This window comes from Aythya fuligula, chromosome 1 (genome assembly GCF_009819795.1).
Source record: "Aythya fuligula isolate bAytFul2 chromosome 1, bAytFul2.pri, whole genome shotgun sequence".
Lineage (NCBI taxonomy): Eukaryota > Metazoa > Chordata > Aves > Anseriformes > Anatidae > Aythya > Aythya fuligula.
In genome coordinates this window covers 57,301,389-57,436,298 of record NC_045559.1, presented here as the reverse complement: position 1 = coordinate 57,436,298, position 134,910 = coordinate 57,301,389, and the positions used below count along the sequence as shown (strand labels likewise).

The 134,910-nt window shown below is 41.4% G+C and overlaps 3 protein-coding genes across 6 annotated transcripts; 2 read left to right on the top strand and 1 right to left on the bottom strand.

Annotated features, from left to right (window-relative positions):
- Positions 1-18,320: 18,320 nt before the first annotated feature.
- On the bottom strand, positions 18,321-25,279 carry CKAP4 (cytoskeleton associated protein 4). The gene is made up of 2 exons (XM_032200003.1): positions 24,861-25,279; positions 18,321-21,407 (listed from the first exon to the last, which is right to left on the bottom strand). Exons 1-2 carry the CDS (start codon positions 25,245-25,247, stop codon positions 20,076-20,078), a joined length of 1,719 nt encoding a protein of 572 aa, XP_032055894.1. The 5' UTR covers positions 25,248-25,279; the 3' UTR covers positions 18,321-20,075.
- A 5,269-nt stretch (positions 25,280-30,548) lies between these two features.
- TCP11L2 (t-complex 11 like 2) lies at positions 30,549-46,214 on the top strand. Of its 4 annotated transcripts, XM_032201359.1 has the most exons (12): positions 30,549-30,611; positions 31,945-32,075; positions 32,763-32,802; positions 33,914-34,083; positions 35,402-35,534; positions 36,494-36,614; positions 37,302-37,522; positions 38,070-38,206; positions 39,220-39,407; positions 40,809-40,990; positions 42,891-43,063; positions 43,623-46,214. In XM_032201359.1, exons 4-12 carry the CDS (start codon positions 33,948-33,950, stop codon positions 43,865-43,867), a joined length of 1,536 nt encoding a protein of 511 aa, XP_032057250.1. In that variant the 5' UTR covers positions 30,549-30,611; positions 31,945-32,075; positions 32,763-32,802; positions 33,914-33,947; the 3' UTR covers positions 43,868-46,214. The 4 variants fall into 4 exon arrangements, with proteins under 4 accessions (XP_032057250.1, XP_032057240.1, XP_032057258.1 ...); XM_032201349.1 differs by lacking the exon at positions 32,763-32,802; XM_032201367.1 differs by lacking the exons at positions 30,549-30,611; positions 32,763-32,802 and adding an exon at positions 30,981-31,210.
- Positions 46,215-61,564: 15,350 nt separating this feature from the next.
- On the top strand, positions 61,565-133,184 carry POLR3B (RNA polymerase III subunit B). The gene is made up of 28 exons (XM_032201466.1): positions 61,565-61,645; positions 61,873-61,905; positions 63,787-63,843; positions 63,939-64,003; positions 64,486-64,561; positions 66,928-67,028; positions 68,445-68,536; positions 69,745-69,862; positions 70,552-70,660; positions 77,716-77,838; positions 79,421-79,537; positions 80,778-80,912; positions 85,944-86,105; positions 89,165-89,365; positions 90,626-90,788; positions 92,798-92,951; positions 94,696-94,770; positions 95,564-95,662; positions 98,729-98,856; positions 105,312-105,521; positions 107,416-107,574; positions 107,965-108,082; positions 109,312-109,454; positions 119,062-119,165; positions 120,048-120,214; positions 121,832-121,945; positions 127,785-127,958; positions 132,615-133,184. The coding sequence occupies exons 1-28, from the start codon at positions 61,574-61,576 to the stop codon at positions 132,742-132,744; spliced, it is 3,399 nt and encodes a 1,132-aa protein (XP_032057357.1). The 5' UTR covers positions 61,565-61,573; the 3' UTR covers positions 132,745-133,184.
- The last annotated feature ends 1,726 nt before the right edge of the window (positions 133,185-134,910 follow it).

The following is a 134,910-nucleotide window of genomic DNA, read 5'->3' as shown; positions in this document are numbered from 1 at the left end:
CCTCCCACACTAGGTTTCTTGATTGTTGAGAGCCAGATATTGGCTTAAGCCCTGGAGCTTGAAATGTAGCATCTCACAGACTGCATCACCTACTGGCTAGTCCGAAGCAGAAAGGGTAAGGGAAGCCTCATTCTCTGTTACTGTACAAAAAAGAGAGAGCTGTGTCCTCCTGTAGTCTCTCCCTTTGCTTTAGTAGTGGAAAGGATGACAAGTCTGTGGCCTTCTCTTTGTTAGAAATAAAACTACATCAGTAGCTTTCATATTTTTCATTTTATTTTAGTGCTCTGAAGTGCTACTGCATTCCTGCCAGCTGGCACAGGATAGAGCAGTGCCTGAGAGAGAGGGAGGTCTGCTCCTGCACCAGCTGCCTTCTGCACCCCCAGTTTGAAATCCACTTACATAGCACTTCTTGAACCGGGGGATTGCCCCACGAAACCTCTGCACGAAGGAACAGAGGGCAGCACTGCTGCAAGGAGGGATTGGCAGGGGAATGGGCGAGGGAAGGAACAGCACCAAGAAGTAGGAGGGAGCTAGGAGGGCTGGCAACAGAATGGTGCCCTTGTCTGCTGGCAGAAGTGAAGAATTGTCCTGGCACGTGTTCACCTCAACCCAACTTCACTTAAACAGGTTAAATCTGACTTAATCTCGCTGAGTGCTAAGGCTGCAGCAGTCTGTCCAGATGACTGTAACAAGCGCCTGGTGGTTTTGCACGCCTGGTGCAAGCCCAGTTCCCGGCCCAGCTTGGAGCAGCCCGCGTCCTGCAGCAGGACCTGAGCCAGCTGACTGCACCCTGGCTCCATGAGCAGCTCAGGAATGGCTCCGTCCACCCAGAGGCAGCAGGGGACAGTCTCCAGCTAGGTTTGTCTCTCGCTGCCTGGAAGCTCTCTTGGGGTGAACATGGTAGAGCCTGCACCCAGGTCCCTTACATCTCTCGAACAGCTGAAAAGCAATCCCAGTGATGAAAATAGGTTTCATTATGCTATGCTCACAAGCGTTGTTAATATTCCCGAGAGTATTCTCTTTTAACTGCTTGGAAGCGTACACCACCAGTTCCGTAAGGAAATATGTCATGAATCATTGCTATATATTGCGATTGGACAGATACAAGGCATAATGAAATACCAGAAGCTCCAAAATGAAAAATACCAATTTTATAATGGAATAAGCACAGGTACTATGCAGAATTAGAAATAATACTGTTCCTTTCAAATTTCCACGCTCTTAAATGTGAAGCCAGAGGGCATTAAGCAAATTAAATGTATGAATAAAAACTGGGCATAAGAAGCTTTCTGTGCTCATATGCAAGAGCAATGGGAATGGAAAGTAATGACAAATAGAGAAAGCGTATCACTAATATGTGGAAATATTTCATTTTCTGCATATTGTCAGCTTTGCAATCAGCATTATACTTGTCACTAAGGGAATAAAAATCACTAGAGAAATATTTAACCAGTGTCCTTCACAACATGTATAAGAATGCCAAGAAGTAAAAATCAGAGAAGACAAGCAAGGCAATGTCAGACTGGATGTAGAAAATCTTAAATAATGGCTTTTTTAGGTAATTTGTATCATTCTAGTTGTTCATGTCACTGTAAAAAATGCAGTGTTTCATTGTTTCTGAAATAAACATTTGGTGAGAATTTCAGCTCTCCGAGTTTGCAGACACCACTAGGGAATTCTTCATTTCTGACATTGTTATTTTATGTAAATGCTTTTCCTTATTCACAAGAAGGAATTGTCCTCCCATTGAAACCAGTAGGCTTCTGCTAACCAGCTTCAAAGGAATAGGATTAGGCTTTAATTTGCAAAACAATATTGGAGGATATGTTGTACCAAATCTAAACTATGCAGATAACCGTAATAATAACAATAAAACCATCGATTTCGGTAGGCTTATCTCCCTTAAGTCAGTGTGAGTAGGAGAAAAATCTTAAAAGATTGGAACATGTCAGCAATATAAATTTATCATAAAACTCAGTACATTTTTAGGATTATTTTTTGCCACGAACTTTCAAAACCACAATTTATTTTGTAGCTGACATAGAGACACTCAGGAAAAAAGGCACCGGCTTAATAACTTTCAGTTAAATCTTGAAGTCTCCTCAAAATGTTTAACACCTAGAATGAAATGTCAGATTCACAGAGCTGATGTTAGTGCCTTCCATGTATTTAGCTGAAAAGAAAAAAAAAATAAGCATGAGATTTCAAAGATGCTTGCTACAAATACTTACTTTATGAACCGAGGCCAGGTACTTGCTGTGCAACAATGATGCCCATTGCAGCGCAGCTTGGTGAGATGGTATCATTTAAGCATAAACTGACTTTCTGCTTGTAAGCACTCTTCAGTGTTTATGTGAAGCTATTTTTATAATCATCCTTACAAAGGTAGGCTTCCAAGGGGCTGCTGGAGAACCGAAATAGCTTCTTTAACTGTCCTCTGCAACCTCTCTAGAATGTAAGACACAGGAAAGGGGAGAAATGAGCATTGAAGGGATTCCTGAGTATGATGGACCTGTATCTCTAAAACTAACGTTCTGCTTGCTTAGGTTTCAGCCTGTCTGTTGAGCTCTAGTCTGTGCACACAGAAACACATCACCAGCATCTTAAAGTCAATTGAGTTGCTTTGACTGATGCTCAAGCAAAGCGTAGCTTGCTGGTCTAAGCTAAAGTGCTCAGCGCTGCTCAGTCTGCAAATCCAAGGATGACAGAACTGCAAATATTTGGAAGATGCTGGCAGGCAAATCCAGAGGGCACTCTCTCAACTGAACTTTCTCCTCTGTGTAAGTACACGCTGATAGGGAGCTTTTTGGTCGGATGAAGTGAAAGCATGTTAATGTGCTCCACTCAATGATAGGGATTATCCTTTAGAAAGAGAGGCGGCTGGCATCCATCTGTTTCCTGCAGCAGGTATCTGCATATTATCTGCTCTGACAGATCACATCCAATCCTTGAGATTGCACACTTTATGGAAATTACAGGAATCGTTCAAGTTCAGGATTAAGACTGAAACACTCATTTTCTCTGTAGAAATCCCTGTAAAACTTTACCTTGATGAGCAGTGGGCTTTTGAGGTGTGGCTCAATCAGACAGTCGTGTATCCATGAAACATCTTCCAAAATTCCATTTCCAAGCCTCAGCCTTTGCTTCATCGGCTTTAACTGAGAATTTAGGCAATGACCACGTTACCATTTTTTTCCTGACATTCTGGTTATTACTTCTATGGGTTGGTATGCGCTGTCGGAACATTCACAGCACAGAGGACACCAACCACCAGCTGAATTTACATCTCCAGATCTGAAATTAATTTACATATGCGTGTGTGTGCCTGCATGCTGATGACACACAGAGAATTTTATCCATTTAACATTTGCTTTTCTATACTCAACAGTTCTGCATGATACCTGAAGCTCCCACAGCTATTGCTGCACGGGGGCACCCAACTTTGTTGACAAGTGAGGAGAAGCTACTCAAGCTGTGATGGAGAAAAAAATAAAATGTAGGGGCTGAGGCCTCAGGTCTCTCCTATTGCAGAATACAGGATGTCCAGAAGGATTAAGCACATGCTTTTCCTTCATCTGTTGCTTTTTTTTTGTTGTTGTTCAGCTTAGATACTCTTTCAGTAAAGCTCTGTGATGGCACAAGTGTTTATTATGCTATTTATATATTATTTTTATTAAATAAATGAGCCATACAATTCAAACTACCGGCTTCCCTTCCGCCCACTGAACATTAATCCCTTCAGGATTAAAGTCCACCCACATCAGCAGGCTGCAATAAGGAAACCCAACATTGCAGCTTTCAGCACCACTAGCAGGGAGTCATGGTGGGCTGGGGTTGCTGGATCGCACATCTCACCGATGCAAACAGCAAAAAAAAAGAAGTGAAAAAAGTAATTAAGTCGCTCAACAGCACACTCCCCTTATCACTTCCCTTCTTTGCCCTCAGTTGCCTTCCTTCCGCTGGGTTTTTGTCGATATTTTGAGAGACAAGCTGGCTGCGTTGCATCAACCATCAGCACATTGGGCCACGTGTATGCAGCTGGATCTCAGCCAGGATCGTTTTGCCCACAGCCGGACGTCACACGTGGGATGAGCACCCTCAGCATCACTTCTCACACACGGATTCTCATGACCAGTTGTCCCCCCGACACCATTTCGCAACGCCTCTGTCACCAGCTTCCCTGACGCAGCGGTGCAGGGGGCGAAGCAAGCGAACCAACTCAACCTTGGTTTTTGGCACTGCAACCCCGAAGCCCTTAGACCTCAGCGGGGCCTGTGGCTTGTGGCGGAAAAGGGTGGAGATGTGCGGCCACGGGTTGGGTTGGGGCAGAGTGGCAGCTGAAGTGGAAAAGGGGAAGTGGTGAGCGAAACGCAGCCCACGTGCTCCCTGACTTGGGGGCATCCTACTGCCGGGCCCCGGCCCGCCTCGGGAGCTGCACACCACAGGAGCCTTCACCCAGAGATGTTTGTATGGGAATGTCATGGGGAAGCGTGAACTTTTGCTGTCGTGACCCCTTCATCCTGGATGACTCACGGATGAGATGGGGCAGATACATCCCTCCAGGGCTCTGGGATTTCCTGCCCAGTCTGATTGCATCGAGATATGACAGCCACTGGGCAGATCCTACAAGGAGCAGTGTTTTAGCTTTAGTTGTGGCTCCTGCATGGCACATTGCACTGATGCCTGTGATGAGGAAAACCACATGCATGCACAAGGTGTTTGTGTTGGTGTTGAGGTCTGTGGGTCTCTGCCTGGGTTGTGCATCTCTTTTCACACAGCTATTAGATGCATAACTGGTTTTCTTGGAAATACAAGGGTAAGGCTATTCTAATAACATAGGATGTAAAAAAAGACATATAAGTATCTTTTTTTTTTTTTTCTTATGTATATTTCTTAGAGTGAAGCTTACACACAGGATGTCTTTCTAAAACTGGTGCTGTAGGTGGCATTGATCAGGTTTTGGATGCTCATACCTTTGCATGCCTTCATCTAACCAAGCTTTTCCCAAATATTGTCACTAACCAGCAGTATTTGGGATAATGACAGCAAATCCTGCCCATAATCGATCTTGCCACCACCTCCACACTGGGGATGCCGTCTGGCTCTGAGAGACCACCCCTTGCCCCCACATCCCTCAAAATTCCCCCAAAATGCTGGAATTGGTCATTGGGTGTGCATCACGGCTCCGCTTCGTAACCGTGATTCTGTCTGCATTTTTTCTCCGCTGATCATTAGCTTGTCAAAGTCAAAACAATACAAAATTAGAAAACACACTCAGCGCAGGGTCTGCCAGCTTCCTTCAGTTTTATTTTGTTTACTTTTCATTTGTCTGCAGCCACTTCCTGGCTTTGGAAAATAGTGTCATCTATGACTTGTAAATAAAATTAGGTCAAATAATAAAAACTGTTAATGACAGCGTAATCATTTTATGACAAGCAATTACGAAGACATAAACGGAGTATTACAACTTCAGGATGTGTACCAGTGATACAGCACGAGTTCCACGGGAAAGGACAAACCCAGAAACCTGGAGCAGCAAAGTACAGAGCACAGCTAAATGGAAAATGAATCTGTTCACGTACAGAAGCCCAAGGATCTAATATAATCTTCCATTAGATCTTTTTAAACTCGCATCCTTTACGCCTATTTTCCAGCCGAGAGAGCTCTTTAAATCAATAGCAGATTGGCTAAGTGACAAACTTGATCAAAGACTCATTATGCATGAAAATTTCATTTCGCTGCCTAGGGAATTGCGAGGGGGAAGCTTTCATGGCTCCCTGCATATCCTTTGTGCTTCTAAGGCAGCAAAAAAGGAACAGTAAATGTCAAAATCCCCGTGGAGGGCATGAAGGAGCAGACGATGCCACCCCAGGAGGACAGTGGCAGCCCCTCTGGCTCCAGCACCATCCTCACTGCTGAGCCCCCAGCAGGGCAAGCGGCACGGCTGGGGTGGGAGGTTAGGTATGGGGAAGGGATGTGCTTGGTATGCTAAAGGGACAGGCCGTTTTATATGGAGCTGGTGCTGGCTGGCCCACACAGCAGCCACCTTTAAGCTTCTCCAGCCCACATTGAGGCCACCGATGGTCACAGTTAAACAAGCCCAAAAAGACAACTCAGAACTGAATACAGAACAGAAGAGAAGATACAACAACAATCCTACAGGGAGAAGCAGGGCAATGTATGGGTACCACCAGCTTCTCCATGTCAACACAGAGCACACAACACTTCGGCTAATGTTGTGCATAGGGAAGAGCTACCTTCCATATCAAGTCCATAGAGGCTTGGAGAGGTTCCTCACTGTCCTCCATGAGCCGTGGTGAATCAGAAAACCTGGCCCAGTGCCTAAGAACACTTTTAAATTTGTGTCTCCTTATCTCTCCTACAGAACTGGAATACTCTTTCCTGCCTCCCAAGAATTATACAAAAATAAATCTTCTCAGATCTGCAGAAGGCTTTGCTGACACTAATTGTGTTATAAGAGAGAAACAGATTTATTTTCAATGGAACAGGACACTCATTTCTAAAGAACCTTTCTGAAGGTCTGTTACCAAGATGAAAAAGCATCCAATTTTCACAAGAGGAGCAATGTGACCTCTGCATATTTCCCATTGCTTTAACAAGGCCAAATCCTTCTCCCTTTACTTCAGCTTGCACTGATCTCCACAAGGGCTCCGTGCACGGGAGGCTTTGACGGCACCGAAGCCTACAAAGATGACACCAGTTTGGCTGCCTGGGATCAAGCAGATGGTGCTGCAAAACCTCCAGAAATTATGGACCTTCTCCCACCACCACCATGATACCACTTGAAGTCTGTCTGATTCTTCCTACTTAAAAAAAATAAAACAAATATAAAATAGTGCTGGATCATTGGGGAAAGCAAGCAAATGTACCATGTAACATGCTCATTTTCAAATGGGTGAGTTCTCGTGGGGTGACCCCTCTCCTGCAATTTTCAGCTCTGCTGGAACTGTGTAGATCACATACGTGATAGAGGGAAATGATTTAAACACACATTTAGTGGAGAAATACGATAGGTGGTTTCAGCCTGACCGCTGAAAATGCAATACTCACATAAGAAAAGGAAAAAAAGGTGCTTCTCGCCACAGCTTTATCTCATGCGATCTCTGGGTAACACTCACGAAAGAGAGGAAACCTGCTTCTTTAGAGAGCAGAGCAGAGCAGAGCCTTTCTGTAGCACCACCCAGTGGCTGACCACCTGTAGGAAATTCTGTGCAAAGCAGAAGCACGCAGCAGTGCTTCACAGCAGCACCTTTCAACTACTTTGTAGTATTTTTAGTGGTAAATATGATTTTCGGCATGCAAAGCTGGATGCCAATTGGGACTGAAGCCAGACAGAGTGTGGGTGAAGACAGTATTAGGCATGCTGCCCGCAAAGCTGTCAGAAGGAGACTGACAAAACCTAAATGCTTGTTTGTTGTTAGTGTAGGTGAGCAGGTGTCTCGAGCTGTGAATCGGGACCTTGCTGTTATAATACAGGAGCAAAGCCCTTGCATCTACAGGCATGGACCTAAGAAAGGCACACTGTATGTTACACCTCTCAGCCATCTCGTCCCCCTTTAGTTGTGGCACTCATAATTTGCAGACACCCTTAGGTCTCAGGCATGACCCCCACTTGCTGCCCAGCCAGAAGGGAGGGCACCGGGGCCTGTGCTCAGCCTGGGAGGTGAAGCTTTACAGGGACACCTTTCAAGAACAGCAGCTGCCCGGTGTACTCGTTGGACCCATCCTCCAGTGCCGCAAGATGCTGCAGAGGTCTAATGGGAACGACTCTATCTGAAACTACAAGAAACAGCAGCAGACCAGTCCCCATCACAAGCGAGCTCGTGAGAGCTAAATGGGATTTTCGGAGGAGGAGATTATGCACGGCTGCCACAGCACTGGATGGGAGCAGCGGGTATGCAGCATGCTGAAATGAAGGCTACTTTGACCCTGAGGGAAGGAGATAAATTGAGTCAAAACACTCAGCAGTGTCTAATTTCCAAGAGATTATTATAATCAATAAAAACCGTGTGTGTATGTGCACGTGTGCATCTGTGGTGTAGCAAACAGCAGAAAGCACATAAATGAATATATAGATAAATAATAATATCTACATGTATGTATGCATGTACACATGCAAGACCATATTGCTAAAAAAGCCACACAAGAAATCCTGTCGATATTAAACATCCTTTTATGTTTGTCCTGATGCTTGAGGGTCTGCAAGCAGCCTCAAAGCCAAAGATGACAAGGAGCTGAAATATCGCTCGCTGTCAGCCCCAGCCCGTAACCGCGGTGGAGCACGTCACTGTGCTCAAGCCAACGTCAAGCTGCCTGGTGTGGTACAAAGCTGTGCGCCCTGCCGTAGCCCTGACCATCTGCTATATTTAAAATGGAAAAAGGCCTCCAGGGAAAACGAACCAAATTCACCATGGGTACAAAGAGGCATGGCGCCTTTGAGGTCTGCAGAATGGATTTGCTTACACCAGCGACGGATTTCATGCAGTGACCTTTGTTCTCCATGAAACCTCGTTTCTCTTTGTGCTTGTGCCAGTGTGGCTCCACTCTGGTAGAAATAACACTAATTTATGCCAGAGCAAGTCACGGGAAATTTTTATTTTGCCTTTTAAGCACAGATGCTAGGTAACGACGTTCATAGCCGGTTTCCTTTCTCACTTCACTCTTTTTTTTCTGCAGGTGCAGTGCCTCTGATTTTTCTACACTCACTTCAGATTTACCAAGCCTCTATGATAAGGCAGCCAGGCCTTCAGTCCCCTCATCCGACACCCACTCTGCAGGGGGGATGTTTTTCCTCAGCTAGTGCTGAGGATTGTCCTGTTCCCTTCACAGGCATTTCCCTCCTGCTGCTATGAATGACCAGGATGAAGAGGACCTTCACTCTCCTGTGATACAGATAGCAAAAAGAAGCACACACCTGCTTGGCCTCGCTGGACTTAACTTTGTGCTGAATTCCACCTGAAGCCATTTTCCATTTCCTTAAGTTTTGCTTTCCTGAAAATCAGTGCCAGAACAGGTAAACTGATTTGAACTATCGACTTTACACAGGCTACTATAAAGAAGCCAAGGCAGATGAGGGTCCCTAAGCATCAGACCCAGCGTGTGGTAGGATAGATTCAGGTCTCAGCTGCCTTTCTTGGGTTCCTGTCCCCTCACTCACTGATGCCTTTTCCTCCAACATCTCTGTCATTGCCTTCTTTTTGGTTGAAAGATGAGTCCCTAAGGAACCTAAGCTAAAGACATCCGTACCAAAGCACAGGGCCTGACCCTGGCAGCTGTGCCAGGCTGGCGCCGATTCATTACTCTGTTCCACCTGGCAGTCCAAGGGCAGAGCAAGAGGGCAGGCAGCTGCAGATGCATTTGTGGCTCCTCGATATTCTCTCATGAACACCTGGAGTCCTGTCTCCTCCTCATGCTTGGGTGCATCCCACCCCTGTTGTACAGAAAACTGACTTTTGCAGAAATCCGAGCTGCTGGGGCTGGACAAAGACCAACGTTACATCTGCAGGTGCCCAGGAAGAGGCTTTCCCTGAATGGGGTCACTGCTGGGGACCTCTGATGGGGAGCTGCTCTCCCATCACCTCCAGTCACAGATTTGGATGGATGCTTCTGCATGTGTTTCTCCCCCTGACATAAATGACTCAGGCCACTCTTTAGGTGACTTGAGCTGTTGTGACTCTGCCAACCCAGTTTAGCTCCACTTTCTATGCCCAGGTACCCAGAGAAAACCTAGAGCAGCAATGAGAGCCTCGCAGAGGTTGCTTTGGATTTACATGGGCATAAAGTGGCACCAATATAAGCATGCAAAACAAAGAGAGATTTGCATCAAAAAGGAGCACATGTATAGGGCTACACAGTCCCAGGTTTTGAAAGGAAAAGAAACATAAAGCTAATGGAAAACCTCCGTGACTACTGAATGTGTTTTACTCCTGAATCCCCTGTGGAACCAATCAGCCCCTTGCCTTATAAAAGCAGATGCAACACATGTTAGTGTGAAGGCTTTTTGCCTCACGTTAAAGGCCCTAATGAGAAGTTTATGGGCAGTGAAGCCCAGAGGAGAAAGCAGGATTAGAGACAAAGCTCTGTCCCACTAGGTTAGGGAACCTCTGGAGCAGTGCCATTGACCAAGGGGATTTAAATCTGCACATAAAAGCCTCTCATGGCTGATCATCATTCACATTAGCACTAAATGGCCTCACGCTGATAACCTGACCCACTCAGCTGGTGGCTGCTCTCTGCACCCAACACTGAAGATGACCATTCTTACCTGATTTTCCCTCAGTTCCCTTCTTTACTCCAATATATTCCCGTGTGTTTTGTCTTTGGGGATTTTTATTAACTGAAGCTCTCTAAGACAGCTGAAGACAAATTGCCTGCTCGGGACTGGCACTGGGAATGCTGCTCAAAGAGCACAATACAGAGCTGAGAGCTGGGGGTGGTGAGGACTGAATCCCACTCAAGTTGGGCTCTCATGTCTCTACAAACGAAGCTGCAGGATTAGGGACCTCAGCATGACATCCCATCCTAAGGATACTACTCCTTCCTTCTGCCCTCTGCTGCTGTACTAGTGCACAAGAGCAGACAGGCACCACTGCAGCTCTGCACCCAAATGTGTTGGAAAGGTCTCCCACACAGCTGCTTATTCACATTTATCACATTTAACATCTTTAGACCATCATAATAAAGTGTTGTTTTCCTCTAGTTAACAGGTGTACAGCAGGTACTAACCCTACTTTAATAACCCACTTGGTAAGAGTGAATTGATTTGAACTGCCTTGAACTATGGTGTTTGTCTGCAGCAAATGCTCCCAGTGAAACTACTGGGAGAAGGCTGGGAAAGAATGGACAGACCCTACACTTCTCTACAAATGCTTAATACAACTTAAGACTCTCAACGTAAGACGTCAGGATTAAAATTAAAGAAAATGGTTGTTTTAAATAAACTTACTAGTTGAAGCTGCATAGAGATCTGCCAACACACCCAAACCTTTTTCCTTGATAAACGTAAAGGAGACTTGAAAATTCAGCCAGCAAGAGTTTCGTTATCAGAAATGTGCATATAATGGCTGAGATCAAAATGCACAAAAATAATGTAAAGCCACACTAAATGCTGCTGTTATTTTTGAGAACAGATTAGCTGATGGTCTCGAGTCTCTCACTGCACTTAGGGGCTTTCCCCAGAGGGGATTTTCCTTTCCTACAAGGACTTGCGCTGCCTTACTTTACTGGAAACCATGTGGAAAAGGGATTTCTTCTGCAGTAAAAGCATTTCAGCAGGCTCACTGGTGAGGAATGCCCAGGACTGAAATATGGGGAAACACATAGCTGGCAGGCAGGAGCAAAGGGAGATGTAACAAGGCATCCTAAAAAAGAAAAAAAAAAAAAGGGGGGGGGGGGGGGAAGCTAATTACAAACATCTGTGTAAAGCGTAAGGCAAGGAAAAGAAAACAGGGAAAGAATGGCGAGGCTCCGGTGGCAGTGACCGTGGTGAGCTGTCGTGCCCAAAGCCACGGGCTGTGTTCTGCAGCATTTCTTGCTCACTGGAAGCTGTTTTTCAAGTCAAGGAGCGAGGCTTCTCCAACGTAAATGAAAAATTCCAGTCAGCAGAGGGTAACTGAAGCACTCTTAAAACAAAAGTGTCGTTGGAGAGGGACCAATAAATCATCTGTTGGCGAGAATTTCTCATGTGCAGTGGGGAACTCCTCTTTCCAGTCTGGTCTGGGTGTCGAACCCACCCTGCGGCCCTAGCAAAGCGCTGCTGCACGTGTTTGTCTTTACCCGGTGCGGACGTCAGAGGGGTGCCAGCCCTATAAATTGGGGCTGGGGGTTCGAGCTGTGTCAGGGCAGAGCCAGCTGCCAGCCAGAGCCCTGTCCTGGGGCTGTGCTGTGGAGACTGTCAGCACTTGGATGTATTTCATTGCTCTTCAGGAGCAGGATAACTTTGTGTTACGGTGACATGGGAGAGCTCAAAAAGTACAATAAGCAGCACTCCAAAAACGCTTTTTAATAGATGTACTTCTTTTTATAGTTCAAATACTTTCCCAAGCGGGGATTTAGCTGTGTGCAACCATTGGAAATGGCAGCTCTGTTACTGAATTAATTCTATGGGTAAAGCAGTAAATTATACCCATTGGAATGAATACTAAATAGCAAACCTAAGGAAAAGCTTTGTGTAGGCAAGCAAAGGCAACTTAGGACCTGAATAAAGGCTAGTGCACTAGCACTCTTAGATAGATGAAGCCTCTTCTCCAGCATTTTGAGGCTTGGGGTCAGACCTCCATGTCTACAAGAGCCGCATAACCCAGCTGTGTTCAGCAGGGAGCCAACATGCATCCTTCAGGGCCCAGGACCCCGAGACATCTCCATGAGGCACCCACTTCTCTTCCAAGAGTATTTGCAGGATGTCCGTGACATCAGCAGGACTGTTTGCAAGTAGTGATCCCCTAAACTGGATGAACAAATGGATGAAATCTACATGCAACCCCCCAGCCAACCCTCAGAGATTTCTGTGGACTTTGGGGAAAACGCACTGATTCCTGAAAGTTCAAGCACGTGATTTCTCTCTTACATTACACAGCTGCCAGCACTTCTGGAGCGTTTCATTGCAATGCTTAAAGTCCTTGATCTTCCTACGTGACCTGAACCAAAAACTATCTTTGAGGGTTATATTTAACAAGTAATGCTGGAGTTCCACTGTCTACTGCCAACTTCATTTATAAGTACTCCCTGACCAAACTGAGAGCAGACAGAAGAAACAGAAGATTCTTTGCCCTGGAAAAAAAAAAATAAATTATAAACTAATAAAGTTCCCCAAATGTTGGAAAATACACAGTGGGACTGGAAGCTGGAAAGCAGGAGGTATCCAGTCTACTGGGTCCTTGCAAATTTTGCTTTGTGACTGAATTCTTCACCTTCCTCTAACCCCTTCCAACCTCAGAGTACTCCATTGATTGTGGAGATCAACAGAAGAGGATCCATCAATGTCCACGGGCCTTGGATCATGTGCTATGAGAGGTGAGATCCCACAGAGGCAGGGAATGAAGAGTGTGATAAGATGCTCTGAAGGCTTTAAGATGTCCTACCCCTGACTTGACCAGAAGAGTCTCCCCTCAACCCAAAGGAGGCCTCAAGCAGCCATCCTGCTGTCCCTACAGCTGCAGTGGCTGTAAACACCAAATGGCTGAGGGAGAGGGAGGCTCAGGGCTTCCTCCAGCCCTGCCACCAACCTGCAGCCCCTGGAAGGCTGGGACATTCTTCTGGGGTGTTGTAATGCAGTTTGATCTCTGAGTGCATTCAAGTACAGAGGAATTTTTTCATGGGTCTAAGAGGTTATTATCACCTCAGTTAATTATCTGTAAGGATTCAGACTCCAGCGAACGTTAATTATTCTTCCATCAATCTCATGCTCACAAAAGCTTAGTAGGGCTATTTTTAGCTGTACAAATATCTCCTTCCTGAATGGAAAAGCTGTTCTTTCTCGTGCACATCTTTAAATGTTAAGCACACAAGACAGAACTGAGTTTCTTTCTTTTCTCATAAAAAACATCCCAAGAATGCACAATACTTAACAAAATTGCTAAGAACAATGCCACCTTCAGAGCGGAACATATGATGTTAGAAATCTGGTATGGGGATGAGACAAAGAAGATCGCAGAAGGGTGCTTGAAGCCCATGTTTAATCCTACAAAATATGCCACTGGGAGAGCTGTTTGGTGCCAAGAGCACTCCAGCAGGCAGGTACCTACATAAGCCTTGTCACCCAGTGCCTGTGAGAAGAGGGCGATGGGGCTGTAGGTGCTGAGGTGGAGGTGCAGGACACTACCTGCAGATGGCATTTGTCCATGTCCCTTTTGTTCCTAGCCCTGAGGGTTGTGATGGGATCTCTGAGCACCTCAGCTGAAGGTACCAGTGCTCTGCCCACAGCTCCAGGCAGCTGGAAACAACAGCACGGAGAAGGCCAACCCACAGTGATGTGCTTAATGATGAGCTTTGGGCTGTCTGTACTGTTAATGTTTGCAATCTTTTGTACAGAAATAGCTAGTAAATACACCCTGAGGCCCAATCTGCTTCCCCGAGACCATAAACCATTTTGTTTAAGCCATAAACCATCTGAGTCTGTGTTCTCCACTTTGATAATGTTCTTACGCTGACGTGCCCAGACCTGGAGAAGCAGACTTCAAAAAGGAAAGGCTCGCTCAGTACGGGAAGATCTGCTGGCTATTAGGGATTTCTCTAAGCTGCTCTGATACACTCGAAGGAGAGGATAGGATTTTTGTAGCTTTAGGTACTGGAAATCATTGCTGGGTATATTACATATTTTCTGTGTGGCTTTGGGCAAAGTGCTTTGGCCTTAATTTTGTACCAGTAAAGGAAATGGGAGTGTAGCTATTGACTTCAGCGGGATCTGGATCAGGACCCTTGTCCCATTTCCCATCAGTACGTAGGAATTATAAAGGAGCGGGTTGGAAATTTTTGCAGACCTCTACCTTCTCCATTTCTGGACTTTGAGAAGCGTGCAGAGGTCATCCAGGCGAGGCTCCACGGGCCATGCAGCCCTGATGCAGCCTGCTGCCCTTCCTGCAGCTCTGGCTCCAGGCAGACCACCTTCAGACCGGGTCCTGCTCCCCTTTGCAGAGCGTTATCTAAACCCAGTTGCTTAGATAATGTCTCTTCTAGTGCTCTCTGCAAATGTGTGGCTCTGCAGTAGCTGACATTTGAAGTGCTTAACTGGTTTGTACCTTCAAACTATTGCTGTAAAGCATGTAATGTTTAAACACCATATTCTGCATCCCCTAGCACATACATATTCATGGGAAGTTCTGTCAAAAGTGAGAAAGGAAAGGAAAAAAAAAAAATCACACACAAAATTATCAGAACTTGATAAAGTTCTGTTATTTGAAAGTTATTGAAAGTTATTTGAAAGCCAGAGTACTAAAAAAGTTTGAAAGAGTTTCAAGGTAACCCTGATTCTTTCTGTGCTTGTTATGTTTTCCATCCTTACTCATAATTGTAGGACTCCATCCCAACCCCAACCTAAGCCGTATTGACAGGAAAGGATTATCCACAGGAATCTGACATATTTACATCTGGAGTGTGCCAAGGGAAAATCTTTCGGAGTGGAACAAAGCCGGCCTTATTTGAACTAGCTTCTTCCTCTACAACTGCGGATGGACACCAGGGTGGGGTGCAGGGCTTATCTGGGTAATAAATACTTTGAGTAAATTAATTTCTTCTTAACAGGATATGCAGTAAAAAGAAATTGCTTCTCTGGCTTTTATTCCTCTCACAGTGAAATTGGAATCACTTGAGAAAAGATTTTCACTGCAATGCTAAGCTGAGCATCGAGACAGCGTTACCCTGGAAAAGATCTTTAGGTGCACTATTTGCAGATCCGGATCAGCCAAAGGAACACCTGCTCTGTACGCTCTAATAAATATAATAAATACAATAAAAATAATAATAATAATTAAAACAAAACAAAACAAAACACAGAATTTGGGGATCTCTTTTTCTTATGTCTAGCAGGGTAAAACTGTGATGCTGCATTACCTCCAAATACCTCTGGGTTTTAGCACTTGCATTATAAATGCAGGAATCCTCAAATTCTGTTCTTATAATCCGATTCCTGAGTTCCCTTTCTCTGTGCAGGAACGAGCTTTAACTGTTGAGAAGATAGATTATCTCGGGAGCTTGCAAAATGTTTCATACCAAGAAATTCTGGAGAGGTTTTGTTATGCGAGGAAACAGAAAATACACATTTTGCTTTTGGTTTGCATGGCAGAAATGCTCTTTGAGCATCTTTGGTCACTGTGGAGGAAAGGGATTGTTTGAAAAATGAATTGATTGGCATGCTCTTAGACCATCTCATACCAAGATTTGGAACTAAACATGATAAAGTCCTGTGCGTAAATATTCTGACTCTGTATCTCTGATACCTGTGAATACCTGCTCGTGCATGCAGGAGGGGCAGGTAGCAGCAATATAAGGGCGCTTCGAGGACTAACAGGGATTAGCAAGCATCTCACTGTGCTAAATATCATGTACGGGGAATATTAAAAACAAAACAGGGCAGTGCTGGCAGCACCGCGAGGGGCTGCATCCCTGCACAGACTCCTAGTGCAGCACCTCTCAGACCTTTGGGTAGTTTGAAGTTGGAGGCGCGATCTTTAAACCCAGTGGGGTCAAAAATATGGGCTGCAGGGGAAGAGAAGCACGCTGTGAGACTGCCCCATGCTGTTCCTGACGTGTGAAAACCTTGAAAGTTATGGCCCAGAAGGGGGCACCAGCAGCGCTTTTGTCTGAACGTCCAGAAGAAGCAAGCGGGTTTTTCAAGAAGCAAATGGGTTTTCTTTTCTCAGAACAGTTTTTTAAGTATTTGAGCGTTGTTTACTATCTGCTTCCTCCCTGTTTTTCCTTCAATCCTCCCTCCACTGTTTTCAAGCCTAAATAAACCCAACTGTTCAATCTACCTTCACAAAACATTTGACCTCTGCTCATCATCTTGTTCCCTCTTCCAGAGCCTCCCCAGTTAAGCCGCGCTGTTCCCGAGTGCCCCAAACTGGACAAAGAATGTCCTTAACAGTGCTGAGGAGAGTTGAGGGCACACACTGCACGTTTTTAGGCTATTCTGGTGTTTGTACATCCCAGTAAGCCTTTCTTCCTGTAGTCATTTAACTTTTCTGCAAACTTGGTTTATACTCCCAGCTGAGTTATGTCAAATAAAATAGTGAAAAGATTAAACCACTAAGCCACGTTTCAACAAAACCTCTAACATACACATCTACGCCACCAGCAATCCCTTTTGCTGTTACAGGTTATTTCACTTGAGCCAGCAGCCTAATCCCTGATGGGAGAAGTCGCTGCAACTGCACCAGATTTACCTCTGCCAGGTTTGCTAGGGCAGCGATTTGGGCAAGTCCTGGCCAGGGTAATTAAGTCCTCAGTGCCCACGTGTAGTGGCTTCTCCACTGATAAGAAGCCAAGAGCTGAAAATGAAGACAAACATTAGTGAACTGACTCGATCAATACCTCATCAAGCAACTGGACAATTTCAGCTGGAATTTGTGATTGAAGCAGTGTTTTATTCATGAACCACTGATGATGCAAAATGACACTGGCAACAGACTATGAATGGCCTGCAATCTTCTGCACTGCTTTTATTGGAGTGTAAAAACAGTGGTGAAGGGCAGCACTAGGACTCAGTGTGCTCTGTGAGCATTTATTAGGGCACTGGAAGTGTTTGTGATTCATGAGGTTGTCAAGCCAAATATAAAAGCTGGACCTCAGGCTTGCCAAGGGATCCTTGCAGCTGTGCCCGTCTCCAGTCACGTTGTTATTTATGGACAACAATTTGGCGGAATAAATAATTTCAGTAGTCTGCCATTGAATTTAGGTTACTAGAAATGTAAATAGTCATTTTTCATTTAACCTGTGAGATGCAGTTTGGCCTTGCTGTGCTCTTGGTGTTGCAGCATCTTTATGCTCCTTCACCTTGTGGCTATTGCGCTTCAAAGCCACTGAGTGCTCGCAGCCAGCTTCTGTCAACAGGTTGTATCGATTCTCTTTTATACGGAAGGGCTGTAGGCTCACCTCTTTTGTTGAACATATAGGTAGTCTAATAACGTGATTGATTATGAATTCTCTATGAGTTAGGTCTCAGGAACTACCAGGACCTGATGATGCCCAGAGCCCCTCGCCAACACTAAGCAGTACGGGGCTCCCACCATGCCAAAATGAGAGATTTGGCTCTCGCTGTCCCAAAGCTACTTACATGGCAGACTTGGGTTCCTCTCTGTGGGCAATCAAAATGAACTCAGCCTTCCCCAAACTTTTAAAAGGCAGGTGTCCTTCATGAAGGTGTCACCAGTTTATGGCCCTTGAGGTCCAATGTTCAAAACTATCCAGAAGGTGCAGACACATAAAAAAGCTGATGTAGGTCCTTTCTGTACATTCTTTCTGTCCTACATGCCCTAGGCATTAAAAAAGTCTTATCAATGGCATTCCTGGCAGTATTTGACATCACATTCATTGCATAAATCGTGTATTTCTCACCTCACAACAACCATCTCTGGCTTCTGAGCATTATGTTCAACACCACTGCATTGATTGGGTTCAAATCCCATCTTCATGAGTTCCTCTGCAAGCACAGCAGATAAACTACCTCCGTGTTCCCCAGTGAAAGCTGAGAAGTAAAGGGCTTTGCCTCACCTCAGTGTAAAGCTCTGGTGCTTTCCCCAGTCCCCTTCCTGAACTGGAAACCTCCTGGGAAACTACATTAACTAAGCAGCAATCAAAAGAAGAGGTGCAAACAATATTCCAAATGTTTATTATGTATTAAAAATACCGCAATAAGCCATACAGTTTGTTTCACAGTAACCTAAACAACATTGTTCAAGAACTTGAGAAGCCAACAGAGAACAGTGCAGTTCAAACGGTGACAACAGTTATCGTAATGCCATGGTCCCTCCTTCTTTGCCAGCAATTCTTTCCTATTTACCGTGGGAACAACGGGAAGTAGAGCTCACTATCTTATTTACCTAAGAGAACTCCTTTTTACCTGTGCTGTTCCCACAAACACATCACTTTTGGGAAGTGCTATTTCTAGGAATGATTTTCCTAACGTAGTCAAAGTGCAGGCAGAGGTGGGCACGATGCACACAAGACAGCAGCGGTGGCCCCTATATCCAACCTGTATCCACGTGCAGACACCTGTATCAACACTTTGGATAAAGTTGAAAAGTAAACTTGAAAAGGAGGGATATTAGAAATCCTTTCCAAAAAGACAAGAAACCAAGGAAGTTGTGGAAGTGGTTTTAAAATGAACTCCAGCACCTAGAGTATTGCGACACCTTTTCCTCGCTCTCAACCAGTTACTGGAAGGCTCCTTCAGCAGCAGCGCCCCGGGCAGACCGACACCTGGGGACACACCAGCCATAAGGAGCTGACCCGAAGTCCTGAGTGTGCAGCAATAGTTCAGGTCACTGACAGCTGTGTGAAAAGTACACGTTTAGAAGCAATTCTGCTGATTTCATGCTGATTTCCCCCCCTTCAGTGTTGTGAAGTGTATCATTATTATTATTATTAGCATGCTTGATATACAGGGACATGAGAACTGTGATTTTTGTCCTCCCTCACTCAGGTTTGTGATCATTTTTACAGAAAACCCTGCATCACGGAGAATTAGGACTTTACAAGAAACAGCCTCATCATGTAAACAGCCCAAAATATGACAGAAATATTACTGTACTCTGATGAAATGTTCCCCCTCTTTCAGGTCTCCCTGCTAAGCACTGATCTTCCTCACTGGCAGCTACAGATGCTGGTAAAGAAGCCTGCGATCCTACAATAAATCTCTCCCACCATGTGGTGGAGCACCGCTCTCAGGTCTCATCCCCAAGCAACACCACTTACCTCAAACTTTTCCTTACTGGGGGTCCAGCTAACGCCTGTTAGCTCCACAGTACAGACTACGGGCACACAGAAATGTCCTGCAGCTCAGCTGGTACCTGGTACTGACTCCACAGCTGAGCCCCAAACTGCAGAAACAGGCGAGCTGCTTCCAACCTGGTCCACACTTTACCAGTGTAGCAGTTTCGGACAGGGTGATAGGTTTGTTCATTTGTTTCTTGAACCAAATATCTCACTGAAATCGTCAGTGCACGTGGCACTGCTTCATACCAGAACAGTTGTGGCCCTTTGGTGTGGGTTATATAGTGTCCTAGTGTGAAACACCTTAATACCGTTAAATATGTGCCCATGCTAACGAGGCTGCCACGCCTTAGTTACACCACTGCGGTTTCAGCGGTACAACTTTACAGAGAAGAGCCCTTAGAAACTCAACCCCCAACTAAACTCATGTTTTCTTAAAACAAAATAGGATAAAATAAAATAAAAAAACTACACCAAAAGAGAAATAAAGGAAATAAGCAGAACTGTCTCTATTATTAAAGTATTCTTATTCTCTTTGGAGGTATCAAACTGCATTTAAAAAGAGTAAAAAACTGGGCATACAAAAGCTATTTTCTATAATCCAATATTTGCACAAGGAGCACAGCTGCCTAAACTTTTTCATGTATTTTTTCTACTTTCACAAACAATCTTTCCAGATCATTCCTCAGGTCGTCTATTGAGCTCTTCACAGACTCCAAGTTGTTCTCATTATTTTCAATTTTCACGGAGTAGGAGACTAAACTATCCACTGCAGTTCTGATCATTTTCAAATCTGAATCGACCTGGCTGACAGAAGATCTCAGTTCATCTACAGAGCCTTCCACGGAATTAAATTTTTCAAGATAGTCTTGAGAATGTGCTTGATCTGTCTGAAGATTGCCTTGGTCCAACAAAGTACTAATTTGCTTCTGGACGTCCTGAAAAGCACCAGAGGATGGCAGGTCACTGATACTTCTTCTCAAGCTCTCCACGTCATTGTAAAGTGAGGTCTGTGATTCACCAAGATTTTTGAGAACGTCTGAGACTGAAGTTACGTCCATACCCGAGATTCCCTGAAGATCACTCATGCTTTGTTCTAGAGTATTGAGCTTATCCTCGTACTCTGCCTCCTTAGAGAGGAAAGATTGCAACTTTTCACCATGCTGAGCAGCAACAGAAGTTAGAGACTCCAAGCTCTCTTCTATGTTTCTCAGCCGAGACTCCAGTCCTTCACTGTTCTTTTCAAAAGTTTCTAGTGCTTTTCTGAAGAGTTCATTTTCTTCCCATTTGCTGAGCTCGGCTTTAACCTGCAGTAAATCTTCATCAAGTCTTTTAATGTCACCGGGGAGATGCATAATAGAATCCTCTGCCCTCAGAACTTTCTCTTGTAAAGCTTTTAATGAGAGGTGTTCAGTGTCTGCAGCCTCTTTGAATTTCTCATGTTCCTGTTTGAGGTTGACTAACTCTTTCACTTCGGTATACACATCAGACTCCATGGAGTCTATTGTGCTCTTCAAGGTCTCTATGTCCTTTTCTTTGCTTTTCATGGATGCTTGCATCTCATCAAAAGCATCTTTTAGCACCTTTATCTCATGCTTATACACATTTGCTTCTTCTAGTGAATCAACCTTTGCTTTCATATTGTTGATTTCATCCTGGCTCCTTTGCTGGACTTCGGTGAACACAGCGATGTTATCATTTATAGACTTGGTTAGCTCTGTTAGTCTCTCTTCCACCGTGTTTTCCAGCGATGTGAAGTCTCGTTCCCTCGCATCCTTCACCATGTGGATGCCATCAGACAAGTCTTTCAAAATTTCATTTTGCAGCTTCTGAAGCACTTCACTGATCCGGTTTATTTCACTCTCCCCTTGCTTGACAGCCTTCTCAGTAACCTCCTGCTTCTGCTGAGCAATTTTCATCATGGATTCAAAATCCCCAAACGTGGCTTGAAGGGACCGCACCTGAAACAGAAATCCAGATAGTTAATATTTACAGTTTCATCCTTACCAGCATCCTTATCCTTTGTGTCTAAAATGCTTATGGCCCTCACTACCATGTTAAATGATCACCTCATCACACTCCCTACCTGAGGTCACACTATGACATATAGATACAGGAGGTACAAAAAGGTTAATACAGCAAGCTGTTACCACTGGGTCAGGTGTGCTATGAAGCTTCCCAATCACAAACACTTTCCCACTGGTTTTGTGGCAGAAACAGGGAAAAGGGCAAGGGGCGAGCAGCTCTGGAAGTCAAAATCCAGGCATACCAACAGGGAAGCATGGATTACTTAATTTTGGGGCCAAGCAGAGTATCAGACTCAAGACTGTTGAAAGTCTTTTTGTGCGTGTGTGGGTTGTATTTTCCTGAGGTTTGTAAAGCGGCGTAAGCGCTCCCGCTGGCTGCAACAGGAATCCATCACGAAGAAAATACCTCAAGGCCTTGGCAGGATGGCAAGTGCTGAGTAATGCATGTTGCCTTGCCTCACGCTACTCTCTGTGTCTGAGGGGTACATTAATCAGTCATGCCACATGGACTGCCATGTTTACTGATTAGATGCACAGCTGGAGGGGTGGTTTTATTTTATAAATAGAAGGAAATATACTTTATTTATTCCTAGAAAGAAAAATACAGAGACTTTTCTTTTCTTTTTAACTGAGAATGGCTCCAGCAGTTCCCAGGCAGCCTCTGAACCTAGAATTTCATCTCAAAACACCCAACAGATTTACTAATAAGAAATTAAGTTATTTATTTGTATTTTTGCAAGACTAACTCCCTGACCAAATCCTCCTTGGTTTTAAGGGAATTCTACCCCGTGAGAGAACTACAGAGCTTGGCTGTGAGACATGCTCTTGGTTCAAAGGATCCCCAAAGTTTGGAGAATACCCATAAAGGTGACTTCCTTTATGCCCCCCCTTCTGTAAAAGGGTTTGCAATAACTTTGCATTCCCTAAACTTGTATTCTCTAGCACTTGCATAGGAAACTAGAAATGAACCAAAGAGGGGGAACAAAGAAAGTAATTCTGCCATTAACATTGCAGAAGGGCAACAGCCTTTCCTCTGACTCATCAGCCTCACTTCCACTACATTTTAGCTGTCATTCATTCTGATTTTTTTCTGCATAGCATTTTCTGACTGACTATAAATGGACTTCAGAAGGAGAGCGCATCAAAATTCTCCTCCCCATCTCATGACAGTATTTATTTTCTTTGACGCATCTGAACCGCCAAATTGATATTTGCAATTAACCATCTTCAAATGTCAGTCTAAGAAAAGGCATCAGAAACGGGGAGGGGACGCCTCTAGAGTGCCAGGAGACCTCTGCTGCCATACTGAGGGAACCCAGCCCTCCACACTTATAAAGTATTTTACACGAACTCCTCCACCACATTTGGGCAATGCTCATGGTGTAAGTTGGAGCTGCTTTCCGATACTTCTACATGGGCCAGATGTTTGAAGATGAGAGAGCTCTGATATAATAAAATGGTCCCAAATCCTCTAACTAGACCAGCTTCTAATCTCACCTGTCCAAGCCCACGCTCAACTCACTGAGAGCCACCAGGGCCCAAAGCAAACCCCTCACGAGAAGAGTGTAAAACTTCCAACTTCAAAGTCATAGCTCATCCCCACTGCGCGGTTGGCTTTTGCATGCACCTACTTGTGAGTTTGCCTGCTTGCTCTTTGTGGCTGGCAATGTTTGAAACCATAGCCCTTGAAAAGTTTAACATCATAAACGGCACATAAAAATACAGCTATAGCTAAATTCTGCGTCTTCTCTAACTGGTCATACTACCTTGTATTCAAACACCAAGCAGCCTTGGCCTCTCTGAAAACTGTGCTATATCGAAGCCTAAATTTCCACATCATTTCCTTTCTCCTCCTACTGCTGATGTGTAAAACAGATGAGCTTATATAACACTTACTCCTGACAAAAGCTCTCTGCAGCAAAAGAATAAAGGGGAAAGACAGCTCCACATGGCAGCCTGTGCTGACAGCACCCTCTAAGTACGTGGGACCCACACTTCTTTACAATAGAGAAATAATGGTCTCTTCTTCCTCAAGTGCACTCTTCTGCAAATGCAGCTCGAAGCCACAGCAAACAAAGCTTTCAAGGGTTACATCGAAAGCCTGTTTTATCTTTCCCGTCTTTTATTCTTGTATTACCGTATGTCTCACATCTGCTATATGCAGGCAATCAGTTTCAGTTCTCTTTCCCAGTAACTATTTATAAACTTACTCTATACACCTCTCTCTTATAATATGCAACAGATACCTAAGATCTTGTGCAACAATGCAGAGAGGCAGGCAGCAAACTGCATCCATTCCTGTGCTTGGATGGGCTTATATATTGCTCATACATCTGGCTTCTATACTCGTACACTGTAATCTTACATCCTGTTCCCTGCCGTTGCAATTTCTTCCATCCTACAAAGAGTGTATAAAAATGCCTTAAAAACTGGAAGGAAAAAAAAAAAAAAGTTAGGAAAAAAGTGCTGCTTCAAATCACAGCCCAGTCATCGGTGGGGAAAATAAACAGATTTAAAAATCACCTCTGGAAACACCACTATGGCCCTGCGTGCTTGCAGCAGCCCTTCTCCCTCCCAGGACTTTTCCTTTTCCTCCCCGCGAGAGGAAGCGCCACGGCGGATCCCACAGACTCCACGTGTGCATGCTGCCGTGTTTCCGGGAACGCCACGGGGCAGCGGGGGGACCCTCGCCAGCACCAGCCCCGCTGTCCTGTCCTGCCCTGTGCCATCCTCCTGATGGGGCCCAGGCCCTTCAGCCACGGGGATTGGGGTGTCCGCAGGGAGGCGGCTCACTGAGCATGCAGCAGTCAAGCCGGGACACGAATCTTCTCATCTTTGATCTGCTTCAGCTGTAGCTTCACTTACCGCTTGCAAGCCCGTTTGCCTGCTCCCTAGGCTGACGCCTGCTAGGTGCGTTGTGCTCCATTACACGCTGTCACATGCAGTGCCTTTGAAAGGTTTCAGGCCCCGTAAGACACATCCCGATGGGAAGTGCCACTTGTCAAGCTCTCGCTCGAGGGCTCAGAGGGCACAAAACCAGGCAGGGAAGGCGTGCTGCCTCCACATCCCTCCAGCCACCCTGCCAGCAGCTTCACACCCCTGCCATGGCTGCAGCAGCCTCGCTCTCCGTGCAGGAGATGGCGGCGGGGCTTGGCAGGCATCTCCGGCCTGCACTACGCTGCTCTGCTGGCTGATTTGGGCTGCAGGGCAGGACCACTGCGCTTCCCACACCTCCAGCCCAAACCTTTCAGCCTCACTGCATGCACCTGGCACTCGCCATGGGGCATCGTGACAGGAGACCACCGCCGGCCAGCCCTCACGCTGCGGGTCCCACCGACACCCGGGCAGCCAGAAAGCGGCTTAGGAGACCCTCCCCGGCTCCCCTACCTTCTGCACCACGCCGTCCAGGGTGGCGGCCAGCTCCTGCCGCTGCCTGCCGGAGGCTTCCCTCTCCCGGGCGCTGCGCCCGACCTCGTCCCGCAGCTGCCTCACGTACCAGCCGGCGGGCAGCGCGGCGCCCAGCACCACGGCGGCGCCCAGCAGCAGCGCCCAGCCCCGCCGGGGACCCGAGGAGCCGGAGCCGGAGCGGTTTCCCCCGCCGCCTCCTCCTGCCGAGGCTCGGCCGCCCCGGCTGTGGGTCGCCGCCGCCGCCGCCCCCGGCTTCTTGGCCGCCGCCGCCGCCTCCTCGGCGCCGCCGGGCTGCGAGCCCCGCTCGTTGTTGGTGGCGGCGGGCGGGCTGCCCCCCTTGGGGCCCCGGTGCTTGGCGGACGACATGGCGGGGCGAGAGGGAGAGGAGGGAGGGAGAAAGGGAGGGATGGAAGGGAAGGAGGCAGCCGCGGAGCGATGGGGCGGGGGTGGCGGCCGGGCAGCGCCGAGCTCCCCGCCCCGTCCCGCCCCGACCCGCCCCGGGGAGCCGCCACGCACACGGGGCCGGGCCCGGCCTGAGGGAGGCAGCGGGAGGGGAGCAGGGAGAGCCGCCTGCACCCCCCCTGCTGAGGACCCAAATTCCCTCCAGAGGTCTCAGCACGCTCCGCCTTCTGTCCCCTGACGGTGGCAGACTGCTTTGTGACAGACTGCGGGACAGATGATACCGCAGGAAGGCTTAAATGTGTGAAAAATGCGCCCGGAATTCATCAGCATTTTGCCTCATTAAAAGTTCTTGAGCCCTAACTGGACCGATTGACATACTGACTCTTGTCTGACAGGCATTTAGCCGCTCTGCCAGTTCACTAAAATATCTGACGATATTTTCAGTGTACTCTTTTAGTCAGTGACGGATTACAGGGAGAGGTTTTTTGGTAACATTTTAGGTAAATGTGTCCTTTTCCATAACAGTGTCCACGCATCAAACACAATGAAAGGTGAAGGTGGGCACCGCATCCGACTTTTGTAACTGTGGGTTGCAATTCTGGAAGTGGGTCCTAATTTTGACGAAGAGGAACTGACACATATTTTGTTTTAATCTCAGTGGACACTCTGCAGGCAACAGCTATACTGACCTCTTTATATGCTTGTCCCTCTTCAGTTCTTGAGCCCTCTGTGCTGATAACTCTTCACTGCTCACTTTGAAACTGGAAGCAAGGCTTATTCTGTTTCAGAGCTGGTAAAGGAGCCTGGAATCGGGTGGTGTCTGCACAACACTGGCTGCTCCAGTCCTTGGACCCAAGATTCTGGACCCAGGAAAGTGTTGTGACAAAGTTTATAACTGGACAGTAACAGTTTATAACTGGAGAATCCTAAATATAAAAACATGCTAAAAGAATCTTCTCCATGGGTTCATCCCAACACTTACCTATGCTTCAGACAGAAATGAGGCAACTCAACTTTTAACACCTCCTTCCTTCTCTCCAGGAGACATGCTGAGTAGCTGGGGTATCAGAATGGACTCCAAAGGATTTTTTTATTATTATTTTCTAAATTTCATCACAGGAGGTTCACAACTAGTAACAAGCAAAGCAATAATGGATTTAGACTCAGGCTAAGAGCAAACAACCAGCAGACAATCAGTAGTAATGGTGTCAATTTCAAAAGGATTTTTAGGGGATTGTTTTTTTAAGAACAATGCAAGGAAATGCTCTTGCCCGTAGTTACTCCCTCAGGCGTGTTACTCTTCTTCCCTGCATTTTAATATGTCTTTGTACAAAAAGCTAACTTTGAAAGACTGTATTCATGTCTGTATCTGTAATATTTGCCTGTACTAAAGATCTGTGTGGGATGAAAGTAAAGAGTAATTCTGTTCAAGACATAGAGTCAATCAATGAAAATAAAGCGTTAAAGCTCTACTTAGGTTTCTGGGCAGAAATCTCTTACATGAAGTTTCAGTGCTTCTAAGACAATACAGAATGTAAGTAGCAACAAGCTCCTTCCAGTTCTGCCTGTACCTAGGCTGTTGAACTGCTAGTGCCAATTTGATTTATTTCCTTCTTGAGCTTTTTGTTATTCTGAAATGCATTTGCTTGCCAAGAATCATTCCATGACTGGAAGTTCATTACATACAAATGCAAGCCATAATTCCTTGCAAGATAAAGGCTTGGGGTGCTAATTTTTCTGCTTCTCTATTTGATCAGAGAAAAAAATATACGAGTGAGTCTTGTCTTGGAAGACATTTTTTTGTGGTTTTTGCTTTGATTCCCAGTATTCCAGTACTTTTTTTTTTTTTTTTTTTTTAGTAAATTTTAGGTTGAATATTCTTCAGAGACAGTGGATCCTAGACCCAGGCAAGATCACGGCTCCAGATCCAGTCCCATTCAGGGACTGCAGGTTACAGGTGCCATAACAGAATTTACCTGATTGCCTTGACCCTAGCAAGGAGCAGAGCACTCACACAGGGTTAGTAGGTTGTCCTAAATACCTGCCAGAGGTGGCTGGAGGTGATACAGGTGAGTTTGCACGGAAATGGTTGAGTTTGCAGATGGAGTAGAAATCTCAATGCAGATGGAGTAGAAATCTTCAGTAGTAAATGAAGCACCTAACACTGCAGTTTCCACAATGAACGTCTAGACACAGCCTTAGTGGTCCTACACTTTAGGACAAATGGGATCTCAGATTTCTGTTTAGGAAGGGCCTAGAAAAGCCAGGCTTTGTAGCAGTACCTTAAGACCCAGGATTTTTGTTCTGAAGCAACTTACTTCATAGAGTTTATCATACAAATGGAGAGATGGGCATACAAGAGGATTGTCAGTGTTAGGCATCAAAGGATGGAAGTCTGTTTCAGGTAGTAAGGCAGTGTAGGTAACTGCCATACTGTTCCTCCTTCTCTGGCTTTGCAGTGACAAAGACTTAACTAAGGCTTTTCTCACCAAGGAACCAATGCAAACTATTTCTAAGCTAGAATATAATTTTACAGACAGCTTCTTATTGTATTTGACACTGTGGGCCAAACTCTCCTTTTCCTCTGTATAGAAAGAGAGATCACTAGTGTTGAGGGGAGAGTGCATTAGGACTTTGGTGCAGTGGTAAAGTGGCAAGGTGCTGCAGTCTGGCACAGTTGGGATGTTTACTGATGTACTGTTTTCTTTCAGAAGTTTCAATATTCCGTTATGCCTCTGTGTGAATTTGGAGCTAAACACTTCAGTGGGAAAAAAAGCAACAATCCTGTTTCATTCTCACAAGACTTATTTCTCCCTGGCATCCAGGAGAATCAACTGAAGAGCAGGCTGAGAAAGCACCTTTACACCTGCTTTGTAGACTTTTTGTCTCACTATTGAGCCTATTATCAAATCTGGGCTTGGTGTTCTCAGTCAACCCAGAGTCTTAACATCCATCTGCTAGTGCTAAAGCCCGTATGCCTGGCTCAGTTATTAGGATTAGGACAAAATATCTTGTGACTTCAAGTTATGTTCTCAACTTAGTTGTCATGGGCCCTGGTGTAAACAACAACACAGCCTTGTCCTTTCCCTCTCCTCCCACTCTAACCATCAGTTAGCCACATGCTGGGACATTTCTGACCTGCGGGGCCAGATGCAGCTGCCCTTCTTACCCACTCGGTAGCAGTGCTGCTATTGGCAGGATAAAACAGTGTGTTAATTGTAGGCTTTATTGCCTCTGCTAGTTTTACTGATAACAGTCAGGAAGAGTTATGATGTAACTCGCTGCAAAGGCTGAGCACACATTAGTCCTTCATTTCAATTACCAGCGGTTTTCTAATGAAAGGCCAATAATTAAGACCAAAGAGAGACACCAGTCTAACTTTTGAACTTGTGCCTGCATGTCCTACATTAGATATGGACACTGATATTCTTAATTGACTAGAATGAATTTAAAAGCTGCAAAATTATTTTCCTGGTTCCCATTTCAGAAGCTGCAGATGATAAGAAATTAGTGACATTTCTGTGGTGAAAATCTCCACAGTCGGTAATTTATTTCAAGATCTAGATAGCAGCCTATAGCTTCACTGTCTCTGGACAGTGAAGGAATTGAAACCAAAAAGGTGGCTAAGTGCTGGGTACTGCAGTGTCTATCTTATTCTTGGCTTTTGCACTGGAATCTTTAAGCAAGCCCTCAGTGCCTCTGTGATACATACAGATGCCTCTGTCTCTCTGTAGAGCCATAAAGAAAGCTAGGTACTTTAGAGTGGTCTCCAAAATAGCTAATGTGTCGTGGCAGAAAGGCACTGCTGTGGCTAAAATAAAATGATGTTTTAAAGCCATCCCTTTTTGGCATATTTTTAGAAGTTAGTTTACTAACTATGGTGATGCTGGGGCATCCCTTTTGCCCCATGTGCAGGCTGAGCCACTGAGCACCACAGGCTTTCGCAACTGCTGGCTCACAGAGGGAGTACACAAAATGGTCCCTGAATCACGGGCCCTGGTGTTTGCTCCAAGTGCTATTCATACGGTTTTAAATGATACAGCTGGTTAACTAACAAAGGGCATCAGCAGTCCAAAATGGATGAAGAAGGTAATAAACAATGTCTTTGGAAGTGAAAACAGCCCTGCACAACGTTGTCCAGCTGTAGGCTGTCACAGTCCATCTTCTCCAAAGCTCGTATGAGCCTGTCTGATCGTCATTGCCACGTGACATGCAAAAACTGGGGCAAAGCAGTACAAATGGTTATTTAAAATACCGTCTCCCTTATGGAACCAAGCGGATTAGCCTGGTGGACTTAATCCCATTTAATGTCTCTGACGGCTGGACTCGAAGCAAAGCTGCAGGGCTGACAGGTGCTGTGCATCTCTGTGAGCAAGCACCTCGCTTTTAGAGCAGGGGGAGAATTAATAGGACCTACAGCGGGCTTTGGTCAGTGTGAACACAGTATCTATCCCACAGGGCTTGATTTCGTGAGTCCCTGCCCCAGAGATGACTGCCAGCCTTTCGCCCTCCGTGCTTCCCGGTAGGCGAGGCGCTGGCAGCGCAGATCCCCCCCGTGACAGGACTCGGCGGTGACCGTGACAGGGTCATCACCAGGTGCCTGAGGTCAGTGCGTTCAGCAGCCAGGCATTTATAATGACAGTGTTTCCGTGCTTGGTGCCACGTTCCTCGGCGGGCCTCGCAATGCCACAGCCGTGAGCAATGGGGCGGCTGAACGCCCCGCGGTAAGATGGCGGGGGGGGGGCAGGAGCAAGGGGGGGGGGGGGGGGACAAAATGGCGGGGGGCTCACCCCCCTTCAGTCGGGAGGGCAGGCAAAGCTCGTTAGAGCTCCCTGAGCAGCCATGTGCACACAGAGGGGGCGACACAGCCCTGAGGCGCTGCCCCTTCCCCTGACAGCACCGGGCAGCCCTCTCTACCCCTTGTCCTCCCTCCCTCCGCTCTGGGGGCGCAGCGGCCCCGGGAGGCGGCGCTCAGCGGGGCGAGCGCGGAGCGAGGCGGCTCTTCCGTAAACACCGCCGGCAGCGCCCATTCTGCATGGGGGGGGGGAGATCCCCGAAGGATCCCTCCCTTCTCACCCCCTGCCGCTCCTCGCCTGCCGCTCGGACCCGGGTACGGCGAGAAAACCTGCTCCGTGTTTATTCGAGAAGGGAAACACTGCCCTAATACTCCGGGGCTGGCAGCGGTGAGCGGGCAGGACGGCGTGACACAGCCCCGCCAGAGATGGTCGCGCCCGGGGTAAGGCACTCAGCGCCCGGGCCGGCTACATAAGGGCGGGGGGGGGCGTTTAAAGCCCCGGCGAGCGCCGCGCCGGAGGAGGCCGAGCTGCGGTGAGCGGGGGGCACCGGGACCGGCACCGCGGGGCCAGCGCGGCTCCGAGGGAGCCGCTCTGAGGGGCGGGGGGCGGGTTAGGGGGCGGTGGGCTCCGCTGCGGGCTGCCCTGAGCTGCCCTGCCCTGTCCTTGCACGGGCAGCCCCGGGGCTTCGCCGGCAGCGCGGAGCCGCGGCTCCCATCCCCGGGTCCTTCCCCGGGGGTCCCGGCGGCCGGGGTGGCCCCAGCGGGGCAGGCAGAGCTCGGCCCCCCTTCTCCTTCCTCCCCCCTCGGCCCGGCCCTGGAGACGCTGTTTGTTTGGCTCGGCCGCTGCCGAGGAAGAGGAGGAGGAGCCGGAGCCGGAGCCGGCCGGGGGAGGAGGAGGAGGAGGAGGAGGAGGGCTCCGCGGGGCGCCCCGGCGGCAGCACGGGGAGCGGGGAAACGTCAGGCGATTTTGGGGAGATTGAGGTGTTGTTCGGCGTGTCTACGCTTAAAGTTACGTGTGAGCTCGGCCCTCGGTAACTTCTGAGAAGCTCTGAGCTGCCTGCCAAGGCGTGAGGCAGAGCGCTTTCGGTGTGTGCTGTAAAGAAAGGACGGAGGAACTCGGTGCCCTATTGTTGTAAGTAATTAGAAAAGCCCTTTCTGATTTGTACTTCTTTGATGTTCTCAGTGAATGCTCTTCCCTTTATCCTTTCTAGCTGTTGTGCAGCACAGTTAAACTGTAGATGGCGCATCCAGATGCTGCTTGTGTGTTCACCTGCGTTTACTTTGTACTTTCTACCTTCTCTCCTAAACTTAGTTCAGAACATTATTGCTAAATTCTTGCAAAATACACCCACTTTCTTCCTTTACTATTCTGTTTCTGGCACACTACTAGGAAATATACTCATCGTGGCAAGTATTGTGGTGTTTATTCAGATGTTGCATTGTTAGAACTGATTTAAAGCAAACTTTCTGAAGGCCCCTACTGGCACGTCTGCTGTCTGTGTATGTGCAAGAGCAGGTATGGTCCCAGTACATCAAAATAGGTAACATCTTTGGAGATGCAAAGACTTGTTGTCAAAAGATACTTTCTAGAAGTGCCATATGAAGACTTAAGGTGGAAATGAAAATCCTGTATACATTAACTGCTTGGTCTTGAGTATGAGACTGATAGAAAATGGCAGTGCTGACTTGCTTCTGTGGCTGGTTCCCTACTTCTGTTAGGAGCACTCTACAAGTCTGAATATTACTAATGTGAATATTTGTTGTTTGAATTTTACGGCTAAGTGAAAGATCTTAAAATGATGTATAAACTATGAGAGAATTTTTCTTTAATTGTGTTGATCTCTTCTGTGTTCTCTTAATACCTAGACCTGAGCCTTAGATACATCTCGAAGCGCTCTTACTAGGTGAGGGATTTACAAGACCTTTTGGGCCAGTACACGTCTAACAACGCTAATCACTTTTTCCCATGGACCACATGCAACATTAACTTTTTAAAGGTTAGTTACTTAAAATATTCACAAAGAGGCTTTTTACATGATGAAAACCTGGAAACAGTGTGTTCTGGTGTTGATCCAGAAGCAATAGATGGGGGTTAATGTATGTTTTGCAGGCTCTGTAGGGTTACTATAAGTAAGCAGTTCTGTATCAGGAACATGCAGTGTTTCTACACTTTGGTTACTCATCACAAGTAGTTTCTAGTCAGCTTTAGAGGTCTGTAACACAAATTTTACTAGAAGAAATAGCTTGATTCTTGCGTAACATGAACATGAGTCATTCATAATTGTAACTTAGACAAATGCAATTTCCAAGTCAAATCTCAGAGCCTCTTAGTTTTCCAGGTTTTCTTGCAACTTGCTGTCTTGTCTAGACAACACTACTTTAAATACCTGTTTGTTTTCAATTTTGTTACAACGTTGATTTTATCACTTCTAATAAAAGTTAAAAGAAGTATCACAGCTAAAGCTGTAAGTCTAAAACCTATGACCTCCTATACAGTGATTAAAAGTCTCTTACTGGCTTCCCCAGTAAGTTGATAAGCTGTCAGCTGTTCTTGCTGATATAAGTCTCTTGACAAAAACCAGCATAACATTGTAGCAAAAAGGCACTCAAATACATCTTCCTTCCTCCTGGGGAAGGAGGAGGGAGGAAACAAACACCTAACTGTTAATCATCTCAATTAACAGGGAAGTATTCATCAGTGGAATAACTCAACAAGTTCTAAAGGTATGTCCACTGTGAGCTGGTACTCAAGAAACCAAACATGCTAATCTGATCCTGGGAGCCAACATAAAGAAGTCTTCATCCTTATCCCCTTTTGTCCACCTCTCAACCCTACAATACATTGACTCACAGCAAGTGAAACAACTTGCTGATAGAAGCGTTACTGGCTGTGTCTCTTAATGAAGTCTACTACAGAATACTTTGTGGCCGTAACCAAAGATGGACAGCTACTTTTGGAATCTGGGCCAAATTCCTTTGGGAGTAGTTATGACTTGACTTCCAGTTTCTCATTTTAATATGGTCGTTAACATACTACTTGCTTCCTGTGTTAAAACTATTAATCATCTCCATTGAACTATGCAGCCGTCCAAATTCTCTGTAGTTGTGGATTATCTGCCTGGGAGGCAGTTTCCTTATGCAGACAGAAGCACAATGAAGCATGATAGTTCTCATGAGGTTGTCGCATATGCTGAATGTAGTGCTAGAGGCTCAGAGTTGCTGTTTGAATTAAAACACTTCCTCCCTTGAAGGAGTACTTACTGAGTCTATGCCATTGTCAGTCTGAGAGTGAGCAAAGAGACACCTAAAGCAGCAGGTCAGGCTTCCTGAGACGCCCTGCCAGAAGCTTAATATTCTGAATTATTTGCCTGTTTTTCCCTAGCAAGCTCTTTGTTTGCTTCAGAGTTTGTACTCTCAGTGCAGTCTCTTTGTGGAAAGAAGCTAATTGCTAAAAATTACTTGATGGTGAAGTCACGTGGTGGGATGATGTAACACCGTGAGAAATGGAGTGCCTTTACATTTTAAGACAGAACTTCCAACGTTCTGACAGCAAGCAGCTTTGGGTTTACTGTGGGTGGTCCTTTATGTTTTAAATCTAACCAGTTTACAGAATGGTTATGTTAGAGTCAGTAAGGTATGAAACAGCAGAAAGTAGAGATGTCATTTATTAATAACTGCATGATTCTGCATGTGTAAAGCCAGATCCTTTTTGTAACACTTTTTCAGAAAGGTGACTACTTCTTCCTTGTTCACAGTATAATGGTCAGTGCCCAGCTTTGAGAATCAAAAAACATAGGAAGTGCTGCTTTTGTGAGATGTGTGTTTTGTCTTTCAGGTCTTGTTTACTGTATCAGCTAACGTGAATCACGATGCCTCTCAGCGATGACCAGAACAGTGATTCAGATTCTTCGCGCCTCTCTGAAAGCACAGCTTCTTCGAGTGACTCTGAGTATTCAAGACAGAGCTTTAACAGCGATTCTTCAAGCAAACCCAGTTCCCCAGCTTGTAAGCATATTTCAACCTTACCTGGGCTATGCAGAGACACGGAAGACGAACCTATTCTATTTCTCTTTCACGTAGCGGGTAGAACCATGGAGTCTGATTCTGTGTTTAAGAGTATTAGGGAAAGGCATGGCTTTCTCTTGGCAGTGGAGCAGCGCATCTCTTTGAGTGCAATACCACTAATAGCTGTACCTGTGAGGGCTTCCTGTGTGCTGCTTCCCTTAGCTTAAGGAGAGTGAGCCACCATGGATATCCTAGTCTTAAGCTAATCTTAACATTAGTAGCAGTCTCCCACCTCCCACTCAACCAACTATGTGTGACTTTATATGCAAAGGGTGGATTTCTTCTGTTTGGTCCATACAGTTAAAAATGAAATCTATTATAAAACTAATTTATAGGCTACACAAAGGTACATGAAGTTAATACAATAGCTTTTATTCTTTGATTAAATACCAGGATCAAACAGAAAACGTGTTTACACAAGAGAAGGTATTTTGAATGAGCACTGATAAATAAAACCCTGCATAAAATGTGCTTAATGCTCATATCTGTAAGCGTTCTTAGATCATACACACAACTCATTTAGCATCTGTATAAGTGAAATCTTATATTAAAATCAGTATGTTAGTGGAGCTGCAATTGGCAGCTGGTTCTTTAAGCTTCCAAAGACTAATGACAGGACAATCACAAAAATTAAATGAGAGAATTTGGGAGTTTAGAAGCTTGCGTTTTAGAAATTTACTCCTGCTTTAAATTTTCTGTAACATCCTTGATACGTATTTGTGAAAAGGGAGTATAACTTAATGATGCATCTGCTATGGTACATAAGTGAGGGGTTCTTAAGTCAGTATCTTCAGAACCTTCTTTACAGGCAATAAAAGCATGATGTAGCTGTTACCATGTGCTCAGGATTATAATGGAAATCTGGTATCTGTTACTGCCTGTGCTTTTGCTCTGGTGGGTTTTATAGAACCGTCTACAGAAAATCTGTGGAGTATAAGATCTTGTTTTAAATGAAAAAAGCCACCTCAGTTAAGATGTGAAAATATGAAACTGCTTTTCAAAATGTTATGAGGTTTACGTGGTATTACCCACCCGTGTGCACACACCCCCGATAAGCTGGGAGTTTCCTGAGTTAGTGTTTTAAGAAGATATAAAGGTCTGGTAATCCTAGCTTGTTTCTTCTAAAGTACTAGAGTCCGGTTATCAAGGAACAATATTTATTGCCTTGTTACTTTCATGCAAGGCTGCTAACTTTTATTAAAGCTTTCAATTGCTTTCATCTACTATAGTGTTTTGACTTGATCATTTGTTCCTTCAGCAAGTCCTCCCAAGATGGTTACATTTGATGAACTGATGGCAGCTGCAAGAAATCTGACAGACTTGACATTAGCTCATGAAATTGCTGTAAATGCAAATTTCTGCATAAAACATGAAGACCTTCCACAGAACAGGTAGGAACATGAATTTTGCAAAAAAATAAAGCGGGTTTGAGAAGAGAGGAGAAATGCAGGAGCACCTAAAATAAAAAGAAAACCAAAATAACAGCAACCTACCCCCCCCCAAAAAAAAAAAAAAAAAAAAAAAAAAAAAAAAAAAAAAAAAAAACCTGCTGCATTTCTGAATGCCTATGTTTTTTTATAACAACTCTAGGAGTCAGCTGTCTTGCTCAGAACAAATTCTGTAGTCCAGCTGAGTTGATGTGCTGTCTTGGAGAATATGATGCTCTGTCTTAAATATAATGTGGAAAGTAAAAGGCTAATGCCATATCAATTCCTTTAGTGAAGATGAGGAGTGGTGTTCTGTGAAAAAGATGAAATGATGGGCTTCTATGTAACCTATAGTAGCATCTTTGTCCTATGGTGATAAGAAGGTAAAGCTCATCATAAGCTTATCTCTAATACTACCTCAGAAGAGATGCAGAAGTTCTCCAGAAATACCCTAGTGTGTATATATATATATATATTTAAAATTTCCTTGATTTTTGACTTAAAAAAACACCTCATCTTTCCTCTGGAAAGCATACATGTAAAAAGACAAACAGGTTTTTAATTGTGCAGATCCCTTAAGTGATAATTAGCTATACAAAGGAATAGTTTTTAAGACTTAGCACATAGTACACAAGGTTAGTGAATCAGTATGTATTTGATAAGGAAAAAGGGAAGGTATGTCTAAATCTGAATTGCTAGCACCATTTACTAAAGTAGTGTTTTAGAAAAGACTATTTGGTATAAATCATGTTTTAGGAGCTGATGATCCACAGCACAAGAAAGATAGTGTTGCAGGTCACATGACGAGTGTCAATGAGTTGTGTTTCCCAAAAAGTCATTAGGCTAACCTAAAGCACTTTGACCAAGGTATACCAAGCTATTTAGTAGTCTCTTTTTCTGTCTGTAATTGACTTATTCCACAGCTTAGTGGGCACAGTGAAACGAATTGTACATAAGGCATTTTGGGATCATTTGGAATCGGAACTGAATGAAGATCCTCCGGAATACGAACATGCTATCAAGCTCTTTGAGGAAATAAAGGAGGTAACATTTTTTTCTCCCCCTCCAATATTGTTTTTGCAGCTTGGGTCTGAGAGCCTCTTATTTCACTGAAGAGTTTGTTAACTTAGAAAAAAGCCAACACCTTCAAGTTCCTACTTCTAAGAAGAAACTTATTATTCAGAACTACAGTAGCAATAGGTGTCTAAAATAGATTTGTATTAACAGTGAATATGGCTACACACATAGTAGTATGTCCAATCAGCTTTTGTTGCAGGATGGTTAGCTGCAAATCAGCTCTTTTCTCAAAGCTTTGCACCTGTACTAGTTTGGCTACATTCTGAGTTCAGTGCGTGACCAGGAGTGTAAATGTGATTGTACCTGCCCAAATAGATTCCCTCGTGATCAGTGCAAGAAGGAACATAAAAATCTTCAATCCTCTCACAATACTAAGTCTTCCAAAAATGGGGAAGCTGTTCTGTAGAGCGAGCATTTACTAACTTAAGATTTTTGAAAGAGTCTGAACCAGAAAGCATGTCAGCAGACTTCGAGCGTTTTTGCAGAACTGTACTGTGATCCTTTTAATATGGCTTTTTCCTGCTACTTTAGATGATGTCCAGTCTTAATATATTTTGTTAGTCAGCTAAATACACTTGAACTTAATATTTTAGCATGTTAACTAAGTGCTTTGATTTTATTCATAAGCTTTTCATTTTTTCCCCCCTACTTTAGATTCTTCTTTCTTTCCTGACTCCTGGAGCAAACAGGATTCAAAATCAAATTTGTGAAGTTCTAGATACGGATCTTATAAGACAGCAGGCAGAACACAATGCTGTTGATATTCACGGGCTAGCTAACTATATCATCAATACTATGGGGAAGTTATGCGCTCCAATTAGAGACGATGATATAAAACAGTTAAAAGCAACTGACAATATCGTGGAATTGCTGAGGTTGGTATTTAGCTGTTTTTATACGGGGGGCGGGGGGGAAATCTCTAACCTGATAGAGCATACTGGGCAGTGGAAGAAGGGGGGGAAAAAGTCCTAGTCTTCAGTGATGGCAATCTGCATAATAACAGTTTTCAAAGTAGAAGCAGAAGCATTACAGCTGGGGGAGCGGTGCTATGGCATTCTGCGACTGGAATATTACGTTTACCTTAATGAAATGGGTAGAACACCTAGATTAAAACTATGAAATCTGAATAGTTAAGCCACTGAACAACAACAAAACGCACTCTTACAATAACATACATTTCTGAGACAGCTGGTTTGGTCTTCTTCATCCTTATAAAATTAAAAGGGCATATTCTTACTGTTCCTCCTTGAACTGCTTATTGCATGCATCCTTTGGGTATCTTGGTAAATAAGTAACGTTGTCTGCTACACTGATACCAATGAAGGAGGCTCCTTCTAGAACTGGGCTTACAGTGCTAATGCATATACTGTTTAAAACATATAGTCTATTCTAATTACCTTACTTTAAACTTTCTCTCTTCAGACAAATATTCCATGTTCTGGACCTGATGAAAATGGATATGGCCAATTATACAATTCAGTGCCTTAGACCGTACCTTCAGCGTAACTTGGTGGACTATGAAAGAACAAAATTCCAGGAAATTCTCGAAGAAACACCAAGTAGGTATCATGCTGTATTTTACTTAAACCTTTACTTTAAAAAAAAAAAAAAAAAAACTATTTAAAGACATGCTATAAAGTCTCTCAATTACAGCTACTTAGAGGAAAATTCCAATTTCTTCTTTGGAAAAGAAGAAAGTAATACAAAAAGTTCTTTGACAAGCAAGCTACCAATGGTTAATTGCTTAGTCTGTTTTTAAGCATTTTCGTCTGTTACCTGTGGCATTTTCTGCCAAATTTGTATTTGTCTAATTGATTGGTATCTAAAGAAACAACAGTGGCTCTTTTCTGCCTCCAGACAGTAGCCCTACATATTGAAAGGTGAGACTTTCTCTTTTGTAGCCAGGAAATCTGATAGTCTGAGGTAAACAAGGAAAAACAATGTGCCTGGAAGTTGGAAGGGATGGGATCAGTATCTTTTTAATAAACAAAACACAAGCTCTGAAAAGTTTCTTAAGGTCAACTTCATCCACTACTTCAGATTCCGTATACTACTGCTAAGTGGTCTTTAGGAGAATGTTTTGGGGGGGGGGAAGTAAGCTTACTGACATCTGAAGCAGAGGCTTCTAAAATGGGAACCCTGAGCTACTGATAAAGTCTGCAGTGTTCACATATGCAGGCTGTCAAAGAACTCTTTAAAAACTTTCATTCATTGTTGATATACTTTCTTTCACCTCTTCTTTCCAGCCTTGTGCCCCAACAAATAAATGGCCTCCCTGAAAGAGGAAAAAGTGGTTTGGGGTCTTGGACTTAATTTTTGTTTCCTCCTACAAAATCTTGGTTGAAATCTAACAATTTATTGTTGGGTTTATGCAAACTAGCTAGAATATTAAGGTGATCGGTGGATGGTCAGTGAAAAGTGAAGGAGAAATTGACTTCTATGAAGGCCTAGCATCAACTATGATTAATTTTTAGAAATACTTTAATCTTATTTATGTATATGTAACTCTTCCTCAAGCTACTGCTTATTTTGATGGAAGCATGCAATAAATCTGCTGATTTGCAATGCATAGGTGCTCTGGATCTCACAACGGAATGGATAAAGGAATCAATAGAAGATGAATTGTCATCCATTTCTGATGAATCTTCATCATCCTCTGGTGCTGATCATAGTTCTAAATCAAATATTAGTCCTACACTGGTGCTAAACAATGGCTACTTGAAACTGTTACAATGGGATTACCACAAAACAATTCCAGAGGTAAGAAGTATGTTTCAGTGTCTTAAGAGTTCTAGCTATAAGAAAATATTCCTGCAGTATAATAATCCTGATATTAATGACAATAAATGAATATTCTCTTGCAGTTCTTAATCTTCTGAATAGTAAACTAGGAAATTGGAGAGTATATGCTAGTCTCATTTTCTGGACTATGAGATAGACAAGTCATCAACTAGAAAAGTTTAGGGTGCTTTCTCTCTATTTAGTCATAGCTCACCAGCTCTGCCCTAAGAGCAGTCTGAGCCATGGCCAAAGGCTGGGCCTTGTACTGACAGCACTTGGTTTGCTTTCTTTTTGAGGGAACTGTCTGTGGTGTCTTGGTTTTCCTCACAGCAGAAACAGGGATTGGTGGGATCAAGCTGTGAATCGTCCTTACGCTCAATCATTTAAAAACATGAAGCTCTCCCTACGGTAGATACTCACCATTTCTCAATGCATATAAACTACTGCTTCAAGAATCATTGAGTTTTCCCTCCTGCTACCGATTACTGACCTCTGCTGCTTTAAATAAAGTCAGCTTGAAATTGGCTGTCAGTCAGGGTTAAAATTATCAACTGTAGTGAACATCTTAGCTATAGTTAGTGGCTTGGCAGAGAACTTGGAAGCTATGCAGGGATGCTCTTAGCACGCCCTTTGAGTGGAAGAAAGGGACACTACCTTTCTTTTACCTTCCTTTCAACAATTTTGAATAAGAGCTATATACAGATATCCTCTGGATCTAGGTTGTCACATTGTCACAGTATGAAATTACTACAAACAGCTGGATGTTAATTCCCTGCTTCTCAGTGTGTGGGGGGGGTGGGACTTGATAGAATGAGCTCATTCTATAACCTTAAAAAGGAAACAAAAAAAAACACAAAACCAGATCTTGCTGTGGGAATTGCATTATTGGAATGATCAGCTGGCTTTTTAGTTTGTAGTAGGTTATAGGTGGCTTGCGGAAATTGCTCTGATGGTTAAACTGGTTTGTCATGCACAGCTGTTCATCACTACCCATCAGTTGCAGATCATGGCATTTTTCAAAGGACAGCTAAATCCAGAAGACTATTTTGTCTGTAACTCTGATCACTTCCATGTCCCTTGGATTCCCCAAGCATCTGATATTGTGGGCTGAACTGTTGGCCACAAATTGTTGTCAGTGAGGAAAAATAAAAAGCAGTTTCTTCAGTGTTCTCTGAACTGGAGGCATTACTTTTCTTCCCTACCACAGACTGACTTCTGGTACTCATGATGTCACTTTGTGCAGTACTTCATATTCAGAACACTTAGGCTGCTGTTTCTTCTGACTTTGTATGTTTGTTAATTGAAAATGTTAATGTTTCATGACTAAATCCTGTCTCTTTCCTCCATATTCCTAAACCGGTATTATTGTTCTGCTTCTAGACTCTAATAACAGATGAAGTTCGTCTTCAAGAGTTGAGAGAAAAGCTGAATCAGTTAAAAATAATAGCTTGTGTTTGCCTCATAACAAACAATATGGTGGGTGCAGCAATTGTAGATGTGCCGGATTTTGCTGACCAACTGAAAAGGGTCTCCGTTCCTCTTCTTGAAGGCATGAGCAAGAAGTAAGGCCTTGTTTATCACTCCTCGTATTTGTTAACAGGAAATAACCAAGTGGATCTGAGAACTCCTGGGAACAGTTCAAATGTCATAGCCACTGCTTGTTGATAATAGATACAGATGAAAATTTAGTGCCATCTGAAGCCCTATACAATGGAAGTACACTGCACTTGACACATTTTCAAAGTTGTTTTTTAATGAAGTCTTAGTCTTGATGGTGTAACTTTTGCAGACTTTGGAGCCTAGCCCTAAAGTTCACTTGTATAGTCTTGATAACACAAGCTATGAGTACGTGCTGGGAGCCAAGTGGCTAGTGAGCAGCCCTGCAGAAAAGGATCTGGGGTGCTGGTCAACAGCAGGCTCAATGTGAGCCAGCAGCGTGCCTTTGCAACCAAAAGGGCAACTGCATTTTAGGGTGCATTAAACACAGTACAGCCAGCCAGTCACAGGAGGTGATTCTCTTCCACAATATATTTTGCATTGGTGCAGCTTCACCTTGGATATTGTGTGCAGTTCTGGACTCTACAATATAAAAAGGATGTTAAGGTACTTGAAAGCATCCAGATGAGGGCAACAAGGCTGGTAAGGGAGCTGGAAGGCATGTCCTATAAGGAGAAGAAACTGAGGACACTTGGGTTGGTTAGTCTGGAGAAAAGGAGGCTGAGAGGTGATCTTACTGCTCTACCACTCCCAAGGAAGGGAAATCACAGAAATGTCTAGGTTGGAAGAGACCTCAAGATCATCAAGTCCAACCTCTGACCTAACACTAACAAGTCCTCTACTGAACCATATCCCTAAGCTCTACATCTAAACGTCTTTTAAAGACTTCCAGGGATGGTGACTCCACCACTTCCCTGGGCAGCCCGTTCCAATGTCTCACAACCCTCTCACTAAAGATGTTTTTCCTAATATCCAACCTAAATCACCCCTGGCACAACTTTAGCCTGTTCACCCTCATCTTGTCACCAGGCACATGGGAGAACAGACCAACCCTCACCTCACTCCAGCCTCCTGTAAGGTACCCGTAGTAGAGTGTGATAAGGTCGCCCCTGAGCCTCCTTTTCTCCAGGCTGAACAAGCCCAGCTCCCTCAGCCTCTCCTCATAGGACTTGTTCTCCAGACCCCTCACCAGCTTCGTCACCCTTCTCTGGACTCTGTGCTGATCTGTTCTCTCTGGTAACCAATGACAGAATAAATAAGAATGGTACAAAGCTGCATCAAGAGAGGTTCAGACTAGGTAAAAAGGAAAACTTTCTTTACTGTGAGGGTGATCATATGCTGTAACAGGAGTTGGTTGATTACTTGTGCCTGTCAGTATTCAAGAAGTGTTTGGGTAATGCCTTTAATATACTCTAACTTTTGGTTAGTCCTGAAGTGGTCATCCATTTAGGCTCAATGATCTTTATAGATCCATTCCAACTGGACTGTTCTAATACCTGAGAGGCTGTGGCAGTACATCCACCAAGTCATTTTTGCCAGTTCCTTCAAACTTACTCTAGGTAGTTTAAGCTATCTGTCTGCTGCTAATACTACTGCAACTTGCACTACAAGCAAGTCTCATGGGGGTCTTAGTGTTTCAAATGAAGTTATTTTACTTTTTTCCTCATGAAATGTTATGAATTTGGCTCTGGATAATATGTAAGCATAAGGTCAAAGTGAATTGGTGTCATCGCTGCACACTTAAAATGACTTTTCCCACTTGAATCCCAATTAGTATCCTTATCTTACAGGCAAAGATTTCTCATGTATCTGTAGAAGTACACATCTGCAAGATCAAATGACAACTTCATCTATACTCTCAGCCTGCTCTCCGCAGTGAAAACGAAAGGAAAAAGGAGTAGTGAATTCACCTGAAACTGCTACGGAAGCCATAAAAGTTTCTTTTCTTTTCTTTCTTTCTTCCAGAACTTTTGATTTGAAGGAAGCTCTGAATGCTATTGGTGTCCAGATTTGCAGCAAAGTGAATGGGTCTCTATCTGAAAGAGGTCTTCCTACTCTCAATGCAGAAACGCAGAATAATTTAATGGGTCAAATTGCTAGTATTGTTGAAGAGAATAATCCTGTCTGTTCCTTGATCGGTTAGTAAGAACACATAATTATCTTACTGTATGTGTCTGTATAAGCTGCTAAGTTTAAAACTTACCTCCAGTGATCTCAACCAGCTTTCTAATTATGCTTAAAAGCCACTTTCTTACAGCAGTAAAATACTGTGTCAAAAGAGTAAAGAAATATTGTTTACTGGGGGGCTATGCTGTTGGTATGCTGCGGAGCATGGTTAGTTGTAGCTAGAAAGTTTGTGTCCTTGCAAACAAGCTTAGAGATACTAGATTTCTGGAGGGGAATATAGAAAATGTGTGATACTCATCTCTCTTCTGTCAGTTTGGGTTTAAACCTGAGTGTTTTCCTTTTTTACCTGAAAGGAAGTGGACTTGCTAACTTGTTGAACAGGTCTGCCTTGCAGGAGTCAGCTGTCAAAAACTTTCAGTGTTTCACTCTGCAAGATGGGCTTGGGAAAGGGAGAGGATAGTTATCTAGATTGTTGGATTTCTTGTGCTGAGTTACAGGGTGCTTGTGAAGTGAGTATGGTTTCATCTTGCATTTACATTTGTTCTGAGCATGCTTTATATTATGTTTCAGATAAACGGATCCAGTTATTCATGAAAAGCTTGCTTGCTCTTCCAAGTTTCCAGAAGTGTATGCCTGCTGTGCCAGGAGGCCTTTCTGTGATTCAGACAGAGATGGAATTTGTTGGATCTCAGTATGCAAGCATTGTAAACTTTAATAAACAAGTGTATGGACCATTCTATGCAAACATACTTAGGAAACTACTTTTTCCTGAGGCACCAATAGGGAAAACAGAAACAGAAGCACCTACCAATTGAAAAATCTATTTCTGTACCCCTTTCTTTTACCTTCAGTTTTCATAATAGACATGGTGATCTGACTCCCCAGCTTGAAGAGACCGCTCCAGTGACTGGTAATGAAACATTCTATAAAATGCGGATAGTTTCTGAAATCCACTGGAAAGAAACTAATTTCAACTACATTATATATATATATATTTTAGACTAAGCCTGCTTAATGGATTGTGCCACTTGTAATAGTGAAATACTACCTTTTAAAGGCAAGCATTTATTACGATTTGCAGTGGGAAAGAGCTGGCGAAGTACTTTTTTGCCACCATTAAACCATAATGTTTTTAAAAAATATATATATTTACATATAGCAATGCAATTATGAGATGACAAATTTGTAGATAAAATGTACTATGCTTATGTTGTATTTTTTTAGAGCAAAGTCTAATAAAACTATCATTCTGAAAAGAATTTGAAGAAAAAAGGTTCATATTAGGCCAACTTCTGGTACTCCTGCAATTACTGGAACTAGAACTTAGCCTATGTTACATTAAGGAATGCCAGTATTATAAGCTGTTTTGAGAATAGCAGTTACAGAAGAAGCATTCACTGTTTTAAATAAGAACATTCAATACTTGTCAACTGTAATGGTGAGTTTAAAGATAAACACTTAAGCATAATGTTGGCCATGGGGTTGGGGTGGGGAAGCAAATGTCTGTATATAATATTTATCTAGTGGAGGTCATACAGATCTTAAGTCTAACCTCTAATTTGTGTATATACTGATCTTTGATCTTAATGGGTATTAAGAATTTTTAACTTAGGGCATTCTGACCTTTATTCTCAAAAGCATATTATCATTGGGAGTGATCTTAGAGTACAGCAGAACAATTTCACCTTCTGCTTTCTGTATTCTGTTGGGTGAGGGCCTAAGTTTTTCAAAATGTATTCTGGATATTCTTGTGTCTGCAAAGCAGAAACCCAAATTACTAGTCATTCTTGAAAATATAATTATATTTATTCTCACTGGGTCTGTGTGAGAAGTACTTTTGGCTTTTGTGCCAAAATTTGTGCAGATTATACTCCAATACTTTGTTCCCGTTTAAGACAAGAATCTTGCATACAGAAATTGAGTAGGTTTAAAATGGAGAGATATGGGATTAAGTTTCTAAGTTTACAAATTATATTTTGCATATTTCAGATTATTGGTAATAGATACTGCTGGAATACTTGGTATAGACATGTTGTTGTCTATGAAATTGAATCATAATGTACTTGAAAATGATCATTTAATATATAATGGTCCTTTTAAAATGTCATATATAAAATCATGTGATACAAGTTAAATAGCTTGTTTTTAACATTTTATATTAGTCTATTTTTATTGATACAAAACTTGCCCATAGAAGTTCAATGTGCCACACAAATTGTGTACATACATTTAGTAATGTATATCATGTCTATCATAAAGGTCTAAAAAAAAAAAAAAGGGCATTACCAGCACTGTGGTTTTGTAGTCCATTTTTACAGATTTGTGTACTTTTTTTAGTAAGGGAAATGACTTCTAGTCAGTTGTTCCTCAGTGTCCAAGGACCTTGGCCACAGGTACATGATATGAAAACTTTCTTCAAAATGCCTTGTTAGAAAATAAATTGCTCTAGTGCACTTCTGTTCTATCCCTTGTAAAAACATCGCACAAAATGAAGCAGAGTATGTATTTTGAAGGGAACATTTCCTGAAGCCTGAAAAACCTGAGAAAGGAACTCTTAGAACATAGTAATTGTGCCACTAGGTAAAACAGGTTTGTTCAACTTGATATGAAAATTTGAAATGCAATTCAAAATCAGGAGGAGGAGAATGCTTTTTCCAAAGCAATGGGAGATTACGTCTTAGTGATTTGCTACGTCTTTAGAAATAACATCTTGGGAAGAAACTACTTTGAGCTTCAACCAAAACAGGGTCTTAGGAACATTGGAAGAACACGTCTAACGTGACTATGACCATTCTATCATAATACATGCATTGCATTACATGCATTGTTTAATTATGGGGCATTTTATAGCATGGCCTATGTTTCAAGTGCTTGTTCAATGTATCTTAATTTTTATTTAATGTTTCAAACATGGACATTGCATCTGTTAAAAGTCATGTTTTGCATGCTGTTTATGCTACTGTGGCTGAAATGCACTTGCCTCCACTCTGAAGTTGTCCTTGTGAAACAAGATGCCATTCTGTAGCAGCTTACTTTGTCAAAATGCGAATATTTGAAGTTTTGTATGCATTGTTTGTGATACCCTTGTCCTGAAATGTCATTTATGCAAATTGTTTCTTAAATGTAATGGATTATTTTAAATGCTGAAGATAAAGGACTGCACTAATACATCGTGGCTCATCTCTTTTTCTGTAACTCTTCAATTACATCAGCAGCTTTAATCTAATTGCACAAATAACTAACTAGTTGTTCCACTAAACCTGGCTCTTCGACAAAGTTCATCTACGTCCTCTATCTCTATTCAGTCATAGCTATGCCCATGTCCCTGGGCAGCCTGTTCCAGTGTCTAACAACCCTTTCATTAAAGAAGTTCTTCCTAAGATCCAACCGAAAACACCCCTGGTGCAACTTTAGGTCATTTCCCCCTCCTCCTGTCACCAGGCACCTGTGAGAACAGACCAACCCTCACCTCACTCCAACCTCCTTTAAGGTATCTGTAGAGAGCAATAAGGTCACCCACAAGCCGCTCCTCGTAGGACTTGTTCTCCAGACCCCTCACCAGCTTCATTGCCCTTCTCTGGACTTGCTCGAGCACCTCCATGCCCTTCTTGTAGTGAGGGGCCCAAAACTGAACACAGTACTTGAGGTGTGGCCTCACCAGAGCCCAGTACAGGGGGATGATCACACACCTAGACCCACTGGCCACGCTGTTCCTGATACAAGCCAGGATGCCATTGGCCTTCTTGGCCACCTGAGCACACTGCTGGCTCATATTCAGCCGACTATCCACCATCACTCCCAGGTCCTTCTCTGCCAGGCAGCTTTCTAACCACTCAGCTATCATCAAACTTCCAGATCTAGAGGAACGCTTTGGCTGCAGCCTAAAAGCCAGGTGTATGGAAGCTCCCTCAAGCCAGCCAGTCTTCTCCCTGCAACCTGCCAGAAAACAGCTGTCCTGGTTTCAGCTAGGATAGAGTTAATTTTCCACCTAGGAGCTGGTAGGGTGCTTTGCTGTGGATTAGGATGAACACGTTTTTAATTGTTGCAGAGCAGTGCTTACACCAAGCCAAGGACGTTTCAGCTTCTCGCTCTGTCCTGCCAGTGGGCAGGCTGGGGGTGCAGCAGGAGCTGGGAGGGGACAGACCCAGGACAGCTGACCCAAACTGGCCAAAGGGGCATTCGGTACCGTATGGGGTCGTGCTGAGCAATATATAGGGGTGCCTAGCCGGGATGGGGGTCCGGCTGCTCGGGGTTAGGCTGGGCTTTGGTCAGCAGGTGGTGAGCAATTGCACTGTGCATCACTTATTCTGTACACATTAGTAGTAGCAGTACTATTCTCATTATTATTACTATTTTTTTTCCTGTCTTAATAAACTGTCTCTGTCTCGACCCACAGGCTTCATTTTCCTATTTCTCTCCCCCATCCCAGAGAAGAAGGGGGGAGGGAGAGCGAACGGCTGTGTGGTGCTTAGCTGCCGGCTGGGGGAAACCACGACACCAGCAGTGTAGTCATGTAACCAAATTAAAACCAAAACTTTCAGCCCGGTCCTTGACCTGAATAGGGAGTGAGGATCTGGATTCTGGCATTTATATGTGATAGTTTATATGCAGCCAAAGTAAATACTGCAGTCAGAGGTCATGGCGCTAGATTTTGAAAAGTCCTGCATAAAGAAGAGATCTCAGAAAAGCAAATTTAAATAACATTAATGTCAAGAAAAGTCTTTCTGATTGCTATATTCTTTATCTGTCATGACTAGACAGATGAAAATCTATGACGGCAATTTTGCCTTTTAGGTCATTTTCTTTTTTCTTTTATTTATTTCTTTTATTTATGTGTATTTATCTTAACAGGCTCTGTACTAATTTTCCTCACAGAATGACTAGCTAGCAGAAATATGACCCTTATGTGCCTTTTGTAATTAATTCATTAGGGCAACTCTTAACCACTAAGCCCCTTGTCAGGTTATTTCTATTAGCGATAAGGAGCAATTAACCCTAAAACATTGAAGCCAGGTTGATGAGCCTATTCCACAAGGTCTCTTGGCTCCACACATGTGAAGTGAAATCTGCCAGGTGGGGATCATTTGACCTTTGCTATATAGGAAGCATGAGGAGTTATGGGAAGAATTGCCACTGCAGAGGAGTTTGAGGTTCAGGTTACTTAAAGTGCTTTTCTACAGTCAGGGTGGAATGAACTCAGTGTTCCCAAGTAGGCTGCTTTTTCTTCGTGTTTTCTATCATCTCTGTAAAACAGTTTTGGAGACTCTATGAGCTAGTTACATTGGTGGTGACTTCTCAGAACAGGAAAACCCTGTTGGTGCTACTTTTGGTGAATTAGCTTGGCAGTGACTCAAGTTCAGAAGCTGGCAGGTAAGTGTTGCTGGGTTTTACAGTTGTTTTGTGTTGGGGACATTGAGGACTTCCTTCACCTTCTCTGTCTTCAGTGAGGTTACCATGGATTCTCAGCTGGTCCCCAAAATATTCTGGGACAGATCCACTTTCCTGGTAGACTCCCACGTTCTTCCTTGCTGCTTCTAGTCTTGTGTTTAAAGCCATACAATACTGCATGTTTATTATGATTTTTTGCAGAGGCAGAATATGATATAGAAGAGGATTGATGTCCTGGAATGTCTCATAATCAACCAAGAACCAGCTTTGTTTCAATGACTACTTTCTACTCAATATAAAATCACTACTTCTTGTGAGCATATATAAGTTCTTTTCATTTTTAAAAATAAATACATAGATTTTAGTCTGTATTAGGAGATTTGGGGGCAGTTTTACATATTCTTAATAAGTAGCAGATTGAAAGAGGGAAGATATGAGAAGTGGCAGTTATCTTTAGTATGTAGAAAGACAGCTTCAGAACTAAGAACAACAAACTCCAGGACAAAATAGAAATGTTCCAGAGTATGTTATTCATTCTGAATGACAAACTAACATTGATAGACTGCAGAAGATCCATTATTTAAATCCAAAGAAATGCATAGTCTCCTTTTTTTTTCCCTAACAGCTGTATCTTGTAGTCAATGGAGATTAAGTACTTTCCTAAGTTAAAGATCACCTGTGTCAAAATCCTTTTAAGTTGGCTCTCAGTTTAATCAAATTGTTTCTTGTTCTTGTGTTATTAGAAAGGGTAAATAAAAGTCCCAGATATGCCAACTGTTTCTTACCCCTTATTTAGCATAACCCAATAGTTTCCCTTTTTGTTCAATTCTTACAGGCCTGTTCTGAAATCCACAGAGGTGATGAGAGTCTTTATAAGACTGCAGTGGTTTTTGGCTCAAACCTTTAGCAGCTGTTTGAGTACAATACTGATGTATACATGAACGTTTTCCTCTCCAGTGTCCAAGTTGGAGTGCAACATTTTTCATCATGCTCTCAGATCAGGATTCTGATTCTAACAATGGTTCCTAGTGCAAATTTCCAGAGAAGAGGGAAGCAAACCAGTCCTGAGTGCTTTGAATGAGATGGAGAGAGCAAACAAACGTAAATAAAGAAGATAAACCTGTAGGAAAGTTTTCAGATAATTGCCACTGTCCAAAAGCTTGAAAGTGGTTGAATCCTTGAAAGCTCATTACTGAAAACTCTGGCTGCATCACTGAGTTTGAAGGAGTAAGATAGACTTGCACCATTGCAGAACCTCAGTCGCTGTTCAAACGGGCACTGCCTCTAACTTCACAAGAATGGAAGAGAAAAGGTCATCTTTCTACCTTGTCAGCTACTGGCAGACCTACAGAAAGAAAAAACAAGAGTTGTTAACATTACAATGTAATGTTTTTTTAGGACATCTCACCAAATGTGTAATATTGAGTAGTAACCAGACAACAAATGAAAGGGAAGATGAAAGAGTAGAAGGTACTTGCATGGCCTTAGTTTACGTGGCAATTGACAACCACAATCCACAATGATTTCTAAGTGCCTTACACCATTGACCCTGGAGGCACAAAAATGGGATTCCCGTATTAGCTAAGGGGAGTACAATCCCACTCAAAACATGAGAGTCTGGGGTACGCGACTGAGTACTGAAAATCTTAAGACTAGGATGTTCACGTACCAGGAAGGAATCTCACATTTTAGCACTAAACAACTATCTTTAGAGACAGGCTGGGAATTGGCTCTTTTTAACCCAGGGTCAATTTCAGCATCTTCAAAGCTAAAGAAATGGTTGACTGCTCTGTTGAATTGTGTTCCAGGCAGAAAGACTCATGTTCCTATTAACATAAAGAGCTTAATACCTTGCTTCTGTCCTAAAGATGAGTTTTGGATTCAAACGTACCCCCCTCCAAGATGAACAACTACCTTAACTTTGTGGGGTTTATATTCTGCGTGAGAGATTTGTAATGTCAAGCTTCACAGCTTCTCCGGATGCAGGAAGGAGGTTACAGATGCATAAAAGGGCAAGACAACTGCCAAAACTACATTGCATTGTCACAAAACTACTTTAACATATCCCTGCAAGCACAGAAACTCCTTTGCAAATCACCACAGATTAGACATCAGGGCTAAAGAGTGTGGAAATGATTGTTTAACAACTGTATGCATACTGCCAACTTTATGAGCCAGTCAAACTGAGATGAGAGCTTGAGATCCCAACTGTGGCTTGGATATGCTGTGCACCATAGAACTTCCTCTGCAGAAGATGTCTTGTTTTGAAATTACGAATGCTTTTTAACCATAAAGAGGAGAATTCTGGGACAGAGTATTCTGTCCTGGTCCCCAGTCCTGGTCCTGCGTGGCTTCCCAAACAAGCTCCTCCAATAATTTTCCAGGGACAGAGGTGAGCCTTACTGTCCCGTAGTTTCCTGGATCCTTCTTCCTGCCCTTCTTGAAGATCCGAATGACACTGGCTTTCCTCCAGTCTTCAGGCACCTCACCTGTTCTCCAGGACCTGTCAAAGACGATAGAGAGCAGTTCAGCAATCATGTCTGTCAGCTCCCTTAGCACATGCGGATGCATCCCATCGGGACCCATGGGTTTGTGTACGTTGAGCCCACTCAAACGCTCCCGAACCTCTCTCATGTCCACCAGGGGGGAGCCCTCCATTTCCCAGACCCCTTGTCCTATTGCCAGGGGCGAGGAGCCCCGGCGGAGTGTCCTTGAAGCAAAGACTGAAGCAAAGAAAGCATTCAGTATCTCTGCCTTCTCAGCATCTTCCGTGACCAGGACACCCCCCTCATTCAGCAAGGGACCCACTGTATTCCTAGTCTTCCTCTTGCTGTTTACATACTTGATAAAACCCTTCTTATTATCCTTTATCTCTTTTGCAAGCCTCATCTCTAGGTGGGCTTTAGCCTTCCTCGTTGCGTCTCTGGAGGCCCTGACAACACATCTATACTCCTCCCGAGTGGACAGGCCCTTTTTCTGTATTTCATAGACCTTCCTCTTCCTTTTGATCTTATTGATGAGCTCCTTGCTCATCCACACGGGTTTCCTGCCCCCCTTCCCTGATTTCCTATTCCTCGGGATGTACTGATCCTGAGCGTGGAAGAAGTGCTGCTTAAATGTAGCCCAGCTCTCACAAGCACCCTTGCCTTCTGGCAACCTATCCCATGAGATACTCCCAAGCAGGTCCCGGAAGAGGTCAAAGCTGGCTCTTCATATAAGTCCATGGAAGCAATCCTGCTTTTAGCCTTACTTCCTTTGCCTAGCTCCATCTGGAACTCCATCATCTCATGGTCGCTGCATCCCAAGCTGTCCCCAACCTTCACATCCCTAACAAGGCCATCCCTGTTGGTAAGAACGAGGTCCAGGAGCACCCCCTGCCTCGTCGGCTCCTCCACCACCTGCGTCAGAAAATTGTCCTCAACACATTGTAGGAACTGTTTGGACTGCTCGTCCACCTCTTAATTCACCCTCCCCCAGCTGGAGCTGGGAACACTCTAATTGCTCCCTCACATAAAGGGCAACCCCACCCCCTCGCTTCCCCAGCCTCTCTTTCCTAAAAAGAGGACATAGCCCTCAATGACAGTGTTCCAGTCATGCGAGCTGTCCCACCATGTCTCAGTGATCACAACGAAATCGTGGCCCCACGACCGAACACAGATCTCGAGCTCATCCTGTTTATTTCCCATGCTCCGTGCACTGGTGTACAGGCACTTTAGGGAAGCAGCAGGTGCAGTTACCCCTGGGGGGATGCAAGAAGAAGATGCTGGCCAGGGGATCAGGAATGCTAACTTCTCTGAGGAGCCCTCAATCCTATGGGAGAGCTCAGAAGTTTTTCCCTGTCTTCAACAGTGATGGTAGTGACGACTTCCCCTAACCCTTCTCTGTCACCTTTAGCTCCCTTCCTTTCCCCCATCAAACCTAGTTTAAAGCCCTGGTAATCAGCCAGAGTGCTTGCTCCCCAACACACTTGCGCCCCACTTGCCCAGTTGGCGTCTGTCCGTAGCCCACATGCCTGGCTTCTCAAAGGATGGCCCAAGATCAAAATACCCAAACCCCTGGTCCAGACACCACCCCCTCAGCCAGTCATTTACCTCTCCTGTTCTGCTCCTTCTATCTGCATCCCAGTCACCCAGCAGGAGGGCAGAGGAGAACACTACCTGCACCTCCTATCTGTCGCCCTCAGAAAAGTCCCCAGCCCTGGTCCCCAGATTTTTGAGCTAGGGACATGATTCCACAGAGCCTTCAACCCTTTCTTTAGCTTTAAAGCCACTCACTTTAGGAGTGTGGCATGTGAAGTTTCAAATAGAAGCACAAGAAAACCGTGAATGTAAAATCCATAAACACCTCTCAGGACTTCAGACTGCTTTCAAGCATACAGGAAAGCCGCCTATGAAATGCTCTACTTATTTTACTTCAAATTACTCTAAATTTTCATATGCACTTTAAGAGGCAAGTAAACTGTAGACATATAACACCAGCAATTAATTTGAACCACCAAAATTAATAAAAGAACTCTTAAAAATACTTTGTTTTGAGAAGCCTTTATGCTAGCTAAAGAAGTTTAGGACTGCAGGTATTAAATCTGAACTGAAAGTGCTGGAAGTTATTTAAAGGGTACCTGTTCGTAAATCTGGCCTTTCTGCAATTTGTGAATTTTGTCCCAAAACACTCCCCTTTCATTCATCTTCCAAAAAGGTCTTGAACAGAGTTACACTGCTGTAAAAAGTGACGGAATTTCTAGATGAGTATTTACTGTGAAAAATGTTCACCTTTCTAAAGGAAAATGTGCCTTATAGCATCTAAATGTTTTGTGAGAGAGAAAAAGTAAAGGTCCAAAACTCCAGCTTTAGCCAAGTAAATGCAATCTATCTGGGCAGTTTACTGATCAAAACTGCAAGAGAGTTTGAGAACAACCATTGAGAACTAAGGCAGGGAACCAGCCTCCACAGACAGAAGGCAAAGAACAGGGACAATGGTCTGCCATTTAGAAGGAGCGAACCCAAAAAGGAATAAAAAATATTCAAAATCTTGCCCAATGCCTCACTTTGTACAAACAACTGAAGGAGGCGGCACAGGACTGGGGACTGGAAGGACAGCAAAGGTTTTTTTGATATTAAATTGACCAGTGGTCAGCAGTTCTATGTCTGGGTGGAGGAGGGTCACAAGTGGTGTCCCTCAGGGGTCAGTCTTGGGACTGGTGCTCTTCAACATCTTTATCAACAACATAGATGATGGAATCGAGTGCACCCCCAGTTTGCAGATGACACCAAGCTGAGTGGTGCAGTCAATACGATAGAGAGAAGGGATGCCATCCAGAGGGACCTGGACAGGCTGGAAAAGTGGGCCCATGAGACCCTAATGAGGTTCAACAAGGCCAAGTGGAAGGTGTGGCACTTGGACTAGGGCAATCCCATGAATTTATATAGACCGGGCGAAGAAGAACTTAAGAACAGCCCTGTGGAGAAGGACCTGTGGGGTCCTGATGGACGAGAAGCTGGACATGAGCCAGCAGTGCACGCTTAAGCCCAGAAGGCCAACTATGTCCTGGGCTGCATTAAAAAAGGGGTGGCCAGCAAGGAGAGGGAGGTGATTGTCCTCCTCTACTCTGCTCTTTTGAGACCCCACCTGGAATATCTCTGCTCTTGTGAGACCACCAGACCTGCATGCAGGCTTATGGCTCCCAGCACAAGAAGGACATGGAGCCCTTGGAATTGGTCCAGAGGAGGGCCACTAAGATGATCAGAGGGCTGGAGCACCTCTCCTATGCAGAAAGGTTGAGGGAGCTGGGCTTGTTTAGTTTGGAGAAGAGAAGGCTCTGGGGAGACCTCATTGCGTCCTTCCAGTACGCAATGAAGGGAGTGTATAAACCGGAGGGGCAATGCCTCTTTACATGTGTTGATAGTGATACGACAAGGGGGAATGGTTTCAAACCAAGACAGGGGAGATTTAGGTTAGAAATTAGGAGAGCGTTTTTCACTCCAAACAGTTTTTCACCAAAAAAAAGTTTTTCACCAAGAAAGTTTATCACCGGGGTGGTGAGGCACTGGCACAGGTTGCCCAGGGAGGTTGTGGATGCCCCATCCCTGGAGGCATTCCAGGCCAGGCTGGATGCAACTCTGGGCAGCCTGCTCTAGTGGTTGGCAACCCTGCCCAGAGCAGGGGGCTTGAAACTACGTGATCTTTAAGGTCCTTTTCAACCCAGGCCACTCTATGATTCTATGATAAGCTGCTGAATTAGTCTTTACTGACTAAATGCCCACCTTCGCTTATAATGTCTGATACTGGAATTCTTTGTGAAGCATGATACCGAAATGAACCTGAATGTTCAAGGAATGTACGCTTCAAATAAAAAATGTGAGTCAATTAGACTAATTAGGGACAGCGTTCTCAATAGCGTCATATTGCTAAAGGTTAGCTGGCATTATTAGCGTGAATCAGTTTGATAGTTTCCATCTTCATTTAGCTATATTTAGAAATTTCTACTGCTTTTTATTTAAACTACAAGGTTGGTATAACCTTTTTTTTCCCTCTCCCCTGCTCCCAGAGTTAGCTCCTTCAATTATGAGTAACATGCTGAACCCAGATGCTATTTTTTCAAACAACGAAATGAGCCTGTCAGACATTGAAATCTATGGCTTTGATTACAACTACACCTTGGTCTTTTATTCTAAACATCTGCCCATGCTGATCTTCAATGCTGCTTGGGAGCTTCTTATTAATGAGCATCGGGTAAGCAGAAGTATTGCAACTACAATAAATTTATGGATATAGAATATAATGGGTCACTCCTAGCTGAGGGAGATATAACTCATCTGGTCATGTCTCAGTCCTAGCTTGGCTCCTTGGTAACACATTATGAACAACAGCTACGTACGAATCCCAGAAGTCCTGGTTTATTCTCAGCTACAGTATTGAGCAGAGGAGAATCTGGCAACAGTTAGGGATCAGGGTTTATATGTTTATTTATTTATTTAACATAGTGGTGGCAATAGGGTTCTGGTTTTGTTTTTTACCAGATTTTCAATTCTAGTAGTCATCCTAATAATATAAGGAGCTTGAAAGTTGTTTTCACTGTTTTATGCATTGCTGTAAGTTTAATGATTAATTTTCATGTGGAATATTTTAGCCCAACTCTTATGAAGTCTGCGATTGTGCTGTGTGTCTGTGAGGTGCTCTGTATGATTCCAGCCGTTCAGCTGAGTTACCTAAAGGGGCAGAGCGCGCAGTGACACTGTAATCAGAGGCTGGATCCAAGAGAGATCCAAATAAGTGTTTAGCTCAGCAGTCCCCTAAGAGGGAGCATGGATTTGCTGCTTGGCTGAGCAGCATGTTTGTATTGGTGACCAGTCAACATCCAGGCAGCTTGGAGCTGGTTTGGGGACGGCAGAACTTACTGTGTGTCAGGACTCAAGGAGGGAGATAGGTGATTTTAAAGGTTATGGGGAAAATGGAAGGTTTGCAGGGAAAAGGACTGAAGAAAGTGTGGACTGGAGAAAGTAAAGGTAATTGCAGCATAGGAAGTGCATGAAAATAAAAGACAAAATCCATGGACTAGTTTAATTGACAAAATTGCTTGTATATTTTATGTAACCTAAATGTGAATGTGTGGTGTTACTCTGCATTCATGTTTTAATCCAAAGGTTAGGAGCTATATATAAACATCTGTAAATATATCTGGAAGAACAACCAAAACTTCATGGGCACTACAAGCATACACAACTTGATCCCCCTAAAATTTTGGCATGCCTTGGTATCAATTTCTGTAGAATGCATAAATGTCCTTTATAAAAGCTACTTGGTTCTTGCAGGAACCTTTACAGTAGCAGTAGGAAGACAATAATTTAAACATGGCTCAGTCTTTAGCATTTGAATGAATACAGATAGTAAGACCTATACAGTTTCTTGTTTCAATAAGAATCTCTTGAGCTGTAGTGAATGAAGCTACAATTGCTTTCTGAGACAGCTTGCTGAAACATATAATCTCTTCAAGTTTGAGGAGCATCAGGTTTTGTTAATTACCAATTTCTGGAGCTGGTTAGTAGTTTTCTTGATGTTAATGTTAGAAAAATCTTCTAGATAGCAGTGTCCCTTATGACAGTTACAGTCAGCCTGACAGATGACCAGTTTTGGTCATGGCAGTGTAAGGTATTCATCAGAAATTTTAAAATACCTTGTAGGAAGCAAGGAATTTTTGAAGGGTGTCCAAGAGAAGAAACATTAATTCAATGATAATCTCAGAGGTGGCAGCAGATATTGAATGTAAACTCTTGCTCTTGGGTTTGTGTCTTTCCTAATGTATGGGCCTTGTGCCACCTTGTCTGGATTGCTGTTTCAGTATATATCGCCCTACCAAGAGTGGTGATGGGGGGTAAGCAAACAGTGCAATTTTAATCATTATTTTGTTTGGCTTGGAAGAAAGCTTTGATTTGTGTGCCAGGATAGGCTCAATCTTCTTCTTATATGTACTGGCATGCATGCAAAAAGACAGCTTACCATCAGAATAAATTAAAATAGGAAAATCATGTATGCAGGAATTTGAAAAAGTCAAAAATAATTTTTTCTGTTCATACCTGGTTTAGCCACCTTGAGCAAGTGCAGTGCATTGTAGACTTGGATTGAACACCTTCTGGACCCTCGTTTGACATTTTCCCATGTTCCCCGGCCAAATCTACACATCCTCCCAAACTGTCTTTAGGCTTGCAGTGCTGTTCTTTGTTCAAATCAGGAGCCTCACCCACGTTCTTTGGAACCAACAGTAGGGACGGCAGCTGGCAGCAGGTCCATTTTATTTAAATACGGATGCCTGTGCTTGGTACAGGCGTGATCTGCAGCAGCTGCAGAGCAAGTCCTTTTCAGCCTAGAAACAAACTTTGTGGAATATTTAGGATTTCTTTATTTTACGAGTAGCTAGAGCCTCCATTGTGAGGCTGCCTAATATACCTACCCTCTCCCCCCAGGCTTGTAAGGTAGCCGTGTACCTATGGAGACTTGCAGAAAAGGGGGAAGATATGCCTGAGGTGCATCAAGTTCTAAGACTGATGCAGATAGTTAATCAAAGAAGTGGACTGGATGATCTTTCAGGGTCCCTTCCAATCCCTAATATTCTGTGATTCCGAGTCTCTGAGAATGGCACCTTTACCGGAGCAATTCCTCCATCTCAGACTGTCCATTGCAGACATCCCCAAACCAAATTGAGGTGCGGGCAGGGGGAAAGGGCAGCGTTCAGCTCCCCCTGCTGACCGATGCAGGAATAAGTGCAGGCAGAGGCTTTGCAGGGTGGAAAAGTCAATTTAATTCTGGGGTAATTGTGGCTGCCACCCCCAGCCCATCCCCAGGTTTGGGGCCTGGCCTGACGGCCTGCGTGGTCGCCAGACCCCGGTTTCTCCAGCTGGACCCTTCACAGCCAGAGCATGTCCCCGATGTTGTCATCCTCTAGGGACCGTGGCAGTCCGTGCCCATCCTGCCCCAAGTGCCATGAAAAGCTTCGCTGAAGTTGTCGTTCCATGGCGGGGCTGTGCTCCCTGCGCCTGGGCAAGACGCTGCGGGACCGATAGCTGGAGGGGCTCCTCCGCCGCTGCTGCCGCCCCAGCCCCACATTGCGCCACAGTCTTCTGTGGGGCCGGCGGGATGAGGCATCGCGCTGGGCGGGCGGCACCACGCGCACGATGGCCGCGATGGGCCCGCGGCACACTGGGCAGCTGAGTCCCTGGCGTGGAGATGGTTGTCCCCTGTGGTCTTCTGTCCTGGTGCCAGGCGCTTCTCAGCAGCCTGCGGTCCTCAGCACCTCCCTTGGTGGTCAGTGAGGGGACCTCGATGCCTCCTCTCATGTCGCTGGCTGGACCTCGACACGTCGCGTGCCACCAGCAGGACCACTATGGATAGAACCAGGCAGAAAATATTCTATCAGCAACTATACATTAGCTTGCTAGGTTCAACCAAGGTGTCTACAGTACTGTAGCAGTAAATATTCTTAGTATGGATTACAAACATTACTGTTAGAATGGCAAATATGCTGGTGATAGGTTATGCTTCACAAGAATACACTTAGGACAGATGAGGTACATATACGCATATATATTTGATAACATTACCGAAGGACTTTGATGGATGTGTGCAACAAAAAGGGCTTCGCGTGTGCTTCCTGCAACGCCTCCGCCTCTCGCCTTCCAGCAATGGGACCTTGAGCTCTTGAGTACCAACAGCCGGACTGGACTCAGGCGCAACGCTCAGGGCACTTATGGCCAGCCACCTTTTGTGAGGCTGTAGGGTGACAGCGACTCTGTGGTGGCATCGCAAAGTTCTCAGGGTGCCCCTGATGGCAGCACTGACAGAGGTCACCTGCCTGTGGTGAGGAAGTGCTGAGGTGAGATGGCTGCTCCACGCTGGCAGGAGCAATGTCTGCCAGGCTGGGTCCAGGCCAGGAGGTCGGCCTGCAGCCTGGGAGCTGCCCCTGGGAGCCAGGGATGTCCTGGCATTATCCCCCACATACCCAGCACTGTTAATAAAGAATACCTGCTTTCTAATTCTCCAAAATGAGTCTTGGAAAGTTACTTTGCTTTTTGCGTTGTCCCATTGATAAGGACACAAGAAGCTGAGGACCAACTGATCTGGGAAGGTGGAAATGTAAATTACTTTGTTTTTGAAAAATAAATTAAGAGGTTTTATCAGTGTGGTGGTTTTACTGTGCTAGACAGCTGAACACCACCACAATCGCTCCCTCACTTCCCCTTCTCTTCTGAGGAGGGGAAGAAATAAAGGAAAGAACAACTCATGGGTTCAGATAAGGATAATTTAATTAAAGGGAAAACTAATTATTAAGGAAAGATTGTTGTACTTGAAATGTTTTTGTGAAAAAGTAGATATGAAGATGAACATACCTTGTCATTTCATGTCCGCATTCAGATTTTCAGGTCTGAAAGGAGCAGAAGCTGTCTGTATCTACACATACCACAATTGTGCCAAGCACATTAATGTTGCCTTTCAAGCAATGCACAGCAATAGCAGCTCTCTGCACCTTACTATTAAATGTCAATCAGACCCTACTTTGATTGCTAGAAACCACAAAACAGCAAGAGAAAAAAGATTTTATTGCTGGCAGCAGCAATGCTCAGCTACAACATACCTCCTGGTGTTTTCTGCATGGGGGAGTGGGAGAGAAGATGGCACTGCAGGAGAGCATCCATCACCTCTGAGAACATCCCCAGGATGCCTCACATCAGAGCAAGGTATTCGGGCCAACCCAGGGTTGACAACGCAACTATCAAGGACAGACAAGGGAATCTAATGTGTAAATATGACTGAATGAAAGCCACAGATGGAAGTCATTCCCCTAACTCTCTTCATGCCCCGACACATTCCTTCTTGATTTTCTCTAGAGACAGTAAAATAAAATTTTAGAAGGGACAGGCACCCTTACATACACACATGTTTTGGGGAGCTTTCCCCACAGTTTTGCAACAATTCCATTCCTGTTCTTTCCTTCTCCCATGTCACCCAAAAAATTAGGGTTCATAGGGAACAGAAAACAGAGTCCGAGCTTTTATTTTTGTAATAATCATTAAATATTTTTTAATCACAAAAAAAAAGTTTCCACAGTTCATTAACTCTTCTTTTACTGACAGACTATTCTTCTCTCAGTTTTTGACAGAACAGAAAAAAAAAATTCTTCTTACTTTGGTGTTCAAATGAGCTACACTTCCAAAATGAACATAACCAGACATTGCCCTTTCAACGTGCTCAAAAATCTCTTGGAAGTCAGTAACATAAGATTAAAATAAATTATGCAGAGAGCACTGAGATATACAGCTCAAGTTTTTTGAAATAATTACAAAAACACAATACATTTTTAAAAGAATAATATTCTAGCACTGAAAAATAAATAATACATTTTAAAATTCTCACTTAAATTCATATTGTAAAAATAAATCATTTTTTAAAAAAGAACATAATGCTTCCATAATTATTTTTTTCATGCAATGTTGTTTCAGGGAGTCATGCAACATAAACAAGATTCTGCTTCAGCTGCCTGCTGTCACATAGCTTTGTACAGAAGCTTGATGGGTTTGTAAGTTGAGAGGGAGGAAAAATCACCTTGAAGGCAAATTGGGGATATTTCCATCCCCAAATTTCAGCTGACAGAACAGCCTGCATCATTGAGTTATCACAGAATCACAGAATCATTTAGGTTGGAAGAGACCTTGAAGATCACCTAGTCCAACCTCTAACGTAACACTAACCAGTCCTCCACTAAACCATATCCCTAAGCTCTACATCTAAACGTCTTTTGAAGACTTCCAGGGATGGTGACTCCACCACTTCCCTGGGCAGCCTGTTCCAATACCTAACAACCCTTTCGGTAACAAAGTTCTTCCTAACATCCAACCTAAAACTCCCCTGGCGCAACGTAAGCCCATTCCCCCTCGTCCTGTCACCAGGCACGTGGGAGAACAGACCAACCCCCACCTCACTACAGCCTCCCTTGAGGTACCTATAGAGAGCGATAAGGTCGCCCCTGAGCCTCCTCTTCTCCAGGCTGAACAAGCCCAGCTCCCTCTCGTGTTATTCAGAGTACCTCTGTGTTTCAGCAGGTTGTGAAGTGCTAGAGGTACAGCACGTGCACAGATACAATGGGGCTGGGGACATGCTGAAAGCCTGAAGTGTCTTGGATACATTAATTATGCCTAAGATAGCAACAACCACTCTGCCACGAATGGAGTTCTGAAACGGTTCCTTTTTGGAGCTTTTTGCAATGCCTGATTCTAACCCCTCTGAACAATTTACAATAGCACCAAGACAGAGTTATGCTGAAGAGCAATCCCCGACGAGGACACGGTGTGGAAATTTGCAGATCTGTACAACCAGGTTTATTTGCCGCTTGTGCGGTAGGAAGGAGCGCGTCAGAGTAAGCTTGGCGCTGGGAAGCTTGTGCTGACGAAACACCAATTTCCCCTGACTGAAAACGGCGGATTTTACACAGAATAAAAACCACGGGGGGGGGGCAAAAAAATTAAGAAACCAAACGCCTGACGGAGTTTTTAAGGCTGTGAGGGCTGAGGGAACGGCGGAACCCTGCGGCCGCCCGCCGGGGCAGGAGGACGCCTTTGGCTGAGGCACCGCCGGTCCCTGCCGCCGGCATGGAGGCGCTGGCGGCCGAGCTGGGCGCCCTCAGCGCGGAGCAGGCGGCGGCCCCGGTGAACACGGTGGAGGTGAGCGGGGGACGAGCAGGGGCTGCCCGCCTCATCCCCTCATCCAGGGTACCCCCTGGGTTGGTTTTGCATCTCTGGGTTGATCCGGGGGCGGTTTCCAAAGGGATCTGGCTTTAAATAACTCCGCTGCCAAAAGCAAACCAACCCGCCATGCTAAAAAATCTTCTTAACGGGTGTGGCCCCTCTGTGGAAAGCTGCTTTAAACTGTGTGTTTTTCTTGGTTTCAGGAAAAATGGAGACTTCTTCCAGCGTTTCTAAAGGTTAGTGCTCCACGCCCACCTCGAGGCATCCGGGCCCGGCTCTGCAGCCCCCTCTCACGGCCTCAGGTTTCACAGAGTGCCTGTCTGCTGCGTACAATTTGCAATTTTATTTTTTTCAGCTTCTGCTTCCGTCAAATTGCGGGTAAACCGGTTACAGGGATTGATTTCCTGAGGGTTTTAAGTATTACAGAATCACAAAATCATCTAGGTTGGAGGAGACCTCGAAATCACCTAGCCCAGCCTCTGAGCTAACGCTAAACCCTATCACTAAGATTAGTTTGCGGAGGCATCCTTTTAGAGGTCACTGGTTTTGTGTGGTCATTCAGAATAAATGCTGTGGATGGCATAGTGCTTCCAGACATTTTGCTGTTTCACTGTATGCAGAGGTCCCATTTGTGGTCTTTCTGTAAGCTCAGTACTGACACTGGTTTGCAACCAACATCAGAGCTTGTTTGAGCTCAAAGATTAGTATTATCTTAACGTCAGTGCTGCTCTCCTAATCTGGTGTTAGGTGAAGGCCCAGTTCTCTTTAAAATGCAATTGGATGTAGTAACAGGACTCAGAAACTCTTGGAAGTGAGGAGGGAAAGACAGCAGGAAATATTGTATCGTGAAGTTGGCAGGTGAAGTCTGATGTGCCTGAGTGCCTATGTGAAACAGCAGCCACCTCTGCACCCCTCTCATCGCTCTGCAAATTGTTCACACTTCCACAAGGACAAAATTTGTTAACTTCCTTAACTTCCACTGGTACATAGTTTCTTTTTGCCCATGTATTATGTGCAATGTTTTTGTAAGTTAGCAAAACTATTATATAAAGAGTCATTCCTCATTTGTCTTAACTCATGGAGACTTCACTGAGTGAATGAATTTGCCATTCCAAGTTTTCTATTTCTTTCTGATAATTTCAGAGTGAACTGTTGCTTATCATGTGAACTATGTAAATGGATCTGTTTTCTGTATGAAATTTTAAGTCTTGTAACCTGCTAGTTGTCATTGCATGTTTCAAAGCATCAAGTCCTCTGTGAGCATGTATACATGTGTCTCAAGATCAGCTAGACATCATTTTAGTTCTCTTTTGAGGCTGGATTTTGCACAGTAGTTGATGTAGTTACACCTTTTGTTTTGCAAACTCCAGTCTATTAGTAAAAGGAATGTTTCTTTTAGTATTCTGTCTAACCAAAATCTTTCTGTTTTTCTCTCATCCCAGATCATTTAAGTTATTCTAATCCCCTTTCTTTTGCTTGCTCTTTGTGACTTAAATCCTTACAATTAATTTCCTGAGGAAAGGGGGGAGTGTTTATTCTGTGATACTACATCCGGGCATGTTCTCTGTCTTCCTGCCTAGAAATCAAATTCAGATTTCTTGTCAGTGTCCTGTGCTTCTGTGGCTGTTTCCTTTTGTATTGACTCACTTGACACCCCACTTCTGTCCAGTCTTATTGGCTCGCTTTCTCTTTCTTCTTTTTGGCACCCTCGCTTCCTAGGGTGTAGGCAACTTCTTTCTCAAGTACTGCAATTATTTAATTAAACTACAAATAAATAAAATTATCTCAAAGTAACAGAAAACTGACAACATATTGTAACACACAATGGCTGTAATTTGCTTATTTACTCAGTGGCTTTCATTTGTTTATTAGACCTTCAAAACGTACTGGGTGCTTGCTTTGTGCTGTCACTGCATTACTTTTGTGAGACTTTGAGAAAAAGACAGCTGTGGTGTAAACCTGGAAACATACAGTGTAGAACCAGACTGATTGCCCAGGGATCTGTTGACTGAAAGAATTCAGCAGATACCTGAAAGGACTTGTAAATGCTTATATTTTAAGTATTAACAATATATTCTTAAAGCTGATGTTATTTGCTGTGTGCATGTGTTTTCCAGGTGAAAGGACTTGTGAAGCAGCACATAGACTCATTCAACTATTTCATCAATGTAGAGGTATGTTTTCTTGGTGGGAAGGGAGTGGCTGTTACCAGTCAGAAGAAGCACAATTCCTTTCTTCCTTTTTTTGCTTTTTTTTTTTTTTTTTCCAGATAAAGAAAATCATGAAAGCCAATGAAAAAGTTACAAGTGATGCTGACCCAATGTGGTACTTGAAGTAAGCATAAAAATGATTTCCATATCAGTAATAGCATGTGCACAATTTCTTAGGTTTGTTATTGACTGTGAAAAGTTCACAGGCATTGTGTGGGTATAAATCAAGAGACTCTTTTGCATGACATATGTCTTATTTGGAGCATAGAAATGTGGAGCATTAAAGAAAAAATACATTAAGCAGATTTATTTTGGTTAACAATGCTTTATGCCACTATTTTTCTGTAATTTAGTAATTTCAGATGACAGAGGGGAGTGTCTGTTTCTCTACTTGTAAAAGTAGTTTTTTCTTTTGTATGTGTAGTTTAATTTTTAACTATCGAGAACACAGTTGAAATACAATGGGTTACGTTGGGAAGAATCATGGCTCCTTATTAGTTAAAGCAACTTCATTTTTCAATATATGTAGACCTGTGCTTCCTTCAGGTCGCTAGGAAAATATTTGGCTCATTGCTCATTTTGAATATTTTTGTGTGTGTGTTACAGGTACCTCAATATCTATGTGGGTACTCCAGATGTGGAAGAAAGCTTCAATGTGACACGACCTGTATCGCCTCATGAGGTATTGATGTTTGCATTTTTCATTTTTTCTTTCAATTTACCTGCATGCAGCCTATTGTCAACCTGATGAATCGGTTCACATTTCAGATGTTTTTTTTCCTTGCTGTATACATTTCACGCTTGAAAGAAGGCCTTTTTTTTTTTTTTTTTTTTCATTTAATATATGTATACACTTAAAATTTTAGTACAGAAGACATCCTGTGCTTTGGAGAAATCCTGTAAAAATAAAAATAAAAAAAGCCATCTAGTGGTAGCCTCTTGTGCATAGCCACGTTTCTGTCTTCAGCAACCTAACTCAAATCTCATTTAAATCAATGGAAAATAAGGCCAATGACTCAGCCATCAACAGACCAATTAGATATAGTACAGAACAGCTCGGGGTTCTCACAGATTTGTAGCTAACATTAAATCAGTAGATAAGAATATGGACAAAATGCAGGGGGATATAGATATAGATTTTCTATATACGAATGAAATTCTGTGCAAAGGTTGTGGCTAATGACTTATACCCAAGAATCCAGGAATTAAAACGCTTTCTTATTGTATAAGTAAAGTGACTGTACAAGCAGAAGAGGGCAAAATAAATGCTTTCTGGAGTATAGTCACCCCGAATCTAGAATAGCCTACTCGTGCATCTCAGATATATTGTCACTGATGCTTATTACTAGTGCGTTGCTTATTTTATTTTTCTTTCAATGGGTTATACTCATATGAAGGCCATAGTATTTTTGTAAATATGATGTGGATTGGGTCAACCAGGGGTGCAATTGGAAAAAAACAAACAAACAACAAAAGAACAAAGACTGAGTTCTAATGAGTGTGTCATTTCATTTCTGTGTTAAAGGCTTATAAAAGTACTTTCCAGTGGCAACTAAAATGATCAGATTTTCATAAGGGTCTGAGTATTTTATCTAGTTTTAATCAAATTTGTGAGTTTTTGTGTCCTTGGTTTGCTTCAAGGTCAGATTATGTATACAGGTAGGTACCTGCCTTTGACCTTTAGGTGTTTGATGTCAGAAAAAGTTACCTCAAGGAAGGAGATTAAAAAATGAAAAATAATTAAAAAAAAAAACAGTGGAATATTGCGCTGTTCTATATCTGTGCCTTGTGTAGACGAAGCACACACAAGGAATCCTGAAGTCTTGTTTTGTTTTCCCCAAGTAATGCTATTGAAGCTGTCTAATTCTCCTTCTCACACAGTTCTTATGAGAGTTTTATTAACTATTCATACAGAAGAATTTAAAGTAATTAGAAATTAATATATTTTCAGTTACTGTTAAATTCAACGAAGTTGCTCAGAGCACGGTGGGACCTAGTTTCCTACAAGTCACAGCTTGAAAACTGCTGGTGCACATCGGTTTTTGAATACTAGAGAAATGATTTACTTTTTCGTGTAGAGAGAAAGAGTATCCAGTTTGCAATAATTCTTGGGGTATGTTTTTCCTTACAGTTGCATCTTCAATACACAAAGCAGTCCTAACTGCCTTTTATTAATGCATAGTCAATACACTGAAAGACTAGAAACATAAACGTACTACAAGTCTGAATCCTGATAAATCTGCAGTTGTGGAACTCAGAGGTATAAAATGCTCAATGAGATCAGAGATGTCCTGCTGTGAGTTGCTCTGTTGTGTTCTGCAAATGCAGTGAACCTTGTCTTGAATGAAGATACACAATACCTTAAGGGCTAGCGACAGTCATAGAGCCAGCTTGGGGAAAGCAGACTGGAAAGATCAGAATAGTATTAGATCGAGTTTTGAGGTGTGTAGTGTCCTAGATGTGTACATGCTGCTTCTCTTGTGATCTGATGAATTTGCAAATGAATCCTGGGAATCTTTGGAAAAAGTGATGCTTAGTGAGCCTTCTGTAAGTCATCTTTGGAAGCAGCAGCATCCTGTGAGATGTACTCATTCTATTAAAAGGTAGCATAGTGTCTCTTTTACTATTTTGTGTTTCCCTTCTATCAAACTTCCAATGACAGCACAACTTCCCTGCTGTTGAGAGTCTTCATATAGAAATGTCCCTGATCTGAGCAGCGCAATCAGAGCATGTGGTTACTGGAGCACAGTCTTTGTGGCAGCTCTCCCAGTTAGGCCTGTTAATCCAAATTGTTTATTTAAACTACACTCTGCAGTGCTGTCCTCTGAAGAGACAGATCCACTGGCAGCTTTTGAAACATTGTGAAAATTTCATTTGTTTGTTTCTTTGTTTTTTAAATAAAATACTTTGTAAAGTATATTCCAGGTGCCATGAAGGGCTCAGTCTAGCTTTGCTTTGCTTGTTGTTTTTTTTTTTTTTTCTGTGAGCACCTGCCTGCAGGAGACAGTTTTAAACCGACACCTAACTATATGACTGTTTTGTTTTTAGTGTCGCCTGAGAGACATGACTTACTCTGCCCCGATTACAGTGGACATTGAATATACACGAGGTAGCCAGAGGATCATACGCAATGCATTACCCATTGGCAGGTCAGATATCAGATATCAAGCTTCTGGTGTTTGTTTTTATTTGCTGTTTTGTTGGGAAAAGCTTTTACTGCAAAATAAATGCAGACTGACCTTGCTTCCTTGCTAAGCGACAGCAGGCAAATCTTGATGAACTATACAGATATAACAGATGAGCTATACAGAATATGATTGTGCATTAAAAAATGAAGTTATGCCATAAAACTGATTTTAAGGGCATACCTGCAAAAAGTTTTTTTTTGCTGGTTAAATAAAAGTTTTTTTGCTGTTTAAATCTGCTCATATCCAGTTTCCATGTAAAGTAATTTTGTTCATCTAGACCTAGTATTATGCCAGTTTCATTTCCTCAGGTGAATATATCTTGGATGTTGTGCTTTGTGACACGGTTTAGTGGGCGATGTTGGTGGTAGGGCGATGGTTGGACCAGATGATCTCGGAGGTCTTTTCCAGCTGTAATGACTCTGTGATTCTGCATACAGTGCTCTTGCTTGGCATGCAATTCAGACTGGCTTGGAAGAGCTGCAGGTTCTTTCCTCTTTTGTTGTTGTTGTTGTTTTTTGTTTGTTTGTTTTGGTGGAATCATGATAACTTATCTGTTTTAGAAACAAACAACAACAAAAACAAGGTAGTATCTTTCTTTAATGAAAAAGGAAAACTTCCTTTGAATGTTTCATAGCATTAACATTCTGAATTAGTGTCCTTATTGCACAAAATTTTTACAAGTTGTGTGAACTTTCTAAAAAGTTTCAGTGAAAAATATAAGAGTGGAAAGGTGTATTAGAAGCTGACTATTAATCTTTTTACTAAGAAATACAAAATTTTTGCTAGTGTAGTTATCGAATAAGCCAAACTACTAGTAAGACTGACACATAATCACACAATAAGCCAAACAAACTTGGACATTCTCTGACTTCACCATAGGATCATAGAATAGTTCAGGTTGGAGGAGACCTCTAGAGGTCTCTGGTCCAGCTTCCTGCTCAAAACAGGGTCAGCTCTGGGATTGGACTAGGTTATTCAGGTTGTGAAGACATCCATGGATGGAGACTGCCCAACTACTTCGTGCAGCTTGTTCCATTCCTTGACTGTCCTCATGGTTTTGCTTTATATCCAGTCTGTGCATCTTTAATCTCCCCCCCCCCCATTTTTTTCTTTCTTTTTATAATCTCAAGGAAAATTAATTTTTTATTTCTCAGAATATTTTTTCACCACTACATGTTGCTTCACAAACTGTTTGCTGCGGGCTTCCATGCTAAAACACCAGAGAAATCAGAGCTACTTCCAGGGAAACCTCATGCCTAGATTATGTATTACAGAAATTATCTCTCTGCAACCAGGAGGGGCGATCGCAATGTGGGAAATCATATTGATCATCGTTCTGAATTTGACTGTTCATATTTTTTTCTGTGTTTCTTGCAGAATGCCTATAATGCTGCGTAGCTCCAACTGTGTTCTTACTGGGAAAACTCCAGCAGAATTTGCAAAACTTAACGAATGTCCCTTAGATCCAGGTACATTTGTCTTCAAGTTCCTTTTACCCATCTTGGCTTACAGTGTTAAATCCTCTTCAGCAAAGGAATATACCCCATCGGTATGGGTCCTACTGCTGGGAAGTCAGTGTGGGAACTTCTGAAATTAATGCTTGTAACTAAAAAAATCAACAAGCTTTTGAAAACAATAAGAAATAGTTGACAGCATGGAATGTTTGCGTTTTCAGAGCTTTCAACCACAAAAATAATACTACAGAGTTTTGAAAAAGTTGAGATGTCTGTATGGTGTTGTACAGTGATGTGTTACATGGGAGCACAGGTGGAGTTAGTTCATGGAAATGAAATAGATCAGGGAAGAGGGAAGTATAATGGTATCCACCAGAGCAGGAACCCTCATTTGCTGCGTTCTGTAAAGTGAGAAAAATATTATATGATAATATTTGATACATAGAGAGGTGATGAAGGGTTATAATGAGGGAGTTCTTCACTTTTTGTCTGTGCTGTGCTTGCTTCTGATGGTAAGATATAATGACATGCTGTGCTAGACAAGCTACAATTTAAGCTAGCTACAATTAGATCAATTAGATGTAGCTAGCTACAATTTAAGAGAGGAATTGAACATAGTTTAAGTGTAGATTCCTTAGATACAACAAAGGCATTTATATTACTTTTTAAAATGTATTTCAAATAAGTTTCTTGTTGGAGCAAGTCAGTAACTATGGAGGACTTACTCTTTTTATTTGCTACCAAGTATGTGAAATGGCCATTTCTTTTTTGATGTCTTTAAGATATATTCTTCTGGTAGGCAATATTTTATCTAATTCTTAGAAATAATAATTCTGTAACATCCTTAAATAAGTATACTTACTTTACAGTTTTTTTGTTCTGTTTTGTTCTGTTTTGCTTTTACAGCTTTTCCGTTTTAGTCTGACTGAGAGTTCTTTCTGGCCACTTTGACACTGTCCAAGTACTTTCCAAACAAATTCTTAGATCCCAGATGCTATGTGGGAGCCTATCAAAAGTTCTGTTTAGTCTAATGGAACGTTTTCTTAGTTATCATAAGTTGTACACAGAGTTTGTTCACTCTTTTAAGAGATAATTTGCTCTCCTATTTTGTCCTCTATGTACTTGCTGTTTGCCTTGTAATAATTTGTATTCAAAGACATATTGAAAGAGGTGAGTAAGGTGCAAGACCATTGACGTGCAAATCTTTCTTTTCTATTGAATAGGTGGCTATTTCATTGTTAAAGGTGTAGAGAAGGTCATTCTTATTCAAGAGCAGTTATCCAAAAACAGAATCATTGTGGAAGCTGATAGAAAAGGCACAGTCGGTGCTTCTGTTACCAGGTACAGTAAATGCCTGCAATTACATAAGGGAGATAAAATGAAGTTTTAAAAGGTTGTTGTTGTAGCTGAAGTAGCTGTGTGGTTTTCTTCCTTAAATAGTTTAATGGCAAAAAGCTGTAAACATCCACTGGCCCCCTCTTGCTGCCATTCTTTTTTATGCTAAGACACCAATCCCCAAATCTGTTAGTAGTGTATTCCCATGAAAATCAGTGGGAGTTGCTTATATGATTTAGTATTCATCCCAGACTAGGGAAAGCAAGTTCTAATTTTTAACATAACACAGCACATCTTATAATTGATGGTGTTTGGCCTCATTTTGTAGCAAGTAACATGAAGTCACTATGGTGGAAACAGGATGTAATCTTTTGTCTAACTCTTATCAAATGGCTCTAAAAGCTTTTGAAGGCTGTTGAGAAAGAAACCAAAATCAAATGTTTTTGTACTGCACAAATTATTGAAAACAGCCAGGTAGTTTAAGTTTGGCCTCTCCTCCTTGGCTGAGTTTTATTTATATCTTGCTTACCTTTTGGTCGTGTTTTCAAGCTATATGCTGGTATCATACGGTGTTTGTCAGTTTGGTGTGAGGGCTAAAGGCCTCTCACATCTTCCCTAGCTGCTAAGTTTTATACTGACTCTAGGAGTGTCAGTGTAAATTTTCTGTTCCGCATAACATAATTTTTTAATTTCAGTTCCACTCATGAGAAGAAGAGCAGAACAAATATGGTTGTGAAACAAGGAAGATTTTACCTGAGGCATAACACTCTTTCTGAAGATATTCCCATTGCTATCATATTTAAGGTAACACAACTGTTGGTTTGAGGAAGACAAAAAATCCATACTGTAGTTCAAGAATGAAAATTGACAGCAGCTCTCAAAAGTTAATACGTACAAAAGGATATGGCTGAGAGAAAGAAAGATTTATTTTTTTTTTCCCTGGGAAGTCATCTTTGTTGTACAGCAAAGAGGAGAAAAAGTGCTGCAATTTTCTGTAAGGAGAGCATTGCTGTGCCAAGACACGCCTGCTACCCCCTTTCTGCTTTGTGAGATGCCTCTGCACACTGCTTGTGGTCCTGTTGCTACAGAAAATCAGGAGGGTTTTTGTTTCTTTTTTTTTTTTTGTGAGCTGTGTTGCAAGCTTGTGTTAAGGGTCTTCATTTCTGGTTTTGTTCTCCCTCAAACTCATGAACTGCTGCGATGCTCAATACCCTTGATATCAGATCTAGTGAAATGACATAACCATGAACTGGTTATACGTGGCTGCCAGCTTTAACCATGAAGATAACAGCTTTTGGGGAAGCCTTACAATTCTTTGGCCTAGTCCTAAATCCACCTAAATAAGGTAGCTCGGGGCACTAAAATGCTTCCCACTGGATCCGCCAACCAGAAGTAACTTCTGTAGCCCCCTTACTGTCTTCACTGTATTGCTTTATAGCAAATTATAGATGGAGTGACCATCGCTAGAGGAAATAAATTGCCAGGAGAGGGCAGCAGTTGCTCACAGCATCCAACCTGTTGGTGCCAGCACTGCTGATGTGCTGGAGTTAGCAGCTACAGACTTTTCTGTATTAGCACATCTCTTCAGACGAGCGAGAGTTGTAAGAATCGGTTTTCTTGTAGGAAGTGTTTGGGTTTGGTACTAGAAAATAGCTCAATAATCGAATTTAGACTTGAGGAGTAAATGTCTGTTAGCTCTGATTACACTGATCTCTTCAAGTAATTGGAGATCACTCATTTTTAGTGACCAGTGTTAAAGGAGGTTGAGAAATAATTTGTGGGCAGCAATGCACATAAAAGTGTCAGAATTAAATTCACAACTTTTCTATTACAGGAAAGTGTTAATGTAGCTCTTAATCCATTTGCTCAAGTACCGAACAGCTGGATTCCACCTTCACTAACAGACTTTTATTACATTTTGTCACCCCCTGCTGGTGTAGATAAATACCTGCCCACAGAAAAGTAACTGCTTAGGGTTATTAAGTCTGAGGAGGTTGTGGGAATGCTTTTTTTTTTTTTTTTTTTTTTAGCAGCATTGTACTGACCATTTGATCATGTTCCAACAATGAGTGCTGTAGTTATCCACCTGCCTTTATATATCTTTAAAATTCTAGATAACTGTTACATAGTTTTTCAATTTATTTATTAAATAAGGGGTTAGAGTTGTTGGAAATTCTCAGCAATAGTACTTTTCAAAGATTTATATTGACTTTGTTCAGTAGAGGATTAGTTGCACCCCTTTTAGCAATTCTGAATGTCCCATTCTTGACCAGCACTTACTGTCTTTGCGAGTGGTCATTTTCCTTACCTTTTCTTTTAATGGCATGTGAGATTGAGGCATATTCTGTCCACTCTTGGTGAGTCTCCAGCTGGAAACTAATAACCCCAGGTAGTCTTTTCAGTGAATTCTTGGGCATTCACTGGCTTCTGACTTTCCTTTCTTGGGCGCTGCTGTAAAGTGGATATCGCATTGTTGTATTTAACTAGCAGAAGTCAAGTTACAAAGGCTGTAGCCCTGAAACTGGAGAATTTCTTACCTAAGGATCCCTGAGTAGCCTCAGCTCTCTCATGCAGCATTATTATGCCTAAAAGATTTTTTGGAGAAGAAAGAAGAATAATTCCTTTCTGCAGAGACCCAGGCCTTGGGCATGGAGCTTGGATCTTCCTTGTTATTTGTGTTCTTCCTGTCATGTAGACATGGGATCAGTCTACATTTGGCATGTTGGGGCCAAAGTTAAGTTGTACAGACAGTTCTAGGCCTGAAGTTTTGCCTTTGCATCCTTAACTTTTACTGTACTAACTGCTTATATAATTTCAGATTAAAAATAAGATGAGAAAATGATGGCAAAATCCTACTGTTCTGGATTACCATCCAGGCTGCAAATAAGTTCCAGAGACCTCTGTGTTTATTAACACTAAGAGAATTTTTAATAATTAGTAGAGGATGGCTCTTCCAGTGCATGGGCTAGTGAGAAGGAGACAGTTTTTTGTCAGGGACAACTGAGAGTCAGTAGGAGAAAATTGGGCAATTTTGGATTCTCTTTCTAGCTGCAGTGGCTTTCCATGACTGGTGTCATTGCAAATGATTTAAGATACAGATCTGTTCCAGAATATCACTGCAGTTTTATAGGAGAGCAAGCAAGCAAATATTGGGGATCTGTAGAGATTTTAAGGCTCCTGCAACTGTAAAGTGGAGGTAATAACATCCCTTAAACATTTTCATCTTAAAAGCAAGGGCTGTGAAGTAGAGAGCATTCCAAATACCACCCACTGAGAGAGCTGAGGCCTAAAACTCAGAAAGTACTTATTTTAACTAGAATCTAAGGTCTCTTTCATATTTCAGGTATGACTCATGGACACATCTTGGCTACATTTTAGGGGAAGACCTGAACTTATGTTGTTCTTCACCCTTTCTTTTCTTTCATGGGGAGGAAGGGAATAGTACTGTGGATCTAAAGGTCCCTTGGCCTGAATAGATAGGGGAACTAGACTGTGTAGGGTCACCCTAAAAGGGACACCTGCCTTGCAGCTCATCCTTATCAGTAGTCCCTTCTAAACTGCAAGCCTGAATGAGCTGTTCTCCTGCTTTGCTTTTCTGCCATCCAGACCTGTAAGGATCTTTGGGACTGGCATATTTGAAGATACAACAGATAGCTGTGCTGACCACATGTAGGTTGTGACTTTATGAAGTTTAACACATTGACCACAGCTAAATGAAATATGAGAGGCTACAAAAGGCATGTTCCTGGGACTGTTCAAGGACAGACTTGAAGTGTCTGCTCTTCAGATGTGGGGGAGTTAGTCCTCGTTGCTGTGCTAGTTTAAATATTTTTCCCCAGACTTTTTACTTGAAAGGTACAGAGGAGTTCGTGCAGCGCTTAGGTATGTAAATGCAGGTTTTGGTTTGAAGCAGTGGCTTGAAGCAGACAGTTCTGCCCCCAAAATATGTACTTGTCGAGATTTTTAAAGGGCTCTGAACTCCTTGTAGTGGGAGGCATTAGACAAAAGTAACGTGCTTCCTGCATACTGTGTAAGTCTGCTTTATTAGTTAATATACATGTGCAACCAGAACAATATTTAGGATGTCTCTTGGGGTTGCAAGTCAGCTGCGAACCTTTGTTTTACCTGTGTAAGTGTCAGTTGTGCACACAGGACCGTGTGAGCTGTGCATAGTGTGTATTTTTGCCTATGTCAGGCTTTGAGCTACACATGCTTTACTTGGGGGAACTCAGTTTTAGATGGTAACGAGCATTAAAAGAGACGTGAAATACTGAGTAGTCCTTAAGGATGTTCCTGTTTTGAGAAACATCAGGGTTACAGGTGAGATCGTTCTGCTGTTTTTGCAGGGAGCTCCCTATGTTTTAGGGAATTAGAGCTGTTTGAAGGTAAGGACTCTTTTTGGTTGGGGTATTTGATCTTGTTTTGGTATGCTCCTGGGGGCTGAGGTAAATGAAGGTTGCGTGCTGCACCAGGACTAGTTGAAGAAGGAAGAGAATTACACATAGCCTAAGGGGGACTTCAAAGTTGAATTTTATACCTCAGTTACTGGGTGAATTATCTTCAGTTTGTGGGGACTGTAAGGAGCTGCTCTAGGACCTGTGGCAAAAGATGCAAACAGCAAGTTAAGCTTCATTTAAAATAAATAAATAAATAAATAAGTATTATTCTTGGAACTGTTAAGATGCAGTTTTAGAAGAACAGCTGAGTGGTGGTCTTGCTGGACCCACAGAATTAGGGGTTCCCATGGCTGCAGTTTCATAGCTCGTATCTTTTGAATTATGAAAGCTCCAGAGCAATTCTGTCTGTGATGTCAACCTTGAACTTCCCTGACATCTTTTTAATCCAGTCATCTGCCTGTCTCCATTCTGTAATTTAGCCTGATGGGCTGCAGAACTACATTCTGGGGAAGTGCCATGGAAACGCCTAGACATCATCATTAAGGCACAAGCTGGGGGAGGAAGAGCAAGGCTCACACTCTCTCACACACACTTTATCACATCTTCATGTGCGTGTGTGTATGCACACACGTGTGCACATGCATCACACACACACACACTGCCACACACGTGCACGTTGGGCAACAGGAGCCTCCCCAGTCCTAGGAAGCAGTTGACCCCAGTTGGAGCACTTTATCCCACTTGAACTCGGGATAATATGAGTCTTGTTAATGTTTGGTGTGACTTGTCCCATGTCCATCAGCTAACAGCTTCCCAACCATGCTCTTCGTGAGCCTGCTGCTGTCTCCTTTCTAATCCTTTCAGTGCTCCTGCTAAGTTATCCCTTTGCAACGTGTTCTTCCTCTCTGCCTCCTCCCCTCCACCCCCCATAAAACTATCCCTTTGCAACGTTGCCTTCCAATCAAAAACAAAACAAGAGAACTTGTCTCTAGCTTTGTTTTAATGTTAATTCTCTTCCCACCAGCTTTGTCCTGGGACTGGATCAGCAGCACTCTAAGCACGGGACCAACTTCTACTTTGCATGTCCTTGGTGTTCCTGTAACACAAACAACAACCCAGGAACATCGTGTTACAATGATGTTATAGGCTAATTCTGGAGTGTTGTTTTTCTGGGGGTGGGAGGGGTTTTTGTTTTTTGGTTTATTTTAATTTTATTTTATTTTGTACAAGTGCAACGTTAGGGCTAAATTTCCTGAAAAAAAGGAAGCATTAAGATTACAAATCTGTCTGATTCCAGCACGTGTCATTTGCTTGTGTTAATGCTGCAGGTAGGTGTGTTTGTGTGTGCAGTTCTGCCCATGGTGGTTGAGAATACATAAAGGAATATATGGATTTACTTGTAGGCTACTCTGTCAACTTCTTCTTTAGTTACTTGGCCAAGTTTGTAGTTGTTACTCATCAATTAGTTTTCCCCCAATTTGCATTTAACTGACAATACAACATACAGTGTTTGGTGGCAGATCCCAGCCTTTCCCCTTACAAACTTTGAATTCTCATGTGAGTTTGCTGCTGTGAACCTTAACTAGAAAATCCACACGGGTGTAACAGTATGTCCTATCTAAATCTTTTTGTTGTCAGACTTTTAATCAGAGAATTCATCAAGTTGTAAGAAATCATCAACCCTTTTTAGTTCACCGTGGCTTTCTGTTTTCAAATGGACAAAAGAATGTAATGACACTGCAGGATGATTTTATTCTGTTATTCCCCCTGCTTGTTTTGTTCACTTTTTGCATGACTGTTATGGAATGGTTGCCATCTTGAAATTAATCTGGTGGCAAGAAATAGGGTGATAGCTCATGAACTTGCATGTGATGTTCTTAAACTGGTTTGCTGGTCAGCTCTTAAGTCCCAAGGGTGTAGAAAATGACTATGGTAAGGCTTTCATGTATTTCATTTTTGTATGCTTCTGTATGAGTCTGGCTCACAAGTCGTAATGGATTTTGTTAACTTCTCTACTGACTTTTTTGTTTTTTAACTACTGTGTGACCTTATTTGAAAGGGTGAGGAAGCGTAATAACATTTGAAAAACAGAATCTGAACTACCGTAATATCACACGGTTCTGAAAAGTACCTTGAGATCAGCAGTATGACTGCTGAGTGGGAATGAGCTATGATGAAACACTCCTACCTGGTGAAACAACTCTGTGTCATGATTTGGCAGTCAAATCTGCCCAAGATGATGGAGTTGTGATCTGTGCTTTACCCAGAAACTGGAATGTCCTCACACGGCTACAGGTGTGTGCTACTTTTGTGCTGCTTTTAATTTCTGATAAACCACGAGGTGAGGAGACAGAGTTTGAAGTTAAAGGAACTCTAACCAACCACATCTTGTTGAAAAAGAAAGAAGAAGGGAGAAAAAAAAGGAAAAAGCTGGATACTTCACAATTAGGGCAACAGTTTTGCAGAGGGATAGCATTAGCTAGGCGTTAAGGAAAATAACACCCAATGAAGGCAGTAAGAAGGAAAGGTATTCATGCATTTTTGAGGAAAATGTAACTTTTTGGGATGCTGCCAGTTTCTAACGAGAACCAGAACGCCAGGGTCCACGTAGGCCATTATTTACAATGGTCTTTGTGGCAGGCAGTTTGAAGAATAATATGAACACAAACGTAACTTCCTCACAAACTTCTGAGAAACATATTATAACTCAAACAGAAGAGGTTTAGTGAGATTATTCCGTTTCTTGATATGGCAGAGCTCCAGCCAAATGTGTGAAAGGGGGAGCTTTAGCACCATCTGGAATCCACAAAGGCCTTCACTGCTGGCTGCCACCTTGAAACACTTACTGGTAGAGAGATTTCTCTAAACCTGTTAAGCGCTTCCTTAGTTTATTAAGCTTTTTCTGCAGTATAAAGTCTAACAAGGTGTCCAAGGATCAGTGAAATAATAGAATGGCTTTCAAGTGGAATTGTGAAGTCATCTTCTAAATGCAAAGAGCTGCAAAAGAGGTAAATTGTAAAAAATTCTCCAACAGAACGTGCTGTATCATAGACAATTGAGTGTGCAAAATTGCTTGTGGTAAGAGACCATGTGTAATATTTTAAGTTAATTCACCTTTATTGTAGGTTCTGAGTTGCTTTTGGTTGTAACACACGTAGGGTTGTTATTACCTGGTATTTATTTTTCTTAAGAAAACCACAGAATTTAACTCCTGTCAGTGGAAAAAAAAAAAAAGACATTATCCAAAGTGTGTGTGTGTGTTCCCGCTGCTTATCAAGATTTCCATATCGGGTTCTTCCATAGCTAGAATATGTGCTGCCAGTGCCAGATGGCACGGTTTCTGAGAGAAGAACTAGCTCTTGCTTAGTAGTAATGCAGACAAACAATACCAAATTAGCATAAGCAAATGTCAGTGAGTTAACATAAAGCCTGTGCTGTTTCTGTCTATTCTTCTTTTCCTAGGCCATGGGTGTTGAAAGTGACCAAGAGATTGTACAGATGATTGGCACAGAGGAACATGTGATGGCTGCATTTGCTCCTAGTCTGGAAGAATGCCAAAAAGCTCAGATTTTTACACAGATGCAGGTGCGTCTTTTCACATAGCCAGAAGCCATAAAAGCTGAAGATGATGGTATTGACCACTTTGCTCTGTCAGCAGTCCACATACAAATTGTGTTTCAAGGTGGTTTGTTTGTTTGTTTGTTGGGGGCGGAGGGGGACAGTATTTTAAGCTGAGGGCTTTAAGGGAGGCAGGTCCTGGCAAAAGTTAGGCTTTGCTCTATACTGCCTAACTGAAAAGAAACAAAGTCAAGAAACACTTTGTTTTCAGGAGCCCAGGGTTATGTTTTAATGTATGTGACAAGCAGTGACATCCATAAGATTAGGGTTTTTTGTTGAGGATAATTCCCACTTTTTAAGAAATTACATACCCACGTTTCACAGAAGCCCCATTGATGTGGACATGACTATTTCATTGTGAGTAGATGTTCTCCTCCACTTCTAATGTCTTGTAGTTTAACAGCCACCATTCGTCCTGCTAAAAAACTGGCCAGAATTCTTTTCAGCTCATGTACTTTTTTAATTTGCCAGCACACAGTCCATTTTACTGGCTTCATTTCCATTGTATATACATATATTGTATATACATGTTAATTTGCTTAAAGAAGATTTTGAAGATAGGTCTGATACTTCCTATTTCATTGTAAAAACTATCAAAGCTTTCCACTTGTAATGTTGAGCATTGTTAAAGTGAGTGTCATTCAAGTTTGCATCTTTGGGGACTTTTCCAGCTTTAAGGTAGCACGAAGGCCTTACAAATTCAGGGTCAGAAGAGTAAAATGGTGAAGCTGGAGGAACATACAGAAATACGAGACGTCAGGAAAGTAGAAAAACAGAAATACAGAAGTTACTCTGTAAGAAACGCTAGAAGGAATGAAAAGAAATTTAGTTATTTGGTGAAGAAGGTTACAAACAGATGGAAAGGATAGTCTGTCATGTAGTGGAGAGGGGTAATTCTTTGGCATAGGGGGCATGGCTTCATTTCCAGACAGGAACTTCCCTGTGTGGTCCTGGATTGTTTCTTTAACTAGTCTGACTTTAAATTCTGCAGATTCCTTCCTTTTCTTGGAAAACTAGTTAAGACTAAGAATCCATTAATGATTACAAGGTACTCTTGGAGACGGATGTGAACACTACACAGTAACATTTGTGCCTACCTTGTGTCTCACTGTTTAATACTTGGATGAAACTCAGCAAGTACACAAAGAAAAAAAAAAGGAGATGAGAAGTCAAATGAAATAAACTAGATGTCTTTGGGATTTACGTAGTCCTTTTTCTTATATATCTGCAATATTTATTAATATATATTTATAATTATATATTAATATATATTTAGTATTATAGAAATCATAATCTCTCACTGCTTCCAATTCCAAATGTTACCAACACAAATAACATTGTATATTTTATCATAACCAATTGTGTCATTTTTTTTCTTTTCATTAGCATTACTTACATAATTTGTGTTTTGGTCTTTGCCTGAGGTTTGTATCATCTGTGGCTCCTGAGATTGTGCTGATTGATTGAGGAATGCATGTAGATCTCTTTATGTATATTTTTATAGGTTACAATTCTGATATTAACTCAAGTCAGTTGTCCTGTTTGACAGGCATTGAAGTATATTGGAAACAAAGTACGAAGGCAAAGGATGTGGGGAGGCCCAAAGAAAACAAAGATGGAAGAAGCACGAGAACTGCTAGCATCAACTATTCTGACCCATGTTCTTGTACGTAATGTTGTCTTTAGCTGGAGTAAAGTTGTGTGGTTCTTTTTAGAGTTGCAACAATTTCTCTTGCTACTTTGTCCTGTTGATGTCTCTGAATGCTACTGTATCTGAAATCTTCCTGTGCAAAAAGTCACGAGACTTAAGATGCTTTTGGAGTCCATTGGGTAGAGAGATTCTGCTTGGTCTGTGTTTAACCACTCTCACTGTCTTGCCCACTTTAGAACACAGCAGTGTAGGAGCAACTTTGGTGCTAGCTGGGATTAGATTAAAAAAAAAAAAAAAAACCTGCAAGATTGTAAAAATGTAAACATTTCTACGTAAGGAAAATTTGAAGGTTTTGTTTGGTGGTGGTGGTGGTGTGGGTTTTTTGTTTGTTTTTTGAAAGGTGATGGCCAGAAATTGCATCAGTTTCAATGGCATCAGTCCTTTAAGAAAGAAAACAGGAACTGATGGTCTTGCAGGCAGTGATCGGGATGCAATAATGACATGTTGTAAACAAATCTCTCTCTCATCTTCCTCGCAAGAGAGTGCTCCTATAGTATGAGAACTTAAGTTTTGTCCTAGTAAGTGTTGGGAATAAGAGAGGTGAACTTCTGGAAAGTGTGGCTTCATTATAAAGGTGAAGTACAAATTTGGTTTCTGTGGTCAACATCTGAAATAAGGCAGTTGCACGTCTTTACTTGGTAGGTAGTTGCAAGTCTTTAATTGGTAGATATGCAGCAATTTGAAAATGAGCAGAAAAAGACGGTCCTTATCACAAGGTGAAGCAGGCTTTGATAGTCTGTGAGAAACTGTTCTGCATTGAAAAGTCAACACAATTTTTATGGTGTGAGCTTTGTTGGCATGGATAAAATGTCTTTGCTTTGTAGCTGAGATAATGTAAATCATCCTCAAACTAAAGAGGAACATTTGGACTGAGTCAAAAGTAATCCTAGTGTCTATGAAATGTTGCACCATTGAACTATCTATCATTGTGTGTAATTTCTTTAGCTAGGCAGTATCAGCTGTTAGTTCAGGACCTTATCCTTACATCTTTCACTTTTATTCTGATTTGCTTTCCATTGACTGCCTGTTTCACTGTCACTAACATATATTACATATATTACATTTTTAAGAAGGTGAAGTGCACAAATCCCCTTTGTAATTCCTTGATCTTCCCTTTTGATTTAAATGGGTGCCTGAGTAACAGCTAAGGAATTGATCCTGCAACATCAGTGTGTGCTTGTTTGTTTGTTTACAGGTGAAGGAATTCAACTTTCGTGCCAAGTGCATATACACAGCAGTGATGGTGCGCAGAGTAATTCTGGCTCAAGGAGAAAATAAAGTAGATGACAGAGACTACTATGGAAATAAACGTTTGGAGTTGGCAGGGCAGGTAGGTTTCTTCTTCAGAGCTAAGGTTCTTCTGGGATTTTGTTAGTAGCTGTTCTTAAAAGATGCAAATAAGGAGCATCCTCATCTTCTCAGCTGAAGAGTTTTTCCTCATTTTATTTTCTTTGGCTTTTCTATGTTGACTCATAGATATGTCGATTGGGACTAACAAATTGTATCCTCGCTTCTGTTCTGCCTCTATACCAGATAAAAGGACAGAAAAGTAGAAATAGTGCAACAGTTCTAGTTCCATCATAACACTGGTACTGCCAAGACATCTACAGTAAGATCCATCTTCCAGTGTCCCTATGTAAGCAACAGGGTAATGAACTGGAGCTGAGTAGGTGCCAAAATACTAGGCCCAGGCTGTGCCACTACGGAGAATCCAGCTTCTGTAGCAGCTCACAGAACAGTTGCTGGAGCCTTCTGTAATTTGGAGAAGCCCCTAGAATTGCTTATTTGTTGTCAACTGTCTTTCTAGCCTCTGAAGTAGCATGAATCAACAAAGTATATGGTCTGAAGCCTTACTAGACGCTTCTTTTCGAGCAATAAGCTCTGTTTTGAGCCCTCAAGAGAGGAAGCACAAACACTTGATTCGTTACAGAGGCTCTTACCATCTTTTCTGGGTGCAGCTGTGTCTGCTGAAGATGTTAAAATCCCCCACTGCTTCTGTTTGTCCACCAGAAGGATGTTACAACCTTCAAGTTCTGGCAAAAAATGACTAGTGGGTAAAATCTTCAGTTTACTGAGGGCAGGACTAGAAGGGGTTATCTGAATCTTTTTAAAAATAGGTAAGTTGACTGACTAGGGAAAATGCAGTGCCTGGACTTCCCTGCTTGCAGAATTTTGGCACTGGAGGTAGAAGCAGTAACAGAGGGCTGCAAGGGAGAAAATGGTTTGAGGTATCTGACTGGCACCATTCTTTAGCAGAGAGGGTGGTGGTTTGCAGCCCTTGGCCAAACTTTATTCTCCTAAAGCAGGAGTTGGTGAAGGAACAGCTTGTTTACCCTGGCATGGATGTTTCCTAACCATAGTGGTTATGTGACTAATAGATTTAGATAAGAATTGGATCAGTGCAGTATTCTAATTCAACAAAAAATTTAATATGTAATGGATTTATATCTGTTCTTTTATTTTTTCTGTTGTGCTGTTGCTGTAGATCAGTATGACTGTAATCAATGTAGTTAGTGCTCTGCCATCGTATTGTCCTTATTTAACTGGATTGAGAAACGGTTGGGTTTTCCTAATAATTTAGAGGCAGAAAATAGAGCAGGTAAAAAGTTTTGTACAAGCTGTACGAAAAAGGCTTCTGCACACAAACGTTAACAGATGAAGTCATTTTAAATTAACTGGGGAGGGGGGTTAAATGTAGAGGATCATCATAACAAAGGCAGTGCATATTTTTTCTACATCAAGGACAACTGTGCAGGGGGGGTTGTAACGCTTGATTAAGAGTAGTTCTGGATCCCTTGTGATATTTTAAAGGCTCATTTCAAGCTGAACACTTGAATTCCTCTCTGCCATGTTATCAGTGTAATATTAATTTGATTGGATTACAGACTAAAAAGCCTAGAGATCACTTGTCAGTTTCTAAATGTTTGTGTTTAGCTAAAGTTTGTGTGATTAAAATGGGCAGTGAGGGTTTTTTTGTTTTGTTTTGTTTTGTCTTAATGCCAGCGTGTTCCTGGAATAAAAATCCTGTTGATTTAAAATTCGAATAAAGAAAAAAAAAGAAAAGATTCCCATGTGAGGAGAAAAACATAGCGGTCTAAACAATGTAAAGACATAAAAGGCATTGTGTTTATAAAGATGTGTGAAAACAATAGCTGCTAATTTCACACCCCATGGGACAAGAGAGTACGAAATGTGCTTTAGCTTTAGATAACAGAGTTGTATCCACTAGCCAAGCTGGTTTACAGAGCTTTCTCTTAGTCTTGCTGCCACTAGAGGCTTGGTAGGCCAGGTGCCAGCTGAGGTGTTAGCAAAACCTACCGATTTCAGGCTTAATCTTTTCACCTACCTTTTCTGTTTCCTTAATGTGTTCATTATTTGCTAAGCATTACTCTGTTCTTTGTCCTCATTTTTTTTTTGTTTCTAATGCAGCTTGCTTTGTATGGGTGAGATATGGAACAGCACCAAAATCCGGCACCCTGGAAAGCAAGGGATTTCTACCCTGTGACAAAAGAATACCGCCTTGACTTCAGAGATTGCCTAATCCCAGCTGTTCTGATAATATAATTAAGGCTGCCTAATGTCTTTAATTTTGCAACCAGTTTGTGTGAAAGGGAGAATTTGGCACTCTAAAGGCTTAAACGCTAAATAGCAATCTCAAGGCGCCTAATTAGAATTCTCTGACATTAAGCTAATTGGTGAAACTGTATTTCAGCAGCTTAACTTCTTTATTAATTTTCCTGTGGATTTTCAATGAAAATCAATTGATGAGCTGTCAGAATTTTTTTTTTCTTAAATATAATTTGCTCTTTAGCGATCCTGTCTTAAGCAGGCTGAAAGGCCCTGGACTAACTATGAAATCCACTGAATATTATCACTGGCATTCCATCCTTTTCCTTTAATCACTTACTCTTGACCTAAATAATGTGGTTATTGTGAGACTCTGCCTTGCCAGATAGTCAGAGCTCTTACAGACTGAGAGTCTGTGAGTGAAATTAGCAGTGTAACGCTTTTCAGACTGGCAAATACGAGCAAGTTCATGTATTTGGGGTGTAACTTACTTTACTAGTTCAGAGCAGAGGAAGGATGATGTGACTTTATAATCTCTACAGCACGTGGAGTTAGGAGTTTTGATTGCTTGATCATAAAATTTTTAAAATAAAGCATTTTCCGGAGTGACCTCTTTGTTAAATGTCCTGCTCAGAAACCTGTTGATATTGTATTTATACCATGATTGATTTCAAAAGATTTCTTATTTAACAAGACTTTCAGACATCTTAAAACTGCATGCATCCCTTCCCTTTTCCCTCCATTTGAAATACGTCCCTCATAATCAAATTTTTTTTGAGACACCAGTGAGTTCTTCTTAATATGATGTTTCTTAGAAGGTGTTTTTATTTCTGAGGAAATTCTTCTATAATGAGCTGTAACATCACAGGTGTGTTGCAGGTGACTGGATTTCTTTTGGTAAGAGTGAGAGAGTATCATCTAGTAAAGGTGAGCAGCACTGTAAGGATCAGGAATGGCAAGAGGTTTCCTTCCTCTCATACCAGGTCCAAAAAAAAAAAACCATAACATCTAATCAATTTCTAGCAAAGACTTTGTGTCCTAAATGGAAAAAGGATGCCATTTCTGTCAAGAGTTAACAAACAGTGTGTTGTTATTGGTTTGTGTGGTTGGTTTACTGTTTAGTAACTGAGCAGTAAGTGTTCCCTGAGTATTGTAGAGTGTTGAAGGTACTCCAGTCTTACTCTCTGTTAAGGCCAGTGAGAGTTTTTTGTTGCAAATCATGTTCCTGTCTCGAGTTTCCAGTGCTTTTTGGTTATTCCTAAATGCATATGTGATGCCAGTGAAAAGGGTATTTTATAATTTAGATCCTTGCTTTACAGGACCATTTGCCAAATGTTTTGGCCAGCCCAGCTGGGACATGTAGGTAGAGGAAAGCAAGTGAAAACTCGTGGCCCATCCCATTGATAGAATAGTGTGTGGTTTGCTTTCTTTGCTTCCAGAAGGGAAAGAAATGTTACAACTATGTTTAATGGAGACCGTTATAATTCAGTTTAATTCTGTACATACAGAAATTAAACTGTACAACTGACTCCAGGAAGTCTTAGCTTGAGATAGCTGAAAATTTAGCTTGTTCAGCTTCCCGGTGCTGTGTACGCTGGGAGCTACCATTTCTGGCATTTGGTAGCTGCTGCGTTTTCAGTCCTTCTGACATTTGGAGCTGCTGTAAAATCAAGTCCCTTGACAAGATTGCCAGGTTTTAGAATTTACACTGCTCGCTAATCATTGTGAACACTTAAAATGTGTCATGCAATGTTGTTTTAAGTATTTTGGAAAACTGTTAGTGTCTGCAAGGAGAGGTTGAACAAGCAAAAAAGGTCAGGCTGGAAACTTTATGAGCATTTTTCTTCTACGGAGATTTTAAGAACTAGAAGTAATTAGTATGCATATAGAGGAAATAATTGGCTTAAATTTTAGCAATTCTGAAGAGTTGTATTGCTGTTTTATTCCAATTCACTTGTGTTAGGTAGCTTCATTGTTTAATTTTTTTATTTTTTTGGGAGAGAAGTGGAAGAGCAGTGCACTTTTCAGATAGTACTACTTGTGGAAAAAGATGACAGGTGTAGAATCAAGTGGGCAGTCTGACCGTCTGATTAGTTTTTCATAGATTCTAGTTTTCAGAAGTAGGAGGATAAAAGTGTATCTGAGTGATGAAGCTGCCTACAAAACCTGAGACATGTCTTTCCAGCTGTTGAGAGCAGAGGTTGTTTCTGAACCCTTAAAAAGTCTCCAGCTCTGCTTGTCCAGGAGTTATGGTAACTGCTCACCTTCTGTGTTTCACTCTGGTTGCGCAAACTGTGCAGTGCCTCCAAACTTTGTCCTGCTGAGTTGCTTCCCGTAACAGCCCATGACAGTTGCCTGGGTATCTGTCTTGTTCATTTTAAGGAGCTCCTGGGAAAGGGCACTTTAAAAGGCCTTTTTTACTTTTAGTAATAGAATATCTCGAAGTGACTCTTCATTTGTTGCTTTACTGCAATTATTGCATCTAGTGTTAGAACAGAAGCTGGTCTTGCCTCCAAATCCTGTGTGCAATACAGGATTGTGCATTTAGGATATTAAATATTTAAAAGACGTTGTCACTTTGCTTTCTGCTATAAAATAAATTCTCTATTATTGTGCTTCATTTTAATAAGCAAAAATCTTGTGATAAAAATATAAAGTGAGAATCAGACAGGATACTTTTAACTGATCAGAATTATAAAGGTAGAAATATTAAAACATCTGTTTTTTTTCCCCCAGTTTCCAAGACCTGGAGAAGTAACATTTGACCCTTAATGCAATCGTTTTGTATTTCCAGCTTCTTTCTCTTCTGTTTGAAGATTTGTTCAAGAAATTTAACTCTGAACTGAAAAAGATTGCTGACCAGGTGATCCCCAAGCAACGTGCAGCTCAGTTTGATGTAGTGAAGCACATGCGTCAAGACCAGATCACTAATGGCATGGTAAATGCCATCTCCACAGTAAGTATTCTTTACTTTGTGATGAAATGGTGTAAATTTTATTCTCATGACTCTACTGTCTTTAGTAAAATCTATCTAACGTTCTTTATACTGCAAAACTCTCTCATGGGCAGGGCTTTTGGAATTCACTGAAGAATCATTAATCATCAAACTGCTTTTTATTTTACCATTTATTTCAAAGTGGAGTTTGAAGTGTTTGTCTTGGAGTGGTAAAAATGAGCAAATTTCAAACGGTGATTGTGTTTGTATTTATCCAACTTGCTGTCTTGTATGTTCTGCTTTATTATGTGGCTCATGGTATTTTTTATTACCTGGATTAAGGTAGGGTCAAGCTGTATTGGATATCCAAAAGGTGATTGAAAAACAGCAGGAAAACATCATGGAGGGAAGACAATTGCCAAAAAAAAAAAAAAAAAAAAGCTGAATTTTGAGGTCTTTGAAGGGTGATGGTTTTTCTAATCATATGAAGTAGCTAGTATGAGTAAATTTAGTGTGAGCAAGTTTGTATTGTAGGAATTAGTACTTTTCTGTTATGTCAACACTAATGATAGAAAACTAACAGGGAAAATTACTAGATACTGTGTTTTTGCAAAAAGATTGGAGTTAAGTCATAATATTTGTCTTGGTTAAATTTTTGTACGTCCACCTACTGAAGTGGATATTTTCATCCATGTCAGTGGACAAGAACAAATTATAATTACTAACTTTGTCTCTTACCTCGCACATCTGCAAGAGTAATTTGTGAGACGTCTCCTGAAATGTAGCTACTAGCTTTTAAATAACTTTGAAATGCATGAAGTTGTAAGAAATTAGATTAGTCTAAGTATTTTAGTAGCTGGTAGACATTGTGCAACTTAGTTCTTAATCTTTGGAACTCTTGAGAGGGCTTTTCTGCTTAGCATGAAACTGAGGTGTTTTTTTTCATTTCTTGCAAACAAAATTAACTTCACAAATTGCATCCAAAACAACCAACAGTCTGTTCCATACAAATCCCAGTGTTAAAGCTTATCAGTATTTAATTTTACGAGTGCCCCAAATGTAGTTAAATCTCTACAGTGCACATAACCAAAACAATTGACAGATTTGTTTCTCTAAATGCTGGTACTTTCTTCTAGCTGGTGCCAGTTTTTCCATTTGGACTGACAGAGATAAATCTGCAAACTATTCAGTACATATTGTAAAGTCTTCCTTCTTCCACTATCTTACGACTTTTTTTTTTTTTGCTGCTACATAAGCAGTTAAACACCATCTGCTCTTAACCATTGAAAATAATTTCTCAGGAACAATGCCCAGTGCATACTATTCAAGAGATTAAGCAAATACCATAAAAATCATTCCTGGAAAGAACCATCTCCAGTCTCACCAGAATGCTTCAATGATAGTCTCAAAGAGCATGAAATAACTCAGCAGACTCAGAATTACACCAGTAGCATGTGGAAGAATTCATAACATCACTAAATCCACCGTTCACTGGTGTTCAGTGGTGCTTACTATAGTTTCTCTGCAGAGTCGTCCAATGCCATTGAGGGAGCAAATTTCAGCTCACAGGAGTTTTCAGTAGGAAGTACTCTACCGGGGATGGTTTACAGCAGCTCTGGCCCAGTTGTGTTTTGGCCAGCTTTGTAGGAGTCAGTCAGTCATTTCGAAAGCATAAGTAAATTTTCACATTGTTTCTTCAGTCAGGGTTTTTACCTCCCTTTTTCCCTTTCTGTCCCACCTTTGAGATTTCAGTTATTTGGTCAGTGAGCAAGAAGAAACTACGTGCAAGTATAGGTTACAGATGCAGTCATTTCTAGCATGAGGAGAACCTACAGATTTATTGCATTCTTCCATATATACTGACAACTCTCAGTCCTTTAAGAATGAAATGGCTGGTGAGTGAGAAGGGTGAGCAAGTGGGCAGGTTTCTTTTGACTTTTTTGCTCTTGGGTGTTGTCTCTTTCCTCTTTCTGTAAGAAGGAGAAAAGGGAAGTTTTCCAGACTATTTAATAGTCTCTCCAGTGTAAGCAAGTAGCAGAATCACTGGAATGGTAGTGGCCTCTAAGTGTTTATCACAAGATGGGATTGTGTTGTTAATGCATTACTAAAAAAAAACGAGCAAAAGGATTTCAGTGCAGTAGGGCAAGGAAGCTCCAAATTCCTTGTTAGCATTGGTGGACTGAGTTTATCAAAAAGGTTTTGGGAATTAACAGGTGGCAATCCTAAAGAAAGTGTTACATTCTAGATCTTCGCTGCCTTTGGACTGACCAGTGGCATGTTGACTGGGGCAAATAGTAGTAATTGGGACAACAGCATGCTGTATCTACGAGTCTCAGGTACTGGGAACTGTATATGCATTAGATGTCAGGAAAACAAGAAACGTAGCACCAAAATCTAACAATTCTGCAGAATTGTTAGCTTAGGTTGCAGTGAAATGATGGATATTGGTGGAGATGATCTGCTTGCCATGGAAACATAATTGTGTCCTAGAGCATTCTCTGGACTTCTCTGCTCTAATTAAAGCCACAAGCAACACTAGCCTTGACAGTCCTGAAACATGAACTGTTGATATATTCAAAGATCTTGCATTTTGTGGTTGGTATAATCCTACTGGAGAAGCTGGACAGACCTAAAAACTCCACACTTCTTCCATGACGGGACACATGTATGAGTTTTTCTGTAGAATTTTAAGCTAAAAGTTATTAAGAAAATACACACGGATTTGTCAGATTCCTTCACTATAAATATCTGTGTTTCCTAACAAATTTGCTAAATTTGAGTATTGATTTACCTGTGAAGGACACATGATGAACAGTTTTTGTGCTTGAAAGTGTTGTAGCACATGTATCCTCTCCTCTGAAAGAGCAATCCTTTGGTTTCAACTTTAGTAAGTAAGTATGCCATAACCAGAAGTTTATATGCAGATAGGTAATTAGAAAGTTGTTTTATATAACTGGGCAACATTGGCTGTGCAAAGCTCCCCTGCTATCATTCAGTCTAAATACTGGAAAAAAGACGTGTAGTGTCGAGACAGGGATAAGCTGTAATAACTAGTTTGAAATGATCATTTTGCTCTACAGGGAAATTGGTCTCTGAAGAGATTCAAAATGGACCGCCAAGGCGTGACGCAAGTACTGTCCCGCTTGTCTTATATATCTGCTCTGGGCATGATGACCAGAATCTCTTCTCAGTTTGAAAAGACGAGGAAAGTGAGCGGCCCTCGATCACTGCAGCCATCTCAGTGGGGGATGCTCTGCCCATCTGACACTCCTGAAGGAGAGGTAAGGGACTTGTATGCTGCTTTCAGTACTTCTGTCCTCCTGAGGAATTTGTTTTGAAGCAACTGATCCTTCATCAGAGGAGGATTTTTTCTCAGGAGGTGTCTGGAGAGAGAAATTATCCTCAGCCTGATAATATAGCTTGTTTGTCCTCTCACATCCCATCTGTTTACATCCCAGTATTGTATTGCCTTTTTCTTTTTTTTCCTTTTGAGTGGACTGGCTGGAAACTATTCAGAATGGCTATATGAGGATGATATAAGGCCTCCTATTTTTTGCAGTAGAGCTACTTGTTGTCTTTTGATCACGACAGAAAGGGAGGAATCTTAAACTCTTATCCCTTTATTCTATAATGAATATACTATTTTGAAGTTGCAGTGTCAACCTGCAATTTTTCTGGAAACGTATATTAATATTACAGAAACTGCTTTAGCTTAAGAAAGTAAAGCACCTTTAGGTACTTTTACTTTAAAGAGCTCATGCAGCTATTTCAACCAAATGTTTAATGCTGGCAGGTTTTGTTTTGTCTTTTGCTAGATAGAATGTCCTGTGGAAGCTCTGAACGTTCTCAAATAGATCTGTAATTAATGTGAGCTAGTCTCTTAAAGCAGCTGAAATGAAATTTCACTGTTTGAGATACTTTGATATTTTTCATTTCACATTTGGCAAATTGATAAATAGACTGATTTTGTATTTTTATTTAAGTCTGTGCAAAAATACAGAGTTAAAATTACATAAAAATAATAAAAGAAGTTCTGATGTCTTAAGTCAAAACAATCAGTTTTGGTAACTACAATTTGTTAGCCTATCTTTTGTCCTGAAGATGGATTATTAGTACTTTTAGTTATGTTTTATCTTGGAGAATCACACACTATGATTGTATATTGTAAGCATCCCAATTTTCTCATGCTGCTGAATCTATTTCCTTGATTTTCTTTGTAAATAATGCAATATTATGCTTCTAAGTAACAGTTGCTTTGAAGAGATAAATATAAAGCTATATATGTTTGGATAAAATAAAATCTACTACTAAATCATCTGTATTTTTTATTAATTTGTAAATGCTAAAACATTACATTTCTGTGTGATACAGAAAATACTTCCGTAACTTTCAGTGCAGCTATTTTGTTTCATTTCTTTCACTTTATACTTTGACTTTTTTCTGTTCCTTATAACCACAGTTTTTGAAGAAAAAGATATTTGATGTATTAATACTTTTACTTTGGAACAAAATGAATAAAAGGTGGATTTCTTTTATTTTAGGCTTGTGGTTTGGTCAAAAACCTTGCCCTCATGACTCACATTACTACAGATATGGAAGACGGACCGATTATTAAATTAGCCAGTAATCTTGGAGTTGAAGATGTCAACTTGCTCTGTGGTGAAGAGCTTTCATATCCAAATGTGTTCCTTGTTTTCCTTAACGGTATGTAACTCTTCAGCAGTCTGACTCTGATTTATTGCTGATTGAAAGTTAGGCTTCAGAAACCCTCCAACAATTTTTTGGAGCGTGGTCAACCACAGATGCTGTTTTCCCTGTGAAGGTAGCTTCATCTGCAAATATTTTGATAGAGCTGGGCAGAGTAAGGCCAGATGATAGCACGTAGCTGTGTGAAGATATCCTTAACGCTCTGACTGCAGATGTGTGCAGCTGGGAAATTGAAGCTTTTTTGAATATCAGTACTGTTTTTAACTAGACTTCCATGAATAGGTAGGAAAAAAATGTACATACCATTACAGGTTTGTTTGTTTGTTTTCCAGTCATTCACTAAGTTGGCTCTTCATAAGGTATACTTTTAAAAGAGCATAATGCTTCTAAACTGGTAATAACTTCAGTTTGTAAGTTTAGAGCTTCATTCACAAAATATATTTCATTTGATTTCAGTCTGTGTATATTTTTGTATCTGTTCATGAAACTGTGTTTAAAACCAGAAAGTCAACGTAATTGTTTGCAGCATTTAGCAATGCTGATCACTTTAAGGGACAACTTGCCTTGCTTTGTGAATGACTAGAAAACATTAGACTTTGGAAAACAAGCTGCACTACTTGTCTTTGTTAGAGGAATGGTTTGGCATATGTGCTTTGCATCTGCACACTTATGTTCCTTTTTAACTGATCTGTCAGTGTTTCTAAATCAGCAGTTACTGTAATATCAGATTTCAAAATAGTGATATTTTAAAAACTACAACTGTGATTTTAAAATAGTCTTTTGCCAACAGCATCCAATTCCAGGGACTCATATTTAGTGTTTGTCACCGTGAATAAGATCTCCATTTACCTTTGAATTAAAGAGCAATTATTCTTCAATCCTGCCTTCTTCCAGTAACATGAAAGCAATGCTTGACCAAACTGCATTCCTTTGCTCTGCTTTTCTGTAGCAGTATGGTAAAGATAAGGTTCAGTGAAACCACATGTACTCTTTCTGTTTCATTTTATGGTCTGAAGGGAAGTGCAGAGCAGAAGTATTGGATTCTTCCTTCACAAGCTCAGTTTGTAGTATGAAGCAAGATCAGTTACATACCCAAATGTAGATGATCTAGTACTAAATGAGGCAAAACTGCTCAATCTACCAGTTTGTTGTTTTAATTCTAGAAAACTCCAGTCATGTGGATGTGACTTGTTTCAGATTTGAGCATATGACCTAAAAGGACAGAAAATTTTTAAAGTACAAATTCTTTAAACTATAAAGACCTTTGTATTGTCTTAGAAACTCTATAAACTATTGAGCTTTGTCTCTCTCTCTCTAAAGAGTTCTGTTTAATATGGCACCGCACTTAGTTGTATTTTATATGTTAAGATGACCGTGGTCGGGTGACTCTTTAAAAATGAACTTTACTCTATTTTGTTCATCATGCATCAGAATACTTAAGTATTTTAAATAGGATATATAAAAAGTGACCTGCTATGATAGTAATAGTTCGTTGAGCTAAGTTCCTTAGGGAGAAATTCTGGTGCTCTTGTGAGTGCTCACTAATATCAAAAATATCACATCTTCCTAAAATTTCTGACAAAGCAGCATGGCAGTTCCCTGGTCAGTTCTTGGAAAATTTGGATCCATTCATAGTACAGCTGGACATCCAGGCTTCAGAAATGTTTGCTTGTACACTAACTGGTAAGTAGGCATATGAGCAAAAACACATTTGAAGAAAGCTGGATGAAGCACACCGTTTGATTTCTGAAGCTATTTGGAGGCAAACAGGTAGCTGACCTGTGAAGCTTAGACAAGTTTTTAAGTTTAGTAAGATTTAAAAAAAAAAAAAAAAAAAAAAGAGTAGTTCTTATCTACAGGGTGAATTTTATTGAATTTTATGACAATACTTAACTATTTGCAAGAAGTAGTAACTACTACTGTGCATGCTAGACATGATTAGAATTTATAAGTAGAGTTTTGGATATGAAAAGAATGGACTGTGAATTTTTTCTCTTTCTGAATAGGTAACATCCTTGGTGTCATACGTGATCATCAAAAACTGGTCAACACGTTTCGAATAATGCGTCGAGCAGGTTATATCAATGAGTTTGTTTCTATCTCTACAAATCTTTCTGACAGATGTGTGTACATTTCCTCTGATGGAGGGAGGTTGTGCAGGTAAACATCTCATCAGAACTATGAATTGAACTTTCTATAAATACTGTTTTAGGAACTGTAAATATGCTGGGCTAAGGCGTTCACAAGTAGAGATTTAAATGCACAATCTGTTTTCAGATTCTGTCAGACTTAAGCATTTCTTTTCTCCTTAAATAACTCTCATTCAAAGTACACTGGTCAGTGAAATATACTATGTAGCAAGTCAATGTAAAAAAAAAAAAAAGTCCAAATAAATTAGTTTAGTCTTTACAAAGAAGTTAGAACAAAATGTTGCTTCCAACTTCTTTAAAAAATAAAAATTAAAAAAAAATGGGGGGGGGGGGGTGAGGGAGGAAGAAGGGTAAATCAGCACAATTGGTAACTGCAGTAATGTCCCATGTCCTTGGAGTTTTTTGTTTGTTGTTTTTTACACTTCTGTAAGATATCACCCTAGAGACGTGAGAAACAAGCAGCCACTTTGTGTGTGATATCACATTGTGGAGTGAGAAGCTACTCTTTGCCTTTCAGGGCCTTTACTTCTGGCACAAAGCTTCCTCGTGCATGTACCTGCTTGCTGTAGTAACAAGGAGTCTATCACAGTTTTAGTTTACTTCATTGCTTACCCTTAACTAGGCAGGGTATTCAACATATGCATAGGGCATTCCACCTTAATTCATTAATTGCAATTCAGAGTATGCTGAAGGCTGACTTTCACTGCAGGCTCCAAAATAGTACATGTACAAACCATCAGTTAATCATACCTGGTCAAGACATCCAGTGGTAGGGTCATAATTCAGTAGTAGAAAAATCAGTTTTCCAGTCAGCTAATACCAGCTATTCTGCAAGTTTGGAGATGCAGCAAGTCCAGAGTCTTTTGGTTTTGTTTTTTTTTTTTGAGAGAGAGAGAAGTGAAATCACATATATTTCCAGGAGTTTACCAAGTTGCTTTGTGACGCCCCCCACCCTGCAATTGTTCAGTTCCCCTATTAACCATTTAAAAGTGCTCATTAGTCTTCAAACAGTTATTTAGACTTCAGAGTGGACTCCACAAGTATCTTGTAGCTATTGCTGCTCTTTATAAGAGCAACTTGTCCAAATAGCAACAGCCCTTGACGTTTCATTCTTGCATGCCATCCTTTGTGTCAGTGTTTCCTTGTGGTAAGGAAGCCTTCAGAGGTCCATGTGCTGTTGAAATTTATGGATTCATCTAATGCAGCCTGTAGTAAATGTCTAAACCCTATATCGTGTAAGTAACAGCAAAATACATTCCTGCATGTGGGCATTTAGGCACAAACTGTTCACTCTGTGTGTGAATTTCCTGAAATATCCGTAGAACTTAATGCTCTTCTTAGCTTTGTAGCATGAGAAGGCTTAAGCCTTTTAAAGTCATCAACAAAATGTGTAGGAGCCTTTTAAAGTCATCAACAAAATGTGTAGGTGAAACTTAGAAGATGTTAGTTTAAAGATTTAGAGAAGAAAAGCAACTTCCTCCTCAAAATTGAAATCAGAATTTTTCTTTTATGCTTTTTGTTACTTGAAAGACAATAGATCAGTTCATGATATCTGTATATCAAAACAAGGTTTGAATAATTAATTAAAGTTATGTGGAGGAATCATTAAAAGGTGGATAAATTTTAAAAGTGGTTTATAAAATGTGTGATATGTAGGCAGTGTTCTTACTGTAAGTATAAATTAAGGTACCTAAGTACTTGCTATCAGAATCCCATTTTCCTTTTTTTTTTTTTTTTTTTCTTATTAATTGTAGACCCTACATAATTGTGAAGAAGCAAAAACCTGCAGTAACAAACAAGCATATGGAAGAACTGGCTCAGGGTTACAGGTACGCAATTCAAACAGACCTTTTCATCTTCACATCTGTTTGTAAATACTATGTGGAAATTATTCAGCCAGGCAGTCGTTTCATATTTTTGGTTAGCTATGTAGAGGAGAAGTTCACTCTTCTATACTTTTATACATAGAAGTTATACATATTAATCAGTGTATCAGAGATTTTCTGTTCGAAGTTGAATAAAGTCTAGTCTTGCTGGTTTTTTTTAGTGCTATGAAATTTGGTGATGATGTGGAATATACACGTATCTCACAGCCTCACCTTTCCACAAATACAAGTCCCAAGGAGGTTCCCATCCTTCTCATAATTGAAAGTCAAATACTTTAAAGGAATATCAACTTGACCACTCTAAACCTGATGTGTTTAGAATTAGTTCTGAATCTGCTTGAAAATTCTTAGTTTGTATATTCAAATAACAACACTATATTTGCACAAATGCATTTTAATTTAGCTTTTGTAAAAATGTCACAAAAACTTGCTGGATTACACTTAGTTGCCTGGCTTTGTGGTGATCATAGGTACATAAAGGATATTTTACTTTGTTGTTCAATTAAGTATCATCAGCCAGTCAATCTATGTGAAACAGTGAATTGATAAGGAGATTAATTAAAAAATACAACTTTCTTTAAATATGAAAAATGCACAGAATCTTTCATATAAGTGTGTTTCTTTAGTTCACATTCTACATATGACATTCCTTCAATATATGTATTTTGTAGTTCAGTTTTTGCAGAAACATAAGAAAAGACCGCCCTTTCACTGTAATTTTTTAATTTAACTATAGGAATTTTGAAGACTTTTTGCATGAAGGCCTTGTTGAATATTTGGATGTGAATGAAGAAAATGATTGTAACATTGCACTCTATGAACATACAATTAATAAGTAAGTATGCGTTCAGACTAAACACTGGTACAGGAAAAACCTTCAGGGGGCAACTTTTCAAAACACCAGCATATTAATGATGTCACTATTTTCACACCTACACTTGACTCCCTTGCTAATGATTGAAGCTATGCCAGATAAAAGATAAAGAAATCTGTTTACACACATCCTAAATTATCCACAGGAGAGTTACAAAAAGTGGTTTGCGTTTTATTTTCGGGGGAAATGTCTTTCTGCTTCTGACTCTCAATAATAAGAAATACTTAAAGGTGTATCATTTGCTTCTCTGGATGTGGCTTTTTTGTTTTTCTTGTATTCGTGGGGCTGCTCATCATAAGTAATTTTATACATTTTAAATTTAGAGGGAAATGATTTCCCCTTTTAAATTACGTTCTTAGAATGTCATGATTGTCCTTTGGAAAAATTTCTATCTTTATGTGTAGGGGTCCTAGACTACAAACTTACATTAAATGCCTGAGTTGTTGTAATGAGACCTTCCCTTTGACTTTTGAACGTGTGATAGGCCTTGATAAAAATGTCTGTATCATTCTGTTTATTCTTCAGCACCTGTCAAACTCATTCCCAGCATGTATTTTTCATTTAGGAAGATTCCCAGATTTTTCTGTTTTGTGCATATATGAAGGAGCTGGTGTTCTGGATTTGTTGTTGTTTTTTTTTTCTTTTCCCTCTAGCTTCTGACTGTGATTAAAGATCCCATGCTAAAGGAAGGATATTTAAGTCCTCCTATCTCCCTACCTTTATTTTAGTATTGCTCTGACTATATCCTGTCAACTGAAGGCTGTGTGTTAGAGGTCAGAATTTACCTCCGTAACACATTTGATAAGTAGATTTATGCAGGAAATGCATTTTCTAAATGTTCTCCTGATCAAGTACTCATGGGAGCTAGTAGAAATGCATCATTGATTTCAGTGGAGCTGGATGAGACCTTCAGTTATCTTTAACCTTTGGCAGATAAAATGAATTAACTCTGCTAATTAAGTTGAGTTGTTCCTGCCCAGGCCTTGGAAGACTTTATCACTTTTGCATGCTCATGTCTGGCTTCTGTATACATGAGCAAATAAGAGCTCACACAACTGCTGTCATTTGTGCTAAAATTAAGCAACTTCCTTAAAGCATCAGAGCTGAAAAATTTAAGTTATTGGATACCTAATGCAGCTAGAAAGATTAATGGGAGCACATCACCTGAAATTACTGTTTACTCAGAAATAGGAGGAGGAGACAGGAGAAAATCCAGTGTGAGGAAGTGACTCCACGATACCTGCTAAAGTTTGGGAGATTCTTGTGTTGTCTGGCAACTTGCTTTGAGTTTAGCTTAAGTGCTTGTGGTTAACAGTGCCATCAGTATCTGAGCTCACACCATAGGAGCATATTGTTCCTTGTGTTTCGTATTAATATTTCCTACACCTTGAGTAGCTGATTTCTGTACCCCCTTCCCCCAGCTGGTCATCTTGCATTTTAAATGGCGCAACCATGTTGGTACAACTTGTTCTGTTAATACAACTGCTACAATCCGCTATTGTGAAGTATCCCATTAACATTCCTGCTTTTGTAATGTAGGCTTCTTTTAGCTACGGTATCCTCTCTTTGCCTTTCCAATCCAATTAAGGGTTTTTTTCTTTGGAGGATTTGACTCTATTTAATGCGTTCAATTTCTTCCTAACCCATTTGTAACTCTTATTTTCAGACTCATAAGGTTGCCTTCCTTTCTTGGTTCCATTTCTGGCAGTGGCATTTTGACTTGCAGAAACGGAACTGCTCTGTAAACTTTGAAGTCCTCTCATTAGCACTGTGAAGTACATCCTAAGTTAGTAGGATCTAGCATCTTCTTTTGATGCAATAAGGTTGATCTCCACAGGAAAACATTTGTGTTGAATTTTACTCCATTTGAAAACGTGTATGTAATTCCATGCACTGGTACTTTCTGAAGAAATTTGGTAAATTCCCTGTCAGCACATTCTTAAGCCTCTTGGTTTATTGTTTGAGAAGTGTCAATAGTTCTGCGAAATTTTGCAGAATGGGAGACCAGTCCATGCTTCAAGATTACTACTGGCTCCTGAGACCATTTCGGAATTACTTAACTGCAGTTGGGATTCTGCCATTTCTGTTTTCTTAAGGCAGGCTTCAATGAACATAGCTGCTTTTTATCAAGTGGAGAAAAACAGTGGCTCTAAGTTCAGTTACAATTAGCTTCATTTCAGAATTTCCTATTTCCTAGTTGCTTATCTTGATTTAAAAAGCAGACCTGCTCCAGCCAAGCTTTATTGTACACTCCATCCTTAGTTATTAGTCACTCCACTTGCATCCCAGTGCACACTATGATTTAATTGTCTGTATTGAGCATGGGCTTTCTCCTCCGAAGCTCCTGCCAGGTAGAATGAATTTTGTTTTCTTATCTCTCAGTCTATTTCTTGTCCATGTCTTTTTATTTCTCATCGGTAGCGCCTTTTAACAACGTAATTACTTCCAAAATATTTGCAGAGCTTTTCAAATAGTGTTTTATTATGGCATATCTCTCATGGCTTTGGATCTGGTTTGGGCACAGATGTTTTCTCTCTAACTGATACTATACATGTATAACTGACTTGGAAAACTAAGACTGTACTTTTGTTCTTTTCTAATACCTGAATCTGTCTTGCTCCTCCTTCTTCCATGTATCCTGTGGATTTCTAGATCTCTGAGATTGGTAATGATGCAGAATACTCTTGTTACACGAGATGACATTCCTTAAGGCATTTTAGGACTTAGTGTATAAACTGAAATTTTATTGTCTTGCTGAGCTCCTTCAGGTTGTTGTTACCTAGAGGCTTTTTCTCTCCCTGATGGGAAATTTGTTCTTCTTCATTTCTTTTCATGTGGAAACACTTAAAATGAAAACAAAGTATAAAGAGAAAAAAATAGGATAGTGAATCCATGGTTTGAGGTCTTAATGGCTTACATTTTCATGAGTAGAATTGAATGGAAGAATTATGAGATACTGCTAAAATAAATAAATGATAGTTACTGTTTGTTCACAAGCCTGCTATAATTGGTGCTGTTTCTTTTAAGAGATACAACACATTTGGAGATTGAACCTTTCACGCTTCTTGGTGTCTGTGCTGGTCTGATTCCGTATCCTCACCACAACCAGTCCCCAAGGAACACCTACCAGTGTGCTATGGGGAAACAAGCAATGGGTAAGATTTTTTAATTCTGTTTTGGAGTGTTAGATAATTGTTGATGCTATGTTGGGAAAGTAACAAAACAGAGAAATGCTTTCCTAGTTAACATAAAAGCTTTGCCAGGAAGAGAACACCTCTTAGCTTAGATGAAGTAATGAAAAGTTACCTCTAAAATGCTAGGAAAAAAAATTTTAAAAATAAAATTTAAAAAAAAAAAAAATCCTAAATGAAGACCATATCTGCAGGTCCTAATGCTTAAAACTTGGAGAAGATAGGGCACTGTAGCTTTTTTCTTGGTGTTGTTTTCTTGGTTTTCTTCTTTTTTCTTGGTGGTGTTTTGTTTGTTTGTTTGTTTTATAATCATTGTGACTTTCAAATTTTCAGTATAAGTGGAGGATTGGCAGTGTGGTTTTCCTTTCTCTTTATATTGCAGTGTGCTATGGATTTCCAGATGAAAAGAGTAAAAAAGTGTTCTCACAATGAGAGACAGAGTGCAAAGAGAAGAGATTTTTCATTGAATAGTTGAGTAGTTGTCCTTAAAAATAAAAATAAGTTATATTGACTTTACAGAATGGCCTAACTACTTGACCACTTCCCACAGCAGCAGTTTAGGTTTTGGCCTTTTTTTCTTTGTTTTGGATGAAGAAGGCAAGTAGTAATGGCCTCTCAGCAAAATGACTAAAACAAAATTAATTTCTGATCACTTCAATCTTTTTACGATGTGGTAGCTGGTCATTTAAAAAAAAAAAAAAAAAAAAAGCTTTATAAATGTGCTGTGGTGGGTAATTAACACAAAGTAAGTTCTAATCCTTCCTTTACCACATAGCTATACTAACATTAAAGCATCAAAATCATACAGCCCGTGATCAAGCCAGAGTGAGTCCCAGCAAGGACCTGACCAGCAGTACCTCGGTTCGGACAGCTGTATTCAGACTTGTGCTGTACCTGCTGGTTTTAGGTCTTGTGTTGATGGCTGGCTTGGAAGCTGTGAGTTACAGTAGAAAAAAAAACCTACCACCTATTTTAGGTTTACTAAATCATTTGTTTTGTGCTGTCTGTCTGAAACTGAAACACTGCACCTTTCGCAAGGCTTCTGCAGCAGAATTAACAGGAAAGTAACTGCCTTGTGCTGAACTGTCATGGTCAGCACATCAAAATAGCAGAAAATAGCAACAGATGCGTGTCCCCCCCTTTAAATTAAAAAAAAAAAAAAAGAGGGGCAATGCAATCTTTCTCCTTACAGTTCTCCCCCATCCCATTATCTTTCCCCCCACCCCCAAGTCTCTATTTTATGACTATTAGTCTCAGAAGGTTTGGTTGGTTACCACACACAGTTAAGCAGGATCAGTGTGTACAGAAAGCCAATTCAGTATCTGTGGAGTTCTTTTGTAGTTTTCTGTGTGAAGGTTTTTTTCCCGTTTTGTTTTGAGTGTCATTTGCAATTCATTGTCTGTGTTTTCTGAGGTTGGTGTATTCAGCTGCTTTGACCCTAGGTCTTGCACATTTAGCTCCTTGGATACAATCCTCTGACGTTCCTGCTGACGCTAGGAACACAAAAGCCATTGAATATCTTGAGCAATAAAAAAAAGCCTTTGTTTCAGTTTGTTATGACAAAACACCTGACTCAAAGAATAAGCAGCTAGATAAAAGTATATTTGAAAAGTTGGCACATGACCTGAGTTATATTTTGCTGTGCCTCAAGTATCTTCAAGCACCTGAACCTTTTTTTTTTTTGTAATAACTGCTATTAAAAAAAATACCCTAAGTGGCCATACGTATGGGCAGAAAAGTTTTTTCTCTACATCTAGAGATCAAACGCGACCTAGAAGATAATCCTGAAACAGGTTACAGATGCTTCTTTCTGATTTTATTTATGAAAGGATGTGACACAGCACTTCCAACGCCAAGCTTTTATGTAACTATTCACACTTCTCTCTTTCTTTTCCCACTCCAAAATTGCAGACCAGCTCCAGGTCTCACATGGCCACGTGGAAAGACTCATGTCCAAGTCCTCAGCTGTCAAAACCCAGGGGCACAGAGCAAGTCCCTGGGATCTGGCTCAAGAGAGGAGGCCCTTGTGCTACTCAGCGCTGACCCCCCTCTGACCACCTCGCAGGGCAGTGCCCACAGCTTTGGACAGGCTTGGCTTGGTTTTAGTGTTATCAAGTGTAGGGAAAGGTGTGAAAGGACGTATAAATGAAGGGTAGCCATCAGGAATTGCCATGAGGTCTAAACCAGTATCCTTGACAAGTGTGAAGCATTAAAATATGAGTGTTTCTGTGGGATAACATTAAGTATTATTGAAAAATAGCTCTCTTTCATGGGCAGAATAGGTCATCTAGTTGGAGGACTGGAGCTATGCTTAGTTTAGTTAAACTAACTGGATTACAGTGAAATGAAATGGAAATGAAATCACTTTGTTTTGGCATAGATAATTGTCCATATTTTGCTGGTTGTACAGAGACTGAAGAAAAGGTAGGGTTAGGTGGCAAATACAAGAGCAGCTGCAAGGCTCGCAGTTGAAGGCTGACACTTCAAGACAAAAGTAACTGTAGAAGCTTAAAAATCTGAGAAGTATTTAAGATTAAAATACAGGAGTCTATTGTTTGAATTCCACGTGTTGCTCCAATAATGTTTAAAATGATCAATGTTGCCTGTGATTAGAGACCTAATTTTAAATGGAGCTTTTCAGTCACATTAACTTTCAGAAATGAGTCAGTTTTACATGCTGTACCTCTGTGGCTGTGAGGCGTTGTACAAGAGCCTGTAAGACATGAAAGCACCCGTTTTCCTGCCAGGAACCTGCCACATTGCACAGACACAGGCTCATCTGGGAGAGCGGCTGTGTGGGCACACGAAGCAAGCTGTACGCTGTCATAGCCCAACTGCACGCTGCACTTTTATCCCAAATGACATAACGCAAGTCTGAGTAAGGGAAGGAGGTTTGGGATGTTCATTTTCACTTCAGCCTCTGAAAGAGCAGGGAATATTTGAGGCAAGGCGGAGGGTGAGCAAGAACATCGTTGCAGACATCTGTGTTGAAGCAACTTCTCTAATATTAAAAAAAATGTTGTAGGATTACATTCTTTGCTTCTGTGAAGTAGCAGAGCTCTTGGTAGACTGCTTTTCCTCGTGATACAGCCAGTTGAATGTGTTAAAATTGAGTTGTGAAGACAAATGTGCCTCGAGGAGCCGAGTGCTGGAGGTGGCTGCTTTCTCACCATCGTGAAAGGCTTCGGCAGTGGGCTGGGAGCTGAAACAAACGTCAAAACAAAACTACTTGGTGCTGGTCTTCATAGCTGGCCCTGAGTGCTTTGTGGCCAGGGCTCAGTTCTGCCTCTCGCCTTTGAAGAGCAGCGTTTGTGCTCTACAGCTCGGTCCCTTTTGGGCAGCTCTTCTCTCCCCGGCAGCAGGCGGAGGAGGGCTGGGGCAGAAATGAGCCAGACTTCCCCATCATCTTTTTAGCTGACTTCTTAATCTCTCCGTGGTGAAACGAATATTTCGAACGCTGAATGTCCAGATCGATTAACATGTGTAATGGGAAAATCTTGGTGAGCTGAGCTGGAGCCCAACTGCAAGGCTCAGTGCAGCCTTCAAAACCGATGCTCCTTTCTCTGTTGGTTTGGGCCCATATAAAAGGATAAAATGGTAACAAGTCCATGGTGAAATTGGGGGAAATACAGAAGTATGGCAATTCCTCTCTTGGCATATGCAATAATAGCCCTTTGGGATTGTATCTTAAGTAGATAATTTTGGTATTACATTTCACAACAAAAATTAATGTGGATGTTGGAAGTAATACAACAGAACTGGATAAATGCTTCTGTTCTGGAAACTGCATCAGAATAACGCTGTCCTGTTTATGCTAAGTTGCAATAGATTGTATTTTTATATGATTGCTTTGCACTGAAGAATGATCAAACTATATGTTAGAAGGTAAAAAAAAAAAAAAAAAAAAAGGTTAGGAAGTGGGGGGAAAAAAAGGCAAGAATGCACACGTGCATCCACAATACAGCAAGTGCTGAAAAAAAAACAACAAGAAAATGATCTTTGTTGTATCCAGGTCAACCTTGTGTGTGTTATGCTTTGAACGGGGCTAATTACCAATGAAAAAAATTGTTCTTGCTGTTGTGATAATTTTAAATGTGGGTCATTGTGAGCAGGGTTTGTTATGGTGACGTTTAATTATACTTTACTTTTGCTCAGCTCTTTGGCCGAAGCAAACAAGGGCTCTGTTCTTTCAGAGGGAAAACAGAAATAAAGCTGACTTGCCAAAGTGACTTGCTTCATTTCAACACCCACACAGAGGTCTTGTCCCTACACACCAGTCCTCTGAAGAAAGCTGCTCCTTAATTTTGAATAAGCAGATTGCTTTTTTTTTTTAGACTGTGGTTTGTTAGACCAGACTAGATAAGGCATTATATGAGTAACCATTAAATCCTAGCAATTAGGACAAATGTTGCTGATGTATGCCATGATTTGGGGGTACTTTATTTTATTTCTGCTCTTGAATCATCCTCTAATAAGTTTCTTTCCTGCTAGGATATCCGTCACTGGTCTATAGGTGTACGTTTTCCATCCGATATGCTACAGCATTCAATTATAGAAAAATTACCCAAACAGTTTATTGTCTGTAATATTTGACATATTAGGGACTTCCTCAGATTGCTACAAGGGTATAAAAGCTCAAGTTGTGCTAAGATAAGACACTCTAGATTTCATCCTGTCTTAGCATCCCTAACCATAGCATGTATAAGCATCCTAGAGGAGGTAAATGTTGCAAGCATTTCAAAAGAGTGTGATTTCTCGTAACACCAGCGAGGTGTACCTGTCTAAAACTTTTAAGATAAGCTGCACAGCAGACAGCCTGTCCTGCAAGCATGCAGGTTATACAGTCTAGGTGCAAAGGAAAAGAGTGGTGTAAAACTCTTTTTCATTTGGCAGATTTCACTTGCTGTATGGTGGGAAAAACAGTTAGCTTATCAAAGTACGGTGAAACAGTGCCTTATGCTTAGGCTAGGGGAATATCCGAAGTAAGAGAACCTTCAGGTGTTGGGTCTTGTTGGGGGATGTCTGGGGGAGTCTTCAGTGTTGATCCAGGCCCTACAAGCTTGCTTCTTGTGCACAGACAATACTGCTCTGCGATGAATTTATTTCCTTCTCCAGGTCTTTAGAACTGCCTGTGATGCTGCCAGGTTTTAGATATCTGGTTTTCTAAACGTTTTATCTAAATGCAGGCAGTTGGAAATTGCACGTATGCGTATATAAAACACGAAGCTGCCCTTCCCTGAGAGCAGATTTGTGTTCAGCTGTGTTATATTCTGGCCGTGTGAAGTCTTCATTATAGTCAGGCTGCTTGACCTTTCCTTGATAATAGCCATCCTTTGAAATTGCAGGAGAAATTGGAAAGGCTTTAAAAGACTTACCTCCTAAGCACAAGTACTGCAGAATATTTAGTACTTAAAACTTTAAAACTTTAACTTTTCAGGCTATAATTTCTTAATTGCTTTGAGACGTAGCATAGTCCTGGTACAGCAAACTCTAATAACATACGATTGCCTTAACTTTTGTTCTGCTACACAACAGTTTATGTTTCCCTGCTGGGCGTTAATTATTTTTTCCTCAGATTTCAGAAGACACTTTGGCAGTCTGATGGGACAGGGCCAAAAATTTCGGTCTCAAGCTGGGAGGTCTATACAAAGGACTGAATTCTGAACCGTAAATTTAAAATTAATTTCATGTAGAAAGACAAATATATTGTGGGTGAACTTCTACTGTAGTCTTTCTCGCAATGATGCCTCTAATTTCAGAAAGTAAATCAGTCTTGGCTGCTGCTAACTGTATGCTTTGTTCATGCTTTGTGACGCTCTTAACACAGGCTGCTGTTGAACTAATTATTGCCCAGAAAAAGGAAGCATACGCTATGTGGAAGACGCAGAGCTTGATCCAGAGCTCCTCTCGAACTTAGTGGGAGTCTTTCTGTTGATTCTGATGAAATGTTGAATCAGAACACTGATTGGAACCAGAACACGATTTCACCTCTCATAAAAAGAGCAAACCCTATGATTATTAGGATTGTAACAACAATCTTCATGCTTACACGGTTATTCAGTGTCACGATTAAAAAAAATAATAATCTTATTTCCATTCAGTCATACAGAACACTACTTTGATTTCTTTCCTTGTTCTTTTTGTCTTGATGCTCAGGTTTTCCCTAAAAAGAAAATCTTTGTAGAAGCTTACAACAAGAAGCCACTTAGAGCTTTATTTGAATTTAATAATACAAAGTTGTTTCGCGTCAGTCCCTTGTATGAATTTTCCCCCTTTTTTCATGAAGAATTTGTATTATTAGATAAAATTCCTCAGTTTGTGGTTTGGTGCATTTGCACTTTGATACTTTTTTTTAGCTAAAATATTTCTAGGAGACTCACTGATGTTCAGACTGTTTTTTGTTTTTTTTTTACGTACAGGTACAATTGGATACAATCAAAGAAACAGGATAGATACTCTGATGTATCTTCTAGCCTATCCCCAAAAGCCCATGGTAAAAACAAAAACAATTGAACTGATAGACTTTGAGAAATTGCCTGCAGGACAGAATGCCACAGTTGCTGTCATGAGCTACAGTGGTTACGATATTGAAGATGCTCTCGTCTTAAACAAGGCCTCTTTGGACAGAGGTAAGCACCATCAATTCTTTCCTACTTCTCTGCTGTGTGCTCTACTGCGTGCTTTAATCATTTTGTTGTCTCATGGTGTTATCATACAATAAATTTTATTGCTGTTACAAACGGTGCATCTCCAATTAAGAAGTTGAATTCCAAAACTGCTCTGGGTGCTTTTGTTTGTTTTCTGCATGAATAGCGATTGTAATTCCATGGTTGCAACAGTAGGGTGAAGTTGCCAACACGTGAAAAAACTCTTGAGTATGGGTATTAAAAGAACAAATGGCTAGCTTTTGACCTCAAGTCGGAAAGGATAAATGATCCCTTTTTGAAAACGTTTAGCTTACGAAAAATACAAGGTATCGGATAAAATGTTCTGTGATGCTTGATTTTTAGCTGGTTACCTGAGCCTTTCTTCATTACTAACAGCCATCTCGTCATTATCATCTGTAATGAAAGCAATAGATGAAACGAGATTTCTGAAAGCGTTCAGGAAAGGAATGGAAGATGTGCTATTGTGTGCCATGGTGATCGTGATGCTCTGAGGGCACAGTAACAGCATTGCTTGTTTTCTGAGGGAAAATAATAGTATTGCCAAAAACAAAATCTTGCAGTATTTATTCAGAGAGAAGTTCAAAACCAAAAAAAAAAATCTGTGCAGTGTATTTTAAGTAAAAGTGCCTAAGCACTGACTGGAAGTAACTAAGTGAAATCCAAGCTTGTGCCGCTCTGGCCTGTGTCACTGCCTCCACAGATCTTCAGCGCTTTATGTAAATGCTGCAGGGGGATAGAGGAGAGTTGCCTGAAAACTTTAGTGTCTCTCCCTTTCTCTCTCCCTCCCCCTAATAAAATCCCTTGAGAGAAGACGTAATGCAGTGAGATCAAATTGGTCGTAGTTTCGGGTGGCCAGAATCAGCTTCTTCCCTGACTTTATTCTCCCCCCCCATTACTCCCTTCCTCCTAGTTGCTAGGCAGCAATACTAGTATTCCTAGACATGTATCTTTGGCATTAATGTCTGCTGCATTTAATTTATGCCTCCTTTTCTGAAAACAACAACAGGCATGATTTAAAACTAAACGTTTTCTTTTCTGGTAGACTGGTAACATTTACAGGGAGAGCTGTGGTGATTGTCAGGACTTACTTGGCGTAATCTAAAGATATAGATGTACTGTATGTGGCCACAACCATCTCTCAAATGAACTAAGATAATGTAGGATCATTAGAAAGCCCTGCTTTTAGTTGCCTGTAATTCTAAATATGATTAAAAGTGTTAAGTATTGTAGCTAGTTGCTGCACCAGGAGAGAAATTTCCAGAGATGCTACTTTTCTGATCTAAACAAACCAACCCTATTTATGTCTAATTATATATATGTATATATGTGTGTGTGTATGAATTATATGTAATTTAGACTTCTTTCAAACAACAACAACAAAAAAAAGTTAGTCACAGAGTGATCATATGAAACCTTCAAGGGGCGCTTTCCTGGTAAGCTAGCCTGCATCAACCACAAATACAAGTGAAAGTTCAGGTTTCTTAGAACCACAGAAAGGAAGAGGTGCTGATCTCATCCTGTTAAAATCTCTTCTATGGTGTGTCTCCCTGTGGACCACCGAAGATAAGAAAAATGATGTGTGCACGTGTTTGCAGACATCAGAAAGGCATCAGTTCAACCTCAGAATCGGACCATAGTCCGGTGTCCTAAAAAAGACAGCATGCACGATGTGTTGTGAGCTACTAGGTATCTTTGTACAATGCTTTGCGTGTTCAAGATGATGAATAATCTGACTATTACAAAAGATGTTATATTCTGTAGCTCGGCAAGTGTTTTAATATTCTTGCTTCGTTGTGATAACATGTTGTAAAACATTTTTGAATTCCTAGGCAGATGAGTTTGTGTTATATTTTAGGTTTTGGAAGGTGTCTCGTATACAAGAATGCGAAGTGTACACTGAAGCGTTACACAAATCAGACGTTTGATAAAGTCATGGGTCCGATGTTGGACGCAGCTACCCGTAAACCAATCTGGCGCCACGAAATTCTAGATGCTGATGGTATCTGCTCTCCTGGTATGTCAAACTGCGTGTTTAGTTGTGGCATGTACAAGATCTGAAGTAGAAATTAACATTCTGTTAGTGTGTGTTGTGCACCTCATTTTATACTTAGTGTATTATTTTTTTTTGAAGTAGACAACATTTGAATAGAAAATTATAGAAAAACAATAGAAAATCTAAAAATGCTACTTTCTGAAAGCAGCATGACGCCAGTCTTTTGTGGTGTTGTTGCTGTATGAACTTAGTGATTTCCTTACACTATTTAATAATATAACATGGCCTCCTTCCTGGACATGTTCTGTGCAGTTTGTCTTCTAGAATACTTTATTTTAAAGCCTAGAGTGTATTTCTAACATAGGTGGCCAGATATATTTTAAATGGTGTTTTCTTTCCTGTCTGTTGTAGGAGAAAAAGTAGAAAACAAGCAAGTCCTTGTGAACAAGTCTATGCCAACTGTGACTCAGACACCTCTGGAAGGAAGCAGTGTGCCTCAGCAGCCACAGTATAAAGACGTGCCAGTAACGTAAGTTGCATCATAACTTTATATTTGGGGAAGGTGGTGTAGAGGAAAGACAGCCCTTTACAAGGAATCACCCTGGTTGTATATATATGGAGAGGAATCATTTAGTTGTTTCCCAGGAGAAACCAAGGAAAGAGCGAAGACAGTGGAGTAGGGAGAGGAGTCACATATGGATGAACCAATGGAGAAACAGGAGAGAAGCAGGATGAGTGGGAGGGAAGAGGACCTGTGTGGTTAGTGAGGGTGTGCATCTCCTCCATATTGGCTCTCACAGAAAATGCCCAGAGCTCAGCCCTTTCTTTGCCAGGCAGTAGGTCGAAAGACGGAGGCCTTCCTATCTCAGAGACTAATGGTCAGCTCGTTTCAGCCACTCCAAGGAAATGTCCTTTGCTAAGGCACCACTGAATGGGACGGAACAGTCAATTAAGGTTTTTCCTGTTGCATCCTGAAAGAATGGGAGAAGGCTTCAGAGGTGTTACATGAAAACTTGACATTAGATAATCATGAAGTTTTTTTCACTGTTTTGTCGTGAATGTCCTTGGCGCTTTACTAAATTACCAGAGGACAAGGCAAGCAATAGGCGCCCAGATCAGAAAGTCAGAAACAGCTTCTCTGTACTTCTCTGCAATTCATAACCAATGGAAAGATCTAGGTTTACTTGTACAAAATGCTACTAAAGACATGAGTTATCAATATAATTGTCAAGAGAGAAAAGAAGTAGTCCTGCCTGACAAGGACATGGATCCAGGGCTCTGAGTTTAGGCGTCATAGTTACTGGAACAACAGGCAAAATAATCTCCTAAATAAATTATTGAAATCTGATATACTCTCATTCTGCAATATGTAGGCAAAAAAAAAAAAATGATGCCAAAAAGCTGATACCATTTATTTATTTATTTATTTATAACTTTGCTCCCAAAGTCTCTGTATATTCTACCACATAAAGTCAGGCAATTCCTGCAAAAGGACTCTCTAGACCTAATCTCTTTTTGTACCCCATACTGTGTTCTGCCTGTGGTTCATTTCTTCAACTGCATGTGATATTACAGCAGGATATTATGCCTTTATTTTGTTCTTAAATTCTTTCAGTATATTCCTTAGGCTCCTTCCTTCAGCTCTAACTCTCTGATTCCACAAAAGCTACATTTTAGCCAGAAACTTCGCAATACCTAGGTTTGTAACTTGTGTTTGGCTCATAAATGTAAAACTCATGTTCTGTCTTTTTTCATTAGCTATAAAGGTGCAACTGATTCTTATATTGAAAAAGTAATGATTTCATCAAACGCAGAGGATGCTTTCTTGATCAAAATGTTGTTGAGGCAAACCAGACGTCCAGAAATTGGGGATAAATTTAGCAGTCGTCATGGGCAAAAAGGTAAGCTACATATTTAATAAAAATGAATACATGTTGGCTATTCTTACTATACTTATCATCATGCATGTTTCCATTTATTAGTTCAGATTTGTTATGATTGACTGCAGCCATCTTGCAAACAAACTGGCCTTCGGTGAGCAGTGTTCTCTTTGTCAAGAGAAATGTAGAAGACAGTGCTTTATGTTAGGAGGAGCTCCCTGCAAGTATTCCCTGCAGCACTGTGTACCCTTGATTTACCACTGATCCTGCTCTAGTCCCAGGCTCATGGTGGCTTTGAGCACGTTGTGTTGATTCACACCGTGTTCTTGGAGCAGAACCAGGGAACTCTATGGGCAAATATGCCCTGGGTCAGGCAGCAGAGAGTTGGTCCTTGCACATAATCTGTATGACGAGCTGAACCAGCGCAATGAAATGGAACTGCAACAAATGTCACCAGTACACAGGCAGTATCCAGCTGTAGGGCTCTCTTAAAAGAAGCTTAAAACTAGAATCATCTCCAGCATATTCAGTACATGTGTGACTGAAAGGCATATGAAGAGTAGCTGGTTATAGATAGACCCCAGGCACAAGCAAGAATTCTTGTTTAAAGTGTTCCATGCCCGCTGTTCAATTCTTTATTCACATGTGTAGCCTGAAGTCAAGCTTAAAGTCCTTTCTGGATTTTTGAAGCTATGGAAGTACGTAAGCATCAGTGGCAATGAGGTAGCCTGGTGTAACTGAAGTGGGAGGCTGCACCCCTGCCGTGGTTAGCCAGGTGGTTAACCATACAAGGCTAACCACTGCAATCCTCATGTCTGCAGCCTCTTGGTTTGGTGATCAGGACATCTACCTAGAGCAAACTTGTCAATCAAAAGAGGTTCCATGGGTACAAAAAGCAGTATTTGATCATAACATATGCTGTTACATTGCCTCAGAGTCTTTGAGAATACAATGAAGTACAGAACACAGGCTTTCTCTGGTACATCCAGCTCTCTTGAAGACTTTTCCAGTGGTGCAGGTATTTTCCCATAGACCTGTAACTTCAGTTCTTGAAACTCTCTTCTAAAGAAATCCTGCCATTTTTTTCTGCTGTTGTTAAGAAGTAGAAACTCTTTTGATAAGCACTGAAACATTTTTCCTGATTATATTTCAAGATGGCTTTTGAAGTATTTACCAATGATTGCCCAAGCAATTGGGAAACCAATACCAGTGGAAGGCTTCAAAAAAGTAAAGAAACAGTTCATTCTTGACTTTCCCTTTAAAATCCAGTCATGTTCTTGCACAACTACCGTATAGGATAGTTTCTGTAAATGAGGGGGAACATGGTTAGCTTAAGAGGCAAACAACGAGTTGAGCAGTTGGGATAGTTCAACTGCCCCATTCCTTCCTCCTCCGTCAGGAAGATTTCCTGTGGATTCTCTCCCAAATAATTTTTAAATCTGAGACATAATGAGGATGTGAAATACTTTTAAGCTTATGACTGCTTTTATAGCAAATTCAATTTCTTTACATATTTTGAACTTCATGTAATTGGTCCTTTCACCTTATCAGTATAAATTGCAGCTAAAGTGCTGCATTACATAAGCAATACTATGAGTACTCTGCATGACATTTTTTTCTCATTAGAATAAAAAGATAGCCTACACAAGATAGTAAAGAAGCTACTAGATTCATCATGATAAATATGTATATGCATGAAAAATGTAAGCAAATAAGATATTCTCCTAGCCTGGGCTACTGATATGCACGTATCGAAACAGTTGAACAGCATTTACATGAAACTGATTTTCACACCTCCCAGAAAGAAAAAGGGTGATCCAAAAATTGAGAACCCATTGGAGGAGAAGGGGGAAGCAGAAGTGTGACAGAAGGAAACAGAAGTGTCAGGCAGACTACAATGTGGCTTTAGGTAGCAGAGGACCTTATCACTAATTGGACATAAGGCATCTCCCAGTCTAGTGAAAGCTCATTTTAGAGGTCTGGAAGGACAGACATCTCACTGAGTACTCTTGCTGATTGTCAAATGTAGAAACTACTAATAATCACTGTAGTGGAATCTCATAGTATTTTTTGTAATGTCGGGAAAGTCACAGAATATCAATAACTTCTTTTTTTTTCCCAAAATAAAATACCTGTGGAAGTCCCATGATAATGAAAAACAACATCCTAAATGCTGTAGGGAGCTTTGAGAGCACCCACAATTTTGATTGGCATTGTATCAGATTAGAATGGCTGATGTCCTGTGCATTTGTGCTTTGGATCTGTGATGATAATAAGCCAACAACATCAGTTATTCAGAATCCCACATGACCCTTTCAGCTTGTTTTTTGGGGGGTAAAAGTGGGACAGTTGCAACAGTTGTGTTACATATTTTGCAGATGTGTTTATTAGCTGTCCAGTACATCAATCTCTAATAATCTCTTGTGATCAGGGGAGAAACCTATTCAAAATTATTACATCCTTCTAGAGTACGTACCTATACTGGTAGCAGACCTTTCAGTTCATTGTCTTGTCGTACATCATAAGAGTAGATGTTACAAAGAATAACAGAAAGGAGAAATGTGCTTAGGGGAGAAGATAAATATGTTAGATACCAAGAAAAAAATACTGACACTGCTGGAGGTTACAGTTATGCAACTTCAGCGTACAGTGGAGAATTGGATACTGCCATTAATGTTAGATTGCAGGCAATGATAGAACTGGACAAAAGCCATCAAAAGGAAAGGGAAAATTTCATTTGTTAGCTATTTCAAAATATAGCTAGGATCATCTTTCTCTGACACCAAATCAGTGAAGGATCAGTTGTATCTGAAGAACATAGGCAAATGTGACACAAGTCATAATACTAACAGTTTAATATTTTCTATTGAGAGAATTTTTAATTAGCCTTGAATTCTCTCATCTTCCGAATGCAGCTAATTACCACTTCAAGTTTAATTTGTGAATGTTAGCTTTAAGCCTTTCACAGAGCCATTTAAACCTATGATGAGCTTAAACTAACAAGTACCTTGATTTAGTAAGAAGGAAAGCAAGCATATTTCTCTCCTTCCTGTGTTGTCAACCTTTTCTGTGAAGTATTTTTATTTTTTAGAAGGAACGGGTGAAGATGAGATTTGATTTCATGCAACTGATTTCATGAAATAGGATAGTTTTAAAGCAATTAAATATGTGCAAAATATAAGGTTGCACGAACCACAGTTCTCAAGTTCTTTTCATGGGCTTTTTCACCTATTCCAAATTGATTTGTATTCTAAAGGTACACTGTGTGACTGGGGCAGAAGGAAGTGGAGTAACAGAATCAGAGAGTGGCTGGGATACAACAGATTAAATCTCACAAACCAGCTTTAGCCTTTTGTTACAGAAGAGCCTTTCGCTAAATATGCATGTAGATTTTGCAGGCCTCTGTAATAATTTAGATCTATGCCACTGCATCTGTATTTGCTATCTTCTTTGTGCCCTCTCCCGTGTCAACACCGTATCAGCAAGGGTCACCACTTCCTGGCCTGTCCACTGCACCCTCTTTTCATGCAGGTCCATGTTTTAAGTACACTTCTTCCAAACTGCCTCTAAAGCCTTCAGTTCAAGACCTGTCGACAAAGCACGTGGTGAGGAGGAAAGTTAGGCCATCGCATTGTGTCCTGAGACTCACCAGCAGATGTTTTGCTCTATCTCAATATTCATCTTCAACCAGGATGCTGCAGTAAGATCTCTGGGCTCGGGACTGTGCCTTTAGTCTATAAAGCCCTTAAGCTTCTAATGTCTCAGGAACCAACATATACCTACCAGAGAGGATGTATCTTAAGCTGGTCTTTGTTTTAACTATATTGCATCATATATTTTCTAGAAGGATAAAGAAACTTTTTTGGTTTGTTATTTTGTTTTTTTAATCTCGCATTCATCAAGTAAATTCACTTTTCAAAGCACAGAAGGCTAAAGGATTGCTAAGCCAAAGAAGCCTCATCTGAGTTCCATACAAACTAAATTATTATATTTCCAGATTTCCTCTTGCTTTGCTACAAGTCACAATGAGGAAAAAGTTGGGCTCCTTTGATGTGAAAAAAAGCAATATATCACTTCTCTGAAAGAACATTTCTCAGTCTCTCATGTGAAAAAGGATTAACACCTCCAACAAAGGTCCTGTAGATCACAGAACTAAGCAGCAATACTGAACAGTATTCCTGAGGAGTGGAAAAACTGTATTTAAGCAAGAGATTGTTTGAACTGGCAAACAGAAGCTTTTTAATAGCTGAAGATCTAAGATAAAGGATTAAACCTTTCTGAAGTATCTGCACTTAAACAACTCTAAAGACAAGGAAGCGAGTTTAAATTCATGAAAGATGGTCTTTGTTTTCCTAAATGAACCACGTTCTCTAGTGTCAAAACAAAATCCATTCACAGCATTGTCAACGCCATAAACTTCATTACAATACCGTTTCTCTACCAAAGTCTGATCTCACTTTCTATAATTTTTTGCTAGTTTGAGCGTCTGCCTCCTGCTTGCCTGAATTTATAGTTGAGAACAACTTTGTCCTTTCCGTGGCACTTGTACAGTGCACGTAAGCAGAGCATGTAAACTAAGATGTTCGTTTTAAATTGTTACTTGTGTCATTCTCCCACCTTCCAAGTCAGCCCTGCTGCTTTATCTCTAGTAAAACATCGGTGGGTTTGTAGGCATTAAATGGTTGAAGCGATATTAAAAAGAATTTGCTGTTATTGACTGCAGGAATGCGAGATGATTAGTATTGATTAGGCAGCAGGAAAGGTAGGAATTTCTCACCGTATTTTCATCTTCAAAAGTTGAATATGAGGAAATGAGATGCCAGAATGTCATTAAAACTTCTCTTACAGATTTTCCATTTATTTTTAACAAAACTGCTGCTCAGTGTGCTGTCTTAAGAAGAAGATGACAACTTTTTTTTTTTTTTATCTCAAGCAGCAAACAGGTAACCTTCTGACCTTTTCAGTAAATCCTCAACTGAACCTCTGAAATTAGGGTGATTTAGCATTTTATGGCACAGAATAAAAATCTCTAATTCTGTTTCCAAATAGTGTATCCTGAACACACATTTTATTAAGCTCTTGACTCATTCAGCCATGTGTATTTTGTAAAGTTCCTATGGTTATTGTTTTACAATAGCTGCTTCCAGAAGCATTGTAAGGGTTTCAATTAATCAGCTCTTTGTGTGCTTCAGACTATGCAAATTTATCACATCAGACCATTCAGCAGCTCATGGGAAAGCAGTGTACAAACTGTATTGTCTTCTAGCACCTCCTCTCATTTAGAGTGATGTTTTTAATAAGAAAACTAATCAAGTTTACTTATGCATTATTTATCTGTTAATTTTAATTCTGTTCTTTACCTCTTATGTCAAATGGGATGTAGCAAGTGATATGATAGATCAGTGAATGATTCAATATTGAACAAAGCTTATGTGATGCAGCACTTTTTTCTTCTGAAGTTGTTTTATGCTTACTTAGCCAACGCAGCATGCAATTAGAGAGTTTCGAAGCAGATCTACATTTTTTGTTTAACCTTATTAATATTCGACAATCAGCTCGTTACTTGCCCGCAGTACAGGGTGCTGCACCTCTTCTTCATCGGGTGATGTCGGCTTATTTCTCAGGAGTATTTCCAAATTCTACCGACTCTGGTAAATCCAAAACAGACACCTTTGAGTTAGTTTTCACTCTTTTACCGCTCTATCATTAGAATAAACAAACAGGGACGTTTGGTAATGTGCTGCTTTTTGTCTTGCTGATAGGAACCCGTATTACTGCTGCTTCTATTCACTTGGTCTCCTTTGCTCTCTAATGTCCCTCCTGCTGGTAGTAATTAGTTTTCTATATTAGCTTGTTTTGACTTATTTGATTATTTTTTTTCATTTGGCATGTGTGCGTATAGAAGGCATCTTACCATAGCTGGTGAAAAACTTTCCCATAGTGTTGTTTTCTCCCTGCCCCCTCCCCGCCGCCCCCCGGCCCCCTCCGTGCTGTTTTACAAGTCTGTCTGGGGTCGTGTTTGTCAGCAAACCCTAAAGGCAACCGTATAAAGGGCACGCATTCTGGAAACGTGAATTTCTCCTGATGAGGGAAAGAAACTCTTAAAGGACCAAAGTGAAGGGGGTGAGGGGACCCTGGTGTTCCTTTAGGGCCTCGTGGAGGTGCGCGGGTGTTGAGGTGCTGGTGCAGATAGCCGTGAGGACAGAGCCATCGTGCCTGGTCAGAGGGCTGGCACTAACTGGCTGCCGTTCAATAGCAGCGAAAAAACACTGCCCATGTCTGTTTGACACTTGCACGTTAAGCCATTGTGGACATCTAATTTAAGTTTATTCTAATTTAAACTGTTATCCTTGCAATGAACTGCCATGTTTATTGAACCATGGGTTTGCGAGTTATTTTTTTGATAGAGAGAGCTATCTTAAAAGAATTTGCCAGCCCTGTCACTGATGTTCCCTCTAAGGTGACATTATGAAATTGATATATGGTGTCTTTTTTTCTAAATTCCATTTGTTTTTCAATTGAGAAGGAATGAGAGGTAGCCAGCTGCTAAATACTTACTTAGCCCACGCCAAAAAAAAAAAAAAGTCTTTACATTTTGTTTTATCTAGAAAAGTCATTGCAGCCTTTTCTGGTTGTCAATGTTTGATTTTGGTCCTAAACAAAAACTTCAGACTGTATGGCTGAGAGCGGATTCTGGCCCATCATCATGCAGCATTTAGTCTACAGCCGTATTGCTGAATTCTGGGTGTGCAGCACGTAAAAACATGTCCAGGGGAAGGAGAAGGAATGCAACCAAATTATTTTGTATGTCTTGTGTGAAAGCTGGGGAAAAATTTTTATGTGGTATCTAAGTGGGTAACAATCAGGAAATCTTGAAAAGCTGTAGGAAGAGCCACAGAGCAGCAAAGTTTCCTACTAGTTTGTGTCCTGCTTATGAATATTATATGGGGAATATTGGGCAGCTCAGTGAAATGCAGTTCATACTTGCACAAGGCAACATTTGGGACTGGAGGCTGTCTTAAATCCTGCCTCTTCTTTTCTCCTTTACTGATTTATTGGCCAGTTCCAAGTGATAATTCCACTTATAACGGATTAATTCACTTGATCACTTTTTTTTGCAGCTGCTCAGCAATGCAGAACCAGCAGGCTGGCCTTTTACTGCCCTGCTGCAAACCCTGGCTCAACAATCGGGGATGAAAAAGAGTGGCAAATTCGGGAGCTTCCAGAGCAGACTCGCAAGCATGAGCTAATCTCTGAAGAGCTTCTGAAGGAAAGTGACTGCAAAAGGAAATCAAGTTTACACTTTGAAGCGAGTTGCAGTTACTTGCTTTTAGAAGTCATGTGCAGGAAGGGTGTCCGGCTTTTTAAGTAGCTCTCTATGAGAAAGTTTCTTTCTTAAAATATGGAGGAAAGGAATCTGCTCTCTGTCCCGTTCCCTAAATACAGATGGACGTGCTGTATAGAGCTCTGTTACCTAAATTCAGCACCTTCTTAAAATACAGAAGCTTAGAATTGAGGTTTTACAGCTTTCTCGTTTTTTCTTTCTTTTTTTTTTCTTGCTAAAATAGAAACTTATAAATGGCCTCGCAAGCTTCACATTGCTGGGTTCTGTCTAAATATTTTGTTTTTAACTTCTAAGCTCATTATGCTGTCTTTGTGTTAACTTGTATTAAAATCTGTCAGCTATGACTGGTCTCATAACCACAGTCAGCGGACCAGAATAAGTTAATTATTTACTTGTGTCACTAGTGCTCTTCATCTAATGAAATGCACAGCTGTGTTAGATCTGCAGTTGGGTGTGTAGGTCCCATTGTTATACAAGTCAGCGGAGGGTAGAAGCCGCTATGATGGAGAGCCCTCAGTTCTTTCTGCTGTTCTGCCTTTCTGTGTCGATTTCATGGATCTTTTATCATTCACTTTCACACAAAACAAACAACACAGTGGCTGTCTGCTATGGGAACCGGCTTGGCATATAAAAGGTTTTCAGAGCCTAAAGTAATTTTAAGTTAGCTAAGATTTAATTTTTGGCTTACAGGTGCCCTGAAGTCCAGATGCATCCTAATGCTTTCTTAGAAGTAAATTGGAATAAGGCACAATATACGTGCCATAATATCTACATAACAAAGTATTTATGCATATAATTTTAGGATTAAAAAAACTGTGTACACAGGAGATAGTGGTTTTTTGTTGTTTTTTTTTTTTTTCTCATTTTCAGCAAACGATTGCTGCTTGGTGGGGAGGGATAAAAGGATGTTATTGATTTATCATAATGGAACAATGAAAATTAATTTCATTAGGTTCAAAAACTAAATATGACCCCAACGCCCAGACACTCCGCTCCTTTTTTTTTTTTTTTTTTTTTTTTTTTTTTTTTTTTCTTCTACCCCCTTCCCCCATGCTTACCATTCTCATTCTATTAACTACTGTCCCGTACACCTATCCCTGTCTTGCTTGGACAGTGGAAGAGGAGCTCCCTCCTGAGCAGACGCCGATATCCCCCTGTGAAGTGGCTGCTTGGGGGATGCCTTTTTAGGGATGTAACCCGCACCCTCAGTCATCCAGGAGCCCCCTCCGCTCCAAGGCTGTTCCCAAAACGTGCTCTGGCAGTTGCAGCAGGCTGATCTCAAATAGCTTGCAGGCTTTTTCAGTTCCGAGGGCTTCTGGAAGAAATTGTCCAGCTGAAACAGTAGCTGTGCTTCAAAGGAGCGCAGGCTTAAGCAGCTGCATTTTAGCACCTGAATTTGTGTGTTAGATCTCTCGGTCATTTCGAGCTGCACTATTTTAATCTGCAGAATTCACGGTTGTAAGGGGGAGAAAGGAAAATTTCACCATGTATGACAGACTATTTGAAACGAGTTTTTGTGCTTCTGTTTAACGTGGCACAAGTAGCTTTAGAGTTTGGCTTTCTGTTTGTTTGTTTTGCTTCTAGTAATCTGGTGAGATTGAAAAAAACTTCTTGATTTTTTTTTTTCCAAAAGGTACAATTTCTGTTCATTGACTGACAAAACACAAGCAGTCTGAGGAGTGGACTGTACTTGGTAATTTATTGAGAGCAGTCTTTGCTCAGGAAATGAATGCTACCTGAAAAAACATCCTTTTGTTCTCAGTTTTAGTATTTTCTCCTAATCTCCCTTCAGTTGCTGTCAAAACCTGACTTCGTTTGTTTTTATTAAGTATTAATAAAGAGATTAAGAATTAACAAAGAGTACGTTAAAGAGATTCTGAATTGATGATAGAGAAAATAGAGACCTGCTTTCTTTCTTTTTCCCCACCCCCAAGAAATTACAGTATCAGCTGTAAAAACTGTGTCTCCTTTGAGCTATTCCAGACTGATTGGTCAAAAGTTTCTGGTTGCCTCTGAAAACTGTATTTAAAGCTTTCTTCCCTAATTTGCTAGCTCACAAATCACTGGGAGCATTATGTAAGGGTATGCTAATTTTGCCAGTCCTGTCACAAGGGCTCTCTTCTAGCCTGCAGGTTGCGAGCACTGGTCATGGTAATGAATCTGGGTAAAAAGTGATCCATGAGAAAGAGAGGAGGAGGAAAACACTAAAGAAAAATCTGGTGATGAGCGTCAGCCCTGCTGGTGGTTTGCTGTTTGTGAATTGAAACGTTCTCTCTTCTGCAGGGGTGTGCGGACTGATTGTTCCTCAGGAGGACATGCCGTTCTGCGATACAGGGATCTGTCCAGATATCATAATGAACCCTCACGGCTTCCCATCGCGTATGACGGTTAGTGGCTGTGTCGTGATTCAGGAGGCAGTGTTCCCCAATAAAGAAAGTGAAGTGGATTAGCCAGAAGAAGCAAAAAATTTGAACCACGCGGTCACACTGAGAATATTCTGCAGTCACCGTGCCACGTGCTTGCTCTCTTATGAGTAGTCAGCCATCTGTTTGGCATATTTTGAAACATCCTGCTGTAAAAAAGTAGGGATGTGGGCTGTTTTGTGCATCATCCTCATTTTGTTCAGCATCGAGCTAATAGAAAAGCAACCAGGTACCTCAGTTGCACCTTTTCCCTTTGAAAATTTCTTGCTCTCCTTCCCAGTTGGCTATGCTCGCTAGGCCAGCTGGGGGCAGACTGGGAGGGGAAGAGTGGAGAGGAGTCTCAGTCATAGTTCCCGACCTATATAACTCCTTACACTACACATGCCTCCCTGGAATTCATGCAAGGCTCGTACCTGTGATGCCGAGCTGTGCTAGATAAATTACAGCCTGGCCTTTTATATGGGACCTCCATGATCACTTGGTACAGCCTCTGGTCTTTTTGTCTTTGTTAGCTTCTTCTGTTTCTCCTGCTGCTCTCTAGCGTGTTAACCTCTGCGGCTGTCTCCCAGTGCAGAAGGCCACGTTGGACCCTGCTCACTTTTCAGACAAGTGGAAAAAATGGGGCTGCCTGACTCTAGACCTTCAAGGGATCCCACACTGTCTGTTTTTCACCCCTTCACACAGGCACAGTTCCTGACCTCCTTGGGTTTCTTCCACTCTTTGAATTGTGTGCAGTAACCCAGGTTGCCATCTCAGACTCTTTGTCTGGCTAACCAATGCTGTGACTGACCCAGAGATGTTCTGGCCAGTACTGGAGAGCTGTTAACTCTGCTTTTCCTTGCACAGGTAGGAAAGTTAATTGAACTCCTGGCTGGAAAGGCTGGGGTGCTCGATGGCAGGTTTCACTATGGAACAGCTTTTGGAGGCAGTAAAGTTAAGGATGTGTGTGAAGATCTTATTCGCCATGGTTATAACTACCTAGGGAAGGACTACGTAACATCTGGTATCACCGGGTAAGAATCTGCTGCATAGATTTAGATGTTTCAGGGGAGTGGGGAAATCCTGTTGAGGCACATCTGAAAAAGCTGCTTATGTCTCGGAGCTCAGGAACTTTCTGTTATTGACAAACCGCTCTGTGAGATGGAGGCAAGAGGCTGAAGAATGGGGCACTTCTTTTTTCTTAAAAGCGTTCTGTGGTTCCACACTGTAAGAACTATTAGTATTTGCATGGCTCTAACGTGAATGGCCATTGTAGTAGACATGAAAATCTCCCAACTTCTTCTGCATGACAAGAAAAGTAAAATCAAGGTTTTCCTTCTGAGAGATTGAAAGAAATTTCAAGTTTTGTTGGCAGCAATTCTCATATATGCTCGGAATCAGATTAGCATTTTCATATTGTCTTTAATAGTACTGTAAAATATGGATTTGGAAGCAGGTGTCTGTTCCTTGGGAATATTTTGTGTGTGCTCTTTTTTCTTTTTTTTCCCTCTTTCGATTACACAATGATTCAGTCTGGCATAATACTCTAATCTGCAAACTTCCTGCTGTGCTGATCAGACCAGCTTCTGAGACACAGAGTTCAAAGAACGTAAGATAGTTTAGGAACAGGAAAAGGCCATATGGCTCCACATGCCTGCCCCTCCAAAATGCATCTTAATCCTACCTTCCTGCTATTTTTATTATTCTCCCAGTCCCCTTCTTCTCAAGGAGTAAGTTTTGCTCTCTGTTGTAAGTTGTTGGGTTTTCTGTTGTTTTGTTTTATTTTATTTTTTCCTACCAACTTATTCCATATGTTTGCCTTTTGTTTCAGACAGATTTTATTCACTTTACCCACTCCATATTCCATAAATTCTTTATGACATATTGCAGCATTTGAAATGTTTTTTTGTTAATATATTGTGAACATTTTTAAACAAATCTGTCTAATCTTGTTTCCTGGGGAGAATAAAATCTTGCTGTAAAAATCCCTTGCCCCGAACTTTAACTTTGTACTACTTTATTTAGAGATTTGCTTTAGATACTTGTATTCTTTCAGGAAAATTTCACCTACTTCATTTATTTTTTATGAAATTTGAAGGCAAATATGCGTGGAAGTTCCAAATATGTGTGCAAATTCCAAATGTCTAATTATGTTTTGTTATTTGCCTAGGTGGGCAGCTTTTGGAATAGCACTGCGTCGTGTCAGTAATGCCTGAATGAGAGGTTGTCTCCTGCTTGTTTTTACATTGCACGTGTATTTCTAAAAATAAATCAGTGGCAGTGCTGAGTTTCTCTGTTAAATCTAGTTGTTCTTAGGGAGTGCTGAAGGTGGTAGCTGGGAAGTGACTGAGTGCTTTCAGCTGTTGCTTTCTGATCTTCAGATGCTGATGCTGCTCTTACGGTTGGGATGACAGAAGTCTTTAGCCATTAATCCAGCTCACAGAAATGAGTAACACCCTCTGTGCTGCTTACAGATGTTCCCAAGTTGACACAAGTGCTTAAATGCAGTTCTGAAGAGTCCTTTTACCCTGCTCATCTCAGTCCCCAGTGCCAGCCTGGGCACTCTTGTCTCTCTCTTAGGGTAAATGTGTGCTAACTGTGAATGTTATCTTCTTTTGTGTTTCTTTTTTTTTTCTTTTTTATTCCTTCAGGGAGCCCTTGGAAGCATATATCTATTTTGGCCCCGTGTATTACCAGAAACTAAAGCACATGGTGTTGGATAAAATGCACGCAAGAGCTCGAGGACCCAGAGCAGTGCTCACCAGGTATGGTTACAGGCGAAGTGGGGAATTCTTAGTGTACAATCAGAAGTGTGCCCTGCTGACTGATGGATGTAAAACAAAGTTTGTTTACCTCCTGATACTTGAAAAAAATGCTATTACCTGTTAATACCTTGTGACAGAGTAAAAGTTCTCACAGCTGTCTGTGGTAGAAGGTTGTTTTGAATAGCCAGTCTGCTCATTGTGGTACAAAACTGACTTTGCTTCTCCAACTCCTGTTAGCAGTTGGTAAAAAATACTGTCTGCTGATTCACAGAGCACGTTCTGGCCCTGTCCTGTCAGATTGTTCATATCATAGGTATTTCAGGAGGACTTTCTTTTCTTTTAACAGCTGTACTTTTACAAAATCGGGTATGAGTAGAAGGAAGAAATTAGTTTTACTATTTCAACATCCTTCGGTAGTGAGCAGTTTAATACCGATGAGGCCCATACCTCTACCTGTCAAGGCAAAGCATTGTCCCAAGTGCAGCCCAAACAGGCATTAGCATAACGTGTGTCCCTGGTACACTGCACTTTGCCTTGCAAAACTTCCATTTAAAACTTAATTTAGAGTTGCGTGTGCTGGTCCGCAATTCTAATATAATACTGTGAAGAAGAAAAGCACTTTCACACTAATAAATGGCAAAATTTACAGAGACGCCAACAATAAATCTGCATTCTTATTTGCCCAGTTTAAACATATCCTCAGTTCCTTTGGAGTCGTGATGATTGCACTAAGCCTGAACTTGGTTTTCTCTCTAACAAAAAGGTTGATGACCACGTCGATGTCCTCTTGTGTAAATTTTGAGGTCAAGCAGATGTACTCTGGGTAATACATAATATAAGCCCCCGGCGGTGGGCTTACTCTGTCTGCAGCTTTGGGGAATTTGAAGCATCCTGCTTTCATTGGTGTAACTTACCATTTCTCTTAAAGGCAGGCCAGCTTTTTGGCTCTTTAGCTCTAAGGCTGCCTGCACTCATGTTCTAAATTGCTCACATTCCTGGCTCACAAGAAATAGTTCAGTGGCACAGTCTTTGCTTTGAGGAGGCTTCTAGTGGATGGCTTCGTTCACCTCTCTCCATCACAGTAGGGCTATTGGCTAAATCTTGCCAGACAGCTAATTGCCAGGCAGTCTGGAATATTCTAGCTAAGACTATTCTAAATTTCCTTTGCCAATCTTTCTGGTCCGTCATGTACACCAAGTACACATACCTCACCAGTTCCGTGGCGGTACTCTTCTTTTTGAGTTGTAAATCGTGTAAATTTATGATCAGTCCCTTTTGTACTGTGTTTGAGATGTAAGCACAAAGTCATGTCTGTCCTGCTTTAAGGCTTCCCTGTAACAAGCATGATTTACAGCCTTTTCTTTAATTCTTAATTTATTTTTTATGCCTCTTGGTGCCCAGATGCAGTTCTCTTACCCTGCTTGCCTTCACACCACGCCAGCAAGTCAGTCTTCTTAACAGGCATAGCTTCCACCTGATGTGTTATTAGAGAGTGGAGATGCAGCTCTCTGCTGTAGCAGATAAAGAAGTATCTTTCTTGATTTTCGTTGCGTATTTCCTATGCCTTTAGGCTCTCCAACCTCATGCTTACTCTGGGACAAAGTCACACAATCACAGAATGGTTGAGCTTGGAAGGGACCGCCAGAGATCATCTCTGCTATCACACACTTCCCACAGAAGTAAAACCAATGATTGAAATGGGAAAGAAGTCACAAAAAGCTTTTAATTCTTGTCTAAACTTTCCACCAACCACATTAATAAGAGCAGGTATAGCACAACCATCATTCCCCTATCGCAGCTGCTTGCCAATATGAACCTAAGTGACATTCCTAACGACAGGGCTGTCTGCCCCATTTTCTGTCCTTAGATGCTTTAGTCATGGTATTGGCCCTTCCTCTGAAAATAAAAACTCACCGTCTCAGCTAACAGTGCACACAGTTGTTTTATTGGAGCCCCTAGCTGACTCAAATCCCTTGATCAGCTTTCATATTGTGGCCCCAGCTTCTCAGCTCTTTAAAGATACTGACTTTAAATGAAACCTAAATCCCAAGTCAAGGTAATACTTGCATGTAAAGATGAAGGTGGTGTGCTATGATTTTCCCCCACCCCTTGCTTTCTTAGAATTCTTTGTTCGAGTCAGTAGCATCGTACTATGTAGCTAAAGCTCTTTATTTGACTTTGAGGAAAGCTAGTGGATGTCCAATTTATACTGCCTCTTGACTAGTCTTTTAGGAATTTTCTTTTTTCTCCTCAACTAATTAAACTTTTGTTATTGCCATCGCCTCTGCTGAGAGAGTCTGCTCTGCCAGCTTTCATATTCACTATTGTTTTATCATCCATTCCACTTCCTGGAGAGTAGATTGCCTCTAACGTTGTTTTTGTTTGGTTGGGTTGTTTTTTTTTTTTGCTTTTAAAAGTAGTCCTGTAACATTTTCCAACGTGGAATTTAGCAGTCGTTGTCTTGAAATGCATTTCATTACATATTGAGTGTAGCTTAACTGCCAGCAGAGCTGTATTTTCTGTCTGGAATAAGGCAGAAGACCTGAGTTCCTTGAACATCACTCATTCTGAATATTGCTCTGATTAAAACAAGACTTAGTGGAATTGCAGCACTCTGTCAACACAGTCAAAAAATGACAAGATGCTGCCCTCTGAATTGGTGTTTGCTAACTGAAATGCAAGGCTTAATTTTTTCCCATGTGTAGTTAAAAGTGAATTTAAAACTTAGTTCTGTATATGGCAATGGCCAGTCCTTCAAAATCACTTTACCAGATAAACTGCTTTCAATTTTCTGATCAATATAAGCCTTTTCCAGGCATAGTTGTCTTGATGGACGTTGCCAGAGCTGCCACCTGCATTTCCTTTGAACTTACCAGATAAGCCAGTTCCTGTTGTGCTGTGAGGCAGTGATGTGGTCCTACTGGTCAGGGTTCCTCTGCGGGGCTGTGGGAGCGTGGTATTCCCTCCTTTTGTTGGGCAGTGTTTTTCTAGGTAGTATCCCACTTTTGGACATCAGCCTCTCTAACAATTACCACGTTTGATTTTCTACAACAAGCACAAGGGAGTTCTGCTGAGACCTACAAGGCGTGCTCTTCTTATTCACGGGGGCAGACTACATTTCCCTCCACTGGCCAACGAAACAAGGAAGAGGGCCATAAAGCTGAACCCACTGCTCTTCCACAACATACAGAATTAGCACCAATAAATCCTTAATGTGCTTAAAAACACTGAAGTTAATTGTTTTATGGCTTTTCTAAATGGAACGGTTAAATACTATGAAGACCAATTCACCTGATTTTTTTTTATTATTATTTATTTAAGGAATCAGTTCATTTTACTTAGGATTTTGTAGTTTTAGGATCTTTTTATTTTTTTTTAATATGAAAAATATATTTTTTTTATGATATTCCCAGTCTTATCTTCAAGAGTCCGCTTTGTCTTCAGAATGTTATATTCAGAATAAAGAATGGAAGCAGTTGCCCAGGGCAACAGCTGCAGTGTACGTGTGTAGAGGGGAAGGGGAAACACAACTGCTTTACAAATACTGTTTTAACATTTTAAACAACCTTTGGTGTGAGGAATTTTCAAACGTAAGTGAGTGGGAAGAAAAGTCCAATAGACTTACGGAACCTAAGACGGACTCTTTTTAAAGGCCCAATCTCAATATTGGAATTTTGGGTACTTTAGAAAACTACTTTTGGGGGAGGTTTTTTTTTTTTGAGATAATTTTGACATTGAGTCATTGAGTGGGACTTAAACACTTCAAGAACTTAAGATTCAAGTTGGATTTTTTGTTTGCGTGTGTGTGTTTTAATGGGATTTCAGCTGCCCTAAAAATCTTCACCCTGTATCTGTTGGAAGACCCCATAGCATTATCAACTCTTAAAGGGCTGGAATCAAGACCCTATAGTTTCTCGAGAGGTTTTATCATCCCTTAATTGGATTGTGACTTTATTGGAGGGGTCACATTTATAAAGCTCTGTTGGCATTTTATCCTGTGGAACAGCACCTGATGAAAATTTTGATGGTATGCGTGTAACTCGTACTGTAGAAGTCAGCTGGCAGGAGAAACTCAGACACTCTTAACACTGCAGCAAATGTCTGTGCCTTTGGACACCTCGACTGCTTTTAAAGTCTGCCTCTGAGCACTTCCCAAGAGAAAACTGCATTCACCACAGGGTTAGTCCTTTAAAACAGCATCTAAACAGCGATGCTGCCATCACCCGAGTGGGGAGGGGGGGGTTAGGGAGTTTAATCAGGATGTAAACAACTTCTATCCAGTCACCCAGCAGTGGGGAAAAATGGAAGGTTACATCCATGAAAAGGATGATTTGAATTACAAGCAGATTAGTTTTAAAGTTCCACTGTGGTCAGAGGAAAGGAAACTACTTCCCCTAAAAAACAAATACAACTGGCATCTTTGGAAGATCAGTTGGGACTGGTAATTAGCTTTTTGTTGTTGTTGTTGTTACAAAGAATTGTTAGATGTTGCAGGCTTTTATGAATCTTATTCTCTGAGTTTGCAGTATGTTGGAAAAAACTTATTTTCAGTATCTGTGTTATGTTTAACAAATTTGGTAGATTGTAGTAACATAAATTGTATATACTCCAAAAGTTATGGTCCAGATCTGTTATTGTATATTTTGTATGATTTACACTGGTCCAACTACTAGGAACAGCACACGAATGTTGGGTTTCGCTGACTGGTGAAGCCTCTTATGATTGCCAATAACAATTTTAATTCTTTATCTTTGCTGTCATGTTTCAGGGGACATACTAAGATTGAAGTATTTAATAAAATATATGCAATATATTAGTGCTTCAAGAATTTTAGATTGTTTTTGCTTCATAGTACATGCTAATATTTGCAGCCTACATACTACTGCATTGTGCTGGCATGTGAGAGTAGCACTAATGCTGGACTAAATTTCAGTGTGACAAACAAACATTGAAAGTTCTGACCATGTCCAACCAAAAAATAAAAAAAAAGTTGGCTTAAACTGACAACATTGCTAAATAAGAGTTTACCTTGCCTTTTTATCGAAAAATGTTCAGTGTCTATTTACATTGATTGATTAAAACTTTCCTCTAGCACCACAAGGATGAGAAGGCTTTCCAGACAAGAAATGTGACTTTGATTTGTGTTGAGGAACTAGAGAACCAAGAACCTATACAACATGGAAATTAGCTTGTTACCTATCAGACATGACAAAAAGAAAGTAGTTAAGTGTTAATTCCAAAAACAAACAAGCAAAAATAGGGTTTTAATCTTGAGTTAGTAATATGCACACTGCAGAAGGGAGTAGTTGATCACGCTAACTAATTGTTTGCTGCTTACTTTTGGTACACTCTCCAAGATTAAAAATGGCCTTATTTTACAATTTAGTCTTACTTAGCTGTAGTTCAACTGAAACATTAAACATTCAACAGCTTGTTGATTCATTCATTAGCTGCTGAATACTGTTTCATTTAGATAGCTACAAAATATAGCGAATGATTAATCAAAAAAAGAGCACCAAATCTGAATCCAGGTACATGGTTGCCAGATTCTGTTGTCTTCTTGGATACTATTTGGTCTCAAGTTTTTGCTTGCTCAGCTGCATCCTGTGTCGTAGAGCATTGTGGCCTGACACTGTCACAGAACGATGACGTATTGGCAGTGCAGGAGCAAAGATGAATCACTTCAATCTGAATAACATCTGTGAGATCAGCAGCTTTAGATTGTACAACGTTGTTTGTTGATACTATATTGCTCCTACAGTTTGAAGACAGGTATTCGTAGAGTGGCAGAAAGTGTATTCTGAATACTTACCATGTTTTTCAAATATTTCTTTCAAAGGCAACCCACTGAAGGTCGATCCCGTGATGGTGGTTTACGTCTGGGAGAGATGGAACGGGATTGTTTGATAGGTTATGGAGCCAGCATGCTCTTACTGGAGAGACTGATGATTTCAAGTGATGCCTTTGAAGTGGATGTTTGTGGGCAATGTGGCCTGCTGGGATACTCTGGCTGGTAAGTTGTCTAACTGCAGTGCCCTTTTTAAATCATGGTGTCCATTCCTCGCTTCATGCATATGTCGTGCTTCATGTGTGTTCACACTTTCAAGAAAGCCCTCAACACACCTCTCTGTACCAGAACTTTGCCCTTGGTGATAGCGCTTCGTGCTTTTAAAGTGCTCACAGACACTGGTTAACAACCTCGTGCATCTTTAATCCAGACTAATGTCAAAATGCAAAACGGTATTTGGAGAATCGATGACAGGAAACAGTTGTTTTTTCTGGTCTGATTGAATTTAGGACAAAAGTGAGCTCGTTGTCAATGGGATAGGGGTCTCTCTTGTTGTGGAGCACTGGTATTCTCTTCAACAGCCATCTGTGCTTGTGGGGAAGGTTACCTTCACTCTGTTTGCTGCCCTCCTTCCCACCTCTGCAGCAGATTAACAAACCCCTGGAGCAGATTGCTGGTGCTTCTTGTAGTTAGTACTCCCTAACCTGCGCCCAGCAGGGTGAGTTGTGTCCATCTGAACTGCTCCAGTCACCGTGGTGATTTTTCAGGGCCCAGTTAAGTAGCTCTGGTGCCAACTGGTCCACCAGCAGTTCAGAAGGGGTATAACCTCTGCAAAATGAAGTGTTGAACTGCTGGGACACGTAACCTTCTTGGCATTGCCCAGCTGTGCCAGTGGTAAGAGAAGCCCAGACCTGAATTGAAGTGGGGCAAGCTCTGTGAAAGCAGGTAACCAGGAGTCCAGTGACAAAGGGAGGAAAATAACAGCCTGTGTTCAAGTTACTTCAGTATTTATGTTGGGGGAAGAAGAGGGAAACTAATTTCTAAATACCAGAGTAACATTATGGGAAACTTGCAGCATCTTGGATATCAATATCAGTTAGGGGAGGCAGGATACTGGGCTTTATTTGCTTTGGTTCTTGGAGAGTGATTTATTTTTTTTTTTGCTGTGGTATAATGAAGTAGGCAAGTAAGAAGGTATGTTTTGAGTTTATAGATGTAGAAGTGACAACTATCCTTTCTTGCCTTGGTCAAATCTTTCTTCTAAAGTGTTTCTGGCCAGAAAGCACCATGCTTGTTTGCTTACGGAGTAGAAGTGCAGGCAGAGGTAAGCAAACGTGAAATCCAGAGGAGAAACAAAGCCTACTCTGTACATGGTTGGCGATATTTAGTTGGATAATATCCTTCTGGTTTTTGTGCAAGAAATATTTTTAGACACTTGTTTTTCTTCAGTGTGTCCACACTGTGTAACAAGTGAGCCCTCTTTCTGATCCAGGACTTTTAGAGCTACTGCAGCAGCACAAGAAGCAGTTGAGGGAAGTTGAAGGGTGTGCTGTAAGTCAAACAAATGGCCACTTCTGTGTGCAGCACTGCCTTAAAAAAACTGTCATGCAAATGTAGCCCAGTTTTTCTTACAAGATCTTGGCTTTTACAGCAGGCCTTGAAGATTTTCAGAGATGAGATGAAATGAAGGCACCTTGAAGAAAATTGAGAATTTAAACAGAAATAGTTACATTTTATTTTTAAGGTATTGTTAGTCAAAGGTGTTGTTAGTCCTGTTTTGAAGTTTGTAACAAAGTTTAACAACTTCTTAAGATAACAGTGGAAGAAACTGCTCTCTCAGAGTGAGATATTCTTGCAATCTAGGTCTGATGTGTGAGAGTAAATCAATAAAAGATAGGTTCTGCTAAGTGGTACACCAAACCTGCCAGTAGCCAAAGCAAGGGGCCCTATAATGAGCATCACAGTAGAAACCAAGTCATTAAGGGAAACTCAGGACTTCCAAAATGGCCTTTTCAGTGATTCTGCCATTAATAAGACATTGCTGTGAGAAACCTTGTAGAAATGTATTGTTTGGTGGCTAGCTTAAGGGCACTTGTCTTCAGGAAGATAAGCCCTTCCTCCCAGACAATGAGTAGCAGCTGGGTATGTTTTTTTTCTGCAGGACAGTAACAACACATCAGTGATGGAGCCTGAGCAGGGGAAGGGGCTGTTGTTGCCGTGCCAGAATTTGACCCCATAAGGATACAGTAGAGCCCTGCTGTGACAATACCAGTTTATTGTAAATCCTTCCAGCTTTGCTGTGGTACAGAGTGTTCAGGGGCAGGACTTCACCAAGTGATATAAGCAGAATTTTGTCTTTTTTTTGATGATGGAAAGTTATTCTTATCTCTAGAGTCTGAACATTTTAAAATCTACATGTAGGAAATATTTATTTCTGGTCCAGACTCAGCTTTGTCACTGTTGCCTTTTCCTGTCCAGTGTAGTATCAATTCTAGGACCAAATGGTCTTCCGGATGCTTCAGCTTCTGTGTTCTCTGTTTGACAGTAACTCCTGGTTTGTGCACATTGTACCTTGTAACCTTTCTGGGTGATCCCTGTCCAAGTACAAAGCAGGCCCAGAAGGGTCAAGCTTCAAGACTTAGTGCAGTGAGTAGTTTCTGCTCCTCAGTTCTTAGCAGCTGTAATTATAAAGTAGACTTCTTATAAACAGAAAAGTTGCAATCATCAAGCTTCCAGGGCTTGCAAGGTTTCCTTGATTGAGTGCAATTGTTTTACTGTTATCATCAAAACTGGCTTCTGTTGAGGTCACTTTTACCCTTCATAAAAACAGCTATCACTCTAAATTTGGACTAAAGTAATAGTTACAGAGCTGTAATTGAGGTCTGTTCTGATTTAAAGGCATTCCCCCCGTTGTAACAGTCTAGAGGACAAGCATGTCCCAGGGAACCGCCTGGCTCGGCCTGCTAACCTCTCGCTGTCTGTAGTCAGGCCTAGGCAAAGCCAAACCAGTTACTGGGAGCAAGCGAAGCTTCGTTCCCGATCGTGAACTGGAGAAATGCAATTAAGGCTTCTGCACCATTGGTTGTGAAAGTTTACTTGGTTTTTAAAAGAAAAAAATGAAATACGCCAAGTGTGGAGCACGTGGAGGTCAGGGCAGGCAGTTTTCCTAGAAAATGAGCCGCTCTTGGACGTGGTCTTTAAGTACGCCCATGAAAGAGAAGTAGCGGAGCCTGGGAGAAGGAGCTGTGGGAGACAAACAGCGAGTCTCGTAACCAAGAACCGTGTTTAACATGAACCAGCTTTCTTGGACCTGGCCATGCTGGCTTTGACAGGCTCCAGGTCAAGTTCTCTGGTAACAAACAAGTGAGTAAGCACTGGCTTTATTGTAGATGTTGATTCTTAGCGTCATTCTGTTCCACAGAAGCATGTAGGAATTTTGCTAATGCTGCCGTAATTGGAACTTTAGACTGTCATGACTTCATGCCAGGAATATAAATACAAAACATACGAGCAGAAGAGCTTTGCCAGACCATTAGGGAAGTGCAGAGTCACTGTGTTCCCAAATGCCTGGCTTTCTCAACTCTCCACAGCCAGAAGGTGGATATACAAGGGAATGAGGAAACAGGGAGGGAGGGGAAACTGATATTTAGATGAAAGATATTTTATTTCCTTTGTGTGTACATGGAATAAGAAATCAAATCATTGAAGGATCTGTTAACATCAATGAACTTGAGCCCCAGTGCTGGAAAGATGGCTGGGTGTCTGGCCTGTCTATTCCTGATATGGTCAAAGTTGTATCTGCGTGACAGAACAAAAGAGAAAAAACTCTTCCCCGGAATTTTAAGATCATTATCTGAGTAAAGAGTGCAAAGAACACATGTTAAAGCCATTCTAGTGGTTTTCTATCTCAACAAAAGCTCCTTGGCTCTTCATGGAGATGGACATAAGGAGAGAGACAGCCCATTTCTGAGTTGGCAGTATGAATTGCTTTTACAGTGAAACTGAGTAAGGAGTTCCAAAAAAAAAAAAACAAAAAAACGTGACCACTAAACATGACCTTCCTTTCTTCCTGTCTCTTTTTTTTTCTTTTTGAGAGTTGTATACAAGATGGAAACTGGACCATTAATCATATTCTCAGGAATACTTTGTTCTGTCCACCTCCTTTCCCTCATTACACAATGCTGAAATTTTTGTTGGCAGTTGTGTGAGTGGTGAAGTAGAAGTGAGTCCTGTAGGATACAAAGCACTATGATTCTCCTCCAAGAAAAGTACAGGCTTAACATAAAGCCCTTATTCGCCTCAGTCAGATTATTTAAGGGCCTAAAGTTCATGGAATCATAGAACAGTTTGGGTTGGAAGGGACCCTAAACACCATCTGGTTCCAACCCCCCTGCCATAGGCAGGGATGCCATCCATGAGATCAGGTTGCTCAAGTGGATGATGATCCAACCTGGCCTTGAACACCTCCAGGGATGGGGCATCCACAGCTTCTCTGGGCAGCCTGTGCCAGTGCCTCACCGCCCTCTGAGTGAAGAATTGCCTCTTAACCTCTAACCTAAATCTCCCCTCTTTTAGTTTAATACCATTCCTCCTTGTCCTGTTGTTATCTGCCTGAGCAAAGAGTCGCTCTCCATGTTCTTTATAAGCCCCCTTTAAGTATTGAAAAGCTGCAGTGAGGTCACCCTGGAGCCTTCTCTTCTTCAGGCTGAAGGTTGTGACTCGATAAGTGCTAACACGTGTCTCAAGCACTCGGCTCCTTCTAGGACTGATCCCAGTGTCTAAATGCAGGTGGACAAAGAAAATTGTGGACATTGGCAACTGGTCTTTTCTGTACAGCTTCAATTATGCACAAACTCTGACTTTGTTTGTTTGTTTCCATAGGTGCCACTACTGCAAGTCGTCATGTCATGTGTCTTCTCTGCGGATACCTTATGCCTGTAAACTCTTATTCCAAGAACTGCAGTCAATGAATATCATACCTAGGCTAAAACTAGCTAAGTACAATGAATAAACAAGAAAAAGATGGAAAAAAAATACTTCACATAAATTGAAATTCAGCATATACAACTGGAAGATTTTTTGGTGAACAGGAATAACGATAAAACCTGAGTGGGCAGAAGGTGGTGGAAGACAGTTGTAGGAAATCTTTCTTGTGTATTCTACCTGTTTTAAGATGACAGGGGACACTCTGTCAGTACAATGTGCTGGGAGCGGTTCTGAAAGCCTTGGTTAGTCTGAGTGAACAGAAAACACGGGAACGGTGGAATAAGGCACCGATCCAGCACAGCATGTGTATCCCTTTCTAAGATGTAACACCATGCTTAGTTTTTGGAAAATGGTTTGTTGGACCAGGGCACGAGCTGGCCTAAATGCACATCTTATTCAGAGAGGTTAAAAATATGTTTTCCAGACCAGTGGAATATGAAAGGCTAATAAATGTTTTAAATAATAGTGCCTGGGTTTGTGTTGATGGTTGTGTAAGGAAGGTAACACCTTCTTATAATGTCTAAAACGTTTTGTTATTCCTAGTGCATTTTGTTAAAGCATTAAGTTGGGAGTACTGTCAGGCTTCGAGAAATGAAAGAACATTTCTTAGAGAACTTGAGATTTGTCATTCTGAGCAGGATTTCAGCTGAACTTTTCTTGATGAGATCTAAGGGCTGAAGCTAAAGCAGGGGATGAACCAAGAGTTCACTTCGAACAACCCTAACCTCCCTTAAGCCCCTACTTGGCAAAGCACAGGGTTAACTTAAGTACAGGAACAGTCCCACTGACCTCAGGACGAAGTGTGTGCCTGTTCAGGTGCTTCAGCAAAATGCAGCACTCCGGATCAAAGAGGGGGCAGAACACTGCTTGTGTTCTGAAGGTGCTGAGATGCTCTTTGCCTCCTCATCCAGCTGCTGCTGTGTGTGCTGATGCTGAAGCTGCTGTTGCAGTCACATTGCTGCTGTTCTCTTAGCTGGCTAAGAAGCACAGATGAGTATCAGCCTGAAAGGTTTGCTTTCTAAGCTGCTGACAGAATGCTTAAACTAGTAGCTTTGTGTATTGGCTCACAAACCGAATCTGAAAGGGTAGATTTTACTCTCCATTTTTTCTCAGCAAGACAAAAGACAACACAGCACATTGGACTGGAAAAGCTCTTGAAGAACCTCTACCAGGCTCTGAACAGCCCGGGGTTATTTACAGGGAGCGATAACAGAATGATACCCACCCAGAACTGCCCTTCGCAAACCACTGGAGGAAGAGGTTAACCAAAAGCCCCGACCAAATTACCAAACTGCTCTGCTCCCTGAGATTCCCAAACTGAGGCTTGGGTGCACCACCAGAGGGAGTGAGCCTCACAGGCTTCAGCCTACTGGGGGGGGGGAAGTTTTGACCTGGATCAAGGAAGCTACTCTGAGGATGAGGTGTTCTTGCTAGCTCATACGTGGTGTCCTCGGTTAGATGGTGTGAGCGAGAGGGCATTAAAGAATGAGCAGCATGCACAGCTACACCTGCAGAAATTTAAGCAGAGACAGAGAGGAGGAGCAGAGGAGGATGGCCACGTGTAACCCTGTTGAGAGACCAGGTCTATTTGCAGCCCTGAAGGAGGTAACCCCACAGATGTTTTATCTCAGGCTGGTGAAAGCAGCTTGGGAATAGTTTGGGGGTAGATATTGTGAGGGTGAAGGGAATCCTCTGTGGTACCTGAAGTTTAGAAAGAAAGGGGCAGCTTTAGCAGTGGTGGGTCCAGGAGAACTTAGAAACAAGACATGTCTGGGGGTGAGTGAGGGGCACTCACTAAGAATTGTTGTGGTGATACCTGGATTAGTTTCACTTACACATTATCGCTGTCTTACGTAAGCCTGTGAATACACAGGAGGCTTGTGTGTGTGCAGGTTTGAGCTGAAATTCCCGTTTTTACTTCTTGCCTCTCTTGAAGAGGCTGTCTGCGTCCCTTCACGAGACACTTGCGAGTAACCTCTTGGCAGTGGAATAAGCATTACAAAACCGGCAGCAAAAACTGAACAAACAGCTACGGATTCCTGGAATATGGTGATCAAAGTGGCGATTCAAGGAAGGAATCCTACTGCAGCCAGGAAAAGCTGCGACGCAGGGACTAATGGAGTAAAATCCATCCTCAGAACCCCACAGCTGTCACACTGCTTTCCTCTGGTGAGCCTCATCTTTGCAATCC

Bases quoted from the DNA above. Each gene is read 5' to 3' on its own strand.
- CKAP4 (XM_032200003.1), bottom strand. From the start codon at position 25,247: ATGTCGTCCGCCAAGCACCGGGGCCCCAAGGGGGGCAGCCCGCCCGCC. The intron at 21,408-24,860 runs GTAGGGGAGCCG...TTTCTGTTTCAG, and splicing joins TGGACGGCGTGGTGCAGAAG to GTGCGGTCCCTTCAAGCCAC.
- TCP11L2 (XM_032201349.1), top strand. From the start codon at position 33,948: ATGCCTCTCAGCGATGACCAGAACAGTGATTCAGATTCTTCGCGCCTC. The intron at 34,084-35,401 runs GTAAGCATATTT...TTGTTCCTTCAG, and splicing joins CAAACCCAGTTCCCCAGCTT to CAAGTCCTCCCAAGATGGTT. The intron at 36,615-37,301 runs GTAACATTTTTT...CCCCTACTTTAG, and splicing joins TCTTTGAGGAAATAAAGGAG to ATTCTTCTTTCTTTCCTGAC.
- POLR3B (XM_032201466.1), top strand. From the start codon at position 61,574: ATGGAGGCGCTGGCGGCCGAGCTGGGCGCCCTCAGCGCGGAGCAGGCG. The intron at 69,863-70,551 runs GTACAGTAAATG...TTTTAATTTCAG, and splicing joins GTCGGTGCTTCTGTTACCAG to TTCCACTCATGAGAAGAAGA. The intron at 105,522-107,415 runs GTAAGCACCATC...GTTATATTTTAG, and splicing joins CAAGGCCTCTTTGGACAGAG to GTTTTGGAAGGTGTCTCGTA.